Source organism: Scyliorhinus canicula, chromosome 19 (assembly GCF_902713615.1).
Source record: "Scyliorhinus canicula chromosome 19, sScyCan1.1, whole genome shotgun sequence".
NCBI classification, from domain to species: domain Eukaryota; kingdom Metazoa; phylum Chordata; class Chondrichthyes; order Carcharhiniformes; family Scyliorhinidae; genus Scyliorhinus; species Scyliorhinus canicula.
Genome location: NC_052164.1, coordinates 84,111,885 through 84,256,063, shown reverse-complemented (window position 1 = coordinate 84,256,063; position 144,179 = coordinate 84,111,885).

Sequence of the window (144,179 nt, the reverse complement as noted above, 5' to 3'; positions counted from 1 at the left end):
AAGGAAATAGAAGAACCACTCTTTTGCTTGAAATGATTGCATTAGCATGCAAGCTAACAGCTCAGTGCGTCTGAGAGAGACGCTATTGGTTCATTCTTTCTCATGCTCCAGCGAGGAGGCCGATTTGGTTTTCTATCTCAGCAAATAGCAAAGAAATATTTTCCTCTTGATGGCATTGAATCTTAAATTCACTTGCATTTCTTTGTACTGTTCTGAATGACTGTTGCAAAGGATTAGACAGTTTGCTGCATGGTTATTTTTCCTTAGTTGAGAATTATGAATTTCTCAGATCACAGAATTTACAGGGTACATTCGGCCCATCGAGTCTGCACCAGCCCTTGGAAAGAGTACCCTGTGGTGATCACAAGTTAACTAGATGCAATACAACTGAGCAAACACTAGAGGGAGCACGGGAGAGCCATATAAATAGACCGGGCCAGGAAGTGAGGACACACTTCACAGAGGGCAGAACTTGGAGCAGGATACAGACACGCCAGCTAGTAACACTTGAGGTAGCCATAGGTAACGCTCTGAAGAGAGAACGAATTCACAATAAAGCATCTTCTCCACATTTGAGACTACGAGCTTTATTAAGACAAGAGGAACAACACATACCCTACCCAAGCTCACACCTCCACCCTATCCCCGAAACCCCAACTTACCTATTTTGGACACTAATGGCAATTTAGCATGGCCAATCCACCTACCCCTGCATATCTTTGGACTGTGGGAAGGAACCGGAGCACCTGGAGGAAACCCACACAGACACGGGAGAACATGCAGACTCCGCACAGACAGTGACCCAAGCCGGGAATCAAACCTGGGACCCTGGCTCTGTGAAGCCATTGTGCTAACCAATATGTTACCGTGCTGCCCAAATATGCTGGAAAGGCTGATGGGAGAAAGCTGTGGAGACCTATCAGGGCCTAGCAATTAAGCCTGACTAAAATTGGCCATTTTAAATTAAAGAATTCGGCACTTTAAAACACGCCACAATCACTCCAGCACACAGCTCCATGGGAATTCAAACTGGCCAAGTTCGAATGTACAACCAACAGACAAGATGCCAGAACATGTCTGGCCCTTCCCCGTCAATCACCTATCAGGAGATTGTTACACGCTATTGACCTGCACAGGTCTATTGTCAGTAGCCCAAATCGAGCCAGATTTCTGTCGCCCAGAGTTTCTGCTGTTACCTTATTCGGGAACAGGTTATGAGCAGCTCACACCACCCGAGATGGGACACCTGGGGTGGGCTCAGGTGGCCTTCAAATGGTCATCAGCCAGACCATTGGCTGCTGAGACCCCCTCCCGGGGCCTCAACGGCAGAATGCCAGAGGAAATGGCAAAAAACTGCAAAGGAAGGGAGATAAAAACAGGCAGCCAAGGCACATCAGGAGCGAAGTTCATCCTTTGATGTTAGTTTCCCTGCTGTTTGACCTTTCACATCTTTTGTCCTTTCTGGGGACTGCCATTAACACTCTTTCCCCTTGGTTTCTGTGGCCATTAGCACCCGGTTTCCCTGGGTTTCTGTGGCTATGACTCATCTTTCATTCTCACTCCACAGTATAAATATTTCCCACTTTCTCTGTCTGTTAGCTTTGATAAAGTCAATGGACTCAAAACGTTAGCTCTTTTCTCTTGCTACAGACGCAGCCAGACTTCTGAGATTTTGCAGCATTTTTTCTCTCGTTTCAGATTCCAGCATCCGCAGTAATTTGCTTTTATCTGGCAATGCGCAATTTGCTTTGCATATTCGAAGGACAGAGATGACGCACCTAGTCATCAAGGAGCTCATCAACCACGTGGGTGACAGAAGTGACAGAGATTTTCCTTTCTTTGTTCCATTTTGGAACGTGGACATCACCAGTAAGGCCAGAAATAAAAACAGAAAATACTGGAAAAAACTCAGTAGGTTTGACAGCCGCTGTGGAGAGAGAAACATAGTTAATGTTTCAATTCAAATATGATGCTTCATCAGAACTTGAGAGAGGTAGAAATGAGATGAGCTTTATGCTGTAGAGAAAGAAGGAGGTACAGGTGGAGCAAAATAAAAGGTCAGTGGTAGGTTGGACCTCAAGAGAGATTAAATGACAAAGATGTCATGGAACATTTTGGCCAACATTATCGCCTATCTTCCATTGATTCTCACACAACTGATTCAAAAAAATATTTTTTGATACTTTGTGATTGCTTGCACCCATAGTTACAGAGGTCGACAGCACAGAAAAAGCCTTTCGCCCTATTGCATCTGTGCCAGTCACAAAACAACCAGCTGAGTATTCTAATCCCATTTTCCAACACTTAGCCTTGTATGCCTTGGCAAGTGCGCATCTAAATACTTCTGGCCTGGTCATGGGAGGAAAATAAGAGTAGACTAATCAAAAATAATAATCCGGTTTTTAATGTACAATCACAAAAAATGAAGGAAGTTGCCAAAGGCAAACTTCAATGATGGTTGTCTGCAAGCTCTGTTATTTGAAAAGAATATATTTGCATTGTGCAGAGTTGGAATTCTCACACCTGAAAGAATGCATCTATAAATAAAGTTATAAGGGAATCCAGCTATTGATGAGGAGTTATAAGATGCAAAAGAGTGATTCTCCTATGAAGTAGGGATTGAAAATTAAAATCAGGGTTCATCTGCTGGACAAAGCTTTAAAAGTTAATAAACATGACTGGTCAAATTGAGCCTTCAAGGGCAACAATATCCTGGCAAACCCTCCAACACAAGGTCTGCATTCTGCACTGTAAATTCTATGATGACAAGGTAATTCTGAAAACAAAGTACAAGAACTGGCTTTCAATCACCTCATATAGTAATTGCTAAATTATAAGATACTACGATCTAACAGTAGATAATCTTAAAGGTGACCCTAAGAAACTTGCTTAGTCACTCCTAAAATGTGGCTTTTGCAAGGAATTGACCATAGTTTGTACTGCTCAGTATTTATTTATTTGAAGGACGTTGACAAGAAACAAAGGATGTTGTCCAGCAGGCGTGCTCAACATGTGTTCTGCTGGTTTAGTTATTTTAGGGTAGAAACATTGGAGCATTGTAGGATTTTTAGATTCACTTCATTCAGTCCAGCGTCTCTTCGATAAAGGTATGCAGCTCTGGCGTAGTGAAGATATTTCTCGTCTGACTTGCTTAGAGGTGTCTTGCAAGACTTGGTAGCTTCCTTATTGGGAATTTAAGATAAATATTACTTTAAATATTGACAGATACCTTAAAATTACCTTTGTAACATGAACAAGTCTTAGATTTTCTATTAGGAACAAAATTCTACTTTACCTGAAAGATCAAAGTAACAATAGAATTACTATCAAAAGTGAAGAGCATGTTTAGCTTTTTAATAAACTTTTACAGGCAATTACTTGGAATTATGACACAAGTGCTTCCTGAAAACCACATCTTACATCAAAGCGTTATGAATTCGAGGACTATCTGTATATAACTAGAAAATATATTGTCTCATAGTTTTCGGTATTCAAATTTGAAAAACCATCTCCGTACACTCTTCAGTGGAGAGGACCTTTGTTGAAGAGAAATGTCTGGACCTTTATAATATCCGGGTTATTATAATCTAGCTAAAACTTGTCAAAAAGGTTACCTGGAGGATTATAATATTCTTTAACACTTCCTTTCCTTCAAGGAGAGTTTGATCAGTCCTTCAGGCCTATTTATGTGTCTGTGGGGTTGTCTTCCTCAACCTTAAGTGACAGTAATCATCCGAGGAGTACACCTGGTCCAAATAGTCCCAGAGGGGGGGTTGGGATTTTAATCCACTTCCTGCAAACAACAATTGATACTGGATGGATTGTAAATTTTAAATTTGAGAGTGATCGATTCTTAGTATCCTAAAGAATAGGGCAAAGGAAAGCATATGGAATTACAGATCAGCCATAATCTCATCCAATGGTGGAACAGGTTCAAGGGGCTAAATAGCCAACTCCTGTTCCCATGTTTTAATTTCCATTGGAGAATGGTTGGTGAGTCACATTGTTGAACTGCTGCAGTCTGTGTGTTGTCGGTAACACTCTCGGTGCTGTTTGCTAGCGAATTTCAGGATTTTCACCCAGCAATAGTGACGTAACAGAAATGCAAAGCTACAAGTCAGGATGGTTTGTCACTCAGGATAGAACTTGCACGTGGTGCTGTTCCCATGTATCTGATGTCCTTGTTCTCCTCGGCGACAGAGGTCACAGGTTTGTAAAGTGGCATTGAGAAAACCTTGATCAAATTGCTGCAGCCCATCTTGTAGATGTGTGCCTCATGCAGGGCCGGCCCAAGGTACCGGTAACTCGGGCAGTCGCCCGGGGCGCCATGTGCCAGGGGGCGCCAGAGACTCGGTCCCGCGCATGCGCAGTTGGGCCGGTGCCAACCAGCGCATGCGCGGTGGCCACCCTCCCCCAGGGCGGCCCCCTCCCGCCCCCCCCCCCTCCGGCCCCTCCCGCACCCCCCCTCCGGCCCCTCCCGCCCCCCCCTCCGGCCGGCCGCCCCCCATCCGGCCGGCCGCCCCCCGGCCGCGCCCCTCCCCCGCCCCCCCCGGCCCCGCCCCCCCGGCCCCACCCGCACCCCCCCCCTCCGGCCCCTCTCGCTCCCCCCTCCGGCCCCTCCCGCACCCAGCCCCCTCCGGCCCCTCCCGCCCCCCCTCAGGCCACGCCCCCTCCATCCCCCCCGCCCCCTCCCGCCCCCCCTCCGGCCCCTTCTGCACCCCCCCCCTCCGGCCCCTCCCACCCCCCCCTCCGGCCGACCGCCCCCACGGCCGCGCCCTCTCCCCCCTGCCCCCCCTGGCCCCGCCCCCTGGCCCCACCCGCACCCCTCGCTCCGGCCCCTCTCGCCCCCCCCTCCGGCCCCTCCCGCCCCCCCCCCCTCAGGCCGCGTCCCCCCCGCCCCCCCCGGCCCCACCCCACCCCGGCCCCCCCCTCGGCCCCGCCCCCCCGCACCCCGCCCCCCTCGGCCCCGCTCCCCCCCCTCGGCCCCGCTCCCCCCTCAGCCCCGCCCCCCTCACCCCCCCTCGCCCCCCCCTCGGCCCGCCCCCCCCCGCCCCCCCCCCCTCAGCCCCCCCTCGCCCCCCCCCCCCGAAGGGCGCTGAAGTTCAGCTTGCCCGGGGCGCCAGCAACCCTAGGGCCGGCGCTGGCCTCATGGCAGCTGTGCACTGCTGGAGAGATTGGATGTTTGATATATTGGAAGGGCCGCAATAAAAGTCTGTTTTGTCCTGGATGGTGTCGTGCTTCATGAGTGTTGTGGGAGCTGCAGGCGAGTGATGACTATTCCATCGCACTCCTGACTTGTGCACTGTAAGTAGTGGATAGTCTTTGAAGAATCAGGCAGTGAAATACTCACCGCAGAATGTCCAGCCTCTGACCTGCTCTTATGGCCACAGTATCTACGTGGTTCATTAAATTGCTGGTAAATGGTAAGGTTCAGGATGTTCATGGTGGGTCTTGCATTTATGGAGAAGAGGTTGATTGGCTCCTCTCTTTTCCCTTTCCTTATTTGACCAGAACATTTTTTTTTAATGGATGTACTTGCTAACCCAGTGAGTGTTTCACTGTTTACCTGCTTTCAGGTCACGGTCAGACAAATGTTTTTGAATGTGAACAAAATAAAGAAGATAGTTTTTATTATCTTCAACCAGATCTAAATAAAATAATAAAATATGCTCTGACTTTTGCGTACACACGCACTCAAAGATTGCGTTCACACACAAATAGATTACAGATTGGGGAAAGTTAGATTAAGCAGATTGGAATCCAGTAAAGTTAGGTAATTTGGACATTCTGAATTCTCCCTCTATGAACCCGAACAGGCAGCAGAATATGGCGACTGGGGGCTTTTCACGGTAGCTCCATTGCAGTTTTAACGTAAGCCTACATGTGACAATGAAGATTATTATTAGTAGTAATAATAGTAGCAGTAATAAAGAGTCTGTGGATATTGGTGGCTTGGCTGGCTTCAGGTTGAATTTGGCACTGCTTTCACTTGCTGGTTCTGATAAATCCGGCATTGCGACGAGGTAATGATGCAGACGGACAGTTTATCTGTTCCTCTGGAGGTTGAACTGTTGGGTTGACTTCTATCCAGAAGCTTTGCCTCCAGCACCTGGAGTAGTCGCAATCAACAAACAGTTTACGTTTTGTGTGGGGAGAGAGGAAGGATCCCACACTGGCGCTTGTTCTTTCAGTGCCTCCGCTGCTCAGTTTTCCACACAGAAATCAGGTGCCTAAACACACAAAAGGATCAGCTTGTCACACGACCCCCCCTCTCCCACTGCACGTGGATCCAATAAGGTCAGGGAGTTTTGATTGTATTTTGATTGGATCACATCTGGGAATTCCGCTCTCAGCCAGGATCCCATTTTCAAATTGATTCTGGATGACGGTTTATTTCCTTCCACTGGAGTGTCCAGATGAGGATCTGGACATTGTGCAATTCGAATAATGATGTGGTTCATTCACATTTCCCTTATGTCATTTTCTTTGGTGGGTTCTCAGAGACTCCCCCTCAATGTGGAGAATACAGTGATAACAATGGTGTAGACAGCTTGGCCACATGCTGGCTGGTTTAGCTCTGTTGGCTGGACTGCTGGTTCATGATGCAGAGCAAGGCCAACAGCATGGGTTCAATTCCCGTTCCAGCTGAGGTTATTCATGAAGGCCCTACCTTCTTAACCTTGCCCCTTACCTGAGATGCAGTGATCACTTCCCGTCAGCTCTCCCCCCCCTCAAAGGGGAAAGCAGCAGATGGCCATCTGGAACTATGGCAACTTCACTTTTTACTGCATGCAGAAGCCACTGGAATGTGGCTTTAATCTTTTTTTGAATGCAATTAGGAGTTTCCAAGGAGTAGGTTAAGAAAATGTTTTGATATAAATCATGGTTTCATGACACAGGGAATATGGTGATAGCAATGCCGCAGGAAGGAGCTTAGCCACTGTCTTGTTGTAAATGGTCATGCCTGGCAACTCAGTGGTGTGTATGTTATTAGCCACATATCAGCCCAAGCCTGAATGTTGTCATGTCTTACCCCATGGGCAACTGATTAATTATCTGAAGAATTGTGAATGAACTGAACACTGTGCAATCATCAGTGACATCATCAATCCTGACCTTCTGATGGAGGGAAGGTGAAGAGGGACATGAAGATGATTGGACCTAGGATACATAGTTTTATGTATGCCCAATACTGCTCCTGGCACATTATCCTGCTCTCCTTCATAAACCAGGGATGGTGCCCTGGCTTGGTGGTAATGGTAGAGTGAGGGATGTACCAAGTCTTGGGGTTACAGATTTTGGTTGAATATAAATCCGCTGTAGCTGATGTCCCAAAGTGCCTTGTGGATGTCAAGTGGAAAAGAAAACTAGATGGTTGCAAGATAGGTGGCCCATTATTACCACCAATTATCTGCTTCTGTCAACGGCCAGTTGCACCCATTCATATTTTCGGCACATGAAGGAGCTGCTGGCATGTAAAAAATAAACATGAGTGGACAGACTATGCCACAGGTGTGTCGGCAGCACAGTCATCCACAAATCTCAGTCATATTTGTTGATATTATTTGAGCCCTGAATTTCATACCACTCTGGATCGGGGTTGAAGCTAAAATGTAATGGCTGCCTTGCCAACCAGCCCGCCTGCAAATGGTAAAAGTAGGCGGGCCACGTAAAATCCCAGTCAGTTGCTGTTTATTCCATTAAATTGGCTTTTTGATTGTCGGCGAATGGGCTTCCGACATGCGCACGCACCCGCCGCTAAATGTATCACGTAAATGTGCAATGATGTCAGGGCCTGCGTCTGACATCTTCTGGTGTGATTATACGCATTTCAGTGCACCCAAACTTTATCTGTAAAATTCTGGACAAACAGAAAAATGACCGGTTTCTGCAAAAGTTCAAATGTTCACCCCATCAGAGGACTGAGCAATCAAATCAAAAGAATGCACCGCCTCAGATTTACTAATTCAAATAAAATACAACACCTTTTTTGTCACAGTTCCACTTAGAAAGAGCAATTAAACTCACTTAATATAATAGAATTTCCAAAAATATCGCAGAGTGAAATCAAATTCAGGAATAACAGGAATGAACCTTAAATTCATTGCATTTACTCATTAAAATCCACCATATGCTCATAACTGATTTGGTTAAATGTAATAATTTTATGATAAAAGATTAATTTATTACCTCCTATACTTCATGGAATCATAGAACACCCACAGTGCAGAAGGGGGCCATTCAGCCGGGACACCAAGGGCAATTTAGCATGGCCAATCCATCTAACCTGCACATCTTTGGACTGTGGGAGGAAACCAGAGCACCCGGAGGAAACCCACGCACACACGGGGAGGATGTGCAGACTCCGCACAGACAGTGACGCAAGGCTGGAATTGAACCCGACCGCAGTGAGGCCACAGCGCTAACCACTGTGCCACCCACGCTCCATGTTGAATTATGGTTGCTTACACAGTATTCATAAACACAATGGACTGGATTCTGTCAGGCCAATTGAGAGCTTGCCCATTGCCAGAGATCCAGCAACAAACCCAGCAATTACCTGGGGGATGGGGAGTGTGGGGTGTGTGTGTGTGGGGGGGGGAGGGGCGCAGCAGAATCAAGACGTTTCCCGCAGCGGATGTCCCGTCCACTGAGAGTTGCCAGCCAATTAGAGGTCGGCTATTACTCATCACCAAAGCCTGAAAGCCTGGTTACCAGGAATGTTGCGGGATCCCAGACCAAAGCTGGGTGTGGGCAGGATGGGTGTCGTGGCTGGGGGCTGCACGAAGGGTAGCAGAGAGGACAGAGGCAAGGGCATGGGGTGGCATTCTGCGACCCAATGCCAGGAGCCTGATCAGGCAGATAGCGCCGGGTAACCCCTTTTTCAGGAGGCAAACCTGACATCACTAAATTCTGGGATAAGTAATGAGACTAATTGACATTCTGCCGGCAGCGGCCAGGAATCCTGCATTAGCCCCTCCTGCCCTCTAATCTGATTCGCAGAGATCTTCCTGCCACCAGGCGAGTGTCACGGGGCCTCTCCTGTGATGAAGTCAGTGTGTTCACCATGGTTCCCAGTGCCACAGGCTGCATTCCATCCAATTCAATGTCCTGAGGGGTAAGATCATCTGTAACATTCCTAACTGTGTTTGATTACAATACTTGATGCCATAATATTGTACAGGTGACCAAACAAAACTGCTTTTTATTCACATTTCTCCTACTCATTGTAGGGTGAGTGGTGTAGGCGTCCTGATATTGCTGAGGGATGAGTTGATGTATCCGGAGCTCAGGAATTACCCTGATGGGCTTTCAGAAACATGATGGATTTTGCAGGTTTCGGAGTGGGGTTTCTGTCATTATCATTTGGTGGCCTCAGCATTCAGATGCTGCAGGACCACAGAAGGTTAACTTGGCTCAGCATGTGTCACGATCACTTCTGAATCAATCGGTTCTTCTTTGCAATCCAGGCTGCACTGAGGGATGACTGCAGCATTGCAGGTGCAGCCTTTCTGATGAGGCATTGAACAAAGGACTTCTTTCATGTTTCAAGTGAATGCAAATAATCCGCAGCGCGATTCAGGGAAGAGCCGAGAACGGCCAACATCCCTCCCTGAAACAGCAGAATAATCGATCCATTCGCTGTTTGAGGAACCGAGCTGGATGCCAGGCGTTGGCCATTGCATTTGCCTATCTAATAAAAGTGATGATGTGACACTTTAAACAAATTAATTTGGCTCAAAGCATTTTTCGATGCATCGACAATGTGAGAAAGCACTGCAAAAGCTGTTAATTTTTGATTTCCTGAGGCTTAGAATAACATGAGAACCCAATCACTGCATGACCTCAAAGTGACATTTGTTCTGTTTCCAATTCTTCTTAATCATAATTCTCCCTTATAGTGCAGGAGAGGAAATGAACTTAGTTTAGTGAAATATGTGGCTGCTCGTGTATTATACTCAAATTGCAATCATACTAATTGGACGGAGAGACCTTGGATACATATTTGCTGAATTATGTAAACGGTACACTCCAAATTCTGCTGCTGAATGATATTCAACTACGATACATATCAAAAGTACTTCACGGGCCAATTAACATGTCTGGTGCCAGTGAAAGTGCTATATAAGTGCAAGTATTTACATTTTAACTGTGGGCAGCACCGTAGCATAGTGGTTAGCACAGTTGCTTCACAGCTCCAGGGTCTTAGGTTCGATTCCCAGCTTGGGTCAGTCTGTGCGGAGTCTGCATGTTCTCCCCTTGACTGTGTGGGTTTCCTCCGGGTGCTCTGGTTTCCTCCCACAGTCCAAAGATGTGCAGGTTAGGTGGATTAGACTTGGTAAATTACCCTTAGTGTCCAAAAAGGTTGGGTGGGGTATTGGGTTATGGGGATTGACTGGATGTGTGGGCTTGGGTAGGGTGCCCGTTCCAAGGGCCGGTGCAGACTCGATGGGCTGAATGGCCTCCTTCTGCACTCTAAATTCTAAGATTCTATAACTACATTCAGGACACTGAACTGCTTAAAATACCATTCAATTCTATTCAATAAAGAACACGACATCCAAACTACAAAGAACCTCCTGGGTACAATTCATAGACTAGGCCCTGACCTGACATTGTGATTTTTCTCATAATAATAATCTTTATTGTCACAAGTAGGCTTACACTGCAATGAAGTTACTGTGAAAAGCCCCTAGTCGCCACATTCCGGCGCCTGTTTTGGTACACAGGGGGAGAATTCAGAATGTCCAAATTACCTAACAGCATGTCTTTCGGGATTAGTGGGAGGAAACCGCAGCACATGGAGGAAACCCACTCACACACGGGGAGAACGTGCAGCCTCCGCATAGACAGTGACCCAGATGGGAATCGAACCTGGGACCCTGGTACTGTGAAGCCACAGTGCCAACTGCTGCATTGGAAAGATAGTTCCCTTTTGTTGGTTGGGGTCCTCTGTGCTAGACAGCTCAGTGGGCCGTGATTTTAACTGCCAAAATTATGTTGGCAACCCACAGGGCACCTAAGGTTAGTGTCTGAAATCTTGTGTCCAGCAGCCAAGACACTTTCTATATTTTAAAAATCCGGGTCAGTTAAACTAAGGTGATGCATGGCGAGGAAGAGTATTCAGGACTACGTTTAACCAAAAATCCAATTTCTTGCTTGCTTTAAATATCGAAGCGTCCAGGGAAATATAAATCTCACTGCTAAATTGTTTACTGTCATCCAGGTTATGTAAACAAAGCCACTTACTGCTGTCATGTCTGGAGATTATTGAAAGAGTTCAACCCTTCCACTGTTCATGAGGAAAGGAAAATTCAAGTGTTCTAATATGGGCTATGAACGAAGGGCTCGGGGTTTCACTGTCATTCACTTAGATATTGGACAGCACTCTCAATCATAAAGAACATAAAGCTCACTTACTGTGGTGACCTGTGACACTACCTGATATAATAAGAGGCACCAATTACATAATTACACAATCTGTGGAAGTGATAAAACTTCAGTTACTTCCTTCATCCAGTTCTTCTTCTCTCTTGGCAGTTCCTCAGTGTCGAGGATGAATTCCTTCCACTCCCGGGAGGTGGATTTTGCGGTGGCCGAATAGTCCAATCCTGGATCCGCACACTCTGACACGGATTTGGCAGGTGGTGTTTGATGAGTTGGTTGGGTAGGACGCTCTGGATTCTGTGCTGTCCTTCCGCTGTTTGCACTTGGCCTCCTGCAATGCTCGAGGCGATTGGCACCTTTCATGGATGCTTCTTCGGCAGCTTGTGCGTTCCAAGACAAGCAATTCCCACGTGTCAATAGGGATGTTACATTTATTTAGGGAGGCTTTCATAGTGTCCTTGTAGCATTTCCTCTGCCCACCTCGTGATCACTTGCCATTGCGGAGCTCGGAGTAGAGCACTTGTTTTGGGAGTCTGTGTCGGGCATGCGGGCAATGTGACCCGCCCATCGCAGTTGGTCCAGTGTGACCAATACTTCAATACTGGGGATATTGACCTGGGAGAGGACACTTACATTGGTACACCTATTCTGCCAGTGGATTGGCAGGATTTTGCAGAGTGATATCTCTGTAGCGATTTGAGGTGTTTGCTGTACATTGTCAGGCAGTCATGCACAACCAAAATGGCCAATTCCTGAGGAACATCGCGTAGTCCAGGCTTGACCAACATTTTGCAAGCGGGGGGGGGCACATTTCAAAGTTTTTCGCACTCAGGCACTGATGAGCAAATTTCAGAAAGATAAAGTTCAGCACAACATTATGCATGAATTTAAAAATACAGTTGCCATGGTATGAAGAGAAGCAATTTACTGAGCGAAACAAAAGTGATAAATAAAGGTGAGCATTAGCCTGTAATGTAGTGAGCATTTGCATTTCCAGCTCACTCCCAGAATCAGGGTGCTCATTCAGTCACCCTCACCCATACTGAGGGTGGATGGGAGTGCATGATGGTGTGAATGAGCAAGTGAGAACCCTGATAAAGGGAGTGAGCCAGACTTGTGGACACAATCTGTGCCCACTCTCACCTCTCCTCAAACACTCTCACCATCCCTGATATTCTTACATCCCCACACTCTTCACACTCTCTCACCCACCCCCAGAGACATTCTCACCACCAACACTCCCTCGCCATTACTCATGCACTCACACCTCCCTCATACTCTCTCTACCCCATCTTCAAGTCTCTCAACCAACCTCTCACGCTCTCTCATGCCTACACACTCTTGCCCCCACACTCTCTCACCTCCCCAGAAAGTCTCACCCCCCCACCACACTCCCTCACTGTCACTCACACACTGTCATACTTCACTCCTGCCATCTCCACCCCATAAAATAATCTCTCAGCCTCCACTCACACTCTCCACACCCCCACACTCTCAACCCTCCCACACCCGCCATCCCCCCACACTCTTACATGCTCCACTTCGCATCACACTCTCCACTGCCCTCTCAGACTCTTTCTCCACCCACCCCCCCAAAGTCTCTCTCTCCCCCAATAAACACACTTTCGCCCTCTCTCCTTCATGCTTTGTCTCACAAACTCCCTATCACACCGTGTCTACTCACTCACTCAGATGCCAGTGGGCCCTGCTCCTGCTGTCTCATGTTCTGCTCATGCATAACTGGGCCCTGGTTCAGCCTTCCCGGGTCCCACTCCAACCCACCTGGGCCCCGCCCCGGCATGCCAGTGCCCCTTTCCAGCCTGTGGAGGCCTAACTCTGACCGGTAAGGACCTGGCTCCAGACTACCAGGACCCAGATGTCTGGGCCCCACTCCTTGGATCATGTGCTCCCTTGCATCTCTGATCCCTGGGCCCTGAGCTTTGGCATCTCTGTTCCCTGGGCCTTGCTTCCTAGCCCCACTCCTTGGCTCCCCATGCTTTCCCCATCAGCTCTCTGGCCCTCAGCTCCCCCGGATCGACGTCTTGGCTCCCTAACCCTATCAGCAGCTTCAAGCAGATTCCTCCATTTAAACTTACCTATTTGACCAGCATTTTGATAACTAGCTCCAGTGGTCACACAGAGGAGCGTTGAAGACCACATTTGACTCTCAGGCCACATGTTGGTCAAGCCTGGTACAGACAATCCTGAAGAGGATGGAAGGTATAGAGAGTAAAAATCTAACCTACCAACCTATGCTACATTAAGTTCATCTGCAAAACCATAAATGAATTCAACCTCACGTAGACTCAAAATGAAAGTAACCAAAAGGTGCAAAAAATAATAAGCCAGTGAGCAGGACATCACTGTGTAAAAGTGATTAATCTATATTTTTTCTTTTCCTCAGGGCAAGTTACACTGGCCAGATTTAATTATCATTTATCAACATGTAACGTACTTTCAGATCTTATTGCGTGGGAACTGTAGTTGCTATGGTAACAGCAGAGGCTTATGACCCTACCGTTATCTGCTGTGGTTCAATACTGTCCCCATCAAGGTATTTCTCTATAAACACTTGTGCTGTGCAAATCTCACAGCAAATCTAATCTGTACTTGCATTACATTTGATGGGCTAGAGGCTTGTGCAAGCGTCAACTACATTCAGCTTTGCATTGCAGTCCAGTGGGAAGGTAAACATTAACATGCAGGGAAAATGGCTGCAGATGAGAAACAGCGTCATCTTTTGTTGGAAGCCGAGCTCAAATACAAAGCCAAATGTTTAAAGATTGCACCTGCTCATGGAGACATCTACTGCTTGAAAAGCTAATTACTTCTGCTTTGAATTGGAGGTTAAGGCAGGGGCGCTTGCTTGTTTAGAGTAAGCCGAATTTACAAGACAGAAGCGCTTGTAATAGTTGACCTTCAAATACCAAAGGCAAAGCGACAGCCCCTCCAATATGGGGGTGGGGGAGTGTGTGTGTGTGTGTGGGGGGGGGGGGGGGGGTGATGCTGGGGAGGGGGAATACAGGTCTGGGGATAGTGAAGGCAAGGGTAGGCTTGGAAGTAGAAGGAGGGTAGCTGTTGGGAGGTTGGGGAGGGGGATTTGTGCAGGGGGGAGGGCTGAGAGGGAGAGAGGGAACTGGGTGGTCGAAGGGCGGGAAGCGGGGCTGGAAGGGAAGATGGGGGTTGTCCCAGGAGGCAGTGTTTTGGTGGGGATCTAAGGCACTGAGCTCCCCAGTTGCTGTTGGGTTGTCAGTAGTTTCAAAGGTTAAAGAATACAGCCACAGAAACCAACAATTTCTGGCTGACTTGCCGAATTGCCCAATCTTCAGGTTGTGCACAGTTTGTTGAAGCCAGTAGACTCTTGTTCAGAGAGGGCATCATAGATAAATTGGATTTTGCATTCACCCACATCTATCTAACACTCTCTCCCACAGTGCCTTTGGGTGTGTAATTCAAATTTACAAATTGGTAGCCCCATTTACCATGGTTCGGGAAACCCAAGCAGCTAAATGGAGAGAGACACAGCTGCCTCCAGCAGGTAAATTGGTTTTAGAGCATTCCCTGTGAGCCAGCAGGTACAGGAAGGCACCTGGTCTCCCTTCTGCTGATCAAGGCCTCTACTTTCTGCCATGATCCTACTTCTGTAACCCCCGGTTTCTGGCCTTTCCCCATGAGTGGCTGATCAGGCTACCATCCACCTCCTCAAGTTCCTCAATCCTTCCATCCCTCCCGAAACATTGTCAGGGCCTGACTCCCTTTCATGTCAATCAAACAATGGATCTTTCCCAAATGCAAGACACCGTCCCCAATAATTCTCGACTGTGGTTTCCTGCCACCTGCTTTCCGGGCCAACCTATGCCTTTGTGTTTGCACTACAATCTGGCCAGCTGCTGCTTTGCAAATGGAAGGAAAATGATCCTGAGATTCTGGCGGTACCTCCGCATCTCGAGACTGTATCCTCATCACATCCCAACCACCAATCCCACCCAAGCCTCCACTCATAACCACCCTCCACCATGTTCCCTCACTACCTTCCTGCCTTCCAGTTGATGGGGCCAATATTTCTGGAGGAATCCAAAACTGTAGCTGTTCAAATAGTTATTTATTTCCTCTGTTGATGAGACTGTTCTGAAAATTATCTCCCATCCTTCTTAAGCCTTGGAGAGGAGACCCCAAATGTAGTTAATGTGCCACTTCATTTATGTGATGATCCAGCAGAGGTACCTCGTTTCGCTCCAATATTTATTGCTCACAAATGTGTTGCTTGAGTGCTTAATGTATTTTATAAATGAGTATCAAAGCAGACCGCTATAATTTCATTTCTCAAGATGTTGAACATGCATCAGTGAAGGTTTGTTTCATTAGCAGATCAATTCTGCCTTGAGCAGTGAGTGACCTCTGCCCCCCCCACCTCCCTCTCCCCCCCCCCCCCCACCCCCCCCCCCCCCCCCCCCCCCCCCCACCTCCCCCCACCTCCCCCCACCTTGTCGGCCAATGTTGGAAACCAAGGGCAGCATTTTTCAGCCTCCTCGAGGTGTATCTTCCGATGGTGGAAGTGGCTTGCCATTGAGCAACTGCGAGATCTTCCGGTCCCGCTGATGTCCACGGCGGTTTTGCGTGGCTTACAAGTCCCGCCACTGGGGAACCCTCCGTGGGGATGTCCCCTTCAGTGGGAGTGGAAAATCCCACCAGCGGGAAAGGCCGGAAAATCTGGTCTCAAATCCTAATTCAGAACACGGCATCAAAAGCAGTGCCTGTCTGCAATTTTAGCTTCTAAATCATTCTGTCACATGAAGCACTTACAACATCCTTTGGTCTTTTCTTGTAAGTTTGTAATATGTGACTTCATCTTTGCTGTTTCACTTATTTAAATACTCTGACGGAACAGAATTTCAGTTTATTTAATCTTATTAATATTCCCTTCAATCAAATGAACAAAATAACGTACATATAGTTAAAAATAAATAAATCATTCCATGCTCCATCAGCTTAAATTGCATTGTGAATTCCTTCACAGTGAATCCTAATAAATCTCTTTAATTGTATTGTTTGCATATATTTCATATTTGGCAGAATATGTGAGTTGAGTGACAAAATTAAAATTTTTGATGTTCTTTTCAATTGTATCTTATTGGTGCCAAGGAGGCCCGGTCAACCACGCCCACATGTTCTGGTCTTGCCCCAGACTTGTAGGATGGTGGACAGCCTTCTTCGAGGCAATGTCCAAAATGGTGGGGGTGAGGGTGGAGCCATGCCTGAAAGTGGCAGTCTTTGGGGTATCAGACCAGCCAGATCTCTTCCTGGGGAGGAGAGCGGACGCCCTTGCCTTTGCCTCCCTGATCACCCGCCGTAGAATCCTGTTCGGCTGGCGGTCAGCAGCACCACCCAAAGCTGCAGACTGGCTGTCCGACCTCTCTGAATCTCGTCAAATGGAGTACATTAAATTCGCCATCCGAGGGTCAGACGACGGCTTCCACAGAACGTGGGAGCCATTCACCCAATTGTTCCGGGACCTGTTTGTGGCCAACGTACAAGCAGAAGAATAGCCAGGTAGCCAGGAATCAGGGAAATGTAGCCGAGGCGGGGGAGGGAGAGATGGGGGGGTGTGTGGCTCTCGCAGCTAAACCTAAGAGAACCACAGGAGAAAGGGAGGGGGGTAAGGGGCAGAAGGGGGGGGAAGAGGGAGGAGATAGAGCACAATAGAGGGGAACCAGTGAAGTGGGGGAAAGGCAAGGGAATGACAGCTGGAAGGAGGGCACAGGAAACAATAACAAACTTGGCATCTATAGGAGCAGAAAATTGGGGCGAAAGACAGGACGAACGGCTAAAGCGGAGGTGATCGCGAGACGACAACGGCAGCGAAAACCGGGAGAAGAAAGCGACAACACCAACGCCAGATTCATTCATCAATTGCTCTCTGTAATTGTTCTGTATTTGTTTCCCTGGCCCCCAAATGTATATGTACCCCCCCCAACTCCCCCTCCCACAAACAGATGCCTACATATGTGCTAAAATCAATACTGCCAATTGTACAGAGCTGCTGTTGTTGAGCTAGCCCATAATACCCTGCCAGTTATTTTATTCTAACTTTTTTGTTGTTTGTTTTGTTTTATGTGCGTATTCCCTTCTCTTCTACGTATATATATATGTATTCTATTTTGTGTACATAACGGTAAATATACTTTATTCAAAAACCCAATAAAAAACATTTATTTAAAAAAGGTATCTTATTGAACATGTTCAGTCACATCTCAAATTGCGAAGGACACCAGTTCTGCTGAGCTTAAGCAAGTCTACACCAAATAATTGGTTTCAGTAATTAATGTCTGTAGAAGAGTCATGTGGACTCGAAAAGTTAGCTCTGTTTCTCTTTCTTTCTCTGCAGATGCTGAGTTTTTCCAACACTTTCTGTTTTTTTTATCATATAGTTAATACATTGCAGTTGAGTTTAAATAAAGGTGCAACAAAATAGAAATCCATTCACAGGAAGTGGGGGACATTGACTCTGTCAGCATACATGTCCGTAACTGCCTTTGAGAAGATGCTGGTGAACTGCCATCTTGAATACAATTGAACAATTTGCGATCCCGTTTCAGGGGACGGTAACAGTCAATCACATTGCTAGGGTCTGGAGTCACATGTAGGCCAGACCGAGGAAGGACAGCAGATTTATTTTCTTAAGAACAGAACCGGATGGGTTTTACGCCAATCTGATAGCTTCATAATCATTATCACTGATACTGCCTCTTTATTGCATTTTTTAAAATTAATTGAATATCCCCCAGCTACCATGGTGGGATTTGAACTCCAAATCATGAGTGCAGGGCACTGGATTACTGTGACTGGAAAATCATTCATGTTATTACAGTTTTTTGAAAAATGTTTTAATTTCCTGGGATGGCAAGGCCAGCATCTGTTGCCCATCTCTAATCTCCCTTGAACTGAGTGGGCTGCGAGGCCATTTCAGAAGGCAGCCAAGATTCAAGCACGTTGGCGTGGGTCTGGGCTCACATATAGCCTGTGGCCCGTCCTTCAGCAAAAACGCGTTCAAGGTAAAAGGAGCCAACATTTAAAAGCGGGGAAAAAATAGAGTACAGCAAAAAAAAAAGGCTGTTTATGATGGACAGTTTTCAGAAGTCGGCCAAAGGTCTGACTGCCAGCTTCCCAATGGGCATTGGAAGTCTGGCATATACACAATCTGGCATATACACACACTGTGTGACTTTTTCAATGTAACAGTCAAGAGACAGCTAACAAAGCCATCAAACCACACAATGTCTATTTGTCTAAAAAAAACGTAGGGCTGTAAATAATGTCTGCAGATTTGGAGATACCGCGCCTGAATGTGCCCTGTTACGATATATTTAGGAAATTGAGGTTTTGTTTAAAATAGGCAAAAGTTTGAAATTCCACTTACCAACCGGCTGAATAAAGCCACAGGATTCCACGGTTTTAAACAGATGAAATGAACTTTACTACACAAAGTCAGAAACGAAAAGCAATTTATTCGGGCTGAATTTTCTCTGGTCATTACGGTTCAATTTTCCTGCTGGCAGCGCGCTCCCACCAGCGGGTTTGGTGGCGCAATGGGGTGGTTACAATGGGAAATCCCATTGACAATCAGTGGGAAGAAAGAAGCAAAAGGCATGGGGCAAGACACGAGCGGCTGGTGGACCAGAGAACCTCGCCCAGTATCTAATTTGTTCTCTGATGTTGCATGTGACAAAGAGGATTTAACAAACTGTGGTCGAGAACACCACGCTGCACGTTAAATGGCAGATGCAACCAAGCCAGAGCCCGCAGATTTCCCAGCAACCAACCCAGATGTCAGTGAGCTCCTTGAGTCCCACAATCTGATTAAAACTCACAAGGGATTTCAACTTTTCACTTGTGTGTATCTGGCCTCTGAATACCCTCAAAAGCTGTTCCCACTCCAACTGCATCAGCGACAGCTTATCTCTGTTAGGAAAACAAAGGTAGTTTTCAGGTAGCTACATTTTCATTGGTAAACATTAGAAATAAGGTGAAAGTAAATTACTGCAGATGCTGGAATCTGAAACAAAAACAGAAAATACCCATCAGGTCTGAAATCTTCTGTGGAGAGAGAATAGAACTAATGTTTTGAGTCTTGATAATTCTTTGTCAAAGATGGAGAGAGGTACAATTTTAAGGGGGGTTAATTGAATGTTTCTGTGACTGGAAGGGGAAAATCCAAAATGGCATTGGAAATGGCGAAGACTTTTCTAAAGATGGAAGGTGCAACTCTGACTCGTTTACAGAAAGTAATCAAGAGTCAGTTAACCGAATTGGCAATAAACTGGAATTCTCATTACCTGCAGGGATAAGGAAAGCTGGGATTAACGCAAGTGTAGCAAAACATTTGAAATTACAAGGGTTGCCTGAAAGGCCACGGCCAGGATTCACCGATATCGTGGCCAAGTGTTGACGCCGGCGTCAAAAACGGCGCGAGCGATGGCGGCATCAATGGGCCGCCATCCCAGGAATTTTCCTCCTCTTCGGGGGCTAGAATGGCGCTGGAGTGCTGTGCACTGCTCCGGTACTGAAAGCCGGCCCTACACAGCCGGCGCGTGTCCGCGCATTCGCGCCATGGCTGTCTCCGCGCCAGCGCATGCGCGCCATGGCTGTCTCCGTGCCAGCGCATGCGCGCCATGGCTGTCTCCGCGCCAGCCCCCAGGCAACATGGCAAAGCCCTACAGGGGCCTGGCACGGAGGAACATCCCAGAGGCCCCTCCCGGAATGAGCCCGCCAGCCGATCGGTAGCCCCCGTTCGCAGGCCTGGCCAACGTGGAGGCCCCTCCCCCCCCGGGAGATGGATCCCCCTGCACCCCACCAGGACAGGCCCCGCAGCCAGAATGCTGAAGTCCCACCGGGTGGGACCATGTGTAAACCACGCTGGCGGGACTCAGCGGAACTCGGCAGGCACTCAGCCTGTCGAGCGCAGAGAATTGCCTCGGGGGCCATTTTCAATCAATGGCCCCCGACCTGCTACGCAGGCAACTGCGCGGGCGAGAGCAACTGGAGAATCGGCGGCCCGGCGTTGGAGGGGGTGGCGGGATTCTCACCCCCCTCCCCCCCCCCCCCCCCCCCCCCCCCTCCGGCATCTCCGACCCGGCACAGGGCTCGGAGAATTCCGGCCCATGTTCTCCAAAAAGTGAGGAAATTGAGTTGGTGAAATGCGGTGAAAAAATGAAATTTGAAATGCAGGTACAAATAAATGAAATAGAAATTGAGGAACGAAAGAGCAAATGCTGGAAAATCTCAGCAAGTCTGGCAGTATCTGTAGGCAGAGAAAAGAGCTAACATTTCGAGTCCGATGACTCTTTGTCAAAGTTAATTGGACTCGAAACGTCAGCTCTTTTCTCTCCCTACAGATGCTGCCAGACTTGCTGAGATTTTCCAGCATTTTCTCTTTCAGTTTCAGATTCCAGCATCCGGAGTAATTTGCTTTAATCTAGAAATTGAGGAAGCTTGAAATGCAAGACAAAGGGAAAGAGAGTGTATCAAAGAAAATTAGAAATGGAGAAAAGACAATGGAATAAAGGGAAAAGGTGACAGAGAGAGCATTTCAGTTTAAAGTGTGGAACGTTATAGTAGATACACTAGAGTAGGTTGAGGAAGAATATAGTTTTAAACATGAATCTCGCGGACATATATTTAAATTCATTCGAGCATTTTCAAAATTTGAGTAAAATGATGTGGAAGCATTCTTTATTTCTTTTTAAAAGATAGCTGTTATATCCCCCACGGAGGTCAAGGAATACGGATGATCTGATTCCTTGTGACCTCCGCAGAATATGAACTTCCTTAACAAGGGGAGCCCTCACTAGTATAAAAACCCTGACCTGGGTGCAGGTCAGGGAGGGAGACACTTCGGGCGGAGTGCATATTGTGATTGTATTATTAATAAACCTTGTTTGTCGTTTACGACTTGCTGTTTCATGCTTGCTGGGTTGGCGGATTCAACACTGGCAACAAGGATGGGCTGGTGCTCGATACGAGAGTGGCGGCATCCATGATCAGATGCCACACTTTCAACCATAACAGGTTTGGCCTCCAAATATTGACACTTCGGGACACCAACGTGCGCCTTGATATTTACAAAGGAGAACCCCGAGCGGTCGGGGTTTACCTCTGATGGTAAAACATGGCAGCGGACCACATTTTGCTGGGATGTGACTGGTTGCGCCACCTACATTTCGACTGGCAACGGGTTTGCCGAATGCACCCTCACAGCCCTGAAGGGGTCCTCAGCCAATTCCCACACATTTTTCAGGATGGGTTGGGCACCGCAAAAGGTGCCGTAGCTCGCATCAGCGTCGACCCATGCAAAGCCTCATCATTTTCATACTCAGCTGGTCCCTCATGTATTTCGGCCTAAAGTGGACGCTGAGTTGGACCATCTTGAGGCTTTAAGATCATCCAATCTGTCTAATTCGCTGATTGGGCGGCACCGGTCATACTCATAATGAAGTCTTGGATGGACCGCTATCCTGTCCTTCGGATAGACGACTTATACACCAAACTTAGCGGAGGAAAGTCTTTTACAAGACTGGACATGAGCCATGTGTCCCTCCAGCTGATTTTGGCCCCAGAATCCCAGAGGTTTGTGACCATCAGCACGCCCGACGGGCTATATGAATATACCCACCTGCCTTTGAGGCCTCCTCAGCATGCGCCGTTTTCCAGTGGATGGTGGAAAACATCCAGCAGGGGCTCCCGTGTGTGGTGGTATACCTGGACGATGTTTTGATTACAGGCTCGTCTGATCAAGAACATTTGGATAATCGGGTCAAAGTACTCAGTTGATTTAATGGTGCTGAGATGAACTATGCTCAGAAAGAAAAGGAAGGGTTGGCCATGGTTTTTGGAGTGAAAACATTTCATCAATATGCAGAAGATAAGGGACACAGAGCTTTTCACGCAGCATGGTAGCACAGTGGTTAGCACAGTTGCTTCACAGTTCCAGGGTCCCAGGTTCGATTCCCGGCTTGGGTCACTGTCTGTACGGAGCCTGCACGTTGTCCCTGTGTCTGTGTGGGTTTCCTCCGGGTGCTCCGGTTTCCTCCCACTGTCCAAAGATGTGCAGGTTAGGTGGATTCGCCGTTATAAATTGCCCTTAGTGTCCAAAAAGGTGAGGTGGGGTTACTGGGTTACGGGGATAGGGTGGAGGTGTGGGCTTAGGTGGGTTGCTCTTTCCAAGGGCCGGTGCGGACATGATGGGCCAAATGGCCTCCTTCTCCACTGTAAATTCTATGACTTTTCATCATTCTCCTCCTTGTATACTGATCTGCTGACTGTGCCGACACAGGCCCATCACTCTGGGGTGATGTCACACAGACCATGGAGGATGGAACAGGGTGGGCGGGGAGAGGGAGGTGTGATTGGGGTGGGGGGAAGGAGGATGGGGAGATATTGGGGTGGTTGAGCTGACGATGAGGGCCTCCCTGGTCCTCCTGGCAAGTCGGACCCTTGCCGCCACCTGCCCTACATCCTCCAGCTCCTCCTTGGCCTTGTCCTCCAGCCCCTCCTGATTCACCTCCGCCTCCTCAGATGAGGCCACATGTCCCTCCTCCTCTGCCAGTATGTCACCCGCATTGCTGTGCCAGGTTGTGGAGGGCACTGCAGGACACCACAAAGCAGGACACCCCTTTACAGGATGTACTGCAGGGCACCAGCACTGCGGTCTAGAGATCAGGACTGCATTTTCAGCAGTCCAATGCACCGCTCAATGACAGCACCGGTGGTAATGTGCGTCTCGTTATAACAGGTTTCCGCTGCAATCTCAGGTCTCCGCGCCAGCGTCATAAGCCATGACCTTAGTGGGTATCCCTTGTTGCCAACAAGCCAGCCCGTCATCCTGGAGTGGTCCTCGAAGACACTGGGGATCTCCGAGTGTCCCAGGATGTAGTTGTCATGCACGCTCCCGAGGTAGCAGGCACACACGACACATGATACGAAGGTAGTGTTGGCATACAATCTAAATATTCAGGGAATCTAACCTCTTCCTGTTAATGCATGGCATTCTCTAATGCCCCGGTGCTCACAGGGCGACAAGCATGTCATCGACTGACCCCTGGACCTGGGGCATCCCGGCAATGGCAGCAAATCGTGCAGCCCAGGAATCTTGGTGGGCCTGGTCCAGCTGGAAGATGATATAGTTGGATTCCCAATCACACAGAGCATCTGTCACATCCCAAATCTACCTGCGGGTTATAGATTGTGAAATACCACACAGATCCCTACTCGAGCTTTGGAAAGATCTGGTAGCATAAAATGTGAGGGCTGCGGTGAGCTTCACAGCCACTGGGAGCATATGTCCTCCTCCTTCTCCTCCATGGGGTTTTTATCATAGAATTTACAGTGCAGAAGGAGGCCATTCGGCCCATCGAGTCTGCACCGGCTCTTGGAAAGAGCACCCTACCCAAGGTCAACACCTCCACCCTATCCCATAACCCAGTAACCCCACCCAACACTAGGGGCAATTTTGTACGCTAAGGGCAATTTATCATGGCCAATCCACCTAACCTGCACATCTTTGGACTGTGGGAGGAAACCGGAGCACCCGGAGGAAACCCACGCACACACAGGGAGGATGTGCAGACTCCGCACAGACAGTGACCCAAGTAGGAATCGAACCTGGGACCCTGGAGCTGTGAAGCAATTGTGCTATCCAAAATGCTACCGTGCTGCCCTACGTTACCCTTGTACTGCACTTTCACTCTTTGCTGAGACACATTCTTCCGTGGCACATGATGTCCATCAGCTCATTGAATGACCAACAATGCCTGTCCACCTTGGGCAAACCTTGCACTGCATACTCACTGCCAGCCACATCAGTAGCCACTAGACTCCAAAACTCAGACCTCTGCTGCAAACATTAGGGAGGCCGTGCTCACGAGCCCTCCCCTGATCCACACACTTCCCCTTTGGCCGCGAGAAGACTTTTGTCCTAATGGTGTATGGTATGGTTCTAGCTTTGAGATATTTTGCTGCACTGTTTGGCTTGATTTTTATGTGCACCTTAACTCCAATTGTGGAGCCTAGCAAATCTTTAAGCACCTTCTCATACTTCACCAGAAGTTGTTGCACGTTTTGGAGCCCACTGGTTGATTTACTGCTTCCCAGTTGAGTCTAATCTTCACCAGGCATACTCTACCAAATAAAGCCGGAAAATTTCTATGGACAATGTGAAAAGGCACCTCCTCCCTCTGTCCATTTGCTTCTACTTTCACCATAATGCAACATTTTAATGGTAGTTCCTGTTCAGTGTACATCGTTTAATTACATTCAATGATATTAAAGGCAGATGCTTCAACTTTTGATGATAAATTGTCTCAGGAATTAATGATATAGCTCTGCCCGTATACACTTCCATTTTAATTTCATGACCTTTAAGTTTTGGATATGCCCAAAAAACATTGTTGATCGCCCCTCACCAACAAGGCACCTAGCTCAGCTACTGCAGTAGCTCGGGTACATTGGCTTCTAAGGTTTGAACTTTGCCTACTAATTTATAGTTATGGCTGTTTAGATGTGGGGGGTTTTCTGGCATATTCTTGGTTTTGGACAAATTTCCTAACCCCAGCATGCCCTGACAATGTTGTTGCGTGCATTTGTTTTACTCCAGCATTCCCCCGCTGAGTATCCAACGTGTGTACAACAGTGACATGGTCGAACGTTTGCAGCCTTCTTCCTTGTGGTACCCATTTTGTGGATCTTCTCTCCAGCCCATATCTGTGAAGCTTCTTTTGTTGCTAGCTCAATAGATGTGGTCACTTCCACAGCAGTTTTTCGAGTTAACTCATTTACAGTAAGCAGCATCCTCTGAATAGCTTCACAGCAGTGTCCATAAACCAGCCTATCATGAAGAGTATCATCAAGTGTTGCACCAAAACTCGCATTATTTTGCTAACCTTCTTAAAATCGCTACGAATTGTAAAATATTTTTACCTTCTTCCTGACTATGGCGGTGGAACTGAAACCTGTAATGATATGTATATAGTCAGGTTAGTGAAGGGTTAATTATTATATCTCTGTGTTAATCAAACACTAGAGGGCGCAACCACTTCTCTGTATTTAAGACAGACCCTGAGGGAATTCTGTGAGAAGCAGAAGGAGAAAGCATGGTGACAGTATTAGAAGAAGATTAAATTAGACATGGTTAACAAGACATGAGATCATAGTGTAGTTAGTGACCATTTCGATTATTGAGTGCTGTTGGACAGATTCAATATTACTTAATTATTATCCATAGCTCAGTAGAGTGTACGAACTTCATTTAATTAATAGTATTAGAATAAATTAGTTATATTTCAATCTTTTGATTGGTGGATTCTTTATCAACAACACATCAGATCATTCTGAAAGAAAAGACAAAGAACACAATATATTACCACGAATGGTAATATAACAAAACCTTTCTGGAATCAATAACGGTCTAGGAGAAAAATGCCCTTCTAAAATTTTCATTAGTTTGATGTAGTTCTGACCTCCCAGTTTTGTTGGGTGAACTAAATTTTGCAGCAGCATAAACGTTTTACGCCCTACCAAACTGACAAATGTTATAACCTTTAGTTCCTCCGGTGTTTGATTTGCAGGGCGATTTACTTGGAATCTTTTCTCATATGAATTCCAATTCTCACAGATTTCATCAAATGCAACCTTGGCATCCATATTTATTTCTATTTTGGATGTTCGCTCCTGGGGTCTATACTTCAACCAATTTCCTCTCTTCTGATTTTTTGGAAAGTATGGCACAAATTATTCACAAGCAACTAGAATTGTTTTCCATTTTGCCTGACTGCGGTTTGACCTCTCCCCTGAGTAATGGCTCATGCAGAGTTAGCAGACTTCTGAATCCCTGTTCCCAGCAAACCGTTTCGCTTCATCATGTGTGCAGTCCTTGTAGGCTTGACCCCACTCACTTCAACGACAAGCAGGTTTCCCGAACTGTTTACTCACAGTGTTGTAACATAAATTTTTTAAACCTTCAGCATCGACAGCTGTACTTCGCTTGATATGTGTATGTGTGTGTGTGTGTATATGTGTGAGTGTGAGAGAGTGTGTGTGTGTGTGTGTGTATATGTGTGAGTGTGAGAGAGTGTGTGTGTGTGTGAGTGTGTTTGAGTGTGCGAGTGAGTGTGTGTGAGAGAGAGTCCGGTCTCGCGAATCTTCCTTTACTCCCGATGCCGTCTCCAGTATTTAGTCGACAAAATTCTTATTCGGCAAATTTACCTTGCACCAATCCTCAACACGAGCTTTTGTTTTAGTTATATTTAGGGGCGGCACAGTAGCACAGTGGTTAACACAGTAGCACAGTGGTTAACACTGCTGCCTCACAGCGCCAAAGACCCTTGGTTCAATTCAGGCCTTGGGTCACTGTTTGTGTCGAGATTGTACGTTCTACCAGTGTCTGCGTGGGTTTCCTCCGGGTGCTCCGGTTTCCTCCCACAGTCCAAAGATGTGCAGGTTAGGTGGATTGGTCATGCTAAATTGGTCCTTAGTGTCCAGGGATGTGCAGGTTAGGTTACGCAGATAGGGAGGGGTGAACAGGGGAATGGACATGGGTAGATTTCTCATTCGAATGGCTGGGGCAAACTCGATTGGCTGATTGGCCTCCTTCTGCACTGTAGGGATTCTATGATTTTATGATTCTTTGTTATCCACAAAGAGAAAACGTATGGAGGTGTCCACACTCTGGATTCTTTCAAATAAGATGAGATATATATTCTGAGGTGTTGCTTATATACTCTAAGATGGACAACCGCAAAGCTCACGCAAACACTCTGCTGATGACACTGCATATCATGTGATACATAACATAAGGAAAGATTTCTGGCATTGGAAGCAGTCCAGAGAAGGTTTACTAGGTTGATTCAGGTATGGAGGGATTTGTTTTGTGAGTAGAGGTTAAGTAGGTTGGGCCTGCATTCGTTAGAGTTTAGAAGAACGAGAGGTCTTATTGAGACATAAAGGGCGAATTCTCCCCTACCTGGCAGGGCGGGTGGTCCCGGCGTAGTGGAGTGGCGCCAACCACTCTGGCGTCGGGGCTCCCCAAAGGTGCGGAATTCTCCGCATCTTTAGGGGCTAGGCCCGCGACGGATTGGCTCCCGCTCTGCCAACTGCCTTTGGCGCCCGGCATCGGGGCTGGCCACAAGGCCTTCATTGGTCGCCGTGAGTCCGCGCATGCGCCAGCGCGTCAGCGGAGCGGACGCTGACGTCACCACCGGTCATGCGCAGGGGAGGGGGTCTCTTCTGCCTCTGCCATGGTAGAGGCCGTGGCGGTGGCGGAAGAAAAAGAGTGCCCCCACGGCACAGGCCCGCCCGCTGATCGGTGAGCCCCGATCGCGGGCCAGGCCACCGTGGGGGCACCCCCTGGGGTCCGATCGCCCCGCGCTCCCCCCCAGGACCCCGGGGGCCCACTCGCACCACCAATACTGCCGGCACAGAGGTGGTTTGAACCATGTCGGCGGGAGAGGCCTGACAGCAGTGGGACTTCGGCCCATCGCGGGCCGGAGAATCGCTGCGGGGGCCCGCCGATCGGCGGGGCGCAATTCCCGCTCCCGCCCATTTCCGGGTGACGCAGAATTCCAGCCAGGGCGGGGGCGGGATTTACGCCGGCCCTAGGCGATTCCCCGACCCTGCGGGGGGGTCGGTGAATTCCGCTCAAAATCTCCGAACCCCGCGCCGGGCTGGAGTATCAGCGCAATCGCGCCACGACGCCAGAGCGCGAATCTACGAGGTGCGGAGAATAGGCACGGCGCCGGTCGCGGGCCGCTGTACGAAGCCGGGTCGCCGATTCTCCAGCCCGGATGGGCCGAGCAGCCACGTGGAAATGGCAGAGTCCCGCCGGCGCCGTTCACCCCAGGTCACTACCAGCGGGAACTCTGCGTGAAGGGTCGGGGGGGGGCGGCCTGTGGGCCAGGAAAAAGCGCCCCTTCACTGGAGGTGGGGGGCCTCCGATGGGGTCCACGATCCCCCCCCTCCGGGCCTACTTTGTTCCACTTCCAGCCCCAGAACCCCCGTGCCATGTTGCATCCGGGCCGGTGCGTTGAAGAAGTTCCCCGCGTTGTAGTCCCGCCCGTTTCACGCCGTCATGAAACGCGACGGCGTTCACAACGGCGCGAACACTTAGTCTCCATTTTAGAGCATCGCACCCATAGGATTCTCAGGGTGCTTGACAGAGTTGATGCTGAGAAGTTGTTTCCCCTTGTCGGAGAGTCCAGTACCAGAGGTCACAATCTCAAAGAAAGACAGAGATGAGGAGGAATTTCTTCTCTCAGTGGGTAATGAATCTACAGAATTCTTTGCTGTAGAGAACTCTCGAGGCTGGGTCGTTAAGTATGTTCAAGGCTGCAAGGGAATAAAACATTATGGGGATAAGGTGGGAAAGTGGAGTTGAGGATTATATCAGATCTGTCATGGTCTCATTGAATGGTGGAGCAGACCCGATGGGCTAAATGGCCTACTTCTGCTTCTACATTTTACGGTAATTCCATACAGTTATATTGTGACAGTTATATTAATTCTGTGGGACTTTAACTAATAAGCATAATTATATATAATGTATAATTCTGGAAAATCTTCTATTTCCCACTGTCTTTCATTTTCTACTCCATTTGGTAGATGAACTGCAACTGATTTTACCAAATTCAAAGCAACAGGGTACAAATGAGTTTAAAATCAGAATTATTTGGGGGTTTATAGGCATTTAATAATAAATCTTTCAATTTTTGAGAACACAGTATAGTTAATCTGAAATACTCATTCCCTGAATTATCCACTTTTAGACTTGTGAGAGTCAACACTCTGACATGCAAATCCAATTCTGAGTAGATCCCTGCAAATTCAAGCAATATGCTCATTCTAAAGGCTTCCAAAATAACGTACTTGGAGAATGTTCGGCTGGAACTGCAATTACTTAAACCCATCCAATTTCCTCTCACACTGTGCTTCACACTGTGTTCAGGAACTCTGTCTGATATGACTATGAAAGTTCTATTCCCAGGTGTCAGGATGGCACAGGTGACTGTCTGACAAAGTGCTGGTTTCAGTCGAACGGTGGAAATGAAGGTTTGACCCCTATTCTGATGATTCGCAACAGTTGGGTTCTGCTGGTTTGCTGAAGCCACTCCGACCAAATACATTTTTCCTTTTGCAGAGGTGGCTTCACAGAGTAAGCAGCTGGGAGTTTGGTGAGTGAGTAAGGAAGTGATGCTCGATCAATGACTCCAGAAGCGAGATTGGATGACAATTGAAGGCTTTATTGGATTAGATGTTTCCCCCAGCAGCGCAGGTACAGAATGCAGCTGCTGGGGAGACACAGACTCTTATACTCCGCCTTACTGGGCGGAACCAGCAGGCAGGCTTCACCAATGATCTTGCTGTCTCAGGTACCTCCCACACCAATGGTCTTACAGCCTTAACCTGGGTACCATAATACCCCTAATACCGACTATATAGGAAGGAAGTTTTATTCTAGTTTTGTTTGCATTTAGGGTCCTGTGAGAGTACCTTTAAGAAATAGGTGGTTATCAGTGATTTCAGAGTGTGGGTGGAGCTGGGCTGTCTGTCTGCTTTTACTTTTTCTTTGGGCTTGCAGCTACAGTGTGTGTTTGGTTTTGTTTTAGTTTTGGAAAAGCTGCAATCACAGCAAGATGTGCATAAATCTCTGCAAGCTTATGAATGTTCATTTGGTGATTTCAAAGTGGTAACTGTTCTCAGTAGTGAAGTTAAACCTGATATCTTTCTGTAAAGAGGATTCTGTTTGTCTTATGGATGTTGCAAGGAAATATTAAGAGTTACTTAGAGATTCTTTGGGGGATTTATTGGTGTTGATAGTTGTTAAGATGTGTACTGTGGGTTTATAAAGTGTTAACTGGTTTCATAAATAAACAATGTTTTAATTTAAAAGTACTGTAGATTTCTGTTGCATCACACCTGTAGAATGGGTCGTGTGCTACGCATAACCACAATCTATTCAAAGTTGTGGGTCAGTTGAACGCCATGATACACTTTGGGGTTCTCTAAACCCTGGCCCACAACATTAGGCTTTAGCTAAAAATAACTGTTTTTGTGAAGTTTACATTTCTAAATCCAGCCTTAAGCAGGGGTAAATAAGCTCTCCATTAGATAGCATTTGTATTTATTTAATTTTGCAGCTTGCTTCAACCGATTTCTAGCAGAGCTGTCTCAGTTAGTATCAACACCAGGTTAAAGTCCAAAAGGTTTGTTTCGAATCTCTAGCCTTCGGAGCACAGCTCCTTCCGCATTGACCTGATGAAGGAGCTGCTCTCCAAAAGCTAGTGATTCAAAACAGACCTTTTGGACTTTAACCTGGTGCTGTAAGACTTCTTACTGTACTCACCCCAGTCGAACCCGACATCTCCACATCACAGTTTGTATCAATGCAGGGCTCTAGGTGTGACTTCCATGGAATGTAACTTCAGAGAGTCAGCACCTGGGAGTTTGGGGGAGAGGGCAATTAGATCCGCTTTGCTTTTTTAACCTTTTTGCTTTACTTTGGTACACGTGAATGGTGAGGAACGAGTAGGTTATTCCACTTATTAGTTGTTAAAAATTAAGACATGGTCGGGCAGCTTGGCTGAGTGGAATGTGCATCTTGTGGTATGTGGGAAGTCACGGTTGCACCATGTGTCCTGGGCGAGCACATCTGCAGAAGTGTCACCGGCTGCACAAGCTTGAGCTCTGGCTTTTGGAACTCGAGCCATGGCTGAAATCATTGTGATGCATCCATGAGGTGGTAAATACATGGACAGGACATTTAGGGAAGTGGGCACATCAAACGTTAGGAGCATGCAGGCAGGGAGGGCATGGGTGACCGCCCGACAGTCTAAGAGAACTAGGCAGGTAATGCAGGAGTGTCCGGAGTTGAACATGCTCCCTAACTGGTTTTCCATTTTAGATTCTGGGGAAGATGATGGTTCCTTAGAGGAATGCAGCCAGAGGCAAGCGCATGCCAGCATGGTTGGTGCAGCTCCACAGGATGGGAGAAAGAAGAGTGGAAGAGGAGTTAGGGATTTGTTAGTTAGGGGAACAGACAGGTGTTTCTGCAGCTGTATACATGACTCAGGCTGGTATATTGCCTCCCTGGTGTCAGGTTCAAGGATGTTACAGAGCAGTTGCAGGCCATTCTTCTGGGAGAAGGTGACAGCAAGAGGCTGTGGTCCACATTGGCACCACAAACTTGGCTAGGGAGAGAGATGAGGTCCTGCAACCAAATTTTAGGGAGTTAGGGAAAAATATCAAGAGCTCAAAAACAGTAATGTTAGGATTACTCCCAGTGCCATGTGCTATTGAGCATAGAAATAGGAGAATGAAGCGATTGAATTTATAGCTGGAGAATTGGTCTCGGAGATAGGGCATCAGATCCCTGAGGTATTGGGTCTGGTTCTGGGACAGACGGGACCTGTATAAGATGGATGGGTTGCAGCTTAGCAGAGCTGGGACTAACATTCTCACAGGGAGATTTGTGGAGGGTTCAAACTAGAATGGCAGGGGGTGAGAACGTGAGTGGGAACTCAAATTAGAGTGAATCAAAACTGGTAACAGGAAGTAGAAAAGTCGCAGGCAAAGGTAGAAGGCGGGCAAAGCAAAGACAAGCATCAGGGGCTGGTTTAGCACAGTGGGCTAAACAGCTGGCTTGTAATGCAGAACAAGGCCAGCAGCGCGGGTTCAATTCCCGTACCGGCCTCCCCGAACAGGCGCTGGGATGCTGCAACTAGGGGCTTTTCACAGTAACATCATTGAAGCCTACTTGTGACAATAAGCAATTATTATTATTAAATAGGATCAGAATGAGAAATAATGTTTAAAAAGACAAAGTTATCTGAATGCATGCAGAATTCACAGTAAGGTGTGTGATTTGAAAGCACAAACAGAGGTAAATGGGAATGAATTAATTGGCAGTACAGTGACATGGTTCCATGGTGACCGAATTTGGGAACTGAATATTGAAGGATATGAATAATTTAACAAGGATAGGCAAAAGGGAAAAGGAGGTGAGGTAACGCTGCAGTTCAGTGAGAGAGGATCTTAGGTCAAAGGATGAAGATGTAGAATCTGTTTAGGTGGAGCTAAGAAACAACAAGGGGCAGAAAACATTGGTGGGAGTTGTTTATGGGCTACCTAACTGTAACTGTTGGGCACAGCATAAGTCAGGAAATCAAAGCTGCATGTAACATGGGAAACACAATAATAATTTACATTCAATTTACAGACAGCCTGGGTAAACCTAATTAGCACTAATGCTGTGAAGAATGAATTCCTGGAGTGTACGGAATGGGTTTCCGGAAATATATGTTGAAGAACCAGCTAGCTTTAGTATTATGTAATGAGAAAGAACTAATTAATAGCTTGCTGTTAAGGAGCCTTTCGGAAATAGATAAAGTTTTAAAGTGGCATTGTTCGTTCTGAAAGCATAAGAACTAGGAGCAGGAGTAGGCCATCTGGCACTTCGAGCCTGCTCCGCCATTCAATGAGATCATGGCTGATCTTTTGCGGACTCAGCTCCAATTTCCGGCCAGAACACCATAATCCTTTATTCGCCAAAAAACTATCTATCTTTATCTTGAAAACATTTAACATTTAATGAAGGAGCCTCAACTGCTTCACTGGGCAGGGAATTCCATAGATTCACAAGCCTTTGGGTGAAGAAGTTCTTCCTAAACTCAGTCCTAAATCTACTTCCCGGTATTTTGAGGCTATGCACTCTAGTTCTGCATTCACCCGCCAGTGGAAACCACATCTATCCTATCTATTCTTTTCATAATTTTATATGTTTCTATAAGATCCCCCCGCATCCTTCTAAATTCCAACAAGTACAGTCCCAGTCTACTCAACCTCTCCTCGGAATCCAACCCCCTGAACTTTGGGATTAACCTAGTGAATCTCCTCTGCACACCCTCCAGCACCAGTATGTCCTTTGTCAGGTAATGAGACCAAAACTGGACACAATACTCCAGGTGTGGCTTCAGTAACACCTTATACAGTTGCAGCATAACCTCCTTAGTCTTAAATTCCATCCCTCTAGCAATGTAGGGCAAAACTCCATTTGTCGTCTTAATCACTTTTTGCATCTGTGAACCAACTTTTTGCGACTCATGCACTGGGACACCCAGGTCCCTCTGCACAGCAGCAGGTTTTAATATTTTATTGTTTAAATAATAAACCCTTTTACTGTCGTTCCTACCAAAATTTGTCAACATTGTATTCCCTCTGCCAGACCCTAACCCATTCATTTAAGCTGTCCAAATCCCTCTGCAGACTTCCAATATCCTCTACACTTTTTGCTTCACCACTCATCTTGTGTCATCTGCAAGCTTGGACACATTGCACTTGGTCCCCAACTCTAAATCATCTATGTAAATTGTGAACAATTGTGGGCCCAACACTGATCCCCGAGGGACACCACTCGCTACTGATTGACAATCAGAGAAACACCCATTAATCCCCACTCTTTGCTTTCTATTAATTAACCAATCCTCTATCCATGCTTCTACTTTACCCTTAATGCCATGCATCTTTATCTTAAGCACCAACCTTTTGTGTGACACCTTGTCAAAAGCTTTCTGGAAATCCAGATATACCACATCCATTGGCTCCCCATTGTCTACCGCACTGGTAATGTCCTCAAACAATTCCACTAATTAGTTAGGCAAGACCTGCCCTTTATGAACCCAGGCTGCGTCTGTCCAATGGGGCAATCCAGATGCCTCGCTATTTCTTCCTTAATGATAGATTCCAGCATCTTCCCTATTACCGAAGTTAAGTGAACTGGCCTATAATTACCCGCTTTCTGCCAACCTCCTTTTTAAAACAGTGGTGTCACATTTACTCATTTCCAATCCGCCGGGACCATCGCAGAGTCTAGTAATTTTGGTAAATTATCACGAGTGCATTTGCAATTTCCCTAGTCGTCTCTTCAGTGTCTGAAATTGAATCAAAAGAAACCAGGAAAGTATGAGGGGCAAGGTGGCTATGGTGGATTGAGTTGAGGCAGTACACAGGCAATGGATAGTATTTAAAGATGTATCACATGGTCTACAACTAATTGTTACCGCCGGTCCCCAGATGAGCTTCCCCAAATTTGTTAACCCAGGCAAAATCCCTCAATTTGGTAGCATCCAGCTGGATACCCCCAAGTTGTTGTGCCCCAGGTGAGGAGGGATCAATTGCTTTGTTCACAGTAAGGTTAACCTAAATGGGGTCCCTTTTCGCAGATTCACTTTCACCGTCCCAATTTATGTTTTAAAAGAAGCCAAATTAACCAGGCTTTTTGAGTGAAAGATAGAGTGGGTTTATTAACTATTAAAGGCAACAAAATGATAATACACATGCATTTACATTCGGACAGATTAGATTAGTGAGAATTGAGTCCAAAGTAAGAAAGTTTAAAAAAAAGTAAATGACCAGTCCTTGATGCGAGAGGAATTGATGCCCGAGCATGCAGCCATTGAGATTTGAGATTGTGGATAGTGAGGAGGACTGTTGTCGGCTTCAAGAGACATAGATAGGATGCAGAGCTGGGCTGAGAAGTGGCAGATGGAGTTTAACCCTGACAAGTGTGAGGTTGTCCATTTTGGAAGGACAAATATGAATGCAGAATACAGGGTTAACGGTAGGGTTCTTGGCAATGTAGAGGAGCAGAGAGATCTTGGGGTCTATGTTCATAGATCTTTGAAAGTTGCCACTCAAGTGGATAGCGCTGTTAAGAAGGCCTATGGTGTGCTAGCATTCATTAGCAGAGGGATTGAATTTAAGAGTCGTGAGGTGATGATGCAGCTGTACAAAACCTTGGTCAGGCCACATTTGGAGTACTGTGTGCAGTTCTGGTCACCTCATTTTAGGAAGGATGTGGAAGCTTTGGAAAAGGTGCAAAGGAGATTTACCAGGATGTTGCCTGGGATGGAGAGTAGGTCTTACGAGGAAAGGTTGAGGGTGCTAGGCCTTTTCTCATTAGAACGGAGAAGGATGCGGGGCGACTTGATAGAGGTTTATAAGATGATCAGGGGAATAGATAGAGTAGACAGTCAGAGACTTTTTCACCGGGTGGAACAAACCATTACAAGGGGACATAAATTTAAGGTAAATGGTGGAAAATGTAGGGGGGATGTTAGAGGTAGGTTCTTTACCCAGAGAGTAGTGGGGGCATGGAATGCACTGCCTGTGGAAGTAGTTGAGTCGGAAACGTTAGGGACCTTCAAGCGGCTATTGGATAGGTACATGGATTAGGGTAAAATAATGGAGTGTAGATTAACTTCTTCTTAAGGGCAACACGGTAGCATTGTGGATAGCACAATTGCTTCACAGCTCCAGGGTCCCAAGTTCGATTTCGATTTGTGTGGAGTCTGCACATCCTCCCCGTGTGTGCGTGGGTTTCCTCCCACAGTCCGAAGATGTGCAGGTTGGGTGGATTGGTCATGATAAATTGCCCTTAATGTCCAAAATTCTATGATTAACCTCGGACAAATGTTTGGCACAACATCATGGGCCGAAGGGCCTGTTCTGTGCTGTATTTCTCTATCTATCTATCTATTCCAGTAACGCTGCCTTCAACAGGCGAATAGTTGGTTTCGAGATTCCAGTATTTTGCAGTTTAGCAGAGAAGTTTCCTTCATCAATCAAAGGGAGGGATGGAGGTATTCCTGCAAAAAGCCTTTTCAATGGGGTGCTGTTGCTGCTGGTGGGCCTAATCCTTCTTCGGTGTGACATATGTTTTGTATATGACATACATCAGCATTGGTACCAGTACACGTGCACACACACACACACATATCACACACACATGGGCAGCTTTGCCGCAGGTTGTTGGGGTATATTTAAAGTGCAGGCTTGCAGACAACAAAGATACAAACCAGAGTTTTATTGGGGAAGGTGTTCTCACACAGTCTGCTAGTGTAAACTGATGGTTATCCCACCCAAACATTTTTTTCTTAAAAGGATACTTTATTCATAAAATCTATAATAAATATTACAGAACATTTTGAATTGTCTTGACTTGTACATTTCCATCAAAGTTTCACTTGACTTTCTTCCATTCAAATGGGATGACATTACACACATATCAATCTTTACGTTACAATTCTTTCTTAAATATTTACATCGTCATGTTTCTTTTACACATTGGAATGTTAATGACCCAGACCGAGGGGTTTTACACTGTTACCCACCCCTCGGTGTACATTTGCTGGTAAGACCTTACACAGTGGTCTTTCTCCATTGCACCTTGGCGGCAGCTGCCCCAAGCTGGGGTGCGTCCCTCAGCACGTAGTCCTGGACCTTGGAATGTGCCAGTCTGCAACACTCGGTCGAGGACAATTCCTTGCACTGGAAGATCAGCAAGTTTCGAGCAGACCAAAGAGCGTCTTTCACCGAGTTGATGACCTTCCAGCAGCAGTTGATGTTTGTCTCGGTGTGTGTCCCTGGAAACAGTCCGTAGATCACACAGTCCTGTGTCACAGAGCTGCTCGGGATGAACCTTGACAAATACCACTACATCTCTCTCCAGACCTTCTTTGCAAAGGCACATTCCACAAGGAGGTGGGTGACCGTCTCATTTCCCCCACAGCCACTTCGAGGGCAGCGTGCAACAGCGCTGAGCCTTCGGGTGTACCACCAGCCAAGCTAGGTCTTGGTGCTTGTTTATAAGTTCTGGCGATGAGGCGTTCTGCCAGATGACTCTGACAGTCTGCTCAGAGAACCATCCAATGTCCTCCAGTCTCCCAAACTGCCGATGATATCACCAGCATATCATGTGATTGACCACTTAAAGCTACCTTGTCCGCACTCGGAACAACATGAATACACACCACTTTCCGCCCCCTTTACATTAGAGGTTCCTGCAATGTCGTTAACTATCAGAATTTACAAGAACTAACAAGCACAACAATCAATTAGTTGGACATTCTGGAGGCATTGGCTCCTGTCAGCGAGCCTCAGGCCTCTGGTTTTTCACTTCAGAGGCTAGTCCTTAGGTTCTTGCCACAGGCTGTCGTTCTGTTTTCAGTTTTCTGTTTTCCAGTTGCCAAGCGCTGCCCCGCCAGGCTGCACAGCAGGGCCTCCTTTACCTGAATCTCATAGCACAACCTCTGCGGTGCCTTCTCCAGATTGCGGTATGCCTCCGTCAGACCCTGCCTCTCTCCCCTCCAGGCTTCATTTTCGTTGCATTCACCCTCTTTATTTATAATTCTGGTTTGAAACGTGTGATTCTTTCTCCAACAGAAACGTTTGATGTGCTCCTTTTTACCAAGATCCTTGCATTTTACAACTTTATTCCAGTAATCGTTTTAGGTCTTGTTTCTGGAGTACAACTTCTAACCTCTCCAGTTGAAGCTGTTGCCCCTGAGGATTTCTGAAAGGGTTCTCGCTATTTAAGGACATATCAAATTTAACCCTGAGGGTTGGTTTATTAAGCAAAGTCAGGTTATGGAAATTCTCCTTGCTGTTGATATGATCATTGGACTTCAAATGCTACTGTACGAATGAAATAGGAAATATTAGTGTTGCAGACTGCACTCCAACTCTTTTTATTTTGTCACCTGGAGCAACTCTTCTCCAAACATCCTTTGGGAATTTCTGTGCTGGCTCCTTTTGCTCCTGTTGTTTACAATCAGCAATCATTTTATTCTTGTTGAGCATTGATGCATGAAGGAAGTCAGCAGCTCTTTCCCCGAACTGAACGTTCTTTCCAATGAACTCGAGAGTTTCCTCATGGTTAGGCGTTTCGAAACGCGCCTCAATTTCTTGATCCCCTGCGGTTCGGAATGTACAAAGGGAGCACGTAAATGTATTCCAGTAATCCTCGCCAAATTTTAAAGTATACCTTTGACCTTCATTTTTGTCAAAAGCTTTCATATGAACCTGATGTAAGCTTTTTGTTTCTTGATCTTGAATCACATTTGTTACAGTATGCTGAGCCTTTGGCATCTTGGTCCCAGCACTGCTAGTTAGAGCCTTGACCACAACTGCTTCTGGAGCTTTTTCATTCCCATGTTCTGAAGTCTGCAATGGCTTTTGTTTGGGCCTACTTCAGACTTCAACATGAGATTCACCTTGGCCCAGCTTCGCTTGATTCTCTCTAGCCAGAATCTCCCCATTAGAACTGGACAGTTACCTTTGACGATGTGCAGGGGCAAGCCTGCAGTCTGTCCATTTAGCTGCACATTTACCTCGAGACAGCCCCATAACAGAACTACTTCTCCAGTATATGTTTTAAGTGTTTATTTTGAAGGTTTTAAGATGATATGTCATTGTTTCTCTTTGCACATCAATGTCAATTTCAAACCTCTGTCGGTGTTTGGGTCTCAGCTGGCATATTATGGATTTTAGTGCTGGAACTTACTTGCTGCGCTTCCTTAGCTGCTAGTCCCATAGAGATCGTTAGTTCGAAAGCCTTCTTTCGGTCTAAGTTGCTCTCCGGTAACAGCCTTTTTTGGATAGCTTCACTTCTTAACCCACACACAAGTCTGTCTCTAATTTCACAATGTTCATCCAATTCCTTTAAAGTAGCTATAGATTGTGTGCTTGATTCACCTTCTTGCCTGGTTACATCTATGGAACCTGAACCTCTCGACAATGACCAAAGATGCAATATCATAGAATCCCTACAGTGCAGAAAGAGGCCCATCAAGTCGAAAAGAACACCCTACCGAGGCCCACTGCCCACCCCATCTCCATGACCCCGCCTAACTTACACATCTTGGGACACTAAGGAACAATATTAGCATGGCCGATCCACCTAACCTGCACATTTTGACTGTGGGAGGAAATCCACGCTGACAGGGGAGAACATGCAAACTCCACACAGACAGTCATCCAAGGCCGGAATTGGACCAGGTTCCCTGACTCTATGAGGCAGCTGTTCTGACCACTGTGCCTCCGCCCCACCCTTTTCTTCACTGGAGCTGTGAAGCGATTGTGCTATCCACAATGCTACCGTGCTGCCCTAATAGAAAACGTCCGCCCTCCTCCATAGCTCCGCATCGCCGGCAACCTCGGTGCAAATTGAAAGATCTTCAAACAAAGTTCCAACTCTATCTCGAAGCCACCGACCTCGAAGCTGCATCGGACGCCAGGAAGATCGCACTATTCCTCTCCACAGCCGGGGACCACGCCATCCACATCTACAACTCCCTTACATTATTGCTGGGGTTTACATAAGCCCACAAACCTTTCAGCATTACTTTTTCCTTCAGAGTAATCCCAAGCTCAGCATGTTCCTTTTCGCTGCTCTCAATTACTTTGTTACTTTCCTTGCTGCTCACAGTAGAGGGAGCAGTTGAGCACTGTTCCAGAATGTTCCAAGCAAAACATGTGGCAGCTTCTTTTTTGATGCTGATTCTTCCAAACTCTTTGTTTAAATTTTGGTTCCTTCAATGGTTGCTGCCATCATTCGGCACCCCTTTGAACACCAGCTCCAATTCTTTTCGGTTGTTTGCCATGTAGATTCTGACCTTCTCATCGCCAGTTTTATTTGTGCTATTTTTGAAGTACAGGTTTTCAAACCACAAAGGTGCAAAACAAATAGAACTTTATTGGGGAAAGTGTTTTCACGCAGACGGCCAGTGTAGACTAATTGTGAGTGCACGCAAATTGTATGATAACATCATCAGTACATCACGTGATCAACCTCTTAACGTGATCTTGTTCCCACTAGGATTAATACACAATAGTTTTTATCCCAGTCTTTGCACGTTCTTGGAAAGTGAAACCCCATAAATCTGTCTGGACATTACACATAGGGGGCGAAATTCTCCGACCCCCAGCAGGGTCGGAGAATCGCCTGGGGGCGCCTAAACTCCCGCCCCCACCGTGGCAGAGATTCTCCGCCACCCGGGAAGTGGCGGGGGCAGGAATCTCGCCACTCCGATCGGAGAGGCCCCTGCGGTGATTCTCCGGCCCGGATGGGCCGAAGTCCCGCTACTGGGAGGCCTCTCCCGCTGCTGAGGTCTAAACCACCTCTGGAACGGCGGGCTCAGCGGCGCGAGCGGGCCCCAAGGGGTCCTGGGGGCGATCGAACCCCGGGGGGTGCCCCCACGGTGGCCTGGCCCGCGATCGGGGCCCCCCGCTCAGACTCCGGGCCAGTGCCCTGGCTGCACTATTTTCTTCCGCTTCCGCCACGGCCTCCACCATGGCGGAAGCGGAAGAGAACCCCACATCGCGCATGCGCCAGTAGTGATGTCAGCGGCCAGCTGCCGCTGACATCACTGCCGGCGCATGAGCGGACCGGCGAGAGTCTTTCGGCCAGTCCCGCTGCCGGGGGCGCCAGTTTTTTGCGCCGGTCTTCTGGTCGCAATCGCTCCGGCGCGGGACTGGCCCCCAAAGGTGGGGAGAATTCCACCACCTTTGGGGAGGCGCGACCCCTGAGTGGTTGGCGCCACTCCCCTACTTCGGGACTCTCCGTCACGCCGGGTAGGGGAGAATGCCGACCCGGATATCTCTAGATGAGATGATACTCATCTCCCATTGTCTGCACCGGAGATGGTAATTAGTTTCTGTATGCTTCAGAAGTATGTTTGTCTGGAACAGGGTGGGACCCCATTGTCTTCCCGAGTATCAACTACCAGCAATACAGCTACTGACTGACTTTACAACCTCATCCATCTTTGCATTGTATGTCCAGTAAAAAAAACTGACCTGTCTTACCCAAACTTCAATATTTGCGGATGTACTTTGCTGCTTTTCTGTCATTATTACGATAAAATGTACATTAATCTAAGACACAAAACCTAACAGGAAAGGTGAATTACTGTGGCTAACAAAATAAGTTAAATAATGCATCTGATGCAATGCGCATGGCACTGTTCTGGCTTCGAAGAACTTGGGTGTTGAATCCATGTTCACATATATCTTGGCTTTTACACCCTTAATTTGGCACAATTCATCATGAAAGATGTCTTCATACTTCCTCAAGGCATCTTGGACGACACCATCAGATAGTTTGAAGATTTCCATCCAGTTGAGCCTAATCTTCTATAATCAGTTTCTTCCCAACAGACTGAGTCAATGTCCTTGCATGATGACCAAAGGCAGATTGACCTGCTGCCCTCTGTAGCCCACTGGGATATTGCCTGTTCTGAGGATCTTCAAAATCTCTCTGGTATGTGTCACAAGTTTGGCTGTAGTATTCTTTAAGCTTGAAGACGGTGTCCCTGCACATAGATATTGGAAGGTCTGTTCATCCTCTACGGTCAGCAAAGCTCCGGTATCAACCTCCATTTTAAGTGGACTACTATTCGCCTGTAAGACAATTTCAATTGGAGCTGTTTTTCTGAATTGGACTGCATTCAACAGGCGCTTCAAATTCTCTTCTTCAGGGCTCTTCTCCACTATGTTCAGTGGCCCTGTGGATTGCTGCTGCTTCTGCTATTTTGTTTTGCATTGGCACACTTTTCCTCATGCGGCAATGTGCTTGAATGTGTCCCCTTCGATTGCATCAGAAGCACTCAATGGCAGGACTCCTGGGGATGGTTCCCCCCCAAACAATTCCTTCCTGCCCTATGGGTTCTGATCCTGTCCTGAGGAGCGTGTCTGTCTCTGAGCTGCTAATCCTGCCACAGACCTCATGGCCGGACTGCCCCGTACTTAGTTAACCTCTGCATTAGCCACACTTGGAGCTCAGTGTTACGGCACTATGGGCCGGTCACCAGGTTTGTAAATTTAAATGCAATTGACTTTTTATTATTAATAGTAACTACAATCATATAGGAGAGAGAGACAGAGACAGAGACAGAGACAGAGACAGAGACGGAGACGCTTCCACTTTGAAGGTCCAGTGGCTTCTCCTGGGTTCTCTCAAAAAAACATCTAGCAGGAACCAATCGTTGTCAGTTGACAGGCAGAATACTGTCCCTGGCCAATCACTGGACACCGACCAATCATTCCAAATGAACCCCTGAAATCACTTGGTTGTCATAAAGTCCAGGTTCCCTTGTCCAAAATACAAAACCTTATAACACTATTTCGATACTTTGAGCTCCTCACTTCCTCTGTTCGACATAAAGTTATGTCTCCATGAATCAAAAATGATAAAGACAAAATAAAAAGAATAGGGTCTAAGGGAATCATCGTGAAGGGCCCTTACACAATGGCACCTTTTTTGGTGCAGTCTGTCACCTGAGCTATCTCGATCGCCTTTTCCATTGTAATTGCGGTCTCCACTAGAAGTTTCTTCTGGATATTGAGGGGTTGTGAGTCCCACAAGCCAGCAGGTTGTGCAACATGTCGCTGAGCGCAATCCCAAACTCTGTCGTCAGCAAGTTGGCGAAACGTGGCAATGAAGACTGAGGCAGACTCCTCATGGTCCCTCAATGCAGAGTTCAACTGATAATGTTGGAGGATAATCGAGGGCCATGGGTTGAAATGTTCTTCCACCAATTTCACTAGTTTCTGAAAGGTCTTTGAGTCAGGTGCCTCTCGGAACCTGAAGATAATAATAAAATTATGTTTGGGGCCCAGGAATGCTTGTCCTCACCTGTGATCTCATTTGTGGTAACAATAAATGGAGCTGTTCAATGTACTGACTCTAATCTGCAATCCCTTGGTCAAATGCTAGTTTCCCAATTATCGGCATTTCCACTCACGGTTTAAATGATTCCAGTTCTAATTGGAGCTTCTCTACTTTCTCAAGTGTTCTTTCTTTCCCCCCTTTATTCCCGAGGACTGTCAGCTGTGATCAAATTTTTTTTCCCTTGTCACCAAGGCTCCTGAGGCTTCCAGAAGTTAAATAAAAGGAGTTTATTGATGAAAGGCAAAGGCAGATAGATAACAGCCACAGATCACTATACACACATCATTACTGTTCAGTTCCCTGGTCCACCCTATCCGGGGTTCTACTCCAAGGGCCCCGCCCAAACTCCTCATTATTTTTTAGGGTTCACACACTCACGCAATTGCCCCTGAGCTGGTCATGTGCTCAGTGGAGCTTGCCCTCCTAAAGGGGCTGCACTACCACAATGCTAGAGAAACAAGAGTCTTGTGAAAATAAGGAACTGAAGGAAATTGGTATTAATAAAGAGGTAATAACTCAATTTTTTTTAGGGTTGATAAATCCCCTGGACCAAATGAGCTTCATTCTGAATTTAAAGGAGGTCATTTTAGAGATAATGGATACCTTTCAAAATTCCATAGATTCTGCAAAAGTTCCGATAGACTCTATATTAGCAAATTTAACCACATTTAAGAAGGGAGGAGAAATGGAGAACTACAGACCTGATAGTTTGACGTCAGTAGGGAAACTGTTAGAATCCATTATTAAGGATGAGATAACTGGACACTTGGAAAATGATAAATGAATGGGCAGAGTCAACATGGATTTGTGAAAGGCAAATCATGTTTGACAAAAGTATCGGAGCTTTTGAGGCACTTACATAGATAAAAGAGAACCAGTCGATGGTGTATTTAGATTTTTAGAAGGCTTTCCAAAAGCTCCCACACAGGCGATTTGGAAACAAAATGAGAACACATGGAGTTGGAGGTTATATACTGGTTTGGACTGAGAATTGGTTAACAGACCGAAAACAGAGAGTAGAAATAAAAGGGTCATTTTCAGGATGGTAGGTATTGCAAGGTAGGGAAATTACAACGATCAGAAGAGCCACAGCTGTTCACAATCTATATTAATGATTTGGTGGTTGTCCGTGTGGAGTTTGCACATTCTCCCAGTATTTGCGTGGGTATCGTCCCCACACCTCAAAGATGTGCAGGATAAGTGTCCTGGCCACACTAAATTGTCCCTTAGTTGTAAAAAAAATGATTTGGGTACTCTAAATTTATAAAAAATAAACAAATGATTTGGTTGTGAGGACCAAAAGTAATATTTCCAAATTTTCTGAAGACACAAAATGAGGTGGAAATGTAAATTGTGAGGAGGATGCAAAGAGGCTTCAAGGGGACTTGGACCAGCCAAGTGAATGGCACAAAGAAAATGGCAGATGGAATATAATGTGCAAACTTATCCACTTTGCCAGATCAAAACTGTAAGGCAGAGTACTTGTTAAAAGGTTGGGAAGTGTTGATGTCCAAAGCGAGCGGGCGATTTCCTTGTTCATGAGCAGGCTAGAGGGGCCAAACATCCTGCTGCTGTTCCTATTTCTTATGGTCTTAAAAGCCAACATGCAGAAGGCAAATGATATGTTGGCCTTTATTGCAGAGTATTTGAGTAGATGAATGAAGATGTCGTGCTGCAAAAGTATAGAGCTTTGGTGAGACAACACTCAGGGTATACAGTTTAGGGGCTGTTTAGCACAGGGCTAAATTGCTGGCTTTTAAAGCAGACCAAGGCAGGCCAGCAGCACAGTTCAATTCCCATACCAGCCTCCCCGAACAGGTGCCGGAATGTGGCGACTCGGGGCTTTTCACAGTAACTTCATTTGAAGCCTACTTGTGACAATAAGTGATTTTCATTTTGGTCTACTTATCCAAGAAAGTGTACACTTGCCAGAGAGGGAGTGCAACAGAAGTTCACCACAACACTCCCTGGGATGGCTGGATTGTTTTACAAGGAGAGATTAAGCAAACTGGATCTGTATTCTCCAGAGTTTCGAAGAATGAGAGACAATCTCATTGAAACTACAAAATTGTCACCTAGTGTGACAGAGTAGATGTAGAGGATGCTTTACTTGGCTGGTGAGTCTTGAACCAGAGGGCACAGATTCAGATTAAGGGGTGGGCCATTTAGAACTGAGATGAGGGGGACCGTTTTCAGTCAGAGAGTGATCATTTTTGGAATTCTCTAACCCAGAGGGCTGTGGAAGCTCAATCATTGAGCATGCTCGAGACAGAAATCTATAGATTTCTGGAGACTATGGGCGGCACATGGACGGGATGGTGGCACAGAGTTAGTGCTGCTGCCTCACAGGTTCAATTCCAGCCTTGGGTGACTGTGTGGAGTGTGCACGTTCGCTCCATATTTGCGTGGGTTTCCTCTGGGTGCTCCGGTTTCCTCCCACATTCCAAAGATGTGCAGGTCAGGTGGATTGACCATGTTAAATTGCCCCTTAGTGTCCAAAAGGTTAGGTGGGGTTATTGGGTTATCGAGGTAGGGTGGAGGTGTTAGCAGGAGAGGATCTCAAAGAAATCACTCAACGCCCAGGGCTCCTGGTCCTTGCATCAGTTTATTTCGCTGGCGGGGAGATGGAGTCTGTTAAAGTCCCAGACCGTCTCTTCCCCAAACATATAATAATGGATGTTTTCCTATATTTTTCATAACAGCTGCACAGCCCATTTCAGCTGGACCTTGTCCAATAATACTGATTACAGATTATATACATTAGTTATATACCCAATTAAATTTGACATTATGTAAAGTGGGTTGGTACCTCACTAGCCCCTGACTTCATGAAGAAGTCACTCACACTAACTGTTAAAGTTATCAGTTATCTCTCCTGCCTGCATCGGTGACCTTGGGCTGGCGAGGATGAACAATGTTTGTACTTCTCTGTGCATGCCTCCCTAGAATCTACTTCAACAGAGGTGTGGGTTTAAGCCAGGTGCTCTTTCCAAGGGCTGATTCAGATGTGATGGGCCTAATATCCCCCTTCTGCACTGTAACTTCTAAGATTCTAATGACATTGAGGGATATAGACATAATGCTGGAAAGTGCAGTTGAGGTAGACAATCAGCCCAAATCTAATTTCATGGCCAAGGAGGCTTAATGGGCTGTGATGGAACCATCAATTCAGCGAACACGTGTAGTTGGATCTGAACAGAGGCTTTAATACACTTACAACAGAGCCAGCCTATTCGTCGTTGAACTCCAGATGACTGGCAGGCTGGCTCTAAGGCACTGATCTTTATACATCGGTCCCAGGGGGTGGAGTCCTGGGCGGAGCCAAGGGAGGAGCCCAGTACAAGCTCTCGCGTACTCCCAGAGCGACTCCCCCTGGTGGTTGGATAGTGCAACTGCACGTACAATGGTGGATAGTGAACATATATACACGGAGTTATATTGGCAACTATATACAGCATTGATCTTACAACGGGTAGATAACGAACATATATACATGGAGTGATATTGGCAACTATATAGTGTGAATCACATTCACCACAGGCTGAATGGACTATTCCTGCTCCCATGTTCCTACCTGGCAGGCGTGGCCGGAAATGGAGCTAGTAGATCAGTGTCGCTGCTTCAGGCCCACTGAAAACATGTTTTGTTTTAACTAACTATGGAACTATTTACTTTCCTAACTGCCACAAAAAAACCTGAACATGGAGTCAGCTGTGGTTTTTAAATGTGAAAAAAGGTCAAGGTCCATCTTCACACTTCAGGATGTCCAAAAATACATTACCGTGCTTCACCATAATCATTGTTGTAATGTAAAGAACATTATGTAGTGTTCAATTGTTCTGTGCTTGATTATGTATGTCTGCGCACTCATCTATGTTGGCTGTGCCTGATTGGTAAGGCTTGATTTTTGACTCAGGGTCAAAGTAAAGAGAGAAGCTGCTCGAAGCAGGGGCAGAGGTGAGCATGAGCACAGACATTTTGTGATCGCAGAGATATTTAAAAAGTCATGGAAATAAACCTGTTGCACATTTGGAATGCAATCTCTGTATTGCTCTGGGGTAAATCAGATATAAAATATAAACAAATGGCAGCCAATGTTCACACACCAAGCTTCCACAATGCCACGACAAGACAACAAGATAACCCACTTGAGTGATTTTGTTTGAGGGATAAATATTGGCCAGGACATCCGAATGGGGGAGCCGGGGGCATGGTGGTATTGTCATGGACCAGTAATCCAGACCCAGGATAATAATTTGGGTATCCAGATTCAAATCAACTACAAATTTAGTCTGATGACCATGAAACCATTGTCGAAAAAAACCATCAGGTTCACGAGTGTGTTTCAGGGAAGGAAACCTGTCATCCTTACCTGGTTGGCCTACCTGTGACTCCAGATCCACAGCAATTTGGTTGACTCTGAAATGGCCTCGCAATCGCTACGAAAACACAAAAAAATTAATGAAATCGGACGGTCCACCCAGCATCGATCCACAAGCGACAATGGCAAACCCAGCCCGGTCAACCCTGAAAAGTCCTCGTTACAAACATGGGGGGCTTGTGTCAAAGTTGGGAAAGCTGTCTCACAGACTAGTTAAGCAACAGCCTGAAATAGTCATACTCACAGAATCATACCTTACAATGTTCCAGACACCACTATCGCCATTCCTGGGTATGTCCTGTCTCACCAACAGGACAGACCCAGCAGAGGTGGCAGCACAGTGGTATACAGTCAGGAAGGGAGTTGTCCTGGGAGTCAACATCGGCTCTGGACCCCAGGAGGTCTTATGACTTCAGGTTAACATGGGCAAGGAAACCTCCTGCTGATTACCACATACCGTCCATCACCACCAGCTGATGAATCAGTACTCCTCCATGTCGAACACCACTTGGCGGAAACATTGAGGGATACAAGGGTGCAGAATCTACTCTGGCTGGGGGACTTCAATGTCCATCACCAAGGGTGGCCTGATAGTACCATATCATACTGAGCTGGCCGGGACCTAAAGGACATAGCCGCTCGACTTGGAGTGCAGCAGGTGGCGAGGGAACCAACTGCCACAAGGGAAAAACAGACTTGACCACATCCTCACCAACCTGCCTGCTGTAGATGCATCTGTCCGTGTCAGTATTGGTAAGAGTGGCCACCGCACAGCACCTGTGGAGGCAAAGTCCCATCTTCACATTGAGGATACCCTCCATCATGTTGAGTGGCACTACCACCGTGCTAAATGGGATAGATTTAGAACAGATCTAGTAACTCAAGACAGGGCATCCATGAGGCGCTGTGGATCATTGACAGCAGCAGAATTGTACTCAACCACAATCTGAGACTTCATGGCCCTGCATATCCCCCAATCTACCATTACCACCAAGCCAGGGAATCAACCCTGTCTCAATGACGAGTGCAGGAGGGCATGCCAGGAACAACACCAGGCATACCTAAAAATGAGGTGTCAACCCGGTGGCGATACAACACAGGATACTTGTGTGCTAAACAGCAAGTAATAGAAAGAGCTAAGTAATTCCACAATGAATGCATCAGATCTAAGCTCTGCAGTCCTGCCATATTCAGCCGTGAATGGTGGATGACAATTATACAACTCACTGGTGGAGGAGGCTCCACAAATATCCCAATCCTCAATGATGGAGGAACCCAGCACATCTGTGCAAAAGACAAGGCTGAAGCATTTGCAATAATCTTCAGCCAGAAGGGCTGAGTGGATGATCCAACTTGGTTTCCTCCCGAGGTTCCCAGCATCACAGATGTCAGTCCTCAGCCAATACGATTCAGTCCACATGACATCAAAAACGGCTGAAAGCACTGCGTACTGCAAAGGCTATGGGTCCTGACAATACTTAGGCGCTTGTACTGTGCTCCAGAACTTGCTGCACCCCTAGCCAAGCTGTTCCACTACAGCTACAACACTGGCATCTACCTGGCAATGTGGAAAACTGCCCAGGTATGTCATGTGCAAAAGAAACAGGACAAATTGAACCCAACCCATTACCATCCTATCAATCTCCTCTCCATCATCAGCAAAGTGATGGAAGGAGTCGTCAACAGTGCCATCAAGCAGCACTTACTCGGCAATCACAGACACACGGACAATTGCTCTGCACATTAGGACTTTTGCTGATTTGTGGAGCACTTTGTTGTCAAACACTCACTGCCGTAGTTTCTAAAAGGCTGAGTTGGGGCAGCTGATCCAGTCTTGTATCTACTCATCAATGTGGCCTTTTGAGAGAGGTGGCTGACAGGGTCTGGGGCGTGTTCAACATATTCCATAGTCTCTCCTTCAACATTTATGGAAAGTGGGACATTTAGCTGACCGGATGTGGGATGATATGAGTTTTGTTTTGGCAACATTCAAGGACAGGCTGAGTTTCTCTGTTTGCAGATTTGAAGAGATCAAAAGTGGCTTGCAAATCTGGTGTAGAGTGAGCAGTGACACTGCAATCATCTGTAAACTGTAGATCATGTATGTCTATGGTGGTCAGCTCAGTTTTGGCTTTCTATCTAGCTAATAGTTAATACTGACACCAGAGGGCAGTTGATCTTTGGGATGAATAGCCATTGCCAGGTAGATTGTAAATAGCATGGGGGCTATCACACAACCTTGCTTTACTCTGGGCAGAATTTTGAAAGCATCCGGTTTGGAGCTCCCACTTAGCTGCAATCATCATGCCATCATGAAGCAGCTGTAGGATTGTGCTAACATTTCTTGGACATCCAAACCAATGCACAACAGCTCATGATTTACTGAGTCAAATGCTTGGGTTAGGATGTGAATACAATGATGCGTTACAGGTCTTGTTCTTGATATTTTTCCTAGATTGGTCTGAATGTCACACTGTCTCTGGTAGGATTTCCTCAGCCACAAGAAGTAGGTGATTCAAGAGAAAGTGTCAGGATTTTCCCTACTTTGAACCACAGGGAAATACCTCGATAGTTTCCACAGCATGGATTTATCTCCCTTCTTGAAGATAATTATGAAGAGTTGCATTCATGAAGTTAGGGGAGATCAGCATTGATTTATCTCCCTTCTTGAAGATAATTATGAAGGGTTGCATTCATGAAGTTAGGGGAGGTCCTTTTCCTCCCAAATTCATAGGATGAGTCTGAGGAGTTTTGATGTGAGCGGACGCCCGCTAGCTTTAAGGCTTCATCTGGAATATCATTGCAGGCTGTAGCAGGAGCGTAATGAAAGTCGAAAACTATGCTGTAGATCCTAAAATATCCGAGAGAAATGCCATGAAGTTGGCAAGTTACTAATTTAATCACTCCAGGCAAAACAGCTCAAAAGTGGCCAAAATGCATCTTCAATAAAGCAATAATGGCCTTGTTTTGCTAAACTGATATTGTGATGAATTTGCATGTGTTTATTGATGGTCCGTTATGATCTTTCTGGTACTCAAATGAGGATAAAACCTTCTCCACTTAATTGCACTCTCGACTCATGACTGTCAGTTTTGAAGGTCGCTGAAGATCAAGTGCATGTTGTAAACACAGTGGAACCTGCTTATTCTCCCAACACTTGTGCTGTAATGCTGCTCATTACCGCAAACCTTCATGCCAATTTTTCTTTGTTGCTATGTACTTTGAGCAATTTCATCACATTTGGGGTTCATTTTGGATTTAATTTATTGGGTTGTAGAGAAACTAAACAATAGCTGAAGTTAAACCTTCTGGCCCCAAATAATTACATAAAAGTCTCTCAAACAGTTCCACGTCGGACTCTGATGGATCTTCATTCTTGGCTGGAGGTGAAAGGATACCTCATTAACTAAACGACCCACACTCCATTTGTGTAATTGGTTGGCGCCACAATCTTAATCACTGGCATCCGAAAAATGTGACGTTTGGTGCAAGGAAAGGCTATTTGTCCAAACAAGACCACTTCATCCGTCTTTCACTTATGATTATTTTAGTATGGATTACCTCCACCCATGACCCTCCACCCTGCACACACACACACACACACCCCCTCACCAACCTCCATTACCACAAACTATTTGTAGTTATGTATTTTTATCACTGTCAAACACCCCAAGGTGCTTTAAAACAGCCTTAGGCCTCATAGCAGAGAGTATTGGACTATGGAATCACCCCGATATTTAAAATGGGAAGAAACCCCAAGACTAACGGAGAAGAAACAAAAACAATGTTAGTGTTCTGAGGTATAATTTTTTGGCATCAGTACTCCTTTGCTTTGCAGTCCCTATAATCGAGATCATTTGGTTTTCAGCATGTCTCTTGCTTCTCCTGATTTTAAGGCAGAATGTCCTAACTTTAGAAATGAAGTTTCATCCCATCCTAAATTTGGACGCAAACTGCTGAAGTTTTGAATGTTCTCCCACTCTCAAACAATTATTCCAAAGACGTCTTTATGGAGATGCGGAACTCTGGGGCCAGTAAGTGGAAAATATATTTCTGCACTTTCCAATCATTATATTGACATCTTAATGAGAAGTAGGGCAAGGTAGGGGGAAAGAGGACAGCGAGAAGAAAAATAAGCCCACACCGTAGCAAAACTTTTTAAAATCTATTTGAATTGATGTAAACAGAAACGGCTTATTAACTGGTTTAGAAATTGGGCTCCAGAACTAATTACCCCTCTCCAAATCTGTTTCCATACAGTTACAGCAGGGGCACCTATAACAAAGTGGGAAACTGCCCAGTAGGTCCTGTCACAAAAAACAGGTAAAATGTGATCCAGTTAATTGTGACCCTATCAGTCTTCTCACAGTGGTCAGGAAGTGATAGAAGCGGTCATCAACAGCGTTATCAAGTTGCACTATCTCACCAATAAACTACTCATCAATACTCAGTTTGAGGAGCTTTTGACTGCAAACAACTGCACTCAAAGTAGCTCAAGGAGCCCCAGCAAAGTTTAAGTTATCGGGAGTCAGGGGGAAATTTCTTCACTGTCTGCAGTGACAGCATAAAGACAGATGGCCATGGGGCAGCACGGTGGCGCAGTGGTTTGCATTGCTGCCTCATGATGCCGAGGTCCCAGGTTCAATCCCGGCAATCTGGGTCGCATTGCTGCCTCACGGCTCTGTCCGTGTGGAGTTTGCGCATTCTCCCCGTGTTTGCGTGGGTTTTGCCCCCACAAACCAAAAGATGTGCAGGGTGGGTGGATTGGCGACGCTACATTGCCCCTTATTTGGGAAAAAATGAATTGGGTACTCTAAATTTATTTTTAAAAAAGAAAAGAAAGAAAGATGGCTATTGAAGATCAATCATCTCAAACCTTAGGTATCACCACAGGAGTTCCTCAGGGGAGTGTTCTCGGCCCAACCATCATCAGATACGCCATCAATGACTTTTCCTCCATTATAAGGGCAGAAGTGGGGATGCTCATTGATGACTACACAGCATTAAGTTAATTTGTAGCTCCATAGATAGTAAAGTAGCCCATGCCAGCAGGCAGCAAGACCTGGACAATATTCAGGCTTGGGCTGATAATTGGCAAGTAACATTCGTGGAATACAAGTGCCAGGAAACGATCATATCCAAAACAGAATAACCTAACCTCTTCTCCCTGATATTCAATAGCATGACCCTCACTGAATTCCCCACCAGCAACATCCTAGAGATTACCATTGACCAGAAATTTAATTGAACCAGCCACTTAACGATTATAGGCGTGACTTTCTCACCACGTTGCGCCTGGCTAGAATCATTGGAGAGCCCCAAATCAGGCTTCACGCCAGGCATGAAACCACGCACGAGTCAATTGACTCGCTATACCCGGCGCGATTTGGATCACGCCCTCGCTGTGCACCTTGCAGATAATGATTTTTAAATGAGCTGTTAGGTTCATTTAAATATCCCAATGCTGTTTTTACCTGGTGCCCGGGAGACAACTGTCGTGGCTGTGCGACCTCAACTGGGCGTTGTTTAGCACTAGTTTCCACAATCGTGGACCAGGCCAGATGGCACCTCAGGGGGTCTTGCAGGCCATTAGAGCCCCTGGTTTTTGGGGGCATGATATGGTAGTACATGGACACTCCCTCTGGTGCCCAGGAACCTTGGCAATGCCAGTCTGGCACACTGGCTGTGACAACTGGGCATCCTGGCAGTGCCAACCTGGCACTGCCAGAGTATCAGGGGGACTGCCAGAGTGCCAGGCTGGCAGTGCAAATGTGCCCACTTGCTGACTTGGCACTGCCAAGGTGCCTAGGTGATGCCTTATCCCCTACCACACAGGGAGCTCAACTCCAATGGCCTCCAATACAGCTGAAATGGCCATCACGACTGGTCTCCGCTTGTGGCCTCACGGTAGCATGGTGGTTAGCATCAATGCTTCACAGCTCCAGTGGTCCCAGGTTCGATTCCCGGCTGGGTCACTGTCTGTGTGGAGTCTGCACGTCCTCCCCGTGTGTGCGTGGGTTTCCTCCGGGTGCTCCGGTTTCCTCCCACAGTCCAAAGATGTGCGGGTTAGGTGGATTGGCCATGCTAAATTGCCCGTAGTGTAAGGTTAATGGGGTGATTGTTGGGTTACGGGTATACGGGTTACGTGGGTTTAAGTAGGGTGATCATTGCTCGGCACAACATCGAGGTCCGAAGGGCCTGTTCTGTGCTGTACTGTTCTATTCTATATAATCGGCTCCCAATTGGCGCCACGCCAGTGCAGCCTGTTATTCCCGGGAGCCGGGAAACTGCAGTCTCAAAACAGACCTGCATATTTAAATGAGCCTATCTGGCCTTCTAGGTCAGGTGACATGTGCACGGTTCAGCGTCCGGCGCAAAGCCTGTTTTGGGCCTCTCCTGCAATGCCCCCAGCGCAACAGGATCGGCACTGGGAACAATGGGGTGGAAAAATCATGTTCAAAGAGTTCCCAGACTCTGATCTCCTCATTTTGTTGAAGGGCGCAATTTACCGGTAAAAGCAGCATTGGGATATTTAAATGAACCTAATGGCTCATTTAAATGTAATTATCTGCAAGGTGCAAATTTCAAAGTCCGGTTTCAGGATGTGTTTGGTGAGGTGTTTCTCAACAGCTGCAGTGCCGAGATTGGCACTGCTATTCTACAACTCTCAGCTGTATTTGTGGGGCCTCGGGGAGCTTCTCCCAGTTGAGGCCAGACTGGGGAGCTGAGCTTAGCAGCAGGACTGGTTTGTCACTGACCAGGGCATTATTCTGACAGGCTGCCCCGATTTGTACATCCCTACCCGACTCAGGACCTTGATTTCTGGATCTCCCGTGCACACCCCCAACATTTCTATGTCCCCCTTAACCCCCCCTCACTTTCATCGCCATGGGCCGCCAGGCCCCGACCAGTGTCAAGTTATCAGTGCCAGGGTTCCAGGCTACCAGGTTGGTACTGGCAATGGCCGGGGCCTGAGGGGCCCATGCCCATGAAAGAGGGGGGGGGGGGTGAAGGGGGGTGTGTGGAAAGAGGTGGGGGGCCTTAAAGCAGGGGACTGAAAGGAGAGACCCTAAAGGTAGAGTGTCCTCAGAGACCCTGTTGGAACCTGCTTGTAGGATTAGAATAGTGGTTTTAATATACTTACAACAGAGCCAGCCTGTTAGCCGTTGAACTTTCGGTGAACTGGCCGGCTGACCCTGTACCACTGATCTTTATACAGCAGCTCCCGGGGGGAGGAGTCCTGGGCGGAGCCAAGGGAGAAGTCCCGTACAACTCTCGAGCATTCGCAGAGCTACTCCCCCTGGAGGAAAGGTAGTGCAACTGCACTTACAATAGGCACATGTATATACAGGTTATAATCCAGTGTGAATCACATTCACCACAGACCCCACAGTGGGTTATGCTCACTTGAAGTGGTTGATGTCCTGATGCACACAAGAATGGATGGACGTAGTCAAGGTCACCCTCATGCACCGGGTGGTGGTGTGGGTGGGTACTCACGATAACCTTTAGTGAGAGGGGGGGGGGGGGGGGGGAGTTTGCTCTTTGGGATTGAGAGTTGCAGGTGTTGACCATGTCTGCATGGGATCACATTGTCCAGGAGTGGGGGTTGTTGGTAACCCTCAAGCCTATTTTGAGATAGGGGCACCTTTTAAAATGGAGCACCGATCTCGGAGGAGCTGATCTAACCGGCGAGTTTAGTTCACCACTGCAGAAAACAATTCTAAGCCTGGAATTGGCTGTGAGAAACTCTCCAAGCCCCAAAATGTGAGTGAATACATGTCTAGATCTCAAGCCAAAAAGCCAGCAGGAATCACCCTGCCAAACTTGCCCAAAATGCCCCTTTTAGTCATTTTGTGGATGAATTGCACACTGCAGTGAATAATTCACCCCTTGATTCGCCAAAGCCTGTTCACCATTCACAAGGCACAATTTAAGAGTGTGATGGAATACTCACCACTTTCTGAATTGAGTCTAGCTTCAACAAAACTCAAGAAGCTCAACACCATAATGGTCAAAGTCACCCCACCCACCACCTTAAACATTCACTCCATCCCCCACTGGTGCACAGTGGATGCACTGTCTGCAAGATACACTGCAGCAACTTGTCAAGGTTCCTTCAGTGGCAACTGCAAGTTCTCCTCCAAACCACACATCATCCTGTCTTGGAGTTATATCACTATCCCTTCACTGTCACTGAATCATAATCCTGGAACTCACTCCCTAACAGCATGGTGGGGGTACCTACAACACCTGGACAGCAGAGCTTCAAGAAGGCAGCTCACCATCACCTTCTCAGGGGCAATTAGGGATGGGCAATAAATACTGACCTTGCCAGCCACCTCCGCGACCTATGAAAGAAATTAAAAAGAAACATAAATTGCTGTTAAAAAAAAATCACGTTTAATTAATCATGATGTTATGCATAATAGAATGCAATGTCAGATAAATTCGGATAAATAAAGACTCAAATCTGTATGTGATTTTCCTTCACTTTTAATTAACAATAGTGTACATAATGGTTGATATGAATGATGTTTACTTCGCAAATTATGTCTCTGAATGAACACTTGCCAGAAATCAATGCTGTCGGATTTGTCTGTGCTTAGAAATGGCATTCTTAACATTAACAGCACTTAGTGCTTTGATTCATGCTACATCTTGGTACATTTCACTGCGGTCACACAAATTTGTTTTGTGCACCACATACATTTCCAGGGCTTCTCTTTTCATAAGCTTGCAAGGTCTAGCCAACAATTGAGAGACACGCAGCTACAGCCACTGAATGTTAAAACAGCAAGACAGAGCATAAATTGCAGGCTGGGAGAGAAGTCTTGATCCAAAATACATTTCTCTTCACAACGACGGGTGAGATGACGTGTAAATATCACAGCAGTCATGGCTGACTGGCTAAAACAAACACTGAGCTCCAGGGTATAAAGTTTTCAAACAGAGTCGCAAACACAGCTGGAGACATAGCCCGAAGATAGCCAGCATATGTAAACTCTTGACTTGATGTGTTGAGTCTCCTGAGTACAGTGGGCCTGAGTTAAAGTACTTTTTTTACCAGCTATATTGGTTACACTTGCATACTTTGATACAAAATGTCTTTAAGTGCTCTGAGGATTAAAAGTAAATCAGTAAAGAAACACTCTGAACTTATAAAAAGTTAACTTGAACTGTTATATGAGGGATTGGCCACGTGCCTAAAAAATAGTCTTTTCGTATTTTTTCTGGACTTGCATTTAAAGGATAAAATAATGCAAATAATGGTGCAATAGGTTTATTCCATTGATTTGGACAACAACTTATATTTATATAACACCTTTAATGTTGTGAATGTCCTAAAGTGGTTCAAAGGAGCTGGTTTAGCTTACTGGGCTAAATGGCTGGCTTTTAAAGCAGACCAACAGCACGGTTCGATTCCTGTACCAGCCTCCCCGAACAGGCGCCGGAATGTGGCGACTGGGGGCTTTTCACAGTAACTTCATTGAAGCCTACTCGTGACAATAAGTGATTTTCATTTCATTTTTCATTTCAAGGAGCATTACAAAACAAAAACACATGAAATTAATAACTCAACATAAAACATAACATAACACAGGGGTGGCACATTGGTTAGCACTACTACCTCACGGCACCAGGGACCCCGGTTCGATTCCAACCTTGGGTGACTGCGTGGAGTTTGTGCATTCTCCCCATGTCTGCGTGGATTTCCTCCAGGCACAGTCAAAGATATGCAGGTTAGGTGGATTGGCCTTGCTAAATTTGCCCTTAGTTTCCAAACGTTAGATGGGGTTACAGGGATAGGGCAGGGAGTGGGCCTAGGTCGTGTGCTCTGCTCGTTCAGAGCGTCGGTGCAGACCCGATGGGTCGAATGACCACTTTCTGCACTGTTGGGATTCTATGAAATGATACCTAGTCAAATGTTAAAAGCATAGTTGATGTTGAATGCCAGGCTATTCCAAATCCCATAAGGAAATCTTGAAGTATGTGCCCTCAACGTTACTCCAGACATCTTGGGGGTTACTTTTAAATCAAATAATTGTTTAATAAACAATGAAATACACGGCAATAAATTCAACTAGAAATACAATTAACCAACCCAATATTTATCTAGTTTCAAATCCCTTTACTTCCCTAATCATCCCCGAACAACATCCTATAGGTTTTAAAGTCTACATGCAAATCAAGTGCACACCAGGCACTTATTTATATTTCTCGGGTGGCGTCTGATGTCAGGCAGAATAACTGATTGTCCACACAGGCTTTTCTACAGACTCAGATTGCTGGGAATTCACAGTGTTTTCCTGCCGTGGGCTAAGTTCTCAAAACAACTAATTTGCATAGGTTGAAACTGCTCTTGATATTCCATTTTTTTTCTTTTTTAATCTTCCCTTATCTGAATGACCCTCCTCAGAAGTCACTCTTAATAATCTGTTTAGTGAGTCCACCTTTTACAAATTAATTGCAAAACCCACACCTCATCTCTACCTTTGAACTTCTAACATGTTACTCATACTCCCTGCCATAATATTCTTCATTGTTACCAAAAAGGTAAACATCTTACAGTATTGCTAGGCTTATCAACATATCAAAAGCACTAATTTCAACAAACTAGCCAACTGTCTCTGCCACAATACACCTTATGTTTTAAAATATATATATTCATACGCCCAAAAGAAGACAATCCCAATTACTGGATTTCATTGATTTTTCACATTATCACCATTTCCTGACACACATGCAGAGATATTCAGTCAGATGACCAAAATCTTAAACAAAGAGGTAGCTTTTAAGGAGGAAAGTGACAGAGAAATAGTGAGTTGCAGAGAAGGCATTGCAGACCTTATGGTCTAAATCACTGAAGGCATGCCACTAACAAGCAGCACGGCGGCACAGTGATTCGCACTGCTGCCTCACAGCACCAGGGACCTGGGTTCAATTCCAGCCTTAGGTGTCTGTGTGGAGTCTGCACGTTCTCCCTGTGTCTGCGTGGGTTTCCCCAGATGCACCGGTTTCCTCCCACAGTCCAAGGATGTATAGGTTAGGTGGATTGGCCATGATAAATTGCCCCTTGGTGTCCATAAGGTTAGGTGGGGTTACTGGGTCACGGGGTAGGGTTGGGGCCTAACCCAAGGTAGGGTGCTTTTCACAGTGTTGATGCAGACTCGAAGGGCCGAATGGCCTTCTTCTGCACTGTAGGGATCTTATGATGGAGCGATTAAAATTGGGGATATTTAGGCAAATTAGAGGAGTGCAGATATCTTGAGGCTTATGGAAATAATCTTAGTGATTATCTTAGTCAGGGAAGGCAGTACAATGCTCCTCCTGCAGAATGTTTGAGGTGAGGGACGCCGTCAGTGTCCCTGCTGATTTCATCTGTGGGAAGTGCACCCAACTCCAGCTCCTCAAAAACCGTGTTAGGGACCTGGAGCTTGAGCTGGATGAACTTCGGATCATTCGGGAGGCAGAGGGGGTCATAGATAGGAGCTTCAGGGAAGTAGTTACACCAAAGACTAGAGATAGATGGGTAACTGTAAGAGGGACTGGGAAGAAGCAGTCAGTGCAGGGACCCCCTGCGGTCGTTCCCCTGAGTAACAAGTATACCGTTTTGGATACTTGTGGGGACGACGACTTACCAGGGGTAAGCCATGGGGTACGGGCCTCTGGCACGGAGTCTGTCCCTGTTGCTCAGAAGGGAAGGGGGGAAAGGAGTAGAACATTAGTAATTGGGGACTCAATAGTCAGGGGCACAGATAGGAGATTTTGTGGGAGCGAGAGAGACTCACGTTTGGTATGTTGCCTCCCAGGTGCAAGGGTACATGATGTCTCGGATCGTGTTTTCCGGGTCCTTAAGGGGGAGGGGGAGCAGCCCCAAGTCGTAGTCCACATTGGCACTAACGACATAGGTAGGAAAGGGGACAAGGATGTCAGGCAGGCCTTTAGGGAGCTAGGATGGAAGCTCAGAGCGAGAACAAACAGAGTTGTTATCTCTGGGTTGTTGCCCGTGCCACGTGATAGTGAGATGAGGAATAGGGAGAGAGAGCAATTAAACACGTGGCTACAGGGATGGTGCAGGCGGGAGGGATTCAGATTTCTGGATAACTGGGGCTCTTTCTGGGGAAGGTGGGACCTCTATAGACAGGATGGTCTACATCTGAACCTGAGGGGCACCAATATCCTGGGGGGGAGATTTGTTAGTGCTCTTTGGGGGGGTTTAAACTAATTCAGCAGGGGCATGGGAACCTGGATTGTAGTTTTGGGGTACGGGAGATTGAGAGCACAGATTTGACTTCGTAGGAGGGTGCCAGTGTTCAGGTAGGTGGTTTGAAGTGTGTCTACTTCAATGCCAGGAGTATACGAAATAAGGTAGGGGAACTGGCAGCATGGGTTGGTACCTGGGACTTCGATGTTGTGGCCATTTCAGAGACATGGATAGAGCAGGGACAGGAATGGTTGTTGCAGGTTCCGGGGTTTAGGTGTTTTAGTAAGCTCAGAGAAGGGGGCAAAAGAGGGGGAGGTGTGGCGCTGCTAGTCAGGAACAGTATTACAGTGGCGGAAAGGATGCTAGATGGGGACTCTTCTTCTGAGGTAGTATGGGCTGAGGTTAGAAACAGGAAAGGAGAGGTCACCCTGTTGGGAGTTTTCTATAGGCCACCTAATAGTTCTAGGGATGTAGAGGAAAGGATGGCGAAGATGATTCTGGAAAAGAGCGAAAGTAACAGGGTAGTTGTTATGGGAGACTTTAACTTTCCAAATATTGACTGGAAAAGATATAGTTCGAGTACATTAGATGGGTCATTCTTTGTACAATGTGTGCAGGAGGGTTTCCTGACACAATATGTTGACAGGCCAACAAGAGGCGAGGCCACATTGGATTTGGTTTTGGGTAATGAACCAGGCCAGGTGTTAGATCTGGAGGTAGGTGAGCACTTTGGAAACAGTGACCACAATTCGGTGACCTTTACGTTAGTGATGGAAAGGGATAAGTATACCCCGCAGGGCAAGAGTTATAGCTGGGGGAAGGGCAATTATGATGCCATTAGACATGACTTAGGATGTGTTGGTTGGAGAAGTAGGCTGCAAGGGTTGGGCACACTGGATATGTGGAGCTTGTTCAAGGAACAGCTATTGCATGTTCTTGATCAGTACGTACCAGTCAGGCAGGGAGGAAGGGGTCGAGCGAGGGAACCGTGGTTTACCAAAGAAGTGGAATCTCTTGTTAAGAGGAAGAAGGAGGCCTATGTGAAGATGAGGCGTGAAGTTTCAGTTGGGGCGCTTGATAGTTACAAGCAAGCGAGGAAGGATCTAAAGAGAGAGCTGAGACGAGCAAGGAGGGGACATGAGAAGTCTTTGGCAGGTAGGATCAAGGAAAACCCAAAAGCTTTCTATAGGTATGTCAGGAATAAAAGAATGACTAGGGTAAGAGTAGGGCCAGTCAAGGACAGTGGTGGGAAGTTGTGTGTGGAGACTGAGGAGATAAGCGAGATACTAAATGAATACTTTTCGTCAGTATTCACTCAAGAAAAAGATAATATTGTGGAGGAGAATGCTGAGACCCAGGCTATTAGAATAGATGGCATTGAGGTGCGTAGGGAAGAAGTGTTGGCAATTCTGGACAAGGTGAAAATAGATAAGTCCCCGGGGCCGGATGGGATTTATCCTAGGATTCTCTGGGAAGCCAGGGAAGAGATTGCTGAGCCTTTGGCTTTGATTTTTAGGTCATCATTGGCTACAGGAATAGTGCCAGAGGACTGGAGGATAGCAAATGTGGTCCCTTTGTTCAAGAAGGGGAGTAGAGATAACCCCGGTAACTATAGGCCGGTGAGCCTAACGTCTGTGGTGGGTAAAGTCTTGGAGAGGATTATAAAAGATACGATTTATAATCATCTAGATAGGAATAATATGATTAGGGATAGTCAGCATGGTTTTGTGAAGGGTAGGTCATGCCTCACAAACCTTATCGAGTTCTTTGAGAAGGTGACTGAACAGGTAGACGAGGGTAGAGCAGTTGATGTGGTGTATATGGATTTCAGTAAAGCGTTTGATAAGGTTCCCCACGGTCGGCTATTGCAGAAAATACGGAGGCTGGGGATTGAGGGTGATTTAGAGATGTGGATCAGAAATTGGCTAGTTGAAAGAAGACAGAGAGTGGTAGTTGATGGGAAATATTCAGAATGGAGTTCAGTTACGAGTGGCGTACCACAAGGATCTGTTCTGGGGCCGTTGCTGTTTGTCATTTTTATAAATGACCTAGAGGAGGGCGCAGAAGGATGGGTGAGTAAATTTGCAGACGACACTAAAGTCGGTGGAGTTGTAGACAGTGCGGAAGGATGTTGCAGGTTACAGAGGGACATAGATAAGCTGCAGAGCTGGGCTGAGAGGTGGCAAATGGAGTTTAATGTGGAGAAGTGTGAGGTGATTCACTTTGGTAAGAATAACAGAAATGCGGAATATTTGGCTAATGGTAAAATTCTTGGTAGTGTGGATGAGCAGAGGGATCTCGGTGTCCATGTACATAGATCCCTGAAAGTTGCCACCCAGGTTGATAGGGTTGTGAAGAAGGCCTATGGTGTGTTGGCCTTTATTGGTAGAGGGATTGAGTTCCGGAGCCATGAGGTCATGTTGCAGTTGTACAAAACTCTAGTACGGCCGCATTTGGAGTATTGCGTACAGTTCTGGTCGCCTCATTATAGGAAGGACGTGGAAGCTTTGGAACGGGTGCAGAGGAGATTTACCAGGATGTTGCCTGGTATGGAGGGAAAATCTTATGAGGAAAGGCTGATGGACTTGAGGTTGTTTTCGTTAGAGAGAAGAAGGTTAAGAGGTGACTTAATAGAGGCATACAAAATGATCAGAGGGTTAGATAGGGTGGACAGCGAGAGCCTTCTCCCGCGGATGGAGGTGGCTAGCATGAGGGGACATAGCCTTAAATTGAGGGGTAATAGATATAGGACAGAGGTCAGAGGTGGGTTTTTTACGCAAAGAGTGGTGAGGCCGTGGAATGCCCTACCTGCAACAGTAGTGAACACGCCAACATTGAGGGCATTTAAAAATTTATTGGATAAGCATATGGATGATAAGGGCATAGTGTAGGCTAGATGGCCTTTAGATTTTTTCCATGTCGGTGCAACATCGAGGGCCGAAGGGCCTGTACTGCGCTGTATCGTTCTATGTTCTATGATTACATGAATATGATTTGAAACATTATCCCTCGGACAAATATGTCCAATTACTGCTTTTATCTGATTTAAAATCTCACCATTCAGCCTCCAACCACTTTTGAGCAACTGTTTCAGATATTATCGGTCTTTGTGTGGAGAAATAGTTTTGATTATGTGTCTGACATGTTCCTTCACAACCTTGAACCTTAACTCTCTTCATTGCTGTACCGTTCATCTGAAAGTTTTGCTCCAGTTTTGCTTTATTCCGTGAAGTTTGTAATAGATGCAAGATCCCCGCTAAGCCACCCATCAAGCTTAAGAGTCTTTACAGATAGTTCCCTATAACAACTTCCCTTTGACACAGGGATCTCTGCTGCATTTATGCTGGGCCTAGACAGACAGACAGACTGATTCAAATCAGTTACTTGAGACTGCTTAGTTCTGTTTGTTATAGGCTACATGTTGCATGTCTTGAAATTGTTCATATCCAAAAGGAACATTTCCAAATGTCTGGTAAGTGAAAGCGCGTTTCTGAGCTTTGGGGTCATATGGGGTTAGCCCACCCCTGTCGAACACAGCTGGTCAACATGTATAAACTCACACTGGATATGTTGCGTCTCCTGGGTACTAGGAAGTTGGGCCGGAGTTAATGGGCCAGCTATCTTGGCTATCCTTGCATACTTTAACATTGAATCTATCTCAAATTACTCAGAGGAGTACGTTTGAGGACCAAAAGTAAATTACAAAATGAAGCATCCTGACTTATTAAAGTTTAACTTCAACTGTTATGTTAAAGTACGAGGGATTAACCAACTGTCTAAAAAGTAGACTGTCGAATCCGCAGTAAGCAGGATGCATAGACAATAAGTAGGAATTTATAAACGGGGTTCTTTGCAATACAAATTCAAAACTCCTCCTCCTCCCCCTCCTGGCATAGAGAGGCAGGATGGGATAGCAGGTGGGGCTTGCATTGGTAGTTGTGCTGATCACATTCCTGTTCACCAGCATGGATATTTTACCTACAGTGAGGCATAGCGGGTTCTGCTCACCAGTCGGCCAATTGAGACCCTTAAGTGACGAATCAATGGCCTCCGCCATTACTGTAGGGAATTCATTCATGTCTCGGGAGGCCAGTACCAAGTGCCCAAGCAGCCAGGTGAAACCTGGTGGCACTGTGGGCTCACCATTTTGCTCAGGGACCCTGTGCCCACAGGGCGTCAGTCCCACACAATATGTTCAGACCTCTGTGTTTCTCCTTGCCCTGTCAATCCCACCAACCCTTCATCCCCCCCCCCCCTTCTCTTGCCAGCCTGGCTCTGGAAAGACCCTAGACTTACCTCACCCAGGTACCATGGTTCTCCCCTTCAAGGCACTGCCTACAATCCTATCAGTGGCCACCACCTGTAGTGACAACCATTTGATTGGCCAGCAGATTCTGGAGGCGAGGTGTCCTCTCGAATCGGTGGAGGTTCCGCGTGAAACCAATTAAAGGCCTGATGGCTGTTAAATGACTGTGAGGTGATGCACAGGCGAGCTTGGCCCAAACTTATGCACCTGCTGATGGGAGAGACCCTTTTTCATGAAAATTGCAGTCTTGGGAAACTAAAGGTCAGGTAGTATTTTGAAGTTGTGAGCATCTTTCAGATAAATTTGACGGGAGGAGGTGGACGGGCATGGGGTGCGGTTTATCTTTCCTCACTTGGGAGAACAGAAGCTCGACACCTTTTTTTCCAATCCCCCAATGATTTTAAGGTCACTGTGTTTTTGAAGATGGGGAGCCAACTAGACTTAGGTGAGGGGCGGGATTCTCCTGCAATTGGCAGGACGGCCCGACGCCGGCACCAAGAACAGTGCGAACCAGTCCGACCGGAAGTGGTTCCGCACATGCGCAGACCGGCCGGTGTGGTCCTGTGCATGCACAAGGGGGTTCTTCTCCGCGCCTGCCATGGCGGGACCCTACAGAGACCGGAGTGGAAGGAAGGAGTACCCCCATGGTACAGGCCTTCCCACAGATTGGTGGTCCTGATCGCACCCCGCCCCCCCGCCCCCCCGGGGCCTGATCCACCCGAAGACTCCACGAGACGGTCTACCAGCCAGGTCCCGCCATGGGTATAGGGTGGATACGTGGGTTTGAGTGGGGTGATCATGGCTCGGCACAACATCGAGGGCCGAAGGGCCTGTTCTGTGCTGTACTGTTCTACGTTCTATGTTCTATATGTGAGACCATGTTCATTTTACGCCAGCAGACTGGCCAGGAACTGATGGCCACTTCGCCCATCGGGGGCTCAGAGAATTGCCGGGGGGGCCGCTGCCAACAGCCCCCCCCCCCCCCCGCCGGCGTGCCGTAAACCCCACCCCAATACCGGTGCTGGAGAATACGGCAGCCGGCGTCGGAACGGGATTCACATTGCCCCTCCGGGGATTCTCCGACCTGGCGGGGGGGGGGGGGGGGGGGGGGGGGGGGTCGGAGAATCCCGCCCGAGATCTTCATAAGTCTACAGGAATTATGTTGGACCTGAAGTTATTTTAAATATCTGCTGAGCTAGGCATCCGCCTGTTTTGTGTCAACAGGCAACAATTTTCAGAATGCAAAGCTGTTTTGGCATGCAATATGCAAATTAGATTAACTTCAGAAATTAATTTGGGGAATCGAGTATATGGATGAGAATTGTTGTACATCGAGGACCAACTATCATCATCAATTCTTCAAGGATCAACAGAACAATTTCCAAACCACAATTGGGTTATAACTCTTTTTCTTGATTTAAAAATCACTTTTCTTTTCCTTTTTTCTTCTCTGTTAATTCACTCTATTCCATCTTTCTTTAAGGCTCTGAATTAAAATTCCACAATGCACTGTAGGCAGGATGCAGTTCTGATAGCAGATAGGAGACTCACAACTAAACTCAGCTTGTTTGTCAGTGGCTTTTAATTACTTGTTCACCTCATTATAATTTTACTTCTGGCCATCATGTCCAATCAGCAGCAGTGGCTCGGTCAAAACCCCAGTATTTAAAGAGACGCCACATACACAATTGAAGGAGTTTGGAACCAATTAAGTGAAGTAAGTGCCAGCATGGAGTAGAGGTAGTTTCGGTGATGTCTCCTTGGATCTGTTGCATGGGAACTGTGAGAAGATAGTCTTCCCAACCAACAGGAGGAAGACGTTTGCAGTGGAGATCAGGAAGGCTGGCTGAAGGCTGTAAAGGAGGTCAGCACGCCGCAGGAGGTTGGTGTCACACAGATTGGCTTCCTCACATCTCGTCAATCCCTACACCATTCCCACTCACATTCGTCCATATGCAATGTAATCCCTCTCTGAGAGTCACTCTCACCAAATACACTCCATCTGTTGGATGTACACACACGTGTTACATTCAGTTACACATTTCCTCTTTCCCTCTTTACAGGAGAGAACATAGAAGGCTAATGAGAGGGAGAGAACTAGGAAAAGACAATCACAGAGGTCAGTAGTGTTTCAACAACCCTAACTGTCAAGTGAATGAAATAAGATCATTTTCATAATAATTTGCAACATGTTTTTACCTTTGTAGGACTATCTCAATATGACCTTCACGAGTGCAGAAATAGTCAGCGACCTCCGTTGACTGAGTGCTTCTGAATGTGTACCAAAACAGGAATCATTCAAATCATGTTCAGATCCTCAATGGTTCAGATACTCAAATTCCTATGAGACCAGAAAAGCAGTTGGTTGGGTTTTCACCTGCCTCCGTGGTAAATGCAGAGCTCTCAATACCTCGAGATACCCACAGACTGATTGGAACATTTCAGTCTCTGTTCATTGACCCTTTTAATGATCTTGACCAGTTAACTGTTGCTAGCGGGTGATTAGCAGATCCATCCCCAATCCTGCCTTGGACAAAACCATTTGGAGATGGGATGGTGCTGGCAAACTGGCCACCTTTGATCCTGACCCATTATCATGGTGAAAACCTTGGCCCAAATTCTCTTTCTTTAAACAAATAAATTGGATTGATTTCAGTTAACTGAATCATTGAAATAAAAATAGGTGATTTAAAAACACACAAGGAAATCAGAAATGAATGGAATCCCTGACATGGAGTTTTCTTTTCCAAATCTTTCCCCCTATTCTCTTCACAGGATTTAACAGCAAAGGTAGCAGTTATTTGGTTCTGAGGTTTTAGCTTCTTTTTGCCGATCAACATTTTTAGTGTTGCCTCACTTCAGGATTATTCCTCAAATCCCTTTGTTCTTTCCCTCTATTCTTTTAATTTTTTCTTTTCAAATATTTGTCCACTGTAGCGCTAACAATTATACTCAAAGCTGAGAGACTGGTACAATAGAGGCTTTATTGTTGTACGATGCTGTCCCTCCATCTGCAACTGTAGACTAAAGGTCTGAGTGGCTCACATGCATATTTATACACAAGCTCCCTGTGGGCGGAGCTAGCCGGCAGGGGCTTACCGGAGGAACCTGTATTACAGGTACAGGCATACATCCCCCTACTGCAAGTACGCATAACTACAGTGGTTATATCGCCGCATTCACCCCCTGTAAAAAAATGAGTCCGGCGGGGGTGACATGTAACTCTAATACAAAGGATGCTATTTACAAGAGGGCCCAAACAAGGAAAATCAAGAGTCCATCCGGTTAGCAGGTTACAGGTTGAGCCGAATCGGTGGTCGGACGTTCCGCTGTGATCGGCGTAGCTGTGGTGGTGACGTCGGCACAGGCGGTGATGGCAACGATGGTGCAGGTGTTGGCGGTGTTGGTGCTGGCTGCTGGCGGGATGACTCCGAGAGCGAGCCGAAATCTTCCGTGTCCTCCAGGGTGGGCAGGGGGATGAGGGGTGGACCTGGTGGGGACGAATAGGGGGGCGCCGGGGTTGGCGCGGGGGGAGAAAGGGGCATGGGCATGGGATCGGCACCTGAGGGAGCCAGGTCCCGGAGCGAGACTGTGTCCTGGCGGCCGTCGGGGAACTCCATGTAGGCATACTGAGGGTTGGCGTGGAGGAGGCGTACTTTGTCCACCAGGGGTTCCGCCTTGTGGTGCCATACATGCCTACAGAGAAGGACTGGGCCCGGAGTTGTGAGCCACATCGGGAGCGACACCCCAGATGTGTACTTCCTAGGGAAGGCAAAAACACGTTCATGGGGTGTACTGTTAGTTGCGGTGCACAGTAGCGACCAAATGGAATGGAGTGCATCAGGGAGGACCTGCTGCCAGCGAGCGACTGGGTGGTTCCTGGACCGGAGGGCCAGCTGGACGGCCCTCCATACCGTCCCATTCTCCCTCTCTACCTGCCCGTTGCCCTGGGGGTTGTAGCTGGTCGTCCTGCTGGAGGCGATACCCCTGCTGAGCAGGAAATGACGCAGCTCATCGCTCATGAACGAGGATCCCCTGTCACTGTGGATGTAGTCGGGGAAACTGAACAGGGCGAAAATGGAATCCAGGGCCTTGATGACGGTGGCAGACGTCATATCCGGGCATGGGATGGCGAATGGGAACCTTGAAAATTCATCGACCCCACTAAGGATGTAGGTGTTGCAGTCGGTGGAGGGAAGGGGCCCTTTGAAGTCCACGCTGAGGCGTTCAAAGGGGCAGGATGCTTTCACCAGGCACGCGCGATCTGGCCGGTAGAAGTGCGGCTTGCACTCGGCACAGACCTGGCAGTCTCTGGTTACTGTCCGTACTTCCTCGACGGAGTAGGGCAGATTGCGAGCTTTGATTAGATGGTACAAGCGAGTGACCCCCGGATGGCAAAGGCTCTTGTGCAAGGCACGGAGCTGGTTCACTTGTGCGCTGGCACATGTACCTCGGGAGAGGGCGTCTGGGGGCTCGTTGAGCTTGCCGGGGCGATACAAGATCTCGTAGTTAAAGGCTCGATTCTCCACCGCAAGATTTTGTCATTCTTGATCTTGCCCCGCTGCGTGTTGTTGAACATGAAGGCTACCGACCATTGGTCAGTGAGGAGAGTGAATCTTCTGCCGGCCAGGTAATGCCTCCAGTGCCGCACCGCTTCAACGATTGCCTGGGCCTCCTTTTCAACAGAGGAATGCCGAATTTCAGAGGCGTGGAGGGTGCGTGAAAAGAATGCCACGGATCTGCCTGCCTGATTCAGCGTGGCGGCAAAGGCAACATCTGAAGCGTCGCTTTCTACTTGGAAGGGCAGTGTCTCGTCTACTGCGTGCATCCCCATCCTGGCTATGTCAGATCGAATGCGGGCGAAGGCCTGTTGCGCCTCGGCTGAGAGGGGAAAATGTGTGGACTGGATAAGTGGGTGGGCCTTGTCCGCGTATTGTGGGACCCACTGGGCGTAATAAGAAAAAAACCCAAGGCATCGTTTGAGGGCCTTGGGGCAGTGGGGGAGGGGGAGCTCCATGAGTGAGCGCATGCGGTCGGGATCGGGCCCCAGTAGTCCGTTTTGGACTACGTAGCCGAGGATGGCTAAGCGGTCTGTGCGGAACACGCATTTCTCCTTGTTGTACGTAAGATTAAGGAGAGATGCGGTGTGGAGGAAATTATAAAGGTTGGCATCATGGTCCTGCTGGTCATGGCCGCAGATGGTGGCATTGTCGAGGTATGGGAAGGTGGCCTGCAGTCCGTACCGGTCAACCATTCGGTCCATTTCTCGCTGAAATACCGAGACTCCATTCGTGATGCCGAAGGGAACCCTAAGAAATTGGTACAGACGACCGTCTGCCTCGAAGGCAGTGTAGGGGCGGTCCGATATACGGATGGGGAGCTGGTGGTAGGCGGATTTCAGGTCAATAGTAGAGAAGACCCGGTACTGTGCAATCTGAGTGACCATCTCAGAAATGCGGGGGAGTGGGTACGCTTCGAGCTGCGTGTACCGGTTGATGGTCTGGCTGTAGTCCACGACCATCCTGTGCTCCTCCCCGGTCTTAACCACTACCACCTGGGCTCTCCAAGGGCTGTTGCTGGCCTCGATGATACCCTCCCGAAGCAGCCGCTGGACTTCGGACCTGATGAAGGCCTTGTCCTGGGTGCTGTACCGTCTGCTCCTGGTGGCGACGGGCTTGCAATCTGTGGTCAGATTGGCAAAGAGTGAGGGAGGCTCGACCTTGAGGGTCGCGAGGCCGCAAACGGTGAGGGGAGGTAGGGGTCCGCCGAATTTGAGGGTGAGGCTCTGGAGATTGCACTGGAAATCCAGGCCTAGTAAGAATGACATGCAGAGGTTGGGGAGAATGCACAGACGGAAACGGTCGAATTCCACGCCCTGTACAGTAAGTTTAACCAGGCAGAAACCCCGGATCGGGACAGAGTGGGACCCGGAGGCGAGAGAGATCTGCCGGTTGGCGGGATGGACCGCAAGGGAATAGCGCCTTACCGTGTCCGGGTGGACGAAGCTCTCGGTGCTCCCGGAGTCGATGAGGCAGGAGGTCACGTGGCCGATGACCAGCACCGATGTGGAAGAGGATGCCAGGTTGTGAGGACGGGACTGGTCGAGCGTAACGGAGGCGAGCAGCGGTCGATCGGCGGTTGAGTCAGATGTGTCCCGTGGCCCCGTCCCGGGAGAGGACAAAATGGCGGCACCTGGAGACCAGATGGCGGCATCTGCAGTACCTGTGGGTAAAATGGCAGCACCCATGGAGCGCACGTTGTGGGGTCAGAACAAAATGGCGGCGCCCATGGAACGCACATGGCGGTGGTGGATGAAGATGGCGGCACCCATGGAACGCACGTGGCGGGGGCGCCGAAAGATGGCGGTGCCCACTGATCGCACGTGGGATCGGGGGTAGCGGACGGCGGGGCCCATTGAGCGAGCGGCTGAGGCGAGGGGATAGGGGGCGCGATAGCGGCGACCATCCGGGACTGACACACCGCTGCAAAGTGGCCTTTCTTGCCACAAGCTTTGCAGGTCGCGGTGCGGGCCGGGCAGCGTTGGCGGGGGTGCTTCTGCTGACCGCAGAAGTAACAGTGGGGACCCCCAGGGGGTGCGGTGCGGTGGGCAGCGCAGGCATAGTGCGCGGGGGCGGCTGCTGGGGGGCCGTTTGCTGGGTCCACGAAGGGTAGGACGGGTGGGCCTGGGGGGCCGTTTGCGGGGTCCACGAGGGGTAGGACGGGTGGGCCGAGTGGCTAGCGGAGTATGTTCGCGCACTACGGGAGGCGGCCGTCATGGAAAGCGCCAGGGCCTTTGCGGCCGCGAGGTCGGGGGCGGCCCCTTCCAGCAGTCGTTGCCGGATGGGGGCCGATGCAATGCCTGTAACAAAGGCATCGCGCATGAGTAAATCAGAATGTTCCGTGGCTGTGAGGGCCCGGCAGTCGCAGTCTCGTACCAGAGGTATAAGGGCCCTCCAGAAGTCCTCAATCGACTCACCCGGATGCGAGTAGAGAGTTGATGCCTCGCAAACAGGGTGTTTGCCGACTGTGCATAGTTCTCCTTGAGCAGTTCCATAACTGTGGTGTAGTCAGTCGCATCTCGAATTAGCGGAAAGACACTGGAGCTAAGTCTGGAGTACAGGCGTTGCTTTTTCTGAGCCTCCGTCGGGGGAGGGTCCGCTGAAGAGATGTAGGCCTCGAAGACTGCGAGCCAGTGAACAAAGTCTTTTCTGGCGTGAGGCGACTGCGGATCCAGCTGCAGACGGTCAGGCTTGATTCTGATGGCCATGGTGAATGGGAAATCGTATAACAATAAATTGTAGCGCTAACAATTATACTCAAAGCTGAGAGACTGGTACAATAGAGGCTTTATTGTTGTACGATGCTGTCCCTCCATCTGCAACTGTAGACTAAAGGTCTGAGTGGCTCACATGCATATTTATACACAAGCTCCCTGTGGGCGGAGCTAGCCGGCAGGGGCTTACCGGAGGAACCTGTATTACAGGTACAGGCATACAGCCCCCTACTGCAAGTACACATCACTACAGTGGTTATATCACCACATCCACTGTGTTTCTAAAAGCAATTATTGTTTCGGCTTCCATCAATTTATCAACAAACAACCTGCAGATCACCTCACCTTGGCTGGACCTGAAGGTGGTGTCTGGTTGTTTCAACAGAAGAAAAGTCACCTGGATGTAAGTTGAAGGACCGTTCACCCAGCGAGAGACATGTCCATCACCTGCAATGCTGTTCCAAAGGGTGTCAAGGCACATCCTGGTAGCTCCCTAAAGAGCCACTTTGCTTGAGTGTTTGCAGTTGTCAATGATGGAGAGCATCATTGAACTTAATGCTTTCCACACTGGGGAGCCACATGTTTACACTTTCCAACTGAGCTAGTTAATAGCCACCAGAAATGAAACCATTGGATTTTCTTTTATTTTTCTCTGGCCAGATCAGGACCAAATTACCGATTTAACGCAGGTTCACCATGTCTTTGCTGAGATGAGTTCAATCAGGATGAACAAAGTTCATTTTAAAAGTTACTTTCATGATCATAAGGGCAAAACATGTTACTTGGAGAATTCTAAAAACAAAGGACTCAGTTTTGATTAATCAGCTATCTCGTCATTGATAATCAATTGTGATTAGAGAGTTAGATTCCAAATTAAATGAAGTACATCTTTTGACATTTCCAACCAGATTCGGCATTGAAAGAGTTAAATTGTTCCAATACTCCTTCAACACTGTAATTGCTTTCAAATTTATTTTTGATGTGAAAAGTAATTTGGGGTTGAGAACAATTATGACTGATGCATTTTATAGCACTACAGGCTGCTTCTCTAAGCATTGTAATTAAATTATTTTGAACAACCTGTCACAGCTAGGATACATTTGATTTGGTCCTCCAAGGGTGAGCAAATGCCCTCCTTAAAGTGGTACTCTCACTGCTAATGCTCCTTTTAAAATTCAATTTGTTCAACAAATTAGGATGGCCTTTTATGTAACTTTCCTTCTGTCCATTTCTTTTTTTTAAATTGCCGTTGTGCTGCCTCGAATTGAAAGAACATTTTAAAATCTCACTCAGAAGGCCAAGGCCTTCTGTTCATTAATTAAAGCTGAGTTCACTTTTCACATATGTGTTCACCGTTTCACTAAAAATGTTGATTGGCAAAAAGAAGCTAAAATCTCAGAGACACAATAAGCTGACTGGTGAGGGAAATTAAAAAAAAACATGCTGCCACAGCTTTTTCTGAGTTTGGGGAATTGAATTATTGCTCAGGGAAAATGGAGGGATGGTAATCTTGTTTTTACTGATGGGCAATAAAAGGTGAGTTCCTGATGCTGATACCGGACCCACGAACTCGAAAGAGTTCCTCTATTACAAACATTAAAATCGCTGAACAGAAGACTTTAATGTAAGCACTGCATAGCACCACCCATTGGATGTTGTTGACTCGCCACAGGTGTTGCTATGACAACGTTGCATTAGCCACATGCACTCATTTTCGCAGCAAACATTGTGGTCAGAATTCTCCGGCCGTTGGGATTCTCTGTTCCCGCTGGCAGCATATCCCTACCCGTGGCTTTCCGGGTGGCGTGGGTTGGCTTCAATGGGAAATCCCATCGACAAGCAGCGAGAAGGGAGAATCCCACCATCAGTGAACGCTGCGCCGACGAGAAACACCTGGCTAGTGACCGGACAATCCAACACTGTAGCTAACTTTGAATGTGGATAATTGCTTAACAAACATGTATCAACCTTCCCTAACCAAGTATTCAATGATCAAGAACTACTTGCACACTTTGTTCCTTATTGTTTTACCAACATACACACAATGTTTTAAGTAAATGTATGTCGAGTATGAAAAAGAAGATCATTGCGATCACATGTTCAGTCACAGTAAATATGATTCATTTTCGTTAATTGATCAGAAATATAATTTGTCACATCTGCATTTCCCATTAGTTTATTGTTAAACTTTTGGTCAACTCTGCTGTGGAAATACATACCGTATATACTCGCGTATCCTTCGATCGCCCGTATCATGCGACCCCTAAATTTTCGTCCCCAAAACATGATTTTATGGTATACCTCATGTATCGTGCGAGTGACTTTTTTGGAAATTAATTTTGGAAACTAAAACTTCCAAATGGTATCATTGTGTGTGGTTTCTGCAGAGTTGATTCTGCTGTGAAAGCTGTTCGTGATTCGAACAGCTTTCCAGCTGGCTTTACTCGCGTTGTTCAGCCAATTGCCGTTTCCATTCATAAAAACATGAATGGAAACGTCAAGTGGCTGAACATCTTCCCATCAGAATCCTGTGGTCACAATCAGTAGTATTCTGATGGGAAGATGGGAAGAGTGGATTCTGCTGTGAAAGCTGTTCGTGATTCGAACAGCTTTCCAGCTGGCTTTACTCGCGTTGTTCAGCCACTTGCCGTTTCCATTCATGAAAACATGAATGGAAACGTCAAGTGGCTGAACATCTTCCCATCAGAATGCTGTGGTCAAAATCTGAAGAGTAGTATTCTGATGGGAAGATGTTCAGCCACTTGACGTTTCCATTCATGTTTTTATGAATGGAAACGGCAAGTGGCTGAACGACGCTAGTAAAGCCAGCTGGATGCTATGTGACTTATCTTGGCCAGCATTTCACACCCGCGATTTTTGTACCTTGCGTATCATGCGACCCCTGAAATTAAGGCTTCAAATTAGGTGCTCAAAAGTCGCATGTTACGCGAGTATATAGGGGGCGAGATTCTCCCAAAACGGGAGAAATCGTAAAGCTGCCGTAAAACCCGGGCGGGTTTTACGGCAGCGCGCCCCTTCCCGACGGGGGACCGATTCTGGTCCCCGGTCGGGGCTAGCAGCCCGACGCCGTAGGCTCCGGCAAGACGGGCTTAACGAAAATCGTTAAGCCCGCTTACCGGAGTTAGCGCCGGCTGACGCGTCATATGACGTCAACCGCGCATGCGCAGTTTGGAAGACTCCAACCCGCGCATGCGCGGGTGACGTCATCGCGTTTTTGCGCGAAACCCGCGCATGCGCGGGCCGGGTTGCCCCTCAGCCGCCCCGATAATGGATACTGCGGGGCGGCGGAAGGACAAGTAGTGCGCGGGCATCGGGCCCGCTGCCCGCGATCGGTGGGCACCGATCGCGGGCCCATGGCACCCTTGGCACGGCCGTGGTACTGCCGTGCCAATCGGTGCCATGGTTATAAAAAGCGAGTTGGTGACGCCGTTTTTACGAACGGCAAGACCAGGTGTGTTTGCCGTTCGTGAAAACGGCGGAAAGGGCTGGGACTTCGGCCCATCTAACAGCTGTGAATCGCTGCCGGCCGTAAAAAAACGGCGGCAGCGATTCGGGTCGGGACTTCGGCGGGGGGGGGTGGGAGAATAGCGGGAGGGCGGGAAAAATGTCGGGAAGGCCCTCCCGCTATTCTCCCACCCGTCGTGGGGGGCGGAGAATTTCGCCCATGGTATTTAGAATTTTCAGTCCACAGTCGTTTTGCAGCAATTTTGACTATTAACATGAGGATGTGGACTTGCTGTATTATATTAATATGAAAGAAAAATACTGCAGATTCAGGAAGTTTGAAATAAAAATTAGTACTCAACAGGTTGGGCAGCATCGGTGGAAAGAGAAACAGAGTTATTGGACGGAATTCCACCATTTTGAGACAAAGTGCCGTGGCAGGGGTGGGAACATAGATAGAATTTACAGTGCAGAAGGAGGCCATTCGGCCCATCGAGTCTGCACCGGCTCCTGGAAGGAGCACCCTACCTAAGGTCAACAACTCCACCCTATCCCCATAACCCAGTAACCCCACCCAACACTAAGGGCAATTTTGGACACTAAGGGCAATTTATCATGGCCAATCCACCTAACCTGCACATCTTTGGACTGTGGGAGGAAACCGGAGCACCCGGAGGAAACCCACGCACACACGGGGAGGATGTGCAGACTCCGCACAGACAGTGACCCAAGCCGGAATCGAACCTGGGACCCTGGAGCTGTGAAGCGATTGTGCTATCCACAAGGCTACCGTGCTGCCCGGTGCGATTCTCTAGAAAGATTTTTAAGTGTGGTAGTGAACGGGAATTGCCACAAGCTTCCCGGCGCCCAGCCCAGCGAAGCCGGCAATGCAAGTCAACATTAATTGCTCCACTTAACGAGGCCCCACAGGCTTCTCGCTGCAAGTGAAGGCTCACCAGCTGATTCGCCGGGACTGCGCTCGCCAGCAATGTCTAAACTGCAGTATGCTGCCAAGTATAATCATCAACAAATCCAGCAGAAGTCCATGGTTGCCTAGAACCTCTAAGGGCATGGCAACCTAAGGAGGAAGATATTAATGTTTCATTATATATCAATAAAGATAATTATGAAGCTCCGAGACCTTTTCCTCAGCAGGTGAGCTGACATATTTCGACTATACTTATTCATGCACACCAACTTTTTCCTGCCCACCTTTGCTTAGTTTGTATGGAGGTCGAGAAATAAATTGGACCGCTGGAGTTTATTTATGATTTGTTGCTTGCTAAGCCAAGATCTATTGCCCATCCCTAATTAACCTTGAAAAGCTGGTGGTGAGCTGCCTTGGAGTCATAGAGTCATAGACTCATACAGCACAGTAACAGGCCCTTCGGCCCAGCATGTCTGTCAACCATCAAATATTAATCTATACTAATCCCATTTACCAGCACTTGGTCTGCAGCCTACTCTGCCTTGGCGATTTAAGTGCTCATCCAGATGCTTCTTAAATGTTGCCAGAGTACCTGCCTCCACCACCCTCTCAGGTTTATTGTAACAGAGTCTGGGGCTGATTTGAACCTTGAGTTGATTTCATGAGAAAGGGGTGATATTCAGATTTGCGGTACTTTAACTTCTTGATCACATTTATACGGAATTACTTGGAATTTACTGCAATTCGGCCCATCTGATTTGCATGCTGGTGCTAATGCTCCACTCGAGCCTCCATCCATCTCAATTCATCTTACGCTATTTGCATTCCAGATGTCCACCCTCTGGATTTCCTCAGGTTCCCTCTGATCCACTTACTCTTCACCTTCAACCTATGACCTCTGGTCTCACACACCTCTGCCATCGGGAAGCGATTCTCATGATCTATTCCCTCATAGTTATGTAAACTTCTATCAGATCACCCCTCAGCATCCTCTGCTCTAGGAAAATAAATCTAGCCTATCCAGTCCCTCCTCAGAGCTGAAACTTTCATCCCTGACAACATCTTGATGCATCTCCTCTGCACCCCCTCCAGTGCAATCACTTCCTTCTGATGGTGCAGCGACCAGAACTATGCGCAATAATTCCATCTGTGGCTTAACCAATGTTTTATTATTTTCTTTTATGGGATGTGGGTGTCGCTGGCTGGGCCAGCATTTGATGCCTAACCCTAATTGCCCTTGTAAAGGTGATGATGAGCTGCCTTCTTGAACTGCTGAAGCTCATGTGGTGTAGGTACACCCACTGTGCTGTTAGTGAGGGAGTTCTAGGATTTTGACACAGCAACAGTGAATGAACGATGATATATTTCTAAGTCAGGGTAGTGAGTGACTTGGAGGGGATCTTCCAGGTGGCGGTGTTCCCATATATCTGCTGCCCTTGTAGATGGTAGTGGTCATGGGTTTGGAAGGTGCTGCCTAAGGGGCCTTGGTGAATTCCTACAGTGCGCCTTTTAGATGGTACAGATGGCTGTTACTGTGTGTGGGTGGTAGAGTCTGTGAATGTTTGTGGAAGAGGTGCCAGTCAAGCGGGCTGCTTTGTCCTGGATGTTGTCAAGCCTCTTATGTGCTGTTGTAGCTGCACTCATCCAGGCAAGTGGGGGGTATTTAATCGCACTCCTGCCTTGTACTTTGTAGGTGGTGGACTGGTTTTTGGAGTCAGTAAGTGAGTTACTTGCTGCAGGATTCTTAGGTTCTGACCAACTCTTGTAACCACAGTATTTATATGGCTTGTCCAGTTCAGTTTCTTGTCAATGGTAATCCCAGGATGTTGATTGTGGGGGATTCAGTGACGATAATGCAACTGACTGTCAAGGGGTTGATTCTCCCCTTGGATTGGTTGATTCTCTCTTATTGGAGATGGTCATTGCCTGGCAGTCTGTGGCGCAAAAGTTACTTGCCACTTGTCAGTCCAAGCCTTGACATTGTCCAGGTCTTGCATTTGCACGTGAACTGCTTCAGTGTCTGAGGAGTCACGAATGGTGCTGAACATATTATCAGCGAACATCCCCACTTCTGACCTTATGTTGGAAGGAAGATCATTGATCAAGAAGCTGATGATGGTTGAACCTAGGACAGAACCCTGAGGAACTCCTGCAGTAATGTCCCGGGATTGAAATGTCTGACCTCCAAAAGCGTCCAACAGCCACAGCCATCAAAGGTGTACCAAGACCTCACTGCTCGTATAATCTACACTGTGGCTAATGAAGGCAAGCATTTGATATGTCTTCTTCACCACTCTATCTACCTGTGCTTCAGTGATCCATGGACTTGTAAACAAAGGTCCCTTTGATCCTCAATATTCCTGAATGACGTACCGTTTAGCGTTTACATCCTACCCTTATTGGACCTCCCAAAATGCATCACCACACACTTATCAGGATTAAATTGCATCTGCCATTGCTCTGCCCAATGTACCAGCTGATCAACATCAGTCTGTAGCCTAAGACTATCCTCCTCACTATCAACGACACTGCCAATTTTCATGCCATCTGCAAACTTACTAATTCTCCCTTCTACGTTCATATCCAAGTCGTTAATGTATATAACAAACAACAAGGGTCCCAGCACCAATCCCTGCAGTACATTCTGATCATAGGTTTCCAATCATAAAAGCAACCATCCACCATCACCCTTTGCCTCCCATTAAGAAGCCACTTTTGGAACCAATTTGCCAACTTTCCTTGGATCCCATGTGGATGCTGCCGGAGGAGGTGGCGGAAGCAGGGACGATAGTGACATTTAAGGGGCATCTTGATAAATTCATGAATAGGATGGGAATAGAGGAATATGGACCCAGGAAGTGTAGAAGATTTTAGTTTAGACGGGCAGCAAGGTTGGCGCAGGCTTGGAGGGCCGAAGGGCCTGTTCCTGTGCTGTACTTTTCTTTGTTCTTTGTTCTTTGCTCTAATCTTTTGCACCAGCCTTGCATGTGGAATCTTGTTAAAGGTCTTACAGAAGTCCATGTAAACTACATCAACTGCGCTTCCCATATCAGTATTTTTCGTTACCTTCTCTAAAGACTCAATTAAGTTAGTTAGACAGGATCTTCCACCAACAAATCAGTGCTGACTATCCCTGATCAATCCCTGCCTTTCCAAGTGTTGATTAATTCTGTCCCTCAGAATTCTTTCCAATAGTTTCCCTACCACTGATGTTGGACTAACTGGCCTGTAATTACCTAGCTTATCCCTGCTGCCCTTCTTGAATAAAGGTATCACATTGGCTATCCGCCAATCATCTGACACGTCACCTGTGGCCAGCGAAGATTTATATATCTCCATCAGGGCCCCAGCAATCTCCTTCCTTGCCTCGCACAGCAATCTGGGATACACCTCATTGGTCCCTGGAGATTTATGAACCTTCATGCCCGCTTAAACATTTAAGATATCATCCTTTATAATCGTGACATGCTCTAAACCTTCACCGTCTCAATTGAAATCTCCAGTTACCATGGGCTGGATTCTCCGCCGGCGGGATGCTCCGTTTTGACGGCAACCGGGAGTTTCCCGACGGCGTGGGGCTGCCCCACAATGGGAAACCCCATTGACCAGCCGATGAAATGGAGAATCCCGCCGGCGTGCTGAACCAGAAATCTGGCATGGCGGGATGGAGAATCCAGTCCCATATCTTTCTCCTTAGTGAACTTATGACCTCACCCACATCCTCTGGCTCCACATATAAATAGCCCGTTTGGTCCCTAATGGGCCCCACTCTTTCCCTGGTCATCCTTTTGCTCTTGTTATACTTATGATAAATTGCCCTTAGTGTCCAAAATTGCCCTTCGTCTTGGGTGGGGTTACTGGGTTATGGGGATAGGGTGGAGGTGTTGACCTTGGGTAGGGTGCTCTTTCCAAGAGTAGGTGCAGACTCGATGGGCCGAATGGCCTCCTTCTGCACTGTAAATTCTATGATACTATGATACTATGTTAAAATGCCTTGGCGTTTTCCTTAACCCTATCTGGCAATGATATTTCGTCGCCCCTTTTTGTCTGTCTAATCTCTTTCTTAAGCATCTCCCTATATTCTCTAAACTCCTAAAAGGCCTCCCCTATTTTTAGTGTTCCATACCTAGTTTACATGCTTTACCTTTTTGAACTGGTGCTGTCCATCTGGAGTTGGTATGTCTGGTGCAGTACTTATGTGTCTGGTCCAGTTTTAGTTTCTGGTGCCAATGGAGCAACCAGTGGTGGTAATGCCATTCAATGTCAATTGTAGATGGTTGGATTCTCTCTTGTTGGAAATGATCATTGACAGGCACATGTGTGGTGCAAATATGACTTGCCGCTTATCGGCCAGAGCTTGAATGTCATCCAAGTCCTGTTGCATATTGGCATGTCTGCTTCAGTACCTGAGGAATTGCAAATGCTACTGAGCTCAATGCAATCATCAGCAAACATTCTGACCTTATGATGGAAGAAAGGCCATCAGTGAAGCAATTAAATCTGGATGGACCTAAGACACTACTATCCTGAGGGGCTCCTGTTGTGATGTCCTGGAACTGAGATGTTTGATCTCCAACAACCTGAACCATCTTACTTATGTCCAGGAAAACTCCCTGATTCCTGTTGACACTCAGTAATATACACTTCGGTGAAAAAGCTGAATGTTTTTACAAAAGACATTGGATTTAATTCTATGGCTGTTGCAATCCGCTTTTCCCTCTGGTCACGCACCCCACCCACAGGTTTACTGGTGGCATGGGGTGGCTTCAATGGGAAATCCCATTGACAAGCGGCAGAAGGGAGAATCCTGCTGCCAGCAATTGGTGCTCTATTGAGAAACACACGGCTGGGGGACCAGAGAATCCAGCCCATAGCATTTGGTGTGCTTTATTCTGCCTCTCGGAGCCCTGCCTTTCAGGCCATCATTGTGCGAATGTCTCATATTTATCATTTTGCACAACAGAAGAAAACATTCACTTTTTGAGCAATTTTTGACAAAGCTTCATGATACGTGGTTGCTATGGCCTCTGCAAAAAGAACGATCATCGAAAGCAGGTTAAGTTCTGACTCTCTAAAATTATTCTTTTCAGTTTCTCATTGTGCTTCAACGCCCTGGGCTAGTGTGCGGTCGATTCCAGCCCTACAGACCCCAAAGTCCCAACACAAGTGAATTAACCAATAATTCATATCACGTTTTCAGGATCTTTGGTCCCTTGACTCCTCAATAAGTTATAACCACTACGTTTGAAAGTTGAACACAATAATGTTGATTTGTAACAGGAAAGTTGATATATAATTATAATGGAATAACAGCCAGCTAATCTACTACTCTCCCCTTCTGCTGTCCCACCCTCTACCCAAACACATGCAAGACAAACAAACACAGAGGGAGGGGAGGGGTAAAATAAGAGGAATTAAGATGAAAAGAGATGATTATTCTTACTTCCGATGTTGAGGTCATTGCAGCAAGCTGTCCTAGCAGGATGCTTTGGATCGAAGCCGGCTGGATTGAAAATGAGGATCTTCCAGCAGGAACATTCATTCAGCGCTTATAGGCTCCAGGATTCCCTCTGGGGAGTCACTTTAACTTTTATTAACCTGGGCCTTCACTCAAAGATCCACCTCAGCCTGTCTAATTCCCACTTGTTTCCAACTCTACTAGAATTACTAACAACTTTACCGGAATAAGAACAGAGTTCCCCTCACAAGATTTTAAAAGGGTTTTTAAACAACTGGCCCAGCCTTCAACCAACCAGGGGCTAGATTGGATTTATTTTCGGTTCAATCTGGCTGTGGCCGGAGAAAGGTGTTTACTTTTGACCTTCAGAAATAATCCATTAGATGAGAGAGAAATCTGAGCTGTGACCCTCCAGCTTCTGACCAAAATGAAAGTAAAAGAAAACACAGTCACACAGAGGAGGGAGCATTCCAGAAACCACCTTGACCAATCACTGCCTGTCCTCGAGAAGAACCCGGCTTTTGGGAATAACTCATTGGCCACCAGCCAAGTCTGTCAGTCCGGGTCATCACTGATGTCAGACCAAACAGTATATCCTGCTGGAGTTTCCTGTTTTAAAATTAAAGATGCAGTTCATCTTGAAGACGTAGGTGCCCTTTCTCATCCCACCTTCCTGCACCCGTCCCATAGCCCTGTTACTTCGAGCACTTAAGGTGCAGATCTAAGTACCTTTTAAACGAGTTTAGGGTCTCTGCCTCCACCACCAACTTGGGCATCAAATTCCATCACCCACTACCCTCTGTACAGAACAGTGTTTCCCCGTGTCCCCTTTACGCCTTCTGCCACTTTTCTTGAACCTACATCCCCTGATTCTAGAATTCTACACCAAGGGGAGCAATGTTATCCTGCCACCCTATCTCTTCCCCTCATAATTTTGTACACCTCAATTAAATCACCCCTCGGCCTTCTTTGTTCCAAGGATAATTAACCCCAACCTATCCAATCTCTCCTTGTAGCCACACTTTTCTAGCCCTGGCAGCATTCTTGTGAACCGAGTTATTGTGATGACCCAAGATGAATAAGTTAATGTGCATCAATATTATTATCACTGAACTTGGTCAGAAAACATAATATGTCCAAGAACCTGCAGTAAAATCCTTCTCCTTGTAGTGGAGCAGTGACGAGGGGCCATGCTGCCATTTCTGTGTCTTTAATCCAAATGTAGCATTCCTTCCACCATCATTACTCTGGTTTGAGAATCAATGGGTGGCACGGTAGCACAGTGTTTAGCACTGCTGCTTCACAGTGCCAGGATCCCAGGTTCGATTCCTGGCTTGGGTCACTGTCTGTGTGGAGTCTGCACATTCTCCCCGTGTCTGTGTTTCCTCCCGGCGCTCCGGTTTCCTCCCACAAGTCCCGAAAGACGCGCTTGTTAGGTGAATTGAACATTCTAAATTCTCCCTCAGTGTACCCGAACAGGCGCCGGAATGTGGCGACTAGCGGATTTTCACATCAACTTCATTGCAATGTTAATGTTAGCCTACTTGTGACAATAATACAGGATATTATTATTATTAATAAAAATAACTGGCCCGTTTGATTCAAGTGAATGGATTTGATGAGCTATTGGGAGGGTCTTATTCAACTTCTGAAACCTTTGATACAGATGTATAAAATTAATAAAAATCTTAACAATTATAGGAGCATTCATCAGATTTTGGTTTGCCAAAACAAGAACAAAGCCTTTTATCGAAATGTTAACATTGTGAAAGGCTTCCTCTGTGTGGTCAATTGTGGCTCCATTCTGCAATTCATCATTACCAGCTGAAGAAATTGCATTTTACAAGCACTTTACTTAAAAGCCTTGGGGTAGGGCTATTACATTTACTCGATACAATAATATAATTGTTAATAAAGACTACCCGCAGAAGAGGCTCTCGACAGAATTGAATGGCTATTCACAAACAATGCAGCACATCATGCAGTCACAGCATGACCAGTCGATCCAGACGCATTCCGACTGAGGATAAAATTGCATAACTACCCAATGAACATATATACATAAATATATAACATTTATTACCCATCCTGGGTCTTAGTCTTGAACTGCCGCTGCCCATGATCTTCTTTGCAGCTGCTTCATTTATCAGAGTGACTTGCTATAGGCAACTTCAGGGGCCATTTAAGAGTCAAGCACAATGGGGTAGGGCTGAACGTACAAGTAGGTTCTGATGAAAGGTCATCAACCTGAAAAGTTAATTTTGTTCCTTTCTCTCCACAGATGCTGTTGAATATTTACAGCATTTAATATATCACATTTAGATTAAACTGGGTACGGTTGTCTTCCTTAAAGGAGATGAGTGAACCACTCAGATTTTTACACCAATCCGATAGTTCCACGGTCACCTTGAACGATATTGGATTTATATTTCAAGCTTTTTCAAACGGAATTCAAATTCTGATACTGCTTTCTTTTTGATTTTTCTCTGCTGGCTGCCTTCATTTTTCTTGCATTCAGTGACAAGAATGGGAACCGTTAAGTTACAAAGGGAGATTTATTGGACTGATCTCGGTCTTATTGAAGCAAAGACCGAGGGAAGCTATGTTTTGAATTCTCTGGGGAACATACATTACAAACAGAGGCAGAAGCGTTAACTTGAAATCAATGGTCAGAAAATCAGATAGCAGACTTCCAATTTTCTGAGGCAGGCCTGTGATTGACGAGATGCCTCCACAGACAAGGCCTGGGAAAATCTACCTCCATGAATACCAAATTAACAGCAGAATCGTTAATATGTAGAATAGGCTCCCAGCAAAAGCAGTCATCACCATTGATCAACTGCTTTGACAAATAGATGGATTAATACCCAGTTATTGAATTGGGTTGCAAGATGTGGGAATAAGTATAAACAGACGGATCACATATCAACCTCCAAAATTCAATAAAGCTGAACAAATCTTGCGGAAAAAAAAACAACGTGCGAGTGAAACACTGCCCTGTATAAAAAACTGCTCCAAATGGCTGAATCATTTGAATTCCTCTTTATTATGTTGGATTTTGAGATGTTATTAGCGTTTTGGGAGATACCACAATCGAGTTTGTATTGTATTTCAGCAAAGCTGAAACCAGTTGGCCCACATGATAGATGAAAAGATGGAGTTGCATTGGCAGCACAGTGGCACCTGAACTTATCACGACTTAAGCTGCCGTTACACCCAAGTGGCAGATTTCAGGAATTTTGACCTTTCTTCTTCACGGGAAGGCTTGAGGAATGAATTATGTTTTGCGTCTTGTGGTTTAACAGAAAATAATTTTGAACAGGTTTAAAAGAAGGCCACAGGCTCTGAGACAGAAGGAAATGAAAATGGCTCATTGTCACAAGTAGGCTTCAAATGAAGTTACTGTGTAAAGCCCCTAGTCGCCACATTCCGGCGCCTGTTGCTTGCCTTGGTCTGCTTTAAAAGCCAGCTCTTTAGCCCTGTGCTAAACCAGCCCCTGTCATGGTAACCGAGCCCACATTCAGAAACCTGAAGGATGGGATGGAACGCCACATTACATCCGATATGAGCCTGCATCGGATTCAGCTGGAAGTTGATGCAATTGTTGACCATTATCATTTTGGTTTTCCTACCAGAGAAAGGAGAGGAACGGAGTCAGAAGCATCTTTGATTCAACCTGTCAAGGAATCTGACAGTCCTACACATCTCAAAAGACAAATTCAAATATTTGGCAGGGTCGCTAGAACCTAAACCCAGGGAGGCTTCTGTCAACCAGCTGATGTATCATCGACACTCATTTATCCTAAACTGGCAGAATTACAAGGAAGAGGTTGGTTGTTTCACTATGTGCTCGTGCATTTTAAAATTCTGAAACAATGGGTGAGGCCCTGTGATGCCACCTTGCTACTGGAAGCAGGACAGGTCTACCACTCTCACCTTCTGATCACCACATCCCAAATCATATCAATTAAGGAACAGCACCCACACCTTTAGTGCCACAACAGGGCAGCTAGACCCTTAGAACGAGCAATATTTGATGCCCGGCCTTGGAGAAAATGCGATAGGAACCCAGCTGGGACCAATAAAAATAAAATGGGCCACTTGCTTTTAAAACTTCTCAATGGAAAAGTAAGATCACTTTGTTGCAGTAATTAATGGCCTGAGGATCGCTTTGTGTTGTATTGATTCAGAACGGACCAATGCTTTCTCACAGTAGATGTTAATCCCGCTCAACCCTCCAGAGGCCCTGATTGTACAGTAGCAGGGGTATTTCAGGAATATCGCATAGTCCCTGCTCCAATCCTTTCCTAGCCAGGATCCTAAAGTAGTCGAGCTTGGTGGATATACACCCCACTCCTAAAATATCATGCTGAATTCTCACTGGGATAGAAACCAATTGGATATCTGCCCCAAATTGCAGAACTCCTTAAATTAATCCCAAATGCAGCATCTCAGTTCCTATTGGACTTCTGCATATATTAATTATAGTTTGAAGTTAATGCACTCCAGTTGCTTGTCATTCTTCATCTTCTGCGCATTTGCTGATTTTCCCAGAGTCAGCAGAGGCTGCAATGTAGGTTACAGAGAAGTGATTTCCAACACATAATGGATGTTTTATGCTACCAGGATTGGAGGAAAGTAAGATGCAGATTGATTGTGTTTAATCCGGGGCAATGCCTCAGCCAGCAATCTTAGTATAACAATTTATCTCAAACTTCTTTCTTGCCTGCATACTGTAATTCTTTTACACTTGTGACTTCAACTATAGACTGGTTTTCACTCGTTATTGCAAGCAAAATAAAAGCTCTAAGTGACAGGTCCCAGTTGAGATGGGAAGGAAAATATAAATACATATATGAGTCTACCAGGCTACTTTGTACAATTTTAATTTTTTTTGTAAAATAGAGAAGGCTTTACCCTGACTAATCATGACTCGTACCCTGATCCATCTTTTATTCTATGAGTGCAGAAAGGGAGAGGCATTGCGAAACCACTTATTGTGAAATAAACCAACGCTTTTATGTTATCTTATCTCGCATTTGCTGTGAGTTATTCGTAGAGGATTGGAACACTCCAGATTTAGGGTTGGGGAAAATATGCCACCACTTGTAAAGAGGGGAAATCAAAAATCCAAAACACCTTTAGGGAGGGGTAATGAAATGAAAAATCAAGGTTGTTTAAATGAACCCCTCTCAAATCCATAACATCAATTCAATGCAACTTCCTGGACATGGTAAAGGACACAATGGCCAGAAATTGATGCCGCAAGGGCGGACATCCAGCCAACCCAAAGAAGCACTAAATCGCATGAGATAACATTGGGTTGGTTTAGCTCAATGGGCTAGACAGTTGGTTTGTGATGTAGAACATGGCCAGCAGCGCGGGTTCAATTCCCGTACCAGCTTACCCGAACAGGCGCCGGAATGTGGCGACTAGGGGCTTTTCACAGTAACTTCATACTTGTGACAATAAAAGGATATTATTATTATTGGGTAGGTGTCATAGTGTCATCACGACGTCATCCGATATTATGGTCGCCGTGCACTCACATTAGTCAGAAGCGTGCCCACTGACAATTAAAGGGCAATTAAGACAATTTAAAATCCATGGCTTGCAATTTTACATTGCCACTGTGCTTTAGCAGTCAGCACTTGAGCAACACAGGCAGGCCTTCCTGTTTTCAATAATTTCTCAATGTAGGACAGGATAAAAGTGGACAAGAGCTCGACAGTGCGAATAGTTAGGAGCTTAGGTGAGAGTTTGTTGTTGGTTTATCCCTGATAGTTCATAGCATCTTTTGTGCTTTCTGCCTGACCCTTTGTCGGGCAAGTATTTTTTGAGAAATCTTTTTCTTACAAACTTTCTTGGAGGCTTTCTGCCAAGTGCATGGGATAGTGCCTATCCGCATTTCTGTAAATGGGGATTGTATCCTCCACTATCCTGTTTTGAAGAGGATGCCAGAGGGGAGAGGAGGGCAGGTTTCCACAGGCATTATCCCAGAGACCGACCTATGGGACAAAGGGAGAAGTCACAGGAGTTCAGGACCTGCAGGAAGTGCAAGGTGGAAGGGTCCATAGAGGATTCACTATACCGCATCCAGTATGTGCATGTAGCGGTCCAGTTACCTCAACATACCCGAGGTCCAGTGCTGAAAGAGGCCTTGCCTTCCTAGGGAAACTGTAACCTCTGTATACCAGCTGGTTGGTCCAGAGATCTTTCTCACCTCCAGTTCTTTGAAGGGTGGGTGGGGGATCGATGTGGTGTGTCCCAATCTGCTGCCCAAAGTTGAGTCAAGCTGGTCACTGAATCTGTCTTCAGACAAGTCATGATGTTCTTTAACATCCAATCCGGAGAAGCCAGCCAGACTGAGTGAGCCAGATGTATCCCACCACACCCATAGGTGCTCACCAGTGATAAGGCTTCTATTCTCCTGAACGAGCAGAAGAGAATTCAGTAGCCCAACCTCTACCTGCACTATTCCAACCTGTAAAGTGTGAGGCCTTCACTTGCCATTCCGCAGCATTAAAATGCTGCACCTGGCACTGACTGCTTGCACAAGAATGCCCAGGCACTCAACAGAAAATCAGGTGGCATAATGCCCACAGCTGTTTCCCTCCTGCCTCATATGCCCAGCAGATGCCATATTTTCTTCACATGCCTCAGGTAACTTGCAAGACAGCTTCTCCATTGGCCAGGATTACACCTCCCCCAACCCTCTTGGTGGATTTTCTGGTGGGCTCTAAGTCAATGGCCATTTGCGTTGCTCGCCGGCCGCACTGCTGGGAACCCACTGCGGGGGGCACCTTTGACGGAACCTTTGTGAGAAAGGCCAGAAAATCTAGACCCATTGACCATGGCAGCCTTCAAGGAGCTGCCTCTGAGCCAGGGCCCTATTGGGGCTCCTTCCCCTGCCTGGACCAAAGAACTAACAAAAGGACGCCTTTCACACCTGACATGCCTTAATTGACCAGTCAGCGTGAAGTCACGTTTCTAATCTCTCATCGCCAAGGAGTGGATTCCATATCCCTTCTGACTCAGTCAATTACACGTGCCTGACAGGCACAAAATTCATGTTTATATATGTTGGAAAACTAAACAATGTGCAGTGAAATAAATTTGACATCCATACAATACAAATCAGCAAAAAGCGCAATGTACTTGGACATGTCCTGTGAAGCTTGCTATACACATTTCACCACACAACAATTAATTTTGGAAAAGGAGCCTGAGAAAGGAATACCAGCGATCTAGGAGTCCAAAGACCAATCTCACCTTCCAGAAACACTTGCCAAGTGTGCAGTCGTAGATGCCACTCTGGGATTGGGCTCATCAGCCATTCAAGACTCCACAGGACCCATGACCAGTAACACAGAGTTTCCTAGGTGGACAATCATACTCGTTAGTGAGTGATTGACAAAGAAGGAGCTTTGGGAATGAAAATAAACATTATCCCAGGATAGATTTGTAAGATGCCCTGGTGGAGAACAGAAAATGCAGTGTTTACTATTAGTTTTAAGGTTTTATTAGAGGTTTGAGGACTTCCATGGGTAAGTTGTAAAGTCATTTCCAATATTCAGGATTCCGAAGAGTAGATATTGCTGGACATACGGGGATGGGATTTGAATGTTACAGGAGCACAAATAGGCCATTTAACTCAGCCAAGCCTATACCACCATTCAATTATGATGTGGAGATGCCGGCGTTGGACTGGGGTGAGCGCAGTAAGAAGTCTTACAGCACCAGATTAAAGTCCAACAGGTTTATTTCAAATTACTAGCTTTCGGGCCGCTGCTCCTTCCTCAGGCGAATGAAGAGGTAGGTTCCAGAAACATATATATAGACAAAGTCAAAGATGCAAGACGATACTTTAAATGTGTGCATTTACAGGTAATTAAGCCTTTACCTCTCTGTATCTGTAAAGACTTAATTACCTGCAAATGCTCGCATTCAAAGTATCGTCTTGCATCTTTGACTTTGTCTATATATATATATGTTCCTGGAACCCACCCCTTCATTCACCTGAGGAAGGAGCAGTACTCCGAAAGCTAGTGATTTGAAACAAACCTGTTGGGATTTAACCTGGTGTTGCAAGACTCCTTACCATTCAATTAGGCTTATCTATATCTTAATTCCTTTTGCCAGCCTTAGTTCCGTACCTGACCAAAATATATCACTCTCAGTCTTGGAATGAACAATTGTTGCAGCTTTTTTCCTGGAAAGCATTGCCAGATCATTGCCAGGTTGGATTCCCACCAGAGTACTGAAGGCCAGTCGAATGGCGAACTCTGCATTTTTTTAATGACTTATCTGCTTCCAAATGAGAATGGGCTCCTTACACAGTGGGAAGGTGTTGCAGGGAAAATCCCTCACCACCCCTGAATCAGAGGCACCATTGGCACTATAAATAATCTTGGCACCTGTCCTCAACACCGAGTGGTGCATGCGTTATGAACAGTGCTTCTGTGAGAGAGGCAGGACTTCCATTCAGTTCCACACGTGTCCAGATTATTTATCCTGAACCTAACTGGGCAAGTCTAAAGTTGGAGTGATGCTCCAGGCCCCACAATGAAATCCAGGGCTGCCCCTCCTCTGCTCCCACACCAATTCCCTCTTGCAATACCCACCCTGGAAACCAGCAGGTGATCCTTGGCGACCCAATTTTATCCTGCCCATTGATGCAGTGCATGCTCGTTCTGCCCATTCCAGGTCGGAATTGCACTGATGGTTAAAATCATGGTGGTCTCCACTGTATGTTAAATTAATCTGTCAGCGTGTATCCCTCCTGAAACCTACCCTGAATTAAAGTCTCCCCCCTGGTCAAGCAACAAAGATTGATTTTTTGCTGAGTGTTATCTGAGGAGCTGTTACTGAAACCCACACTATGCATCGGCAGAGAGAAACTGGCGCAAAGATCACATGGAGATGAGCTGAGGTTCACTGGTGGATATTCAGGATGATAATATTATTTTGAAATGGACTTCACGTGGGAAATTTGCATTGGATCAACCCTAACTATTGTGAGGTTTGTCCGTAATGCATGCTCTCATTAGTTTTAATAGGTAGGAAATGTTTTCTTTATACATCAAGCTTCTTTCATTTGCTGATGCAAAATATATTCCAGCCCCGTTTCCAGCCAATTTCCTGCACATACAGCATCTTTGTAAACATTTTATTTAAGGGGCAATTTAGCGTGGCCAATCCACCTACCCGGGTTGTAGTGGTGAGACCCATACAGACAGGGGGAGAATGTGCAAACTCCACAAGGACAGTGACTCGGGGCCAGGATCGAACTCGAGTCCTCGGTGCTGTGAGGCAGCAGTGGTAACCGCTGTGTCATCTTTCTGCCCCGTACAGCATCAACAATTTGCAAGCTAACTGGAGAACTCAGTTCCTGGCTTAGTGCAGACCCAGCACTGAAAAGATGAATGTAGAAAAGGCTACAATCACAGGAATGCTGCCACCATGAGCACTGGCTTTGTTCGTTGTCAAAGCCTGTCGTCCTCTCTCCCTTTCAGAAAGTGTTAGAAATTCATTTTTATTTGTCCTCCTGCAGGAACTGGATGAAAGTGGTAATTTGCAATTCATTAACAACAGCTGTCAGAGTGCCCTTGCCGGCTCCTTTCAGCCTGAGCACAAAACGCAGATCACCTTTGAGCTGTGCCATTTTGCTAAGGTTATATAATATGCGCTCATCTCCTGTGGAGTCAATAATGCCACAAGCCATTTTGGAATGTAAACAAGTGAGAGGCTATTCCGTTGGCCTTGCATTCATGAACTTTATTTTTCACTTTTGACAATCTCATTACAAAGAAGATCAAGATAACTCACTTTACAAGTATACCTGTCAAGTGTTGTGCTTGTTCTTGGATATAAATTATTTTGTGGGGTCATGATATTGTCCCTGAAACATACCACTTTGTATTATGAGAATGATTTCAAAAACTGTTCAAATTGATTCTAACAAAAAAGAATATTGCAATATTTCACAGAAATGATTAGAGGTGAAAGCTGAGACAGGCCCCAGATACGATGCTGGTGATTCATATTGATACAATATTTCATAAAGCCATTTTCAGATTGCTGGTTAAAACTAACTTTGCCGCAAGACGATGGGATGTTTCGCTATATTTTAATGCTGCATTGCAAGCTCCTGGCGAGGAAACGCTTGACAGAGTCTACAGCACTAAACCAGGGCCTGACGTTTCCGATGGCAGGGGCTTGACGGATTCTGACAGACCTGCTGTCGTTTTACACTCAAATGAGAGTCGATTGGCAGCAGGCCCAAAGAGGTACTGCAGCACCGTGCCTGGCACCCAATGTAGGGAGCCGGTCTGAATGAAAGTGGCTATGGTCCCAGAGAAGGGAGGGCAGGGTATGCCTTGGAGGGTTTGTGGGGGGGAGCAATTGCGTAATCAGGGGTTAGGCCTGGGGGAGGGTGGCGAGTTAGGTCCGGAGGTGTCTAATCCCTGGAGTGGAGGGCACCCCCAGGCAGAAGGGGGTTTTAAATGGAGAACAAATCCCCCGCTCCGCTATCCCCCCCCCCCCCCCCCCCCCCACCAAACTTCCCGCGCGAGATTGAGGATGATTAATAGTTCTATTTCCCAATCATTACCCCGATCATTACGATGCCCACCAGGTTGAAAATTGAGGCTGGGTGCAAAAAGACCCTGAAGTGGCCATTAAGAGGCCACTTAAGGGTTTTAATAGGGGGGGGGGGGTGGGCTTCCTGTCCGAGGCGCAGCCCACCCCACTGTAAAATCACTTCTTGGTCGGGGCGGCCGGAATCCCAGAGGGAATCCCATCCATGCAATTTCACACACCCACCCTTCCTGGTTCAAAACCCACCACGGAAGCAGGGGTGCATATAATGTAGCCTTTGATCTTAGGACAGACTATGTGCAATGCAGCTTCCTTCCTTAAATAAAGTGATAAAACTAAATGTAACTGGGGAGGTGGTGGGGATGTTCACAAATTGCACACGGGGGAACCAAATTAGTCAGTTCCTATTCGGTGAGCAATTGCTTTGCCAGATATTTTTTCACTTGTCTGAAGTATTTTGATGTAAGGAATTTGGGTAAAACATGAGGAATGAGCTGGAGTTTTCTGCCAAAATCAATGGATCATGCTTCTCACCATTATTTATCTGTTAAGAACAATGAACAAAGAAAAGTACAGCACAGGAACAGGCCCTTCGGCCCTCCAAGCCTGTGCCGACCATGCTGCCCATCTGAACTAAAATCTTCTACACTTCTGGTGTCCGTATCCCTCTATTCCCATCCTATTCATGTATTTGTCAAGATGCCTCTTAAACGTCACTATCGTCCCTGCTTCCACCACCTCCTCCGGCAGCGAGTTCCAGGCACCCACTACCCTCTGTGTAAAAAACTTACCTTGTACATTTACTCTAAACCTTGCCCCTCGCACCTTAAACCTATGCCCCCTAGTAATTCATGCCTCTACCCTGGGAAAAAGTCTCTGACTATCCACTCTGTCTATGCCCCTCATAATTTTGTAGACCTCTATCAGGTCGTTCCTCAACCTCGTTTGTTCCAGTGAGAACAAACCAAGTTTATTCAACCTTTCCTCATAGCTAATGCCCTCCATACCAGGCAACATCCTGGTAAATCTCTTCCACACCCTCTCTAAAGCCTCCACATCCTTCTGGTAGTGTGGCGCGCAGAATTGAACACTATACTCCAAATGTGGCCTAACTAAGGGGGCGATTCTCCGCCCCCCACGCTGGGTGGGAGAATAGCGGGAGGGCCTCCTGCCATTTTTCACGCCCTCCCGCTATTCTCTCCCCCCACGCCCGACCCACGCCATGAATCGTCGCTCGCCGTTTTTTACGGCGAGCAGCGATTCTTCGAGGCCGATGGGCCGAGCGGCCGGGCCTTCATGCACGTTTCAACACGGCAGCAAACACACCTGTTGCTGCCGTTGTGAAACGGGCGCCAGATGCCCGTTTGGGGCATCTGGGGGCCCGATTGGCACGCCAGTACCACGGCCATGCCAAGGGGGGCATAGGCCCGCGATCGGTGCCCACCGATCGCGGGCCGTGCGTCCGTAATGGACGCACTCTTTTCCCTCCGCCGCCCCGCAAGATCAAGGCGCCACATCTTGCGGGGCGGCTGAGGGAAAAGACAGCAACTGCGCATGCATGGGTTGGCATTGTCCAACCTGCGCATGCGCGGCTGACGTCATCGGCCGCGTCAGCCGGCATGACGCTTGGCGTGCGGCCTTGACGATGGTCGTCAAGGCCGCGCCGCCATGACGCACGGGGCCGTGCTCCTAGCCCGGGGGGAGAATCGGCCCCGGAAGTGGGCGTGAAGACTGCCGTGGGTCACGGCCTGTCCCATGGCAGCCTTTACGATTCTCCGCATTTGCGGAGAATCTCGACCTAAGGTTCTACACAGCTGCAACATGACTTGCCAATTTTTATACTCAATGCCCTGGCTAATGAAGGCAAGCATGCCATGTGCCTTCTTGACTACCTTCTCCACCTGTGTTGCCTCTTTCAGTGACCTGTGGACCTGTACACCAAGATCTCTCTGACTGTCAATATTCTTGAGGGTTCTACCATTCACTGTACATTCCCTACCTGTATTAGACCTTCCAAAATGCATTACCTCACATTCGTCCGGATTAAACTCTGTCTGCCATCTTGCTGCCCAAGCCTCCAAACGATCTAAATCCTGCTGTAAATGTGTGATGAATGTAGAAATTTCAGATATCTTATTATAGGTATTTGGTGAAGTAAGGGGTAAAAGCCTGGGTGCTTGACTACTGGCTGTGGTCAAGTTTTGAAAAGAAACTTGCGGCGGGATTCTCCCCTACCCGGCATGACGGGGGGGTCCCGGCGTAGGGGAGTGGCGCCAATCACTCCGGGGTCGGGCCTCCCCAAAGGTGGGGAATTCTACCCACCTTTGGGGGCCAGCCCCACGCCGGAGCGTTTGGCACCAGACGACTGGCGCAAAAAACGGCGCCCCCGGCAGCGGGGCTGGCCGAAAGGCTTTTGCCGGTCGGCGCATGCACCGGCGGTGACGTCAGCAGCCAGCTGCCGCTGATGTCACCACCGGCGCATGAGCGATGGGGGTTTCTCTTCCGCTTCCACCATGGCGGAGGCCGTGGGGGCCGTGGAAGAGAAAGAGTGCACCCAGGGCACTGGCCCAGAGTCTGAGCGGGGGGCCCCGATCGTGGGCCAGGCCACTGTGGGGGCACCCCCCGGGGTCCGACCCCCCCCCCCGCCCCCCCCCCCCCCCGCCCCCCCAGTACCCCGGGACCCGCTCGCACCGCCGATCCCGCTGCCACCAGAGGTGGTTCAAACCTCGGCGGCGGGAGAGGCCTCCCAGCGGCGGGACTTCGGCCCATCCGGGCTGGAGAATCACCGCAGGGGCCTCGCCGATCGGAGTGGTGAGATTCCCGCCACCGCCCCTTCCCAGGTGGCGGAGAATCTCTGCCACGGCAGGGGCGGGATTTTCGGCGGCCCCAGGCGATTTCGCCCTTGGTTTGAGAGACAATAAAGCTTTTAGGAGCCAAATGTGCAATTCGGCATCTTAAAAAGCTTGGGCTACTGCAATGTTGTTTTGATTAAGGGGATTCCCAGGCTAGTTAATTGGTTTACAGCTGTGTGAGATGATGTCATTGCTGGGTGGAGCTCAGGCACCAGGCCTTTTGAGAAAGAATTTTCAGTTCAGTTCTGGATGAAGCTGAGATTGCGAGTAAGGCAGTTTGTTCTCGTAGTTTAATTCAAAGAGATTCCCTGTTCCAGTTCAATGTTCCAATGAAGCTCAACACAAACTGGAGGAACAACATCTCATCTTCTGGTTAGGCACACTACAGCCTTCCGGTCTCAACATCGAATTCAACTACTTCAGGTGATTAGCTCTACCCCACCTCGACCTATTTCTTTTCGTCCCATTTCATTTTAACTGTCTTCTACCATTTATTTCTCTCCTGTCTTTCGTTCTATATATTTACCCCCCATCTTATCCATCTTTCCTTACCCTTTCTCCCCGTTGCTTCCCCCTTCCCCTCCCCCCACATTTACATCTATCACAGTTCACCCGCTGATGTTAGTTTCTCTGCTGTTTGGCCTTTCACACCTTTTGTTCTTTCTGGAGACTGCCATTTGCACTCTTTCCCCACGGTTTCTGTGACTATTAGCACCTCATTTCCCTGGGTTTCTGTGGATATGACTCATCTTTCATTCTCACTCCACAGTATAAATACTTCCCACTGTCTGTGTATTGTAGCTTTGACAAAGGGTCACCTGGACCCGAAACGTTAGCTCTTTTCTCTCCCTACTGATGCTGCCAGACCTGCTGAGATTTTCCAGCATTTTCTCTTTGGTCTCAGTTCCATCATCCACAGTAATTTGCTTTTCACAGTATTTAGAACAGTGCGGACTGGTCTGAGGAAAATGGGGAGCTGAAACAAGCCAGTTGAAACAGTTTTTGAAGGCATTCAACCAGAGTTTCTGCATGGAGTTGAGCAGAGTCAGGTCTTTTTTGTCAAGAGATCTCTCCTTCTCAAAGAATACCTCAGTAAAGTAAGTATTCCTCTGTGCCATTGGTGTTTAAGATGAATTGAGAGCTGAGATGGTTTGTTTTCTTCTTGTTTAAGTGGGAATAAAGATAAAAATTAAGTATTCACTGTATTGAGTAGTATTGTTTAAGAGGTAATTGTAAGCTATTTTCTGGTGTGCACTTCATAGACTCCCTATAGTGCAGAAGGAGGTCATTCGGCCCATCAAGTCTGCACCAACCCTCTGAAAGAGACCCACCCTATCCCCATAACCCAGTAACCCCACCTTAACCTATGTGGATACCAAAGGCAATTTAGGGTGGCCAATCCACCTAACCTGCACATCTTTGGACTGTGGGAGGAAACCAGAGCACCCGGAGGAAACCCACGCAGAGAATGTTAACGATTTTTATACTGTGTTAGGAATAACGTTTGTTTTAACATATAATGTGCCTATTTCTTCAAGCAGTCACTCCTGGAGCAAAGTAATCTTTACACACCATCTTAAAAAATAAAAATTAAATATTGGGGTTTCGGTCCAGTACCCGAGTCACTGTTGGGGTCTGGTCTGGGATCGTAATACATGATAGAGCAAGTTTAGTCAACGGGCCAATGTATGATTGAATGGTACAATGTAAACGTTTCTGTCTGAATTGTGCTACATAATCATCTAGTGCCGTAAAAACAGAACTTTGTTTCTGCTGCACTTAATCATAAGTAATCTTCAAATTGTGCGATAATTGCTAATTACGGTCAATCAACCTCTCTGGCACTGAAAGTTAACAATAACAGATGTGAAATCTCATTCTGCCAGGTTTCAAATTGTTCAGAGAGACTGAAAATGTCAAATTTTAAACGTTAACTTTTTTTCTTATTTTTAGTTTCTGTCTTTTTCTCTCCCTCTCTCTTATTCCAGTCTTCTTTCCTTTTCTAGATTTCTCTCTCTGCCCCTGATTGTAAATTCGAGTCACCGACTCTGAATCACACACGATCTACTCAATCTTTGGACTGTTGATTTTACAAACGGAAGGTGCCAAGGAAGGTGCATTCGTAACACAGTCAAACAGGTTGAGCGTCAATCTGCAAATCCATTCAACATGCCAATGGTTGCCGGTAAGAGTGGGAGAGGCTCCTGGTCAACCACTCTTGATGGCGCACCTCAAACTGTAATAGCGATCGGCTCTGGGGCAGAGAATTGGCGTCAAACACGAAATCCGGTCCGGCGCCGCTCCCGCCATTCTCCGGTTCCCGGTCGGGTGGCGGGGTGAATCCTTCACCGCGGTGGGGCCTCACAGACGGCCAGGCAAACGATCGGGTGCCACCAACCCACGGGCGCACGCCATCTCGAGGGCCCTATCTTTATGGTGCCAGTCCGTGGTGTGGGTCCGCCAAGTCGCGCGGGGCGGCCGACACAAGCCGCAGCAGTGCGCATGCACAGACCCCCAACCGGACGTGCAGGGCCCCGTATCGGCAGCCGGAGCTCTGAGGAATACTCTGGGGCCCTGCTAGCCCCCTTCAGGTAGGAGAATCACTCTGGGCTTTCTTCAGGAAAGTCCAGAATGATTCGCCAGCTTTTTATCACTGGCGTGGGGATATAGCCCCATTATTAGAGAATCCAGCCCAGGGGCGGGAGACTGTGATCCTGAGGCTAAGTGTTGACGCCGTCAGAAACGCCGTCGCATATCTCGACGGCATCAACACAGCTTCAGGATCAGCAATTCTGGCCCCTACAGAAGGCCATCACGGCACTGGAGCGGTTCACGCCACTCCAGCTGCTGACCCTGTCATGAACTGGGTGCCACGGGATCCGCGCATGCACAGTAGCACCTACGCCAACACACACATGCGCAGTGGCACCAGTGCCAATGCGCGCATGTGCAGTGGCTCCCTTCAACGCGCCGGCCCCGACACAACATGGCACAGGGCTACAGGGGCTGGCGTGGAAGAAAGGAGGCCCCAAGCCAGAGAGGCCGGCCCACCGATTTGTGGGCCCCGATCGTGGGCCAGGCCACATCGAAGGCCCCCGCCCCAGGGTCGGACCTTCCCCCCCCCTCCCCCCCCCCCCCCCCCCCCCCACCTCCCCCACTGATCATCCACTGCGGTCATGGCTGATGATGCCTATCCGGGGACCACAGACTGACGCAGAGACCTGCTGCTACGACGACGCCCAGGCAGTGACCAGGAGCGTGATTGACTGGTGCTTCGGCATCCTGATGATGCGATTCAGGTGCCTGAGGAGGGGACCAAGCTGAGAGGATCACCCATATCATGGCGGCCTGCTGCGCCCCCCCCCCCCCCCCCCCCCCCCCCCCACAACATCACAAAGCAGAGAGGCGATGTACTGGAGGAGGAGGATGAACGGCACACCTCGTCCAACAAGGAGGATGCGGGGGAAAGGGAGGATGGAAACCAACAGGCACAGGGTTGGGGGGGGGGGTTGAAATTGGTGGGAAACTGACCGGGGCACGACACCGCATCTCCCCCCCCCCCCAACCCCACCTTCCGCGTCTGCACCCCACTCTGCGGTACTTACCTGCCGCACTATGGGGTTATGGGCCCTGAATTAGCAGTAACATTGGGTTTGGTCCATGGGATGGAGGATCACAGAATTTACAGTGCAGAAGGAGGCCATTCGGCCCACTGAGTCTGCATCGGCCCTTGGAAAGAGCACCCTACCTAAGCCCACACCTCCACCCGATCCCTACACCTCCACCCTATCCACGTAACCCCACCTAAGCGGTATGATGACAACCTGCTCTATGATGAGCTCTGATGTTCTGCATCACTTGACAATATCTGACTCGTGCCCAATTACCACCATCCACGTGGGTGCTCCCTGCATCGAAGCTGGCCATTCCATTACACCGTACTAATGGGTCCCTGGGGTGACGGTGGTGGGGACAGTCAGGGGGCTGTGTGCCCAGGCCACCCACAACATCCGCCCACCCCAGCCCCTCCCACTCCTCCTCTGTGGCCAGCCCAGACCAGCCACGTTCACACCAATCTGACAGAGCACCAAGGCTGGTTGTAAAAGTGTGAACAGTTTAATGTGACAACGTACCTACAGATTTGTGCCCTAGCTCCTAACATTAAACTGAGCCCTGCACCGGTGCCAACTTATCTTTCTGGCCTTACGGGCCCTAACATGATATCTTAGTGGATGCCCAGGTGGTACATCAGGAGTGAAGGTGACCTGCTGTGATTCCCACCCTGCGACCTGGGTCATCGTTGGCAGCCGTCTTCTGGAGCGACTGAGCGTGGATGTGCCCGGCTGCTGCTCAGGTGGCGTGGTGCTGCCCTGCTCTGCCCGCTGCTCACCAGATAGGCCAGGGACATTATGTGGGGGGAGGTCTGAGGTGCTGTGGTGTTCTGGCACCTCCCCTGCGGGAGTCACTGGCACGAGCCCCATCACCTCCTCCTCCCTCGGGGTGCCCGATGGCCCCAGGCTACTCCATGGGACAGGAGTGCAAGTGAAGCTACCCCCTGAGGCTGCTTCGCCACCTGGCGCTGCCAGCCCTGGAGGCCCACTCTTGTCTCGACCGGGATCTTCATGCTTGCGGCCATGGACCACAGGGAATGGACCATCTCCATCTGGGACTGTGCCACATCACCGATTGACTGTGCCACCATCTTCGGGGCCGTCATTCCCAGCCATGGCCTGCTGCGACTGGGCCACACTCAGAAGCACTGCTGCATGTTGAATTAGCCCTGACACATTGCTGCCTGTGAGTCGGCAACCCTGTCCTGGGCCTCGGCCGGCACCTGCACAGAATTCCTAAAGCCTTGGGCATGCTGATCCATAGCCAAAACAGTCACCCCCAAGGCCTCCACTGTGGACGCCACCCTTGAGGTGTTGGCCTGAATGGCATGCATGGTCGGCGCCACCTCCTGCTCCTGCATGTGGTTGGAATCCTCCAACTGCATCTGCAGGTGCTGAATGCTCGCCGACATCCCCTCATGTAGACCCTGGCCCGGTGACTGCATCTCAACAATAGGTGGGACTGTCTGTTCCAGAAGCCCAAAATCCATCTGGATGAAAAGCTAGTCCCTGGCATCAGCCTGCCCACCGACCGTCCGCCTCCTGGGGAGTTCCTCCCTCCACCTGATGTACCGGAGCAGCTGTGTAGTGCGCACCATATAGTGTCCCAGGAGCCTCTTCACTAAAGTGCCCAACCGAGGTGAGTGTCTCTGGTGGAGGGTGCTGGAGACAACTGTGATGGGAAAACAGTGTCATCCTCAAACTCAAGCTCCGGGGTGTCCTGAGAATCGAGGGCTGCCTACCTAGCTGCTCTCGTCGTCAGTGCTTGGCTCATGGGGGAGGTCCCAGCTGCGGCACTGGCTGGGGGGGGGGGGGGGGGGGGGGGGGGGGGGGAACCAGATGGACCCACCCCATCACCAGAAGGTCCTGCAATACAAGACACATGATTAGACCGGGGGCCAAGGGGAAGTGAGGGTGGTAGGGGTTCGAGTGGTGTGGGGGTGAGGTTTGGGGTGGGAGTGAGGGGGTGGTGAGGGTGACGGTGACGGTAGGGGTGATGAGGGAGAACAGGGTGTGGGGGTGGGGGTGGGAGTGAGAGTGGCGTGGTGAGGGTGAGGGTAGTGTGGGGGGAAGAGTCGACACACGTGTCAAAGGGAACCGCAACTCAGCAGGGTCTCACTTTCTCACCCACATCCAACCACTACCCCGGCAACCTCCCTCTCTTCTTCCTGGTCACCGGCCACTTCCAGGGCCCTCTGCTCTGCCATAGTGAGGGGCTGGAGGTCCGGCTGTACCCCTCCAGTTTTCTCCCGCTCCTGGTGGTTATGGGCGGCTTTCTCCTGGGGGGTGGGGGGGGGGGAGGCAAAGAAAAATGAGTGTGTTAGACAGTCCAATGCTTGCAGCCCAGAGGGGGGCGTAACTGGTGGCCTCAGTGGCCAGGGCATCCGGTCATGGCGGCTGGTATGGGTACCGGCATGTGGTGCCAGTTGGGGGTCCGGCTGCCCTCTAAATTGTGTGGGGGGGGGGGGGGTGAAGTAGGGTTACGGTCATGTAGGATGGGGGTTGGTGCCAGGGGCACAGTGTTGCCTACTCACCCTGGCCACCCTGAGGAGGTTGTGTAGTTTTTTCCGGCATTGCTGGCCGCTCCCCGTTCCAGACAGTGTTGCTGGTGGCGCTGACCACCTCTGCCACCTGCGCCAAGGCACGGTGAACAGCGGCGGCTGGCAGCCTCCTTCCCAGGCCAGGCTAGAGGGTCAACCGCCTCTCCTCCACTGCATCCAGAAGGGTCTCCAGCTCAGCATCCGTTAAACGGGTGTCGCTCTCATCGCTGCCATCTTGTTGCCTGGTGTGTGTGGCGAGTGAAGTGTGTATATGTGGCTGTACCTTGTCAGCTTCCTGAGTGTCAATCGGGAAACCGGCGAATCCCACACAATTTCTCATTGGAATCGATTGTGTTCCATGTGGTGCCGGTACTAGCCCCTCAGCAGTCGCTCAATCGGTCCAGGTGCGGCACCAGTTTTGCTGTCTGGGAACTTAACGAATCCTGCGCTGGCGTCAACACTTCATCTCATAAATGGAGAATCCAGCCAAATATCTATACCAGTGCCTTATCATATCCCTTTGAAATGTCTAAAAGAGCATGGCTGTGAAGTGCAGTTATCGAGGTAAACCTGGCAGACATATTGTGCACAAAAGAAAAAGCACAGGCAGAAATGTGATGAACAACCTGTTAATCTGGCTTTTATTAAGTTGTTCTTCTTGAGAGAGGGAGATTGGAGGAGAACCTAATTTATTTTTGAAGTATTGCCATTGGATTGTCAATTCCACCCACACACACATAGCAGGAGGAAAAGACCTTACTTTAGTGTTGAATCAAAATGCAGCAGTCTGTCAGTATTGAACTGAAGGGCCATTTTAGATTGCTGGCTCATATTCTTACCTCGAAACCCTCTGAGAACCTCAATATAAAACATATTTAACTTGGTAACAATTACTCTGTATATATGAATGAAACTTAATCTGCAGACAACCATAAATGCACGAAGTGTGGTGAATAAAGTTAGCGAGCTACAAGCACAAGTAGCCATGTGGGAATATAATTTTGTGGCAATAACGGATGCGTGGTTCAGAATGGTGAGTATTTATGCTACATATTCGCAGGCCCAAAGTTCTCAGAAAGGATCAGGAAGGAAAAATGGAAATGAGGTGAAAATACTGATTCAGGAAGAAAATGTCTTGTTGATAAGAGAATATGTCACTGAAGGGATAAAATCTATTTGGTTAGAGTTAAGAAGCAGGGCAGCACAGTGGCTCAGTAGTTAGCACTGCTGCCTCACGACGCCGAGGTCCCAGGTTCGATCCTGGCTCTGGGTCACTGTCCGTGTGGAGTTTCACCCCATGTTTGCGTGGGTTTCGTCCCCGCAACCCAAAGATGTGCAAGGTAGGTGGATTGGCCACGTTAAATTGCCCCTTAATTGGAAAAAAAGAATTAAAAAGGAAACAATTGCATTATGAGGCTATTATGTAGGCAGTATATAGAGGAGCAAATCTGCCAAGAAATAACAACAACTATAGAGTGACGATGGGCTTTAATAACCCAAATATCAATTGGGATAATGTTATAGTAAAGGGTGAAGCAGGGATGTTTAGGGGAATTTCATTAATTTGTATATTCCTGATCCTGGGAGACGGTGGTGTTGTGGTATCACTGTAGGAATCCAAAGACCCAGAGTAATGCTCTGGTGACCTTGGTTCGAATCCCACCACGGCAGGTGGTGGAATTTGAATTCAGTAAAAAAATCTGATATCTAAGGATGACCATGAAACTATTATCGATTGTCGTAAAAACCCATCTTGTTTACTAATACCCATGAAGGAAGTCTGCCACATTTCTGGACACTCAGGGGAAATTTAGCATGGCCAATCCACCTAACCTGCACATCTTTGGACTGTGGGAGGAAATGGGAGCACCCGGAGGAAACCCACACAGACAAGGGGGAATGTAAAAACTCCACACAGTCACCCAAGGCCGGAATCAAACTCTGGTCCCTGGCAGTATTGCTAAACACTGGGTCACCCTAAGAGGTGATATCTTCTTGAAGTGTTTAAAATGGATTTGAACAAGGTTGGTACAAAATACACCTTTTTTTCCAGTGGTGAAATCCAGAACAATCTCAGCATTAGCGCTTGACCCTTTGAGCAGTGGGAAGCACCCAGGTTTCCAATAGGCTTTAAATATTGGGTCAATTTAAATTTTCAAGACTGATTTGGACAGACTTTTATCAGCTATGATTAGATAGGGATATGCATCAAAGATGAACAAATAGAGTTGAGGTAAAATTCATTCCCATTATCTCATTGAATGGAGGAACAACACTGAGTGCTAAATTCACTACCACTGCACGGCTCAGGTCCCTGAGCAACTTTTTCAAATTTAAAGAAAAATACAGCTTTTTAAAAATTTAAACACTGCTGTGTTCAAGAGGAACAGGTGTGCTTCCCAACTCTACAGTGTCCTGGTTAATTCTGGAGCAGTTGAATCAGTTTTTCCATCAAGTGGCCTGTGATGCATTCCCTGCAAATGGGCAAACTGCGTGTGGAACTGAGACCAGCCACCTTCCACCCCACCCTCCTCAAACCCACCCCCAATCACCATTTCTTGTTAATGACCCTAAGCCCAAAATTGTGCTGCTCTTAATTGGACCTCCTGGTTTGGGGTATGCGTAGGAGCTGAATCATGAATCTTTGCCACCCAGGCATCCGTGATTTTCTATCCTTGGAACCTCCACACGGAATTGAGAGTGAAGACTCATTTTTGTGCAAACAGCCTTGGGTGTTCTACGCCTTGTTGGAGATTTTGGTCTGTATTGATTTTAGTTGCACATTGCGCAAAGTCATTCTAATCCCACTAGGAATCCCCCTCCAGCGCTTCTTGAAAATATCTAAATTGGGGATATGCACCAAAAAATAATGAAGTCTTCAATCAGCTTAAAAACAGTGCTGGTGAAAATCTCAGGGAGCCCAGGGGCTCTGTACTAGGACCTGAGAGAACAAAAAGCAATATATTCCATCAAACTTTGATTTGGGAATGAAACCTTTTTCTCATCGGTTTATATCTGAAGGCTGGTTTGCTTTGAAATCCAATTTAATTTTGTGGTTGCATTTGAAAATGTGATACAAGACCATAAGTGTTAAGTGTTCGGCCAATGCTATAGATCTCCATTCTCCATTCTCCCAGGGAGTACCCCAGGGAGTAGGTATTGATCAAATATACAGAATTACTTTGAAGTTACAAATAGGTAGATTCAGACTGACTTTTCCTTACATTTTTTCTCACCATTTGAATGTTTTTGACTCCTCCTATTAAAGTTGAAGTTTCGGTGTTTGGTGTGTTTCAAAAAACCGGCAGTAGGGGAACAGCTTCAGATTGGGGTGGAGAGTGGCACAGTGGGTAGCACTGCTGCTTCACAATGCCGGGGACCCAGGTTTGATTCCGACCTTGGGTGACTGTGTGGAGTTTGCACGTCTCCCCATGTCTGCATGGGATTCCTCCAATTTCCTCCCACTGTCCAAAGATGTGCAGGTTAGGTGGATTAGCCAGGCTAAATTGTCCTTTAGTGTCCAAAGATTAGGTGGGGTTACAGGGATAGGGTAAGGAATTGGGCCTAGATTTCGGTGGGTTGGTGCGGACTCGATGGGCCGAATGCCCTCCTTCTGCAGTGTACAGACTCTATGATTCTATGATTGCTGCAGTAGTTAAGTGGAAGATAGGAGTACATGTCCGTCCAATCATGGCAGCAAGAGCTAACCATCTTAGTAGTCACACCTCACTCGGATAAAACTTTGCGAAATTAAGATACAGGGATGAAAAGATTATTGAACCACTGTCAAGATCTTTGAAGAAATCGAAGATTCAAGAATTGAGTAAAATAAAGTTGAATAAAATAAAATTTGAAGAAATAGGATGAAATAAATTGATAAGAGTGCATCTGTTTGAAGGGGTTTTTGATATGAGACTTACTTAGCAGCAGGAATACAAGTGTTTACCTAAGTGACTAGGGAATTAACAACGGGGTGCAGAGGTTGGTGTTAGAACTGTCGAAGAGATGAGTTCAAAGTGGAGAGATAAGAGTACAATTTACACCTCTATGCTAAAAGGCTGGTCCAAGGAGTTATTTAGATAAAATAACCTTGATGTACCATCAATTGACGACAGACGAGGAGTCGGGAGAAAAACTGTGGCTTTAATCAGCTTAAAGACACCTGCTGGCAGCCAGTCCCAGCGTGAAGGCAGGGCTGGAGGTTGACCACCTTTATACGTGAGCCCGAGGGGAGGAGCCACAGGTGGAGCCAGCAGGGACAAGCCCAGGCATGTAATAATACAACAGTACAATACAATATGATATAATACAGTGGTTTACCACAAACCTCACATCCAAGCCGGGTTAATTGGCTACAGCAGGAGAGAAGGACCAGTGGATAACAGTTGCCAAGCAGACCTGACTGAGAAGCAAAACTCTCCCAAAGACGCAGAATTCCAGTCTTAAAGTCTGGTTTTGAATACCTTAGAGAGAACTATGTGGAATGGATGAAAGGCTCTCCAAACCTAATGATAGCTCCTGGGCGATAATTATTTGCTGGTTTTAACTCACAGAGTGATACTGTGTGGGATGTTATTTTGAGACAAGGGGCATTTCTCGGAGTTCAGTAACATAGAGAGAGGGGAAGAGGATGAACTGGTGTTTGGGCTGCATGGTGGCGCAGTGGTTAGCGCTGCTGCCTCACAGCGAAGGGACCCGGGTTCAATTCCGGCTTTGGATGACTGTGCAGAGTTTGCCTTCTTTTTGCCGTGCCTGCCCCTGCCCCCCCCCCCCCCCCCCACCCCCCCCCCCCCCCTTCCTCCGGGTGCTCCAGTTTCCTCACGCAGTCCTAAGATGTGCAGGTTAGGTGGATTGGCCATGATAAAATTGCTCCTTCGTGTCGAAAAGATGTGTAGGTTAGGTGGGGTTATGGGAAAAGGCGGGGGGAGTGGTTCGAAGAAGGGTGCTCTTTCAAAGGGACAGTGCAGACCCAATGGGCCGAATGGCCGCCTTCTGCACTGCCAGGTTCTATAAGATGTGTGTGTAGCCATTATTGTAGCAAAGTGCTGTTGACTTAAATTGTCATCTTTCTTGTCGTGTTGCTTCTTTTAAGTTAATTATTTCTATGATTGATTACAAGACTGGACTTTTTCTCACTGGCTTGCATATCTTTCCTCACATTATAACAAATTGAAAATATACACCCTAAGAACTGGCATTTCAAGTTACCCTTCTGTATTTTGGGATACCCTCGCATTTCACATCAGCAGGGTTCTTAACATCAATATATGAACAAGGAGTCATCATCATTCAGCAGAAAAGCATACTTATGGTTGAGGTTGGTTTTCAAAGTTGATGAAACTGCTAATGAGCAGTCCTGCAATCTATTCAGGGATGACTGTCCATCCCTATTTTCAGGCTTTGGAAAGTTGCAGACAGAAATCTAGCCTTAAAGGTGGATGCTAAGTATATATGTCTCTTTACAGTGAGTAAGTTCCCTCAGAAAGAGTGAGATTGAACAGATGTTACAAAAAGACAGCAAGTGGTAGTGGATGGAAACTCTTCCACCTGGAGGCCCAGGAAGGCCAGTGGTATCCCGCAGGGATCTGTTCTGGGATCTCTGTTCTTTGTGATTTTTATAAATGACTTGGATGAGGAAGTGGAAGGGTGGGTTCGTAAGTTTGCTGATGACACAAAGGTTGATGGAGTTGTAGACAGTGTTAAGGGTTGTTGCAGGTTACAGCAGGACATTGACAGGATGCAGAGCTGAGCTGAGAAGAGACAGATGGAGATAAATATGAAGTGATTCATTTTGGAAGGTCGAATTTGAATGCTGAATACAGGGTTAAAGGTAGGATTCTTGGAAGTGTGGAGGAACAGAGGGATCTTGGGGTCCACGTACATAGATCCCTAAAGTTGCCACCCAGGTAGATAGGGTTGTTAAGAAGATGTATGGTATGTTGGCTTTCGTTAACAGGGGGATTGAGTTTAAGAGCCGTGAGGTTTTGTTGCAGCTTTAAAAAACCCTGGTTAGACGACACTTGGAATATTGTGTCCGTCCAGTTCTGGTTGCCTCATTATAGGAAGGATGTGGATGCTTTGGAGAGGGTGCAGAGGAGATTGATCAGGATGCTGCCTGGACTGGAGGGCAATTCGTATGAAGAAAGGTTGAAGGAGCAAGGGCTTTTCTCACTGGAGCGAAGAGGAAGAAAGGTGACTTGATAGAGGTGTACAAGGTGACGAGAGGCATGGATAGAGTGGATAGCCAGACTTTTTCCAAGGGTGGAAATCACTGTCATGAGGGGACATAATTTTAAGGTGATTGGAGGAAGGTATAGGGGAGATGTCAGAGGTAGATTCATTACACAGAGAGTGGTGGGTGCATGGAATGCACTGCCAGTGGATGTGGTGAAGTCAGAGTCATTAGGGACATTGAAGCGACTCCTGGACAGGCACATGGACAGCAGTAAATTGAAGGGGTATAGGTTAGGTTGATCTTAGATTAGGATAAATGATCGGCACAACATTGTGGCCCGAAGGGCCTCTACTGTGCTGTATTGTTCTATGTTCTAAGAGTTCAAACTCCCCAGTAACCATATGAACTGAGATTATGAGTGAGGTGGGAAGTGTGAGGAGGAGCAGCAGAGAGACAAACAAGCTTGTAATTTCAATTTCAGGCACAGTGTATGCGTCTTAAATGTGCTACAGCCCAAGGGAGAGTGTGGATGTAAGACCAACCGAAAGAAGGCATTGTACTGGCAAGAGGTCCACAGTCGAGATCTTACTGGATCGAGATGGACCAAAAAAATATCAGAAGGAACCAAAAAGCCATGATATAATTAGGAGGAAAACCAATTGAACCTGGTCCTTATTATCCAGATCCAGGTGAAGACAAGGAATAACAAACAAATCGAAACTCTACAACCACCCAGGTGGAAGAAACTTCTGTCAAATGATGAGAAAATGTAGTTCGTCCTCAAGTCAAAATTAATTTAGGAGCATGTCAGGGAGATTGGTCCAGTCACTTTAAAGACTAAACATGTGGGCTGGTTTCTCTGTTTGGGAGGCATGTCTTAGCCCCCTACTATACCCCCTATATGCACATGACTGTGTGGCAATATTTGACTCCAACTCCATCTACAAGTTTGCTGACGACACGACCGTAGTGGGTTGGATCTCGAACAACGATGAGTCATAGTACAGGAGGGAGGTAGAGAACCTAGTGGCATGGTGCACCGACAACAATCACTCCCTCAACATCAGCAAAACTAAAGAACTGGTCATTGACTTCAGGAAGTAAAGTATTGTGAATATGGTCAACAATTTCAAATTCCTGGGCATGCACATTACCAGCAATCTGTCCTGGTCCACCCACATCGATGCTACGAGCAAGAAAGCACAACAGCGCCTATACTTCCTCAGAGAAGTAAGGAAATTCGGCATGTCCACCTTGACTCTACCTAATTTGTACTGATGCACCATGGAAAGCATCCTATCTGGCTGCATCACAGCCTGGTATGGCAACTGCTCAGCCCACGAGCGTAAGAAAGTACAGAGAGTCGTGAACACAGCCCAGTCCATCACGCAAATACACCTCCCATCCATTGACTCTGTCTACAACTCCCGCTGCCTTGGGAAAACAGGCGGAAAATCAAAGACCTTTCCCACCCAGGTTATTGTCTCTTCCAACTTCTTCCTTCGGGCAGGAGATAGAAAATTCTGAGAACACGCACTAACAGGTTCAAAAGCAGCTGTTACCAGACACCTGAATGACCCTCTTATGGACTGGACTGTTCTCTTGACACATCTTCTCCACTGAATAGTACTACACTCCGCATGCTCACCCGTTACCTGTGCCTATATATTTATGTATGTCCTATGTTTTCTTTTCATGGATGGAATGATCTGTCTGGACTGTACGCAGAACAATACTTTTCACTGTACCTCGGTACACGTGATGATAAAACAACCAAAATCCAATCCAATCTATGTTTTCCCACCGGAGTTGAATTGCACCAGTTTTATGATCCACATGCATTTGTAAAGCAGGATGCAATTCAGTGTTCCACGTCATGCACATTTATGCATGGTGTGGAATATGAGGGTAAGTGCAGGGAAATCACACACTTACGTCTCTTTGATTTGGTCAACATTTATAAACATTGGGGTTTCACCACTTAGGCCACTGAAGCGTGAAAGAATATTAATGGATCAAAGCTGCAGGTGGATTTTATGAGCTGAGGATCACAGTCCACTACTCGAAAGCTCTTAAGAGTTGCAGATTATGGATCTGTGCAAATCAAATGCAGACACAGCTGCTCTCCTTCGGGAAATGGACATGTGGAGATGCAAGATAAGTATTACAGCCATAATGCTTCGCACTGCTCCTGCCTGGACTGCTCCCTAGCTTCCAGATGCGGGGGGTGGATCTGTGTGAAGGGGGAGGGTCTGTGTGTGGGGGGGGGTGTGGTCTGTGAAGGTAGTTTCTTTAGGCAGGCGGCCCCTGTGCCAGGATGTCCCCCTATTAAGGAGTTCCTGTGGGGTACCCCTATTAAGGGGTTCCTGTAGGGGTTCCCCTATTACAGGCGCCTCTGTGGGGGGGTTTCCCTATGACAGGGGTCCCTAGAAGGGGTCTCTCTATTACAGGGGTCCCTAGAAGGGGTCTCTCTATTACAGGGGTCCAGAGATCACAAATCATCCGGGCCCATGTGATTTCCGATCATGGGGGTCGGGCAATCAGGGGAGGCCGGTGTGGAGGGCGCCGGGCCCGCTAAATAGATGTAAATGAGTCATTTACACCCATTTGAATTTATTTACATTCCCCCGCAGGTACGCATCGTGGACCTCGTTCACACCACCAGCAGGGGGAGCCAGAGCATCGGGCTTGGATTGGAGCCCGGTGCCAATCCCGATTTTCCCCCAACACCCTTTCTCCATCCCAAGATTATTTGTTTCAAACCAAGTACAAACGATAGATTCGGAGGGGTATTTTCACACAACCTGCCATGTGCTTTGCGGCAGTGGAGGTGGTCTGCTATTGGCCGGCCACAAGATCTTCTACTCCTGTCATTGTCAACGGGGCTTCCCTTTAATGCACCCGTTGGCGCCGGGGAACCCACAGCGGGGGCAAAGTCAATGGGACCAGAAGATCCCGCCCGCTTGGATGACAGGAAAATTTGGCCGAGGAGGTGAGTTTCTAAAGGAGTTTTAACAACTGGCCTGTGAATTTCAGAGGAAAAATGCACAGACGCAGTTAAAAATTGTCAGCGGATTCACTACAAGCCCGTTTTGCACTGCTGGTGCACACCGACCTCACTGCCAGAGAGAGAAATACAGAAAGAATAAAATGAACAGATATAAGTGAGCACGAGCTGTCAGTCGAACAGCTAATGAATATGCATTGCAATACCAGTAAAAGCATCTTAAAATATTTATTTTATGTGTGGCACTTGTGAAATATATGTCATTCTAATATCGCCCAGAAAATCACCGCTAGCATTACAACACCCCATGTTCTATTTTATTTCTCAAGAAATCATCATAGTTCACCAGCACCCCAGGCACCTCCAACTAATACATCTTTGTGAAAGACCTTTGTTCCATTGTCACCACTCTTTTGTCTTAGATGCAGTGCAAGTTTGAACCATTATTTATTCTGCCATTGGGGCTCAAACAATTTCAGAGCCATCAACACTGCCACAGACGTCTGTTCATAAAGGTTAGAATCAGTATGTATTTTTCCTAATTTACCTGACACGAGCTCACATTTTAGTGAGACAGAGCATATGATCCCACTTTATTTTGCAAAGCCTAGCACCGAGTTTCTGGCAAGCTGCATTCCCTCTGGCTTAAATGAGCAATTAAAGCAGAAAATCCATTGTGGTGGACTTTTGTTTATGGTGAAGATTCAATTTGATAAATGTGAATATCAATTTCAGTTCCAACATGAAATGAAATGAAAATCGCTTATTGTCACGAGTAGACTTCAATGAAGTTAATGTGAAAAGCCCTTAGTCGCCACATTCCGGCGCCTGGTACAGGAATTGAACCGTGCTGCTGGCCTGCCTTGGTCTGCTCCGAAAAGCCAGCGTTTTAGCCCAGTGTGCTAAACCAGCCCCTTGATTTTCAAATAGCTTTCATCCCATTATACTTCATTTGCACTGACCCAATGATGTTACCTTGCAAGAATGGTGGACATTATATATTCAAAGTCAGCATTTCAGATGCGTAGAAAGAACAAGAGGAGCTAATGTTTCAGAAACAAGAACGGATAATGCTGAGAAAACGCAGCAGGTCTGGCAGCATCCACGGGGAGAGAAAACAGAGTTGACCTTACCCTCCCTCAGAGCTAAAGAGAGGGAAAGATTTGTTGGATTATATATTGGATCAGAGGGGCAGATAAGAAGGAACGGTGATTAGTGGGAGCTGGGAGTGGCTACAGCAAAGATGTGGGCGGCACAGTAGCACAGTGGGCAGCACGGTAGCACAGTGGTTAGCACTCTTGCTTCACAACTCCAGGGTCCCAGATTCGATCCCGGCTTCGGTCATTGTCTGTGCGGAATCTGCACGTTCTCCCCGTGTCTGCGTGGGTTTCCTCCGGGTGCTCCGGTTTCGTCCTACAGTCTAAAGATGTGCAGGTTAGGTGGATTGGCCATGCTAAATTGCCCTTAGTATCCAAAAAAAAGGTTAGGCAGGGTTACCAGATTACGGGGGTAAGGTGGACGTGTGGCTTAAGTATGATGCTCTTTTGAAGGGCCTGTGCAGACTCGAAGGGCCAAATGGCCTCCTTCTGCACTGTAAATTCTATCGTTCTATGCAACAAAATTAAAGAACAAGTGACAGCTGGCCCAGTGCGGGAGGGGGAGGGAGGGCTTTTGGCACAGGAACAAAAAATGTTCTGGGATATAAAAGAAATGTTAAGATGGAGGGGGAAGGTCGCAACCTCAAATTGAACTCATTTTTTCCTCTCTTTAGTTCTGAAGAAGGGTCATTTGCAAGGCACTGGTCCTCTGCATCTAATCTAATAGGATAGTGCATTCTGCTGGGGGACCCTCCTCTGAAGAGGAAGAGAGGGGCAGGAGGGAGAGGCTTCCAGATGAGCACAGGTAGAATCCCAGGCAGAGACCTGCAAGATGAAAGATGCAAGATGTAGGAATCGTTTGAGCTCCCTGGATAATGGGCACAAACTTATAGAATATGTGTCCTCTGGTCACGGGCAATCTGCACATTCATTGAGTTGTCCCCCCTCCTGTTTATGAAAGCTCCCAGATCTCCTGCTGGTGCCTTGATAGCCACATGCATGCAGTCTACAGCCGCCTGGATGCGGGGGAATCCTGCCGTCACCATAAACCCTCGTGCTCTCTCTGCTTGGTTGTCCTCATCTGTCTGGCAGTTGATGAAACTGCAGGTGTGTCTGAAGATGTGTCATTAGCCTGACACAAGTGTGTGATTAATTGAGAAATGCCACACAGATCCTGCACTGAGCCCTGAAAGGAACTGGATGTATAGAAGTTGAGGGTCACTGTAACTTTCAATGTCACTGGTATGGGGCGTCTGCACATGCAGTTGGAGGCAATTTTGGAACCTATCATGTCGCAAATTGACCTCACTGTGGCCTTGGAGAGGACATCAGACATTTGCAGGTCGTTGGAGCACTGCCTGTATACTCTACCTACTGGGTAGACGCGCCTTTAGCACCCCTCACCCAATTTGGCCTTCTTGCAGGCCCAACTGAACATACGTCTTTCTTCTGGGGATCCAGGTTCAAATCCCGCCACTACAGATGGTGAAATTTGAATCCAATAAAAATCTGAAACAAAAAGTCTAATGATGAGCAAAGAACCATTGTCGATTGTGGTAAAAGCCCATCTGGAAGGAAATCTGCCATCCTTACCCTGTCTGTCCTACATGAGACTCCAGGGGGCGGGTCTTTAACGTCGTGCTCGTATGAGGAGCATGAGCCTGGGCTGGCAGGTCGCCCAATGTGTGCTCCAGGGCTACTGCATATGAGACAACCTCATCGACATCCAATTTGCCAATTGAAAGGCTTGGCCACTGGCAGCTCTGTCACCCTGACCCACCTCTCCATTCCCCCCTTCCAAATGCTACCCTCTTCCCCATAGCCGCTCACATCTTTCCTGTCTCACAGCCCCTTCCCTGTCCCTCCTTCCTTCACTCCACTTTCCCTGTCCTACTGCATTAGCTCCATCCCACCAACCCAGCTTCCCCCCCCCCCCCCCCCCCCTCAGAGGGCCCTACCAGCATCACCACAAGGTGTTGGCTCTGAGCTGGCAGTATTAGTAGGCTTTCTCCATGGGACGGAGGATGATGACAACGCACTGCAAGATGAGCTCTGGTGCTCCTCATTGTTTGACAGTCTGCCTTTAGGATCACATTCCACTGGCCTGCATGATCCCAGCTTATGTGCGAGCTAATCCATCTCACGGCCCATATATGCTTTGTGGCAGGGCTGGGGTGGGGGAATCTAGAGATGATAAGTGGTGATGGTCACTCACTGGGTAAAATGTCATACAAGGCAGTCTCCCACTTCTGGCCCCATTCCCTGCCACCTCTTGCTGAGCTCCAGAATAGATGCCCTCAGCTATGGAGCACTGAGACCAGGACATGTCCCTCAGTGAGTGAGACATGTCCCCCACTGCCTCAGTCATGTCTCTCTGGCACTGTGCAATGCTCCTCTGAGACTGTGCCATGCCCCTCTGCCCCTCTGACATGTCCTCCAGTGACTGGCCAAAGTCAGTCAGTGTCTGGTCAATGTTCTTGACGCCCTCAGCCTGGTGACTGGACCAAGCTCTGGAGCGCCGCAGCAATGTCCAGGTGGGCCTGCTGCATGACTGCCTGTGACTGGGCTCCCCTGTCCTGCACCTCAGCCATCAACAGCACAGTGTGCCCCAAACCTTGGACGTCTTGACTCATGGCTCTGACACCTTGCCCAACGCTTTCACCCGCAGACGCCTTCCTTTCCGTGTTTGTCTGGGTACAGCCCATTGTTGCCACCATCTGCTACATCTGAAGGCGGTTGGTCTCCTCCAGCTACACCTGCAAGCACTGGAAAGTTGCTGACACCCCCTCCCGTAAATTTTGTGTCTGCACCTCTATCAGTGATGGGATCACACTTTCCAGAAGCGCGACACCTATCCAGACAACAGCTCTTTCCTGGGATTGGGCAATGCTTTGACCACCCACTCGCTCTGGAGGCCCTGCCTCTGCTGATGTGCTGCAACATGTGTGAAGTGCGCTGCAGAAGGTGTTGCCGGAGCCTCTTCACTAAAAGACCCCACCGAAGTGATGGTGGAAGTGAAGGCGAAAGCAGCTACGAGAAGTCGATGTCTTCCCTGGTTTGGTGCTCCAGAGTGTGCTGGAGTGTGGCTGGGGGGGCAGCGACTCTGGATGGCTCGGCCTCATCTGATGGTGATCCTGCTCGGCAAAAACTTTGTGAAATCTTTAGAAGGAGTGGTCTGTGGGAGAGGGGTGACTCATTTGCTGGAGGGACATCATTTTGCATTGGGAGCTCACTTGGTTGCCGCATACCGATGTTCGCTTCTGGGACTGTCCTCTCTGTCTCGCCCACTAGCTGTATTACCCTCTGATCCGCAGGAATCTGCACTCTCAAGTCATCGATTATGGGTCACTTGGCCTGGGGGACAAATTAAGGACCTGGTGAGACGTATGGAGGCGGGATCTGAGGGAAGGTCTGTAACTGGTGGTAAGTGTGTGCAAGTCACCTGGCCAAAGAGGACAGTACAGGTGTTTGGAGGGTGGGTTGTAAAGGAGATGCAGACAGATGGGGTACGGTTGGCCTCCAGAGGAATGGGGGGCAGGGTCTGATGTGAGGAGTGAGGGCCAGGAGAGATGCCATGGCATAGAGAGGGTGAGTTACCTGAGTAGCTGTAAGGAGATCGTTCATGTGACGCGACACTAATAGAAAAAGAGCATACATTTTTCAGAACCTAAAAGACATGTCAAATTAATAAACACAAATAATGTCAGCTGCATCTTGCTGTGCACCAACCCCCCCCCCCCCCCCCCCCCCCCCCACCACGCCCCCTGCTCCCACCGCCACACTGGGGCGGCATTTGGGAATCCTGCTGACGTTGCTGGCCTGGTGCCCATGATGACCTTGGAGGGCGTTCTTTGGCGACCGGAGCCTGACTGGGAAGAGGCATCTAGCCTGTGGCTGGGCAATCAGATGCTGTTGCATCATCAGATGCAGCAACTCTGGCAGAAAGGTGGAGGAGCTTCTACCTTATCTGGAGCACCCTGAGAAGAACCAACAGAGGCGACAGGCAGCTCCTCAATGGTGGAAGTCATGGCATGAAAACTGTCATAGATCTCCCCCAGATCTCCCTGTGCCTGGGCAGCGACCTCTGTCCATTCCTTCCTTCTCTGGTGGGTGGCCTTCTCTTGCTGTTAGGATCAGAATTTTGCGCTGACACTGACCTCCCACACTTGGACGGGTAAGCACTCATCAGTGAAACGGGGGGCACTTAGCTCACCCAACCTGCCCACCCGCCTTCAACTAATGGTGCTGATGAAATTGCTGAACAACAATAAAGTTAACCACCTACTGCCACACAACAGCCTCAGTCTCCCCCACAGCTCCTAACAACCTTCAGGGAGCTGCCTCCTTGGGATTTAAGCCCCCCTCATTGCACCCAGTGGCCTAAGCAATCCGACTCCCACACTGTGTGAGCCCAGTTGACAGATGCTTTACACGATAAGCGGACCTTGAGTGGCCGCCCAGTATAATATCTTGTACCATGTACAAGATGCACTGCAGTAACTCACCAAAGTTCCTTAGACAGCACCTTCCAAACTCACGACCACGACCATAGAACATAGAACATAGAACAGTACAGCACAGAACAGGCCCTTCGGCCCTCAATGTTGTGCCGAGCCATGATCACCCTACTCAAACCCACGTATCCACCCTATACCCGTAACCCAACAACCCCCCCCTTAACCTTACTTTTATTAGGACACTACGGGCAATTTAGCATGGCCAATCCACCTAACCCGCACATCTTTGGACTGTGGGAGGAAACCGGAGCACCCGGAGGAAACCCACGCACACAGGGGGAGGACGTGCAGACTCCACACAGACAGTGACCCAGCCGGGAATCGAACCTGGGACCCTGGAGCTGTGAAGCATTTATGCTAACCACCATGCTACCCTGCTGCCCCATCTAGAAGACCATCTAGAAGAACAAGAGCAGCAGATACCTGAGAACCCCATCACGTGGAGGTTTCCCTCCGAGTCACTCACCACCCTGACTTGGAAACATATCCCCGTTCCTTCACTGTCACTGGGGTAACATCCTGGAACTCTCTTTCAAACAGCACACTGGTGTATCTACACCTCAAGGACTGCAGTGGTTCAAGAGGTCAACTCACCACCACCTTCTGAAGGGTAACTGGGGAGGAGCAATAAATGCTGGCCTAACCAGCGACCCCAACATTCCATATATGAATTTTTTTTAAATGTTTAAATAATAATGCAATCTCAGGCGGGAGTAGGTCTCACATCTGCTTCGCCCAACAATAACTTCAGGCCTGCTCCAAAGGTAAACTTTAGGCCTCTGATTTGTCGAAGACCAAACGTACAATCCAGGATGGGCCTTGGAACCGCACGAGTGTCCTGACGCATTGACCTCCATGGCAATTGGTTGGGAAGTTTGAATTCCTGATGAGCAATTCCTCTGCTCCTCAAGACGCTCCGCAAAAGTCTTCGGATCAGAACTAAAGGTGGAGACTTTGGACAGTTTCAATCTACCCATCTACTTACCTGGATAGTTACCCAGGAAATATTAGAAAGGAAACTGCTAGCCTAATTCTTGGGCAACATCAGAACTGACTCCCCAGTCCTCTAACCGTGACTCAGCTCAACTCTCAGGCATCTCCTTCCCCTCCCCCCCCCCCCCCCCACCCCCTCCCCATCCCAGCTCTCTGATTCCAAACCTTCCCCACACCTTCCGGCTAGCCGCCTGAGTCTCAACTACACACCCGATTATCACCTGACCACCCCCTCCCCCCGAATCAGGCCCAGACCTTACCCAGCTACACAATGACCTCCTGATAGCCACCCTCCAGCAATATCCTACTGCACTCCACACCACCCAACTACCCCAGACCACCTGACTAGCCTAGGCTCCCTGTACTGACCCAACCTGACTATCACCCGAGGAGCCCCTCAACCCCATTGACTACACCCCTACCAGGCCTGAGTAACCCCCCCCAACCTGACCCCACAATCCAGTTGCCACCCTAAGCACCTACCACCTCACCCACCTGCCAACTCGCCTATCTGCCACGAACCCACCTTCCACGCTTACCCAAGTAATCAAGATCTCAATAAATGAGTCGTGGTCTCTGTACCTCTGTTCCTCCAGTTTTGATCTATAGGGTTTTGCAACTGAAAGACAATCCATGCCACACGAGTGCCTATTGAACAGGGCTTCTCAGTGCCAATTATCTTCATTCCTTTAGCTCAGTGGGCTAGACAGCTGGTTTGTAATACAGAACAAGGCGCATACCGGCTGAGAAGTTGGAATTCTCCCTCTGTGTACCTGAACAGGTGCTAGAATGTGGCAACTAGGAACTTTTCACAGTAACTTCATTGCAGTGTTAATGTAAGTCTACTTGTGACAATAAATGATTATTATTATTATACATAATTGTCCCTGAATGCCATTTCACCTCCCTAAGTTTGAGTCTTTCTTTAAACTCACGTTGACATGTCATGGATTCAATGTTTTCAGCAACTGAACCAAGCCTGAAAAAAATTGGTGCTATTTTATGGCTTGAAAAAGTTTTATTGAATGCTTTGGGGTGTGGTTGGGGGTGCCCGGGGTGTTGAATGGGCGGATAGCCCCAAAGAGGCTGCATGCATGATTTCAATAAACCGTGAAAGCGAAGAACTCTTTGCATGGCTGTAACTGTAGTGACTGCTAGAGTTTGGTCAACAAGACAATTTGACAACTTTCACCTGACAGAATACACAGCAGTCAAAAGGCACAGCTGCTGACTGCTGCCAACAATCCATTATCAGAAAATGTTCAGACATCCCCGTCAGACATGAAACGCTCATTGTCATACTTGATAAAACAACAAAAGTAAGTGAATTCCAAAATAGCCATTTCAGCATGTAGAGCAACTGAAAATAGCTTCTAACTGACTGCAGGATTCACACGTTGAAATATACGCAGAGGTTTGATGTGAGGAATCTAACTGTGGATTTAAAAGGACACCTGCAGTTGCATATAACTGCAGCTGCAAGCAGAAATAGCAGGTTGGATTGTCCTCCACAATCCTGTCCAGAAAGCCATGGGAAAGCAGTGCGGAATAACAGTAAATACGGAGGAAAACTTCCCTCCCCTAAATTCCTGCTCATGGCAATCCCTCAGCTGACACCCTATGCAAATACTGGTGTTTGGGGTGTTATGGACCAGGGCTTAGAAACTCCAAAGTGTATTATGGACCCCTGACCTATAACTTTTATGTTGAATTTGGCTAGGATGAGCACAAGAGCCTTCACTTCAGGGGTCATTCATCAGACTTCTTGGGCACTTTTATCAAAACAAAGTTTATGTAGTTAAACATATATAAAACACAGCAAGAATTTGTTATCAATTACAAACATGAGAAACACACAACAGCTACAGTAATCTATGTATATAACCTGTAAAGAATCCCCCTCAGCTGTTCCAATTCAATAACAAAATCCAACTAAACCCCTTTCAAGAACATGGGCCAGCACACTGTAATCTCACTTGAATGGGACTGGTCCTTTCCTTGAGCTTCTGATCCAGTTCCAACTAGCAGATTCAAATCTCCATCCGGAAAGCAACTCTAACTTTAAAGTTACCAAGGCAGTTTATGGCACCCAATGTGCCTTCAGTTCCCTGGAAGATCTTTTAAAATGAACACAGGGAAACATGGCTTCCCTTCTGCCGTCCAAAGCAACAAACTGAAAACCTAAAACCCCTCTCACCTGACAGCCACAGCCCAGCTCCACCCACAAATGACATCACTGAAGCCGTGCTACAGGTCATATGGTAAGACAAAAAGGGACACTCACATGACAATGGTCAGGGGCCAGTTTGTTGGCAGTTATCATCTGATCAGCCCTGCTTACCACTACTTCCCAAAAGATAGTAGAAGGTCTGGTCTGGCTGCAGGAATGGCCCCAATATCTGGAACAGGAAAGAGAGAACCTATTAGAAACCTTCCCTTCCTCTATTGGAGATCGCAATTAAGCACCAACAGGACTTTGTGCTTGAGCTCTGTTACCTATTTGCCTTTGGAAAGTTCACCTTGAAGTTCTTTTGTTTTTAGTGCCATTTGAGCGATAAAGTTTATCCAGCTCCTGCTAATGAATGCCTCTATTTTCTGGCATAGTGGTCTCAGAGACTATGGTCCTGACATGACGGCTTCTACAAGCTCTGTTGGCTCCATTTATAAAACTAACCAACATTCATGGGATGCTTTGATAAAAGAAATAGTCAAAGCAGAAATCAATGCACCTTTCAAGGAAAGAGTAATTAAGCATTTGAAACATATTAAAAATAGGAGGGCTGCAGGAGAGATCACAGCCGTGAGATTACTGTTGGATTGCTCATCAAAGAGATGACACAGATTGAATGGCATCCTCATTAGAAATGTCTACTGCTATGTCCTATTAAAGCCTTTGCTTCCTCTGCATCGCCAGTCGATTAAAAGAACGAACTTGAATTTATTTTGCGCCTTCCACCACTTTAGGACATCCCAAAACGATATTTACAGTCACTAGGCCATTGAATTGTCACCTTTGTAATGCAGGGTAGGACGGTGGATGGAATTCTCCGGCCATTCTCTGTTGCCGCCAGCAGTGAACCCTGGCCCATGGGTTCCCCGGCGGCCTGGGGTGGCTTCAATGCAAAATCCCATTGACAAGTGGTGGGAGTGGAGAATCCCGCCACCAGGGAACCAGAGGATCCAGCCCAGTGTTTATGTTGTGCACAGCAAGATCCCACCACCAGCAGCAGCTGTTAACAGTGACATAATCGGATTTGTTTTAGTGTGTCGGCTGAGGAATAAATATGGGCAAGGACACTGGGAGAACGATCCTACTCTTCTTCGAATCGTGTCTTGGGAACATTTGCGTCCGCCTAAGGGGGAAGAAAGGGCCTCGATTTAATGGTCCACCCAAATGACAGCAACTCTGACAATGCAGCATTTTACCCATGGATTTAAGGTCCTGACCTTAAAGATACACAGGAAGCTACCTCCACCTTCCTTGCAATCCATCAAGCCATTGAGCGGCACATGGTGTTCTGCAAGTCTTATTGTGAGAAAGTTCACATGCTGTAATACATCATATAATACACTCGTGGGGAGTGCTGGTGTATGATAAATTAGAGAACACAAAGGCTACAGCAAATTACACATGGTAACACACTGAATTGTTGCAAATCTATGCACACATTATACTTTCACCACACATCTGTCTTATTCAATATAATACACTTTTGGGTGCATCCTTCTTTCATTTCTTTGGAAGGTTGTTGGTGTTTTGGTGAACTGCATAGATCTCTGCAATCAAGTGACGTGACTTGAACTTAAATGCTATAACCCATCCATGTTCAAATACTGTAGTGTAGCTCACGGCATGATAGAATAACCTGGATATTGGGTACAATAACGAACCAATGGGCAAATTGTGGAAACAATTGCTCTACTAAAATAGACATGGTGCCTCCTATCTTTACATTTACACATGCTTGAATAGCACAGCTCAAAATCAAACTGGTATTGCTTCTACAATTGCAATTTACTCAGAATCATCAATCTTTGGTACTGCCGATCGGCAGTGGTTCCTCACCATGTAACCCAGTAAGCAGGCTGTAATTTTAAAACAGCTCAATTAAAAAAATAAAACAACTATGATCTGAATAGAAAATAAGTGTCCTTTCCTGAGCACTATGAATAAAATAATACTGTCTGTCTTGAGCTTTTGTTATCATTAATGAGAATGAATGTGCAGCCTATTCTAAAAATGAAATGGCCTTTCAGTATTCAGTGCTGAACGAGTTAAAACAAAACAGATCCATCATTTACACTTCAGACTACTGTGTTAATGAATCTTGACCTCTGAAATGCCACATAAATATTAAACTGGTACTTCCGATACACGGTGATTGCAATTAATTAATAATAGTAATTGTTAATTGCTGTCCGTTTTATTACATTTTAATTACTGACCTCGTCTTGTTAATCTTCTATTCTTACATATATACTTCTGCAGAACTGTTAAGATTATATCGCAAAGCCTGCAGAATATTAATTAAGCTTTCAAATGGGTTTGAAGAATAAATGGGAAAGCCAGAGGCTGGGAGACTTGGAGCATTATTAATATACAGCACCAATGTGCTGAAAATAACTCAAGCAAGGCCACAACATGGAAGACAGGAAAGAACATGGTTGCTTAGGAACAAGAAGTCATTCATATGAAATGCTACCTTATGAACAACATCACCCACCTTTATTGCAACAATCTGTCAGGCTATTTTTTTTGCTCATATCGCTCAAAAGAAATGTATTTCATCTGTTATGGAGCCAAGTCGTTGTGAGGTTTTGAAAGACCTATCTATAATTCCAAGTTCTTCTTATAGCCCCAGAGTTATGATAAGATAGAGAATTTGTACTTGTATGCTTGTAATGTCGGGGTCATGGAAGGCAATCCTTTTTTGGAACACTCAGTGCTTAGAAAATAATAGGGTCGCTAATTTGGATCATTTATTACTTGAGGCCTGTCGGTGGCCAGGAATCGAAGCAGGGTGCAGGGGTTAGAGACAGGGGCCAGTTATGTTACGTCAAAAAGAGAGAAGCAGAGAAAGAAGGTCCAAATGATAAAAGGACTGCGGTTAGCAGACTTTCGATGAAGAGGGCTCAGGATAAGCCCGTGCAATCAAAGAGGGCAGTAGGTGGTTGGTGGCATCGTGCTGCGGGCCACTGGAGCAGAGGTGCTCCTTCGGCACAGCAGCGGACTGCTTGGCACAGCTGAAGAAACAAAGCTGTGCTTGTGAGTTGCTGCTTAAGTACAGATTTGGGAATCGAGATTGAAACCCTACAAGATGGAGCATCATTGCGGCTGTCCAATTTGGAACCGCTTTTGGTGAACATTCCCTGGTTAGATAGAGGCAGAGTTTCAGTGAGATTAGTCGACTCCCAGTGTTTGCTGGTATTTGGGTGAATTGTTGAGAAAGCTGGCATGATCATCTTTCGCTCTGCTTCCACCTGGTGATTAGATGCCACTTCCTTCCAGTTTAGGGCGACAGATTTTTAACCCTTTCATAGAGCGAGTCAAATCCTTAACAGCAGTGTGACACAGTCTATCCAGATGAGATCCAGGTGTCAAGATTGTCGCTAGGATCAGCACAGTTTGTAACCTCTCCCACACACACACAAAATCTGGGCTTAGAATTTTACAGTCATTGAGGTCTACAACACAGAAAAGGCCCTTTGGCCCATTGTGTTTGTGCCTGTCAAAAACAACCACCCAAGTATGTGGTGATATACGTATAGGCATATCTATGTATGATTGTATATAGTTGTACCAATGTATATATTTGTATATAATAGCACCACTGTACATAGCCACTGACCAATACATGTAGTGACAGTTATGATCTCCCGCCAGCAGGTGGAACCAGACTCCGATACAGAAATATATATAATATATACATACATATATATATCAGGGGACGGACGGAAGGCGGGCACTTGACAGTAGGAGGGACGGATGAGAGGCGGGTAATTGGTAGTAGGATGGACAATCGGATAGTCATCTCCCTCCTTAGTTTTACAGTAACAGAGATGGAATTGTTTGAACATAGAAATGCATAGGTACTGTAATGGTCTCTGTATGCACGGATGGCGAGGTCTTTGTAGTTGAAGAGTTCAGAGAACATACAGCTTTGTAAATGAATAAAACTGTTTATTAACCAACTAAAACATTGAAGGGTTTCTATGATGGCTGATACAATTACAGTTGGATATGATGACTAAATACAAACAACTATAATTAACTAGTATTGATTATTGTGGACTGAGAAGCTGCTCGATTTGCATCTGGACTCTGAGCCGGCTGTCCAGGTTCTGTCTTCCATATGGTGTCTTCCAGTAATGTTCTCCTGTCGCCAAGCCACCTGTGGTCGAATACTTTCTGCCTCACATGTGGCTGTGTTCCAGTAACATTATCCTGTCGTTGTGCCACCTGTGGTCGGATGCTAGAATACCAATCCACACAGACACCAACGTCTGCACACAGCTTGGTCTGCACATTAAGCACACAATGATAGTTCACGTATCATCACATCCTCCTCTTTTATCAAAATGATTGTTAAATCATTGATATGCACATAAACACCATTTACAGATTTGAATTTTAAATGGATCAAATTGGATGCAGGCACAATTTTAAATGTTGACCATTTTAATCTGTATCAGTCTCTTGGCTGATTCTGCTGTGTTACCTCCTTCGATGTGTCAGGTGTTCTTTGTCTTGAGCTTGTGGTGTTTAAATGATTTACTGGATTTTGCTGCCAGCAAAACTTTCCGATTAGGTTTTGAAGGAAGTGGCTCCATTTTATTTGGCTTCATGGAGTTCCTTGCCAGGGCGCACCACTGTGCTATTCAATATCGGCCATTGTCCATGTGCTGCAAGGGCAGTTGAATTTAAAAGAGAATACACACAAGAACTGTGCATCCCGCAACCAGCAGAATTCCTATCATCATTAAGATCCGAACCACAGGGCTCAACCACAACCTCAGAGGGCATTGTGCCTGTGTGTGGCTCCTCTTTATCTGTGTGTCCTTGATGCTGTACTGCAGGACACTCATCTAAGCGTTTTGCTGCTTTATTATTAGTCGATTGTCTTCTATAATTCTTTCATTTTGGTTTAGTTGTTCTTGCAGATGCTGAGATATCCGTTGCATTGTGTTTATTATTTCATTTGACTCACGGTTTTGGTCGCTGTGTTGTTGCACACTCTCAGAGGCAACCCTATCTTCTAGGCCCACCATGCTTTCAGCAGCAGTTCGACAGTGCTTCTTTCTGAGCAGAGCTGCGACCTGAGATTTTGATTTGTTCTCTGGCGTCTGTTATGTCTTTTCATCTGTGGCTGCCGTGTGCGTCATCTATACGCAGTCGGTATCTGCGTCATGAATTTCTGTGTCGCCGATTGAATAATTGTAGCGCTAACAATTATACTCAAAGCCGGGAGACTAGTACAATAGAGGCTTTATTGTTGTACGATGTTGTCCCTCCATCTGCAACAGTAGACTAAGGGTCTGAGCAGCTTTCATACATTTATACATAAGCTCCCAGTGGGCGGAGCTAGCCGGCAGGGGCTTACCGGAGGAACCTGTATTACAGGTACAGGCATACATCCCCCTACTGCAGTACACATAACTACAGTGGTTATCTCACCACAATAATCGCTTTGCAATTCGTCGAGTTCAAAGAAATTGCCGTCTTGGTCATATAGTCGCTGGACTAGTTGTAGGGCCTCACATGCTGTCGCGCCGAGCAGTGATATTTTAGCCGCTTTTACCAAATATGACTGTTTGTTACTCAACTCACGCACCGGCGGGACATGGCAGGTGTGTGTGTGTGGGCGGTCTTCGGGGGGGCCGGGAGGATCCAACCACGGTGGGGGGGCTCCCACGGTGGCCTGGCCCGTGATCGGGGCCCACCGATCTGCGGGCGGACTTGTTCCATGGGGGCACTTCTTTCTTCCGCGCCGGGCCCCTATAGGGCTCCGCCATGGCCGGCGGGGAGAAGAGAATCTCCCGCGCATGCGCAAAAATGCGCTGGCCATTCCACGCATGCGCAAGATCACGCCGGTGTTCCACGCATGCGCAAACTTGTGCCATCCCTTCGGCTCCGGCTGGAGAGGCGACAACCTCTCCGGCGTCTACCTAGCCCCTGAAAAGGCGGAGAATTCCGCACTTTTGGGGGCTGTTGACGGCGGAATGGTTGTCAGTGGTTTTCCTTGCCAGCGTGAGGACGTAGTCCCCAGAAGGAAGAATTCCGGCCCTAATATCTGATTTCTACACCCACACCGTCCCTCTTGCTAGTGAATACTGATATAAAGCATTCATTTAGATCCATGGGCGGGATTCTCCGACCCCCCGCCGAGTCGGAGAATCGCAGGGGGCCGGCGTGAATCCCGCCCCCGCCGTCTCCAGCCCCAGAGGGTCGGCAGGGGCGAGAATCGCGCCGGGCCAGTCGGTGCCCCCCCCCCCCCCCCCCGGCGATTCTCCAGCCCGCGATGGGCCGAAGTCCCGCCGCTGTCGTGCCGGTCCCGCCAGCGTGAATCAAACCACCTACCTTACCGGTGGGACCAGGCGGCGCGGGCGGGCTCCGGGGCCCTGGGGGGGGGATCTGGCCCCGGGTGGTTCCCCCACGGTGGCCTGGCCCGCGATTGGGGCCCACCGATCAGCGGGCGAGCCTGTGCCGTGGGGGCACTCTTTTCCTTCCGCGTTCGCCATAGTATCCACGATAGCGGGTGCGGAAGTGAACCCCTCCCCTGCGCATGTTCGGGGATGATGTCAGCAGCTGCTGACGCTCCGGCACATGCGCGGACTTCCGCCAGCCAGCAAAGTCCCTTCGGCCCTGGCTGGTTGGCACCAGAGGCCGTTCTCGACAGCTGGCGGGGCGCCAACCACTCCGGCGCGGGCCTAGCCCCTCAAGGGTAGGGCTTGGCCCCTAAAGGTGCGGAGAATTCCGCACCTTTGGGGTGGCCCGACGCTGGAGTGGTTCACGCCACTCCATCCCGCCGGGACCCCCCGCCGGGTAGGGCAGAATCCCGGCCCATACCTCCGTCCTCCGGCTCAAATTACCACTGATAAGTGTGAGTTGATAACACTGGGGTCCTTAGTGGGCCCTAGTTATTCTTTTATCCTTACTATACTTGTAAAGCAACTTCAAATATTCCTTTTGTTTACCTGCCAGTATCCTTTCATGTCTCTTTTTGCTCTCCATTTCCCTTTAGTGCTTCGACTGTTTTGAACCCTCGATGTCGGCCACAAGCTTCCCCTTTTCTTTTTTTATCCAATGCTGCATATCCCTTGATATCCAGGGTTCACTGGATTTGTTCGTCAAACCCTTTTTCTTTTTTTGAATCACAGAAAGATTGAGTGCAGAAAGCTAAGATTTACTGCAGTATGGCAGGAATTTGCAAGATACGAAGGATGGTCCAGCGAAGCTGGAGGTTTGTTATTATCAATAATTCAGTGAATGACATTGTAATGTCATGTGTCCTGATTCAATCAACACAAAGATTGGAAGTAAATCATTGTTTGGCTCCACAGAACTTCATAAGAGCCCATTTTGTCCAACAGAATTGCATTTTCAAAGCAAAGTCTCGTCTGCATATGGTCATTCATTATATGTCGCAACGTCACAACATGTTGATGTGTTTAGAAAATGAACATGAAGTGATTTCGGGTGGAATTTTCCACTCCTATATCTCCCGGATGGGATCTGCGATGGGAACGGAAAATCTCGACGAGTGGCCAAATTATGTTTCCTTCCAACGTAAAGGCAATTGTTCCCTCCCCCCCCCCCCCTCCTCCCCCCCCCCCCCCCCCCCCCCCCCCCCCCACAATGGTGACATAACAGGAATCTCGACCTTCAATATAGGGATCCCCTTTACAATAAATTATATGTGAATTACAACAGGTCTCCCAAGGCGTGTGTGTACCTGGTTAAGCAGAACCCGCCAGAGGTGTTCAGGTAAGTACATCGTTCAGGTGGGTGAAGGCCATGCCCGGGCCATGCCTGGGTACTGTCCCCTTGCACTGTTACATTGTAGGATTCACCCCTTCTTCACTTTTTCTCCACTATCAGCCACACAATATGGCAGAAAAAACTGTTTCCGCCATTTCTTCCGCCTGCTGCACTACCCTGCCAAAAAGTGGAAAATTCAAGCCAAGATCTTTGTTAGACACTAGTTAGGCCTCATCAGGAGTTCTGCGACCAGTTTTGGCACAAAATGTGAGGAAGGCTATGAAGGCATTGGGGACAGTATAAAGGATATTCAAAAGAATGATCCCAGGGATAAAGAACTCTAGCTTTGAGGGTAGAATGGAGAGGTTGGGCCTGTTTTCCTTGGAGAAAAGAAGGCTAAGCGGAGAAGACTTGATAGAGGAATACAAGATCCTGAGCACTTTGGACCAAGTTAATAGTGAAAAACTGTTCCCTCTCAAGGGTATAGGAATAATGAAAGGGCATGGATTCAAAATAATGGGCTAAAAGAGTAGAAGTGATGTGAAGAAAATACAATTTTTTTCACCCAGAGAATGGTTGGAGTCTTGAATGAACTTCCTGAGAGAGTGGGAGGCAAGTTCGATCGAGGTATTCAGACGGGAATTGGGCCGCTATCGAAAAGAAAGAATGCACAAGGTTAGGGGGTAAGGTAGTGGAGTGGGATTAGGTAGAATGTTCTTTCAGCGAGTCAGTACAGACTTGATGGGCCGAAACGCCTCCTCATGCACGATAAAGATTCTGTGATTCTGAGTTGATTCTCAATTTACTTAAGTATCGCAGAACAAGGCAGCAGTGTGGGTTCAATTCCCATACCGGCATTCCCGACTAGGGGCTTTTCACAGTAACTTCATTGAAGCCTACTTGTGACAATAAACTATTATTATTATTATAATGGCTGCTCTTATTCTGGAGGAAGGCCTGAGGCTGAATGAGGAAGGCCTTATGTAGAGGCAGATAGTGTCAACACAAACAACTAAGCCGAAAGGAGACCCTCTACATTTTAACAAACATAAAAACAGGGGTGTTCTAGTTCCTTTTTAGATCATGGAATCTTCCATTCTTGGCGGGTGTTTCACTTGCTGCCTGAAAAAGCAGTGAGACATCCGGGCTGATTCTGAGGAGGAAAGCCCCGCTACATCCTCTGCCCATCCGACATTTAAGGGGACAGCAGTTGGCCTTCTTCCAGGGGAGCACCTTGGAAGATTACTCCCTGCTGGACAATCAGAGGTCGCTAGCTCTTGTGCTCGACAGAGCCATGGAAGCTGCGTGTGACTCCGACTGAAACAACGCCCACCCCATCCCCCACGCTCCTCCCCCCTCCCCCTCCCTGGAGTCCATAATCAAGGAGCGACCTCGGAAAAAGGCCAGTGTTATTCAGCTGTGGAGGCGGGGCGGGGGGGGGGAAGGGGGGGGGGGTGTCATACAAAGTCAAGGTCATGGTGCGAAGCCGACCATGGGTCAGCAGCAGGATCAGCGGGGTAGCTTTTAGCGGTTACCCCCCTCCCCCACTCCATGTCCACGCCCTCGATCATGCATAGACTAGTACAGATCGAGGGACACCTATCCTTCCCAACTGATGTGCACCCTGTACAGTTTTGACCAGCAACGGAAGTTGCTTGTCAGAAGGCCCACCCGGAGCTGGGAAGATTGTAGCGGAGGCAGGAAGAGGCCCGTAAGTGAGTGTTGATTGGTCACTTAAGGCATTCAAGTGGAGGTGGGGTGGGAAGGGCCTTCCAGTCCAGAATGTATTTCTAGTGAAAGCGGGGTTCAGTCAGACATTGGTGCCAATGCCAACCCACCATAAGCTCAGGCCTGCTGCCTCCTTCCTCAGCTCCTGCAGGGCTGGGGTGAGGATGGGTGGTGGGGGCTGCAGAAGAGTCGGGCCAGTGTATTTTTATGTTTCCACTGATGTCAGCATAATGTTTGATATTAAAAGGAAATCTTGCAAGGCAAGTGAACTTTATTCACATAAATCGCCTCGGGCTACTTAGCAGAAGATGGCAGTAAATTCTACTTAAATGGGTCCATCAGATGTAAACATTTGGGCTAACTTTAATAATTATGGTTGATCTCTTTTCAGCCTGACAGTGCACATGACAGAGCATGTGTTATTTGCATAATTGCAGTTTGGTGTGAAAACAACTCAAGAACAGTAATTTTTATGGAAAGGGAGGGTAACAATTATCTTTATAATTAACCATAACAATTTTATGTGATTATAATTTCTATTGAGGTGTAAAAGACCAACAAAACATGCACTGTAGGTTTAAATAGAGTGGGAGTACACACAGAGAAATTGCGAACCCCGCTTATGCTGAGGTGTTTCAGACTCCGAGCACCCAGACTATAAAATCCCCTGACTATATCAAAGGAAGTTGCTAATTAGTGAGGCATGGTGACACAGTGGTTAGCACTGTTGCTTCACAACAGCAGGAACCTGGGTTCGATTCCCGGCTTGAGTCACTGTCTCTGTGGAGTCTGCACGCTCTCCCCGTGTCTGCGTGGGTTTCCTCCGGGTGCTCCGGTTTCCTCTCCTAAGCCCCGAAGGATGTGCTGTTAGGTGATTTGGACATTCTGAATTCCCCGAACAAGCACCAGAGTGTGGCAACAAGGAGATTTTCACAGCAAATTCATTTTAGTGTTCATGTAAGCCTACTTGTGCCACTGTTAAAGATTATCGAGATTATTATTAATTGGAAAATCTATGCAATGCAAAACTGGAGAGGCCAATTGGGAACAGTTGAATTTTCTACAGCAATTACCTAAATTAACTAACTTACTTTTCCTTAATTACTCGCTATAGTAAATGCATTTTGTATTTTTAACATTTCTGCCCTGCAACCCTAAACGGCATGGTAATGTTAGACAGCAGTGTTAATGTGAGCCTACTTGAGACAATAAAGAATATTATTATTATATTGCATGAAAACGGCAAATGATCAGACTGGAAGACATTTTCAATAGCACTCAAATGCACAGGAAGGTACAGCTCGACAAAAAGGAGAGCAGGAAGCACTCATCACTATGATTATTTCAGCTCCCATTGGCTGGGTTAATCGACCCAGATAATCAAGAACGAGATCATGTTTGTTGTTGAATCTTGAACAAGCAAGCATCAAAAACGGGAAATGTGAAACCCAGTGAAAGAAATGCCTCATTCTAACACTAATCGTAAGCGCCTCCCTCTCTTAAAAGAGACAAAGATGTACATGTGGTACAGTTTAATCTTTTCCCATGCTAATTAAGAAGAGTTTCAGTGTTTTTGTAAGCCAATATTTTCATGATGGAGAAACATTCTAACTTCTGAATCCTATTGTCTATGGTTGGATTTATTATTCCGTTTCTGGATTTTCTTGCTTTGGACTCAGAAGAGAATTAAATGCGGCTGAGGTTCCAGGAACAGAGGTTAGGAGAAGCTGACGGTTAAGCTGATGAAGACCCTCTGTTAAATTGATCCCAAGCCAGTTGGTAAACTGGACACTTCTCTTGATAATAAGTTTATTCACAAAATGCAACATTACATATGTTTGCTTCCTACCTACTAACCCAGTGTCTCAGGCACCTCTGTTTAAAAGTGCTCAAAGTACTTAGTTAAACACTTGGGTAGCTTAATAATATAAATTATCATTAAGGTTTTCCTCCCCAGTCTCTTTGTGCAGAATTATGTTGACTAGTTTTATCACTCTGTGATCGGTTTACCAAACTACTGTTCCAAACAATCAGCTCCCAAGATGAATCACGGTGGGTGAGGTACCAAGCAGAAGAAAGGTGCATAATGGCATTTTTTTTAGAACAGTACAGCACAGAACAGGCCCTTCGGCCCTCGATGTTGTGCCGAGCAATGATCACCCTACTCAAGCCCACGTATCCACCCTATACCAGTAACCCAACAACCCCCATTAACCTTATTTTTTAGGACACTAAGGGCAATTTAGCCTGGCCAATCCACCTAACCCGCACATCTTTGGACTGTGGGAGGAAACCGGAGCACCCGGAGGAAACCCACGCACACACGGGGAGGACGTGCAGACTCCACACAGACAGTGACCCAGCCGGGAATCGAACCTGGGACCCTGGAGCTGTGAAGCATTGATGCTAACCACCATGCTACCGTGCTGCCCAATTTATAACATTAATTTAGCTGGAGGTGGTAAGGTGGTAAGAACATGTTGGCATTGGACTTTTAGCAGGTTACCTTCTCACCCTCTAGTACAAGGAATGGGGCTTGGCATAAAGGGGAGGGGGGAGAGGTACCTCATGAAGGATTCAGATGTTTATTTTTTATTCATTTGAGAGTAGGATTTTTTTTTTTTAAAGGTATGTTTTTCCTTTTGTGAGTGTGGCACTTTGTTTTCTTGGAAGTCACAAAATCAGAGGTAATCCCTGACTGAGATGGGAGGCAAACAACTTGGCTGGAATTTTCCCTGATATTGGCAAATGCCGATGTCGGTTGGAGAAAGCCATGTTGTGGCCTCTGGCAGCAACGGGCGGCTTTGTCCATATAGTGCAGCACTTAGAAAAAACAGTTAAAGTCACGAGCCCCACGATGTATCGCTGGCGACCAGAAACCTAGGCACGCATTGGAAGACCAGTCATGCTTGTGTTGTTCTGACATTGCACTGCCCTGGCTGGATTGTTTGACCTGGGGTGGGGATGATTCCGGCCTTTGGGCCTGGTATTGTTCATTGATTATAGTGACATTCGACATTGAACATCGGGAAATGTGCCCTGTCACTGAGAGTGGGAGGGACAATTGGGTCATGCCCTCACGCCAACGTTGATTTGATTTTATTGTCACATGTACCGAAGTACAGTGAAAAGCATTTTTTGCGGCTGAGGGAACGTACACAGTACATACATAGTAGACAAAAGGAATAATCAACAGAGAACATTGACAAATGGTGCATCGACAAACAGTGATTGGTTACAGTGCGGAACAAGGGGCCAAACAAAGCAAATACATGAGCAAGAGCAGCATAGGGCATTGTGAATAGTGTTCTTACAGGGACGAAAGAGAAAATGCTGGGAAATCTCAGCAAGTCTGGCAGCATCTGTAGGGAGAGAAACGAGCTAACGTTTCGAGTCCAATGACTCTTTGTCAAAGCTAACAGACAGAGAAAGTGGGAAATATTTATACCGTGAAGTGAGAATGAAAGATGAGTCATAGCCACAGAAACCCAGGGAAACCGGGTGCTAATGACCACAGATACCAAGGGGAAAGAGTGTTAATGGCAGTCCCCAGAGAGGACAAAAGATGTGAAAGGTCAAAACAGCAGATAAACTAACATCAGAGGATTAACTGTAGGTGTGGGGTGAGGGGAAGGGGGAAGCAAAGAGGAGAAAGGTGTAGGAAAGGTGGATAAAATGGGAGGGGGGGAATTAAATGTATATTAAGAAAGAAAGAAATGGTAAAAGACAGTTAAAATGAAATGAAAACAAATGAGTCGAGGTGGGACTGATCATCTGAAATTGTCCAATTCATGTTCAGGCTGGAAGGCTGTAGCGTGCCTAACCGGAAGATGAGATGTCGTTCCTCCAGTGCTTTTCTCCAGTGTTCTTACAGGGACCAGATCAGTCTGAGGGGGAGCCATTGAGGAGTCTTGTAGCTGTAGGGAAGAAGCTGTTCCTATGTCTGGATGTGCGGGTCTTCAGACTTCTGTATCTTCTGCCTGATGGAAGGGTCTGGTTAAAGGAAATGCCTGGGTGGGAGGGGTCTCTGATAATGCTGTCTGCATTAAAATGCAAACTTTGCACTTCTCACGATATTTTCCGTTACCGTTCCCAAACCCGCCCAACGTGAACGGGAATAGAAAATCCCGGCCCACGTCTCTATAAATGCAGCTCTGAAACCAAGCAGGCGGTGATGTGTACAAGGTCAAGACAGGATGATTCTCCTTTAACACATTGTTATCTTATGTTTTATCATTATAAGCAGTCCTTAAGTCCTGAATTCTACCATCAACGCGCCCTTTGTCTTGTGTCCATGACATCTTTGTCGGTCTCTCCTGAGCACCGACCTTCCATTTTGCCCCACCTCCTCCACCCTTTTTCCAACTATATTATTCTCAATCCTTCTTGAGTTCTGTAGAAGAGTCATCTGGACTCAATATGTTATCCCTGTTTCTCCCTCCACAGATACTGGCAGTGCTGCTGAGTTTATCCAACATGTTTTGTTTTTATTTCGAATTTCCAGCATTTACTTATTTCTGCTCATCAGGATTCTGATGAAAGACCGTTGAATTAAAATGTTAACCCGGTTTCTCTCCGCACAGTAGCACAAATGGACAGCATTGTGGCTTCACAGCGCCAGGGTCCCAGGTTCGATTCCCCACTGGGTCACTGCCTATGCGGAGTCTGCACGTTCTCCCTGTCTCTGTGTGGGTTTCCTCCGGATGCTCCGGTTTCCTCCCACAGTCCAAAGACGTGCAGGTTAGGTTGATTGGCCATGATAAATTGCACATAGTGACCAAAAAGGTTAGGCGGGGTTACTGGGTTACGGGGATAGGGTGGAAGTGAGGGCTTAAGTGGGTCGGTGCAGACTCGATGGGCCGAATGGTCTCCTTCTGCACTGTATGTTCTATGTTCTGGGGCTGGTTTAGCTCACAGTAATTTCATTGAAGCCTACTTGTGACAATAAGCGATTTTTATTTCATTTTTTTCATGTTCTATGTTCACACCTGCTGAGGATTTCCAGCACCTTCTGTCAATATTTCAGATTTTCAACAATCACAGTATTTTGCTGTTATGCTTAATCACACTGGCTTGGTAAAAAAAATAGATCTGAAGCAAAGGTACATGTTCGGAGAAGTGACCAAACTCTCGGTCAAAGACGCATGTTTTGAAAAATAGGTGGAGGAGTTTAAAGAAGTAATTCTATAGGGTGAGCGCGAGGTAGCTGATCACATGTCTAAGAAATGGTGGGACAAAGAGAGTCAGGGATGCAGAAGAAACTAGAGTCAGAGAAAGGCAGCAGATTTTCAACTGGATCGCCGACGTGGGTGGAAAATCTGGAGTGAATCGGGAAACATGATTCTTTCCAGAGAGATGGCGTTCCTGGATGTCCCCCACCCCCCACTGATGACATCACAAGGTTCACACCCACCAAGGGCAAGAACCTTATCTGAATAGATTTTAATGTATTTAAATATTATGAACACCCCCCCCCCCCACTCCCTGCTACAGGATTCTCCCCTCATTTAATATTCAACAGATTTTACCAAACGTTGAGCGGAACCTTCCAGGGGCGTAGAGGTAGGTATAGCCACCTGGGGAGGCGGGAGGGGGGACATATATGACCAGGTAATGCACTGGCACTACCCCGGCACAGGTTGGCACTGCCAGCTCAGCATTGTCAGATGCCCCTTGGCACAGTGCCAATCTGTGCCGGGGGTAATGCCAGTGGTGGGCCCTAGTAGGAGCCCTATGGGGGCAGATTCTTGTACGTGCAATGGCGGAAGCAAGAGAGTGGGCACTTGGGTGGGGGGAGGGGGTTTATCGCCGAGATTTCTGCAATGGTGGTGGGGGTGGCGGCATCAGCGATGATTGTCGGGTGGGGGAGGTGGGGAATGGCGACGACGATGGGGGGCTAGGGCAGTGGGGGAGAGTGGAAGGAGAGCCCCCGATACCTCCTGATGGGGGTTTGAGGCAGTGGGGGAGAGCAGAAGGAGAGCCCCTGATACCTCCTGATGGGGGTTTGAGGCAGTGGGGAAGAGTAGAAGGAGAGCCCCCGATACCCCCTGGTGGGGGTTTGAGGCAGTGGGGGAGAGTGGAAGGAGAGCCCCTGATACCTCCTGGTGGGGGTTTGAGGCAGTGGGGGAGAGTAGAAGGAGAGCCCCTGATACCTCCTGATGGGGGTTTGAGGCAGTGGGGGAGAGTGGAAGGAGAGCCCCTGATACCTCCTGATGGGGGGCTAGGGCAGTGGGGGAGAGTGGAAGGAGAGCCCCCGATACCTCCTGATGGGGGGCTAGGGCAGTGGGGGAGAGTGGAAGGAGAGCCCCCCATACCTCCTGGTGGGGGTTTGAGGCCGTTAGAATTTTGACGTTGATCAGAGTGCCCTTTGAAGATGGTGCCCAATATCTTTGGCACCGGTTACCAGCTCTATCCGGCCCCACCCCACCACGGTGACAGCGTAAACCAAGCCCCCCTCATTTTTTTTCTTCAAAGGGACTCAATAGCTGGAGAGAAAACTGTTCTCTGCTGCTGGAGAGCTGCACGCCTGTTTTCAGTCTGAGTCTGACACTTCCACATATCGGAGTGAGATTCCACCCAACATTTAGAGAAGGTGGAGCCCAGGGTCTGTGGTTGATTCTATCTTATTCACAATTTGATGTTTCCACCTATCCCATTTATTTCCATCTATGCATATTGCATGTCAACCAGAGAGTTTTCTCTCTCAGCTAAAATGTGAGAACAGTTGTTAAGTTAAAACAATTGATTCTGATCTGTGATTATCTTAGGATATTTACATCTCAGTCCAATTTGTTATTCATCAGTCTCAGTTGATTTGAATAAGTGATTTTTGATGTCAACCCATCAAATGAACTATAATTCATCTCCAATATTGGTATTCATACCCTGCTGAGCTGTGTAGCTGACATGGCCCTGAAAATTAGCACTATACCTAAGCCATTAGCAGACACCGGCAAATAAGACTGAATAGGTTCAAGAACACAACACTTAGCACAACATGCCTGTATGAAGTGATTTAATGTTATGAGCTGCATACACTGACTCAACTATCATCTCACTAAAGCTCACTATCACAAGGCAGTGTGGGGCGAGCAAGAGATTAAAATTCTGGCTACAACTAATGACTTTATAAAGCAGCGCCTGACACACATCTTAATTACTTTTTGCACAGACCATTTAGCAATGTAAAGCATTGGGTAAACTGATAGAGAATGGTACAGTATGATTCATTAGAAGAGCCAACATAAAACTACAACATAAAATCTTAGAGAGTCTAATTAATTTTCTTGTTTTATTAACTTGCCAGCTTTCAAATGACACACTGGTTACTTTTATAGGTGACTTTTCCAAGTGGCACAGCCCAAAATGCAAAGGGAATAGCTTCTTTAAATGTGTACAGGAGTCGTACTGGCAGAGAAATCTTCCCTGGAGCCACCTCTCATCCATTTAATGTGCAGCAGTATTATTTACTCGGCTTTTACCTTCAATTTTTAAAACATAAAGTAATTAAAATGCACAGCTGTTTAATTATACATTTGAAAAGTTACTCGAACTCTCTGCAGATCATCCATTGTGGGTTCGTGTTTCTGAGTAATTGAACACAGCTGGCAGTCACTAGATTATTTTAATGTTTGTGCATCTCTGTCACTTACTGCTTTTCTCCCTCTTACACTCTCATTCATCTCCCATTCACTCCTTTTCTCATACTTCCCTCTCCCTTTTCCCTGCCCTCTCTCCCATACCAGCCTCCCCGGACAGGCGCCGGAATGTGGCGACTAGGGGCTTTTCGCAGTAACTTCATTGAAGCCTACTCGTGACAATAAGCGATTTTTTTTCATGTCTCCTTCCACCATTCCTACCTCTCAGGCCTCCCTTCTGTAACTCTTTGCCTCATGTAAACCTGTTTCATGTATCGCCTCGCCTGCTAAATCCTTTAATTGTATTCGCTAACAATACAAGTAACACTTACTGATGTGAAGGACTCAAAGTCCAAGGAGCCTGCAATAATTGTCTGCAATGACTCCCCTGAGAAGCAAATACAAATTGGTTTCCCAAAATCCAAAACTTAATTAAGTGTACTCTAAATTTGCATAATATTGAGTGCTTTGAAATAGATTCATGACCTACAATGAAACATTTAGATATATTTCCCTTACACCATGTTAAATTGCAGGATTGGCATTTGTACAATGGACTTGCATTTATATTTGCTCAGTAAGGCAGTCAAACATTCAAAATGTATGCTCGACTTACTGGATGAAGTGCAAATCCTCATCATCTAACTTTTTTCCCAAGAATCAAATAGATTTGTAGAAAGTTCAGTTTGGAGGTGGACCATCTGTGGCATCCATCATTTCCCAGTAGCTTAGAGGAAAACACTCAAATATGTCAGGCTTATGTTAATTTTGATCTTTTAATGAAGCATTTGTGCTACGTAATCTCAGGTTTTCTCGGGGACCTTTCACGTTTTAGTTTTCTGTTTTATAGCTTAAGAGCGGCAAGTATGAAGGTGGATGAAGAGGTCGCACATTGTGTTGAAGGTGATGGTGTGTGGGAAAAGTGAATAAGAAACACAAGATCGAGCATTTAGGAAATCAGCACAGTGATGCAAACAGAGGCGAACCTAAAACTCAGGAGAAAAGGTGAGATAAACACATAACGACTGGAGAAATAAAGCAGAAATAACTTGAATATCCGGGGAAGAATTCTGAAAGAGGAGAAGCCTGTTAGTAAAAAGCAACTCTTTTTTCTTCATCCCAAACCAGCTTATACTTACACAGGCCTGTCAGTACCAGATATTACTTCCTTCGCATCGAATAGTCGCGCAACCAAATTGCGTAGGATTGGAATGGAAGATACCTCAACCTATTGTGCTGCAATACTTCAGTGAAGCCTAGTAGAACATCACATCTTCTAGTCGAGCATGTTATAGCCCTCAGGACTCAACGCTGAGTTTGGCAACTTTAGATTTTGACCTTTCCCCTACATCTTACCCCTGGAGGGGCTGGTTTAGCTCACCAGGCTAAATTGCTGGCTTTTAAAGCAGACCAAGCAGGCCAGCAGCACGGTTCGATTCCTGTACCAGCCTCCCCGGATAGGCACCGGAATGTGGCGACTAGGGGCTTTTCACAGTAACTTCATTGAAGCCTACTCGTGACAATAAGCGATTTTCATTTCCTTTTCTTTGCTTTTTGTTCAATATTCCATGTATGCATTGCCTCAATGCAAGTCACGCCCTCCCCTCTCACACTAGGCCTCTGTCTTTTGTTCTTAAAGTTGTTACTTTTTGTTGCAGTTTCTGCATTCTCTCCCTTTTCAGTTCTGATGAAGAGTCTGTGCTATTGAAATGTTAACTCTGTTTCTCTCCTGAGAGATGCGAGAAGACCTGTCGAGTTTTTCATAGAATCATTGAATTCCTAACATGCAGAAGGAGGCCATTCGGGCCAGCGAGTCTGCACCGACCACCCTATCTTGGCCAAGACCCCTGCCCTACCCCCATAATCCCACTTAACCTTTGGACACCAAGGGTCAATTTAGCATGGCCAATCCACTTAACCTGCACATCTTTGGGCTGTGGGAGGAAACCAGAGCACCCAGAGGAAACCCACAGAGACACAAAGAGAATGCGCAAGCTGTGAGGTACTGTGCCATTTTCCAGCGTCCTTTCACATTCCAGAATCCGCGGTATTTTGCTTATTTCAACCTATTTTGTAATTGTCCATCAGTGAGTTTCGCTGCTGCAGAAGTTCCAATTATGAACTTGCCGTGGGGGATTTTCTCAAGTGCAGAGTTGAGGTGAAAGGGATAGGCTACCATTTGACTTGTGAGTGGTACTTCCTGTAGTTTAAGATTCTCTCTTTTCCTCTTCACACTGCCTCCACCCCCTCTCATTATTTGACTGACTGACGTTAATTCCTCCGGTCAGAATTACCTGAACAGTTTCCGGGGAGGGTAGAGCTAAATTAGGCAAGTGACTAAATGGCCATCTCACTGTGCTGAAAACCCAGTTATTTTTTTAAAATACACCATTCTGAACAAGGGCATTACTAATAGATTCTCTCTCCTATTTAATAATAAAATAATGAAGATCCAAAAACTTCTAAATCAAAGCGTTTTAAGATTTAACTCTTTGATGAAAAGGTTTCAAGCAGAAGATGTGAACTTTTATCGCCTCTTGACAAACCTACTTTCAAAGCAATGCTCAGGATATTATAAATCAAAAAATCAACCATTTGGAACAAAGGATTTCTGAAAATCCCAAAGGAACAGCAAACCTTTCTATGAAATCTCATTACTAGCAATCTCAGAAAAAACTGAATTAATTCTTTTAGAATGCTGCTACCTGGAGTGTTAAGAATCTATTTCACAGATTTGAAGGATGCGTTCAATGTTGTACACCGTTACAGGAAACCAAGTGGTAAATTGAGGATGAGGATGAATCCAATTTCTGTCTGCTCCATAAAGACATTTTTATTTGGTTCCGATGGGCACAATAATAATCCAGAGAAGTGTGACACAGGGGAGGGTGGTCATGGATCAGCCTTCACGTTGCAACCATCCCTATGCGCTAAATCCCAGGGAAGCTGATGATCCTACAAACTCAGAGTTTGAGATTCCGGGTATCGCTACAACTAAAGCCACCATAAGACCATAAGACATAGGAGCAGAATTAGGCCACTCGGCCCATCGAGTCTGCTCTACCATTCAATCATGACTGAAATTTTCTCATCCCCATTCTCCTGTCTTCTCCCCATAACCCCTGATCGTCTTATTAATCAAGAACCTATCTAACTCTGAATTCAAGACACTCAATGATTTGGCCTCCACAGCCTTCTGCGGTAAAGAGTTCCACAAATTCACCACCCTCTGGCTGAAGAAGGTGGTGACTGAACTCAGCTAATTTTTAAAGGATTGTCCCTTTAGTCTGAGATGGTGTCCTCTGGTTCTAGTTTTTCCTACAAGTGAAAACATCCTCTCCACATCCACTCTATCCAGGCCTCGCAGTATTCTGTAAGTTTCAATAAGGTCCCCCGTCATCCTTCTAAACTCCGAGTACAGACCCAGAGTCCTCAACCGTTGCTCAGATGACAAGTTCTTAATTCCAGGGATCATTCTTGTGAACTTCCTCTGGACCCTTTCCAAGGCCAGCACATCCTTCCTTAGATATGGGGCTCAAAACTGCTCACAATACTCCAAATGGGGTCTGACCAAAGCCTTATACAGTCTCAGAAGTGCATCCCTGGTCCTGTATTCTAGCCCTCTTGACATGAATGCTAACATTGCATTTGCCTTCTTAACTGCAACTTAAGAGAATCATAAACAAGGACTCCCAAATCCCTTTGTGCTTCTGATTTCCTAAGCATTTCCCCCATTTAGAAAATTGTCTATGCCTAAATTCCTCCTTCCAAAGTGCATAACCTCACACTTTTCCACATTGTATTTCATTTGCCACTTCATTGCCCACTCTCCTAGCTTGTCCAAGTCCTTCTGCAGCCTCCTTGCTTCCACAATACTGCCTATGCCTCTACAGATCTTTGTATCATCTTCAAACTTAGCAAACGTGCCTTCAGTTCCTTCTTCCAGATCATTTATGTATATTGTGAAAAGTTATGGTCCCAGCACAGACCCCTGAGGTATACCACTAGCCATCATGAAAAAGACCCCTTTATCCCCACACTCTGCCTTCTGCCAGTCAGCCAATCCTCTATCCATGCCAGGTTCTTACCCTTAACACCTTGGGCTTTTAACTTATTTAACAGTCTCCTATGCGGCATCTTGTCAAAGGCCTTCTGCTAATCTAAATAAATCACATCCACTGGTTCTCCTTTGTCTAACTTCCTTGTTACCTCCTCAAAGAACAGATTTGTCAGACACAACCTCCCTTTGACAAAGCCGTGCTGAATCAGTCCTATTTTACCATGCACTACCAAGTATTTTGTGATTTCATCTTTAATAACAGACTCGAAAATCTTACCAATGACCAAAGTCAGGCTAACCAGTCTATAATTTCCCGTCTTCTGCCTCCCTCCCTTCTTAAACAGGGGTGTTACATTAGCCACTTTCCAGTCTTCTGGGACCCTTCCTGCCTCCAGTGATTCATGAAAGATCATCACCAATGCCTCCACAATTTCCTCAGCTATCTCTTTTAGGACCCTGGGGTGTAGTCCATCCGGTCCAGGTAACCTGTCCACCTTTCGAACTTTCAGTTTCCCCAGAACCTTCTCCTTAGTAATGGTCACTGCACTCACCTCTGCCCCCTGGTTCTCCTGGAGCTCTGGCTTCCCACTGGTGTATTCCACCATGAAGACTGATGCAAAGTAACTATTAAGTTTGTCTGCCATTTCTTTGTTTCCTATTATTACTTCTCCAGCCACATTTTCCAGTGGTCCAATGTCTGTTTTTGCCTCTCTCTTAGCTTTTATATATTGAAAAAAAAAACTCTTCCTATCTTCCTTTATATTACTAGCTGGCTTGCACTCATACTTCATCTTCTCCCCCCTTATTGCTTTTTTAGTTGTCCTCTGCTCACTCTTAAAGGCTTCCCAATCCTCTAGCTTCCCACTAATCCTCACCACTTTGTATGCTTTTTCGTTAGCTTTTATGCTGTCCTTGACATCCCTAGTTAGCCATGGATGCCTTGTCCTCCCCTTAGCATGTTTCATTCAAGGGTTCAGAGCACCAGCAATATAAATTCCTGTATATCCCTCACCCTCGGGTCTGCGTTCCACATCCTGTAACTCAACGTTGAGGGGCTAAATGCCTCCATATGACGGCTTATCAGCATCCTCGCCCAACAACATGCAACGAATGTTATCTGTATCCAAGAAACACATATCCTATCCAATGAAGCTGGGAGGTACAAGATTGACAGTTTTGAGGAGATATGATGCTGCCATACAAAGCACAGGTTGGCCACATATGTTCAATCGACCATGACAGGCGTAGCCTACCTCTGTTACACTGAACACATTGATATCATAAAGATTGGGGCCTTCAAAATAGCAAATGTCTACAAGCCTCCTAACACCAGCTGGGACAAACATGTCCTCCCTGCCCTGCCACACTCAGCTATCTACAATGGAGCTATAATGTGGTTGATGCTGAGGTTGCAAAACTTACAAATTGGATCGCATAGAATGACTGCAATCTTATCCATGACCCCCAAACAGCCGGGAAATTAAATTCTGCAAGATGGAGGCGTGGCTACTCACCTGACCTTTGCTGGGTCAGCTCAACACATGGCAACTCACTCTCACCATCTTGCCAAGTCCGATATAGCTTCCCACACAACCAGGACATACCAATCTGACCCACATCAGTCTTCACCTTCCTATTATCACCAGCTCCAGGAAGGAGGGGTAGAATCGACACAAAGCCAACTGGGAGAAATACTGCAAGACACTGGAACAAAATGTGGTAAAGATACCATCCCACCGCATCCCCACAGAATAGGCTTACAGCCTCTTCTGTAAAGCCATAGAAGCCACCAAATCCACCCCAATGGGCTATCGACCTGTATACACCCACTTCCTCAAACCCACTTCAGTGCTTCTCTTCTTCAACACTATGAAGAAACTGGTGACCCAGAATGTAGCTGATCAATTGATGGAGTCCTTGGACTCTGCCTACTGAGCTCGATGGGCAGAGACAACTACAAACTCGAATTTCACCCATTCCAATCAGAAATCCTGGAGGCTCCTACACCACCTCGGAGCAGCCTGGCCACCACTGACAGCGAGATACCTTTCTGTAAATGCTAACAAAGTAGCGGCCCATCTCCTCCATATTGGAAAAGTACCCCTGGAGGAAGAAGTGAATAAAGCAATTAAAGACTAAGTGGAGAGCCTTTCAAAGGCATCACAATTTCAGATCATGCCCTGAACCCTTGACTGAAGTGAAGTTGGACAACGTGCTACAAACATCAAGCCAGGCTCTGCTGTCGCCAATGACAAAATTCTTCCCGAGTTCCTCAAACACTTGGCCCACGTGCCCGCTGGTGGTCAGCTCAATTCCTCACAAGGTTCATCTGTGAAAGACGACTGCCTAAAACCTGGCACATGTCCAAAGCCATCGGCCTCCCAAAACCAGACAAAATTCCAAACTCACGATACTGACCCATATCTCTGGTCTCTGTGTGCTGCAAGGTCTTAGAGCATCTGACCTTACAGCGGATAGAGCCAGAGTTAGAGAAAGTCTCGAAAGCTGAACAAGCAGACTTTCAGCGAGGCGGAAGCACCTGATTCCAGCTCCTCGCCCAAACCATCTTCCCTGAAAATGTTTTTAAAAATAACCTCAAAATAGGCGCTGGATCTTTCGATCTCACTGCAGAATATGAACGGCATAGCACACTGGTCTCCTTGGCAAAATCTCAAGAGTCCTTCCTCCGTGGGTTACGGATGTCATTCATCTATTACTCTGAAATAGACGGTTCAGGGTGCACATGGAAGATAAGGCAAGCGTCTGCAGGAAACAATCCAACGGCTTCCCCAAGGATTTGTTCCAGCTCCAATACTTTTCAATCTCTATATCAACAATCTGCCTCCAACTCTCGCTCAGAAATCCAACAATGCTGACAATCTGTGCCTCTTAGACTCAGACGTTTTCTCAATTCAAGGCTAACATTAAGCAATGATGTTGCAAAGCCGACCAACTATGCAAGGCATGGCGCCTTCAGCCCGGCAGCAATCACACAATCATCGAATTTGCAGTGCATAAGGAGACTATTTGGCCCATCAAGTCTTGGAAAGAGCACCCTACATAGGCCCACACCTCCACCCTATTCTTGTAACCCCACCTAAATGTTTGGACACTAAGGGGCATCTTTGGACTGTGGGAGTAAACCGAAGCACCCCAGGGGAAACCCACACAGACACAGGGAGAATGTACTAACTCAATACAGACAGTCACCCAAGGCCGGAATTGAACCGGGTGTCCTTGCCGCTGTGAGGCAGCCACTGTGCCACCGTGCTGCCCAGCAATAAAAGTAACAAGTATATTTCAACATCCACAATGCCAGTGCTAAGAGGGAACTAAACAGCTCCCTGAGTGGCAAGAAAATGAATCACAAAGAACATTCCATTTATCTTGTTGTTACCCTTGACTGAACACTGACATACAAATAACATCTGAGCAAGACAGCAGCAAAGATCAAAACATGAAACATCCTCCTCAGCAAACCTGGGGTGCAGATGCTCAAATCGTAAGGACCTCAACTCTTGCCATTGTCTACTCGACTGCAGAGTATTGTGCACCAGTATGGTACAACACATCCTATACCAGTCTTGTAGATACCCAGCTCAAAGCAACAATGCGTATCATCTTGGGTACCCTCCAGCCAACTCAACTCCCCTGGCTCAACATCCCAAGGGATAACAGAAGAGGCCGCATGGCAGAATGGAAACAACACGCTACAATTAAAAAACTCTTCCTCCTGAGGAGCGGTTGAATAAATTCAGTTTGTTCTCACTGGAACGGCAGAGGTTGAGGGGCGACCTGATAGAGGTCTACAAAATTATGAGGGGCATAGACAGAGTGGATCGTCAGAGGCTTTTCCCCAGGGTAGAAGGGTCAATTATTAGGGGGCATAGGTTTAAGGTGCGAGGGGCAAGGTTTAGAGTAGATGTACGAGGCAAGTTTTTTACACAGAGGATAGTAGGTGCCTGGAACTCGTTGCCGGAGGAGGTGGTAGAAACAGGGACGATAGTGTCATTTAAGGGGCATCTTGATAAATACATGAATAGGATGGGAATAGAGGGATACGGATCCAGGAAGTGTAGAAGATTGTAGTTTAGTCGGGCAGCATGGTCGGTACGGGCTTGGAGGGCCGAAGGGCCTGTTCCTGTGCTGTACTTTTCTTTGTTCTTTGTTCTATCACAGACCCCACAGCCCACCCGGCTTCAACCTACCACACCAACTTTGGGCACTCTTCAACTGTTTCCGCACTGGCCAAGGGCTTTGTGCAGCAAATCGGCACAAGTGGTACCTGGCAGAGAACCCGGACTACAGCTACAGTGCACCCCAAAAAATGACACATCATTGAAGACTTGCCCCCTGACAACATTCAACGGAGGGCTCAGAGAGCTCCACTTAGCCCTGCGGAAGCTATTGCCCAGCTTGGTGATCAGT